This window comes from Carcharodon carcharias, chromosome 11 (assembly GCF_017639515.1).
Source record: "Carcharodon carcharias isolate sCarCar2 chromosome 11, sCarCar2.pri, whole genome shotgun sequence".
Classification (NCBI taxonomy): Eukaryota; Metazoa; Chordata; class Chondrichthyes; order Lamniformes; family Lamnidae; genus Carcharodon; species Carcharodon carcharias.
Window position 1 is genome coordinate 74142300 of NC_054477.1, and position 144179 is coordinate 74286478.

Here is a 144179-nt window from a genome sequence, read left to right on the forward strand (position 1 = left end):
AACACACAATAAGCTCGACACCATCCAGGACAAAGAAACCTGCTTGATTGGCATCCCATCTGCCATCTTAAATATTCACTCCCTCCACCAACAATGCAGTGGCAGTAGTGTCTACGATATACAAGATGCACTGCAGCAACTCACCAAAGCTCCTCCAACAGCATCTTCCAAACCTGCAACCTCTACCACCTAGAAGGACAAGGGCAGCAGATACATGGGAACACCATCACCTGCAAGTTCCCCTCCAAGCCACTCACCATCTTGACCTAGAAATATATTGCCATTCCTTCACTGTTTCTGGGTCAAAATCCTGGAACTCCCTTCCTAACAGCACTGTGGGTGTACACCACATAGACTACAGTAGTTCAAGAAGGTGGCTCACCACCATCTTCTAAAGGGCAATTAGGGAAAGGCAATAAATGCTAGTCTAGCCAGCAAAACCCACATCCCGTGAAAGCATAAATATGAAAAAAATAGTCACTGGATAAGTGCAGAGAGCATCAGAAATTATGGATTATATTGTAAATGAATGCTAAAAGCTCTATTCTTGGACTCTTTCCCGCCACTACTTTAATCTGATATGTTTCCTTGTTATTTGCTGTTACAGTGCACCTACCCTTTAAGAGATAAATTCTGGCTGCCATTCAGTGGCAGCGCAACACCAGCCCAGCTCATAGTTAGGCATACAGCCAATGGAAAGCTTGCATAGTGCTGGCTGTCTGTATCATTTTAATGAAGTAATCAATGCTTGTCAGTGGCTTTTTAGCTCAGCCTAGGTACTTGCAGCTAGCTTGGCCTAAATAGCCAAGTGGTTATGGTACTGGGTTTGTAACCCCAAGATCAAGAGTTCAAATCTCACAATGGCAAACTGTGAAACAATGTAACTTCATCTGAAAGAGATGGAAACGGGTTTGTTCTCGAAAGAGTTATCAAGAGTTCAAATCTCACAATGGCAAACTATGAAACAATGTAATTTCATCTGAAACAGATGGAAACAGGTTTGTACTCGAAAGAGTATCAAGAGTTCAAATCTCACAATGGCAAACTATGAATCAAGAGTTCAAATCTCACAATGGCCAACTATGAAACAATGTAACTTCATCTGAATAGGAACAGATGGAAATGTGTTTGTACTCAAAAGAGTTACTTGTAGCTGACTTGCATTTGAGTTAAATGTGGATGTCAGAGGGCTCCTGCTGGCTTCCCTGCCACATGCACAGACATCTATGCACCCTGGCAGATTAAAATGGCTCATCATATCATTGGCATTTGAGGTGGAAGTGCTGTACTAGTACAGAAGGAAGTCTCCATCACCAATGGTTTAGGTGCATTGTTGAAGTAGGGAGTACAGGGAGTTTTACTACTAATTGCACTGAACCTTTTTGCTGACCATCAGTGGACTGAGAAAGTAGCTATGTTCCAGCACACTAACTGTACTTTAATCAGTAAAAAAAGTCACCAAAAATGTAATTAAAATGCAAAAAAAATTGGCTATTAATTCTGCTTGAGTCTATTGAGTCCACCATTTACTTCTTATATAGTGTATAGATTCCAGTGAAGAAGCATCGCCACAGTAATCTTATTAGAAGAACTCAGTTGAAATCTATAATGTGGCAACTTTCTATATTGAGAATTGAGATTCTTGTCTTTCATAGTACCTTGCTTGATCTCTTTCTAACTCAGATCCTGACCACTAAATTATATTTCCTCTGGATTAACAGCATCAAAACCAAAGCCATGCTATTAGACCCACAATCAGACATTTCACATCTTGGGCTGGATCTTCATCCTAGAGACAGGTAGCTGGAGTTGGGAGATTTCCTGGCTCGGTGCATCTGCCTCAGGAGAGAGTGCCTGTAAAGGTGGGATCTTCATTCTAGTGGGGGCAGTATTACCTAGAGTTGGGCCCACCGCTCCTGGAAACAATTGGAAGGCAGCCACAGGGGCTGTGGAACGCCAAAGCGGGCTGGCTAAAAGGCTCACCTCAGTGCTCTGTTTTCTTTGATAGCTGGCCCATTAGCCCTCAGTTCCCCTCACCCCAACTTATACCAGGTGAATGGACATGGAAGTGCTTGCTATAGGTTGACATGAAGGTAATGAGGCACTGTTGAGGGTGGATGGAGGAGTATGAGTTAGCATGGAGGGTATGAGGGACTTTTGGGATAGGTGAAGTGGCACAGATTGGCAAGAGAACTTACCTTTCAAAAGGAGCCCTCATCCAGACTATGATTCACAACACCTGCGAGGGGCTGTTAAACACGAATCCTTGAAAAGTTGGCCCAACACCCATGAAAATTGTGGCAGACTAGGAGAAGCCTAACCCTGCAATAGAACCAGCAGGGTCAGGAGTTCAGGGTGCAGTCTTGTGATCTACACCAGCATGCTCACTTAACCTATGCTGACGAAAACTGGGGGCACCAGAAATGGGGCCGGGAATCCCGGAATCTGGTCCTGCCTGCCATTTTTAAAGGTCTGCGGAGTCTCCACGATTCTGCAAAAATCCTGCCCTTTAGCTCTGATTTAGCCTGTTCTTCAGTTGCTTGCTCCATGGTGAACCTTATGATGCATTCCAGAGTTGTGTTTGATTTTGAACTGAGTTTCATGCCATTTATCCTATCCCTCAACAAGGCTACCTATGTTCATTTCTGCTACTTCACTCATCTGCATCCATACCTCATCCCCAATGGCTCTGAAACCTTCAGACATGCTTTTGTCACCTCCAAGTTGATTTCTCCAATACTATCCTTAATGGTCCCCTTAATTCCATCTATATAAACTCCCAATTCACCTCAAACTACCTACATGTTATCACATACTAGTTCCTGCTCAGTTATTTCCACACCTTCAAAAAGCCACTTCAAACCCCATCTCTTTGACTATGTTTTAGGTCACCTCTCCTAGCTGTTTTGGAAATCTCTGCTAATCATCCATTTCTTCATCTGCATTTTGTGAGACATTTTAAGATTATTCATTGCATCAGAAATTTACTACAGATGACTATTTTCTCATTTCATGTGTTATAATGGAAAAAAATATTAATTTTAACAAACTCTAGGTGAAATAATGAATTTAGTTCAATTGGAACTTATTGGGACAGATTCTTTTTAATGTTAGCACTGAGGAAGTATTGTGAACCAAAGCTTTACTCTTATTCTGAAAGTTAACGTTTTAAATAGCAGCAGAAATAATAGTCTTTAGGAAGCTTACTGTTTTGCTTACCTTGAATTCTTCCCAGAAAACAAATGAATGTTATCAGTGTCAAATACTTCACATCCATTACTACATTCTGGTTAGGTTTCACCACTGTAATGACATTTTATTAATGTTAGGAAAACTCTGTTTCTTAAAAACAAAAATAATGACATCTAGAACTCTTATTTATATATACATAACTACATAAACTTTACATTTGGCCATTTGGTCCAATTTGTCCATGACAGTGTTATACTTCTCATGAGTTTCCACCAACTAAGAGCTAACTTTATCAGCATATCTGTCTATTCCTTTCTCCCTCATTTCATCACCTAGCTTCTCCTTAAATACATCAGTGCTATTCGCCTCACCTACTCAATGTATCCTCATTCTAATCAATCTCTGAGTAAAAAGTTTTCTCCTGAATTCATTATTGGATTTATTTGTGGTTATTTATTATTTATGACCCGAATTTTGGACTCCCACACATGGAAATGTTTTCTCTTTGTCTACCCTATCAATCCCGTTCTTAATTTTAAAGGCCTCCGATATCACCTTTGTAGATCTATCTTGCACCTTCTCTAATTCATTTTTGTAATGTGTGTGTGGACCCGAAAGACCTGGGTACAGTCCTTAATGAATACTTTGCGTCGGTCTTCACAATGGAAAAGGACAATGCAGATATAGACATCAGGGTGGGGGACTGTGAAATATTAGAGGAAATTAACATAGAGAGAGGAGGACGTACTAATGGTTTAGCGGCCTTAAAAGTGGATAAATCCGCAGGCCCGGATGAGATACATCCTAGGCTGTTGAGGGAGGCAAGGGAAGAGATATCAAGGGCCCTGGCAGGTGAGGTGCCAGAGGACTGGAGGACTGCTAACGTTGTCCCATTATTAAAAAAAGGAGGAAGGGATAGGTTAATACAGGCCAGTCAGTCTAACCTTGGTGGTGGGGAAGTTACTAGAAAGAATTCTGAGAGACAGAATATATCTGCACTTGGAGAGACATGGGTTAATCAGGGATAGTCAATATGGAATTGTTAAGGGAAGGTGGCGCTTGACAAAATTAATTGAACTTTTTGAGGAGGTAACCAGGAGTGTTGATGAGGGTAATGCATTTGATGTGATCTACATGGATTTTAGCAAGGCTATTGATAATGTCCCTCATGGCAGACTGGTCAAGAAAGTAAGAGCCCATGGGATCCAAGGCAAAAAGGCACATTGGATCCAAAATTGGCTGAGAGGCAGGAAGCAGAGGATAATGGTAGAGGGATGTTTCTATGACTGGAAGCCTGTTTCCAGTGGGGTTCCACAGGGCTCAGTGCTGGGGCCCTTGCAGTTTATGGTGTACATAAATGGTTTGGACTTAAGGGTAAAGCGTATGATCAAGAAGTTTGTTGATGACACAAAAAATTGATAAGGTGGTACATAGTGAGGAGGATAGTCATAAACTGCAGGAGGATATCAATGGACTGGTCAGGTGGGCACAGCAGTGGGAAATGGAATTCAACTAGGAAAAGTGTGAGGTAATGCACTTGGGGAGGGCTAACAAGGCTGGGGAGGGCTAACAAGGCTAGGAATTGAACTATGAACAGTAGGACCCTGGAAAGTACTGAAAATCAGAGGGACCTTGGTGTGCATATCCACAGATCCCTAAAGATAGCAAGTCAGGTAGATAAGGCGGTCAAGAAGGCATATGGGATATTTGCCTTTATTAGCTGAGGCATAGAATACAAGAGCTGGAAGGTTATGCTGGAACTGTATAAAACACTAGTTTGACCAAAACAGGAGTACTGCATGCAGTTCTGGTCACCACATTATAGGAAGGATGTGAATGTAATGGAGAGGGTGCAAAGGAGATTTACCAGGATGCTGCCTGGGCTGAAGGGTCTGAGCTATGAGGAAAGATTGGATAGACTGGGGCTGTTTTTCTTGGAGCAGCAAAGGTTGAGAAGGGACCTGATAGAGGCATATAAGATTATGAGGGGCATAGATATGGTGGATAGGAAGGCACTTTTTCCATTAGTAGAGGGGTCAATAACCAAGAGACATAGATTTAAGGTAAAAGGTAGAAGGCTAAGAGGTAGTTGAGGAGAAATTTTTTCACCCAGTGGGGGGTGAGAGTCTGGAACCCACTACCTGAAAGGGTGGTTGAGTCAGAAACTCTCGTAACGTTTAAGAAGTATTTAGATATTAATTTGTGTTGCCATAGCCTCCAGGGCTGTGGGCCAAGTGTTGGAAAATGGGATTAGTGTAGTCAGATCTTTGTTGACTGGCATGGACATGATGGGTCGAATGGTCTCATTCTGTGCTGTAAACATCTATGAGTCTATGGAGACCTAGGGGGGAAATTTTAACAGTGGGTAGCAGGTGAGATTGGACACATTGGTGGGGGTTAGGATTAAAAGGATAGAAAATTGAAGTGTGTTGGGAAGCTGAATCTATCCTGCAATTTCCTCCATTACTCAAGCTGGTTAAATGGCAGGCAGCCATCCCACTTGCAGGAGATGGGGTGGCATTTTAACCATAGTAATGAAGCTTAAAGTCCTGTGGATTTAATCTGCTTTGCAGGTTTAACTATAGACAATTGGATTTCCTGGGCCTTGGGAGACATGACAGCTGCAGGAATCACATCCTCAGAGCCTAGGAAGAGCTTACTCCAAATCCAAGGCTCTGTCCCATCATCAGAACCACCCTCCCATCCGACCAACGAACCCCTGCACCCCGCTACAAACCCCCACTCCCTCCCCAGTGAGCAAAGAACTGACACCCTCACATTATCAGGCCCTGCATTTGGGATCATGGATTGAAACACCTCCCCCAAGCTTTGGGATCGTACCATTCTGCCCCTCCCCCACCCTCCACTATACCAGGATCAGACACTCAGGGGTCAAGGATTGAACCACCAAGGTCATAGTTGTCATACAATACGCTTTTTATCTCACCAGTCTGGTCTAATTTTGGGTTGATTCTTTACTTTATGTTTCATAGCCAATCTTTGCTCAACATAAATTTCCCTGACATTAACTTCACAGATACACTTAGGCCCCAATGTTGTCAAAATAAAGAAAATAAACTATGTCTATGTTTTCTTTACCATTTCCCCTTCCTATGAGCTTCTGTTTTTTATTCCTAAATTTGTCTCTGGCAGAATTAGCAAAGGTTGTCTTCTAGAAGACCCATGGACCTTCTGATCTGAAGCAAGTTCATTCATCTTCCAGTCTGATGTTAGGGACTGATTTAGCATTAAGTTATGTAACTATTTCCTTCAAAACAAAGCGTCTATGTAAGAAATTTATTGAATGAGATCAGCTAAGTGCCTGACAAAAAGCAACCAACAAGAACTAAGACACAGTTCTGACAGAATATGGAAGTTGATTTAAACATTCTAGATGCCTATTTCCATATAAAATTATTGTCTGCCAATGTAACCTAATAGCATTGGGACTGTAGACAAATTACTAGTGGAGGACATCCTTTTTTAAAGTTTCAAATAATAATTTTTAAGATATATGGATTGACTTTGATACAAATCCATCACTTCTTACTGACTTTGTGTGCATCAGAGTGTTAGGATAGGGCAAGTGGCTGCCATGCTCTACTGATGCCACCTGACAAGCCTGGAATCCTTCCATTTCTCACCCTCTTATTAGTCTGAAGAAAGATACATGATATTCCTAAAGGAAACCTATTATATTTCTTCTGAAGTGACTGTAAGAGGAGAAACTGCAGTATTACACTGAATAGTAGATGTCAAAGTAGTTGACCACAGGAAAGAAAAGCCCTCCAAAAGAGACTTGTCATTTTATATGGTAAAGGAGACAAAAATGAGTGAATAAGGCAAATGAGCCACCTGGGCTGGCCCAAATTGGACAGGCACTTCATGCAACTAATAGAAATGAAGGCGGAAAATGGCATGTGCAATTGGTCACAGATCTAGCATGAGGGATCTCTGCCTCAATTTCCAATTGGGTGCACCTGATTTATGTTTATTTTAATGAAACACTAGCTATAAATCAGCTGAACCCAATCAGAAATCATCTCCAGTACCTTTCAATTCTTTTGATCATTATCTTTCTCTTTCATTGATTCAGGGTTATATAATTCTGGTTCTGCCAGCTAGTGTCCATTTATCCGTTGCCGAGTGCAAAGTTGAACCCAGCTTCAGCAAACTGTGTGATTTATATGGAAGTTAAATAAAGGCATCGCTGATTGGTGTAAATATATGTGGTATTGTCAATAGCTGAATTTGGTGGGTCTCATGCTGTTAATTCAGTAGATGTACTCTTGACATTGTCTGCAATTTGAGGGTTTGAAACTGGTTTTCTGTAGGTTGTCAGGGAGATTGTAATCTGCAGATTACACAAGTAATTCTGCGTGTAGCTTTTAAGGGGGTCAAAATTGTTAGTCATCATAAAGGTGCATATGATGACTTTTACTAATTATTAATATGTTAACTAGCTAAAGAATAATATCATGTTCTAAGAACAGCTGTCCTACAGTTTCATTGTTTTAAATTGTAACGAGCATTGCAATCGATGCTGATGATTAGATGCTTTTAGAAAAATGCTTGCCCTGCCTTTCATCTCTAGTTTTTCTGACTGAAGCACTTAAATGATATTATGCAGCTATAATCTGTACTGTATGTGAATGCAGGTCGTGATGTATGAATATTGGAACCATCAATCTCTTTGTAAACCTTTAAGAAAACAGTAAGGTGTGCAGGTGTAGTCCTTTTACATATTTCTTGTGTTGTGACCGATGCTAATGGTCAGAGAGAACTAAAACTGATTTAGGATGTTAATAAAGGAAATATTAGAACTTATCTGATAACTCATGGAATGTATGGCTTTGATGGTGCTAGTTGAATAACTTACCTTACCCATGGTATTTAACATTCTCAGTTAGAAACAGATGTACAAAACTTCTTAACACATAACTTCAGAATCCACTTTAGCGAGAACAGGAAAAGTAGAAAGCTATGCACTGAATGCAATTTTAACACAATAACATGGTCATTGCTTTTTCAAAGCAAATTAAGCCAAATATGTCAGGGTAAGCAAAAATCCACTTCTATGCATTAGGTAAAGTTGCAGAAAATGAAGTGTGAAAAAGACCACAATGAAATTGTATGTGTTAATTCAGAAACTTTAGTAATGAAAACTTTGACTAGGTGTAATTAACTCTCCAGTTAACTAAATACTGTAAAATCAATGAAAACAGTCTATTAATGTTAGAAAATAATATTCCAATAATTATTTTGTTCTAAGACCTTCCATTCAAACTCATTCTTTAACAAGCCTAACAATCTGCAGATGTTTAAAACAAAGTGTCATCTCACTGAACCACAACTTCACACCGACATTTTCCAAATTTAACTTTGCCTCATACTATGAACCGAGATCTTTCACTTTGGGCTCTCAGTAATTTAAACAGCAATCGAATGGTGCTTGCATAAGATTTCTGCAGGTGTGATTTTACGTAGACACACAAAGCAAGTTTTCAACACCAATAGCATTTCTATAACCAGTGGTTTTACAGTTTCTCAACTGTATAGCAATAGAACAAACATCATATTACCCAATTCTTCATACCATCTTTAAAAGGAACTGAAATTAAAACACTGCCATCTGCAAATCAATTCTGCCATGTATTAACAGATGAATGGGTAGAATTTTACAGTCCTCTGTCAGCAGTTTTGCAGGCAGGGTGGTGGAGGCTGTAAAATTCCCTGGGTGGCTTTCTAGCCACCCTCCCACTGACCCCCGACCTGTCCCTAATTTTACATGGGGCGGGTGAGGCCTAGGGCAACCTGCCTGCCCTTGTCCCATTTGAGACCCTTAAGTGGCCAATTACTGCCCAGTCTCAATTTTGAGGTGGGTAGGAGAAGTTCATGGGCAGGGGGAAAGACTGGCAGGTGACCCTGCTTGGAACTGTGCTGGGAAAATGGGCTCCTTCCTCCATGGTCCCCTTGCTATATTGGGGCCTTCCTTCAAGGTCTGCCCCCCATGGTTGCTCTCCCTGCCCCCTGCCTGGTCTCTTTATCAAGACCCCCAAAGCCCTCTCTCCAACCCCTGTCTCACACATCCCCTGTCCACCATGAGACAACCCCGCACTTACCTGGCCTGGACTCTAGGACTTAGAACTGGGGACTGCTGTATTCATTGTGTCCACTGTTGCCATTAGCACTGCTGGGACTAGAGAGCTGCCGGCCAATCAGTCTTGCCTACTGTGATCAGTGAGAATACATTCTCCGCTGACTCTTCGGGTGGCGGGGTAGGAAGCCACGCCATCTGAAAATTCCTGCCCTACATTTTAGGGGATCAGATGGAAATTTTCAAACTTCTTCAACAGAAATACACATTTAAAAATAAAGAGAGGCTTCAGTTATAGAACACCTTTCACAAGCTCAGAACATCCCAAAGTGCTTTATAGCCAATGAAGCATTTTTGAAGTGTTGGCAATGTTATAATTAATGTAGGAAACCTTAATGTTGGTCTGATTCTCAAAATTGATACAAATAATTTCAACATATGTAACTTTGAATTAGGAGTAGGTCATTGGTCCTCTTGCGCTTGCTCTGCCAGTCAAAAACCCCTACTTTTGTATTCCGTTCTCCTTGCAAGAAATGACATCATTCCACTTGTCTCCCTAATCACTTGCTGTACCCGCATGCTAACTTTTTGCGATTTATGCGCCAGGACACCCAGATCCCCCCGTATCTCAGAATTCTGTAATCTCTCTATTTAGATAATATGCTGCTTTTCTATTCTTCCTGTCAAAGTGGGCAAGTTCACATTTTCCCACATTATACTCTATCTGCCAAATTTTTGCCGACTCACTTATCCTATCTTTCTCCCCTTACAGACCTCTTATGTCCTCTTTACAATTTACTTTCCTACTTACCTTTGTGTCATCAGCAAATTTAGCAACTAGACATTTGGCGCCTTCATCCAAAGCATTGATATGGATTGTGAATAGTTGAGGCCACAGCATTGATCGATTCGGAACTCCGCTTGTTACATCTTGCAAAGCTGAAAGTGACCCATTTATGCCTGCTCTCTATTTCCTGTTAGTTAACCAATCTTCTATCCAGGCTAATATGTTATCCCCTACACCATGAGCTATTAATTTATGGAGTAACCCTTGATGGCATCTTGTCAAATGCTTTCTGGAAATCTAAGTACACCACATTCACAGGTTCCCCTTTATCCACGTTGCTTGTTACATTCTTAAAGAGCTCTAATAAATCAGTCAAACATAATTTCCCTTTCACGAAACCATGTTGACTCGGTCTAATTGCATTGAGATTTTCTAAGTGCACAGCTATAACATCCTTAATAATAGATTCCAGCATTTTTCCTATGACAGATATTAAGCTAACTGGCCTGCTTACTGTCTGCCTCCTTTCTTGAATAATGGAGTTACCTTCACTATCTTCCAATCTGATGGGACCTTTCCCGAATCTAGAGAATTTTGGAAAATTAAAACCAATGCATCCACTATCTCAGCAACCACTTTTTTTAACACCCTAGGATGAAGTCCATCAGGACCTGGGAACTTGTTAGATTTTAGTGCTAAATTTTCTCAGGACCCTTTCTCTGGTGATTGTAATTGATTTAAGTTCCTCTCTCCTTTCACTTCGCAATTCACAATTATTTCTGGGCTGTTACTTGTATCCTCTACAGTGAAGAAGGATCCAAAATATCTGTTCAATGCATCTGCCATTTCCTTATCTTCCATTATTAATTCCTGGATTCACTCCATAGAGGAGCAACACTCACTTTACTTACTCTTTTCCTTTTTAAATACTTGTAGAACTCTTATGATCCAGTTTTTATAATTACTAGCTAGCTTCCTGTCATACTCTAATTTCTTTATCCTTATTATTTTGAGTCATTCTTTGTTTTTTTCATATTCTGTCCAATCTTCTGATCTGCAGCTAATCTTCACACTAATCTGCACACTTCTTCTTCATGATAATTTGCACGCTTTTTCTTTCAATTTTAAATTACCTTTAACTTCCTTGGATAGCCACAGCTGGGACATCCTTCCCCTAGAGTCTTTCTTTCTCACTGGACTGTATCTTTGCCGAGGGTTATGAAATATCTCCAAAAATGTCTGTGCTGCATCTCCACTAACCTATCTCTTAATCTAATTTCCCAGCTCACTTTAACCAGCTCTGTTTTCGTACCTTCAACTGCCCTTATATAAGCTTAAATCTCTAGTCTTCAACCCACTTTTCTCTCCCTCAACCTGATTATGAAATGTTATGATTGCTGCAACTTTTGGGCTCCTGTACAATGAGATTAATTTATCCTGTCTCATTGCACATTACCAAATCTGGAATAGGCTGCTCTCTGGTTGGCTGTCAAATGTGTTGCTCTAACAAACCATCCCAAAAACACATATGAGCTAATCTTCCAGGCTACCCTTGCCAATCTGATTCATCCAATCTATATGTCGGTTAAAATTGCCCATGATTATCGCCGTACTTTTATCACAAGACCCCATTATTTCTTCCTGTCTTCTACTGTAACTACTGTAAGGGAGCCTGTAAACTACTCCCATAAATGACTTCTTATCTTTACTATTTTTTATCTTTACCCAAACTGATTCTACATCTTGATCATCAGAACCAAGGTCATTCCTATCTAATCTACTAATACTAACCTTAATAAACAGCGCTACCCCTCCACCTTTCCCTAGCTTCCTGCCCTTCCCAAATGTCATCTACCCTTGAATATTTAGTTCCTAGCCATTGTCATCTTGCAGCCATGTCTCTGTAATGGCTATCAGATCATACATATTTATTTCTATTTGCGATCTCAATTCATCCATCTTGTTATGAATGCTACAAGCATTTAGACACAAAGCCTTTAGTTCTGTTGTTTTCCTATTTGTGCAACCTCTAGCCTCATCTGTTGGCACATTCTTAAGTTTGTACACTTTGCCCTTCCTATCACACTCTGACTATCATTTCCCAAATTGCTATATTGCCTTTTCTTCTCTAACTTATATCTTCCACACTTGATCCTTCACCCCCACTAATTAGTTTAAAGTCCTCTCCACTGCCCTAGTTATGCAACTTGCAAGAACACTGGTTCCAGCATGATTCAGGTGAAAGCCGTCCCAGTGATACAGTTCCCACTTGCCCCAGTATTGGTACCAGTGTCCCATGAATTGAAATTCATTTCTCCCACACCAAACTTTGAGCCACGCATTTAACTCTCTAATTTTATTCAGCCTATGCCAATGTGCTTGTGACTCAGTTTATAATCTAGAGATTTTTACCTTTAAGGTTCTACTTTTTAATTTAGCCCCTAGCTGCTCATACTCCTGGAACAGGACCTTTTTCCTAGTCCTACCTATGTCACCGTGGACCATGACCCTTCGATACTCCCATTCCCACTAGAAGTTCCTCTCCAGCCCAAAGCAGATGTCCCAAGCCCTGGCACCAGGCAGGTAACACAGCCTTCTGGGCTCTCACTCTGGGCTGCAGAGAACTATGATCATCCCTCTGACTATGCTATCCCTATACTATCATTACATTCCGAATAATTAGTCCTGCTTGAATGGCTTTCTGTACCATGGTGCTAAGGTCAGTTCACTCATCCACCCAGCCAGCCCTGCTTTCATCCATGCAGGCTGCAAGCACCTTCAACATGAAAATATAATATTCTTCATTTATATTTCTGACATCTTTATGACATTGGATAGAAACCCAGTCCAACAAATTTTGTTCTTTAAATTTGAGACAAAAGTGTTTTAAAAATAGGACTTGGGGTGAAAATACATCAGAATTCCGCAGGCATTACACAGACTTCAAAATACTGCTTTCTCTTTCTCTTTTTCCAAAACACAGAGCACAGAAAGAAGGTATTCAGTCCATCACAATTCTTAATAAAATATATTTTCCTGCTTAAAAATGATCCAAATCTACTGCAACTTCTGCTGGAGCTGGAAGTGATAAAGGAAATACAATGCCATTTTCATAAGTATTCTGAAAATCCAGACTTACATGTTATGTAACAGACAAACCAAAATATAGCAGCAAATTTTATAAACAAATCACAAGACAATTTTTTTTAAAAATAATCCATTCACTAAAAAGAATACTCCATATGAATGATGCTTCAACACAATCAAAATAAATGTTATCATCTGAAATATTTTCATACAAAATAGGCATTCCATATTTTCAGTGCATATCAAAGTAATACAAACTTCTAAGCTTTTATTTTTTTTAAATTGTGAAGAAAGAAAATGTACATACAATCTGAAGTCAACATGGTACATTTTAGTCACACTCTAGAAATAATTAGTTTGTTTTCAGCATATAGGAATCAAACGCTTAAACAAAACCATTCAAGGGAACACATTCCAAATACATGATGTTACCTTGCTTATGAGTGCAAGGACATTGATGATAATGCCCATCATGTACAACAGTGATGACTGGAGATGAATCAAGGTCAAGAGCTTTTACTAATTCTCTCTTGCATAATTATTGAGCACTGAAACCAAATTCTGGTGACCCTACCATTACTCAGCTGAGATCACCTAATTCAAGACAGATGTGGAATTGGCATGGAATCTTCTTGGCTCTTTTATGCATTGGCCGATTATAGCTTAGCTACTGAGTATCTAAATTCAGGGCAGCCACGGTTTGATCTCTTTCAAAGTGGCCTCAGAGACCCCCCCTCCCCACCCCCCAATTCTCCTCCCGACTAAGGAAGTTAGAGACAGATTGAATTTTAACGTTATAAAACCAAAAAACTGCGGATGCTGGAAATCCAAAACAAAAACAAAAACAGAATTACCTGGAAAAACTCAGCAGGTCTGGCAGCATCGGCGGAGAAGAAAAGAGTTGACGTTTCGAGTCCTCATGACCCTTCGAAGAGTTCTGTCGAAGGGTCATGAGGACTCGAAACGTCAACTCTTTTCTTCTCCGCCGATGCTGCCAGACCTGCTGAGTTTTTCCAGGTAATTCTGTTTTTGTTTTTGTTTTGAATTTTAACGTTGTCGGTGCTCAAAGTACTACGCTGGAGCTTTTGGCAGCTCCAGTGAGTGCTGTGGTGCCAATGGGTTTAACTGCTGGATTCCAAGCTCTTGCAGAGCCAAGAGTTGCATGGTCAGATCTACCGGGGGAAAGGTTATTCTTGAATTTAAAATTTTCTGACAATTATTTTACAAAATGTATCGACAGAAACCATCGCAGTAACACTGCTTTGGAAATAGAAATAAGACTTCACTCCTGGGCAAAGCGTCCTGCCATCCCCAGAAGGGTTTCCGATTCCTCATCGACTGTAACTTAGCCACAGACCTGTACTTTTCGGAATGACTTACCAGACATCAGAACAGCAATGGGCAAGAGTGCGTGAGCCGAAGTGAGCAAGGGAAGGGTTTTTTTCCTAGGGGGGTTAGCGGGTGACGATCATTAGCCGGTTACTGTAAAAGGAAAATCTTAATGGCGTTTATTGCCGGATGTCTATTGATCCCACAAGGCTGCAGCTTCGGTAATAAATCAGCATTTCTGAAGACCGCGATCACAGACACTGCTATACGTCACAAGACTTGCAGTATTTTGTCACTCGGGTTCAGGTGTTTCACTATAGTGACTTTTCAGATTGGAAGTGAGAATTGGGATCTCCTTTTCATTACTTATATTATCCATCAGTCTACAGATAGAACGGCACTCGCCGACAGAGGTAACCTTATCTAAAGGTTAGCTTTCATTGTTACAACCAAGCCCCTTTGCAACCTCACACCATGGTCCTGATCAGACAACGATTCTCTTTAATGATTTTCAGTCATTTTGCTTTGTAGAACCCGTTCGTAGCCCTGACAAATTTACCTCATCCTGTTTTGTTTTTTTATAAACACTCCTAGCAGCTATCTTTCGCGTATTTGAAATCTCACTTGTCACTGTTTCCACCAAGTCAACACCATCCCACCCCCTGTAACACCGTCCCCAATTCCCCCAGCACTGACGTTGAATATAACACCTTCCCATCAGTACAAACTTCAAAATCCCCTTCATTATTTTCATATTGCTAACAGATCGTTTCCATTACTCCCAGGCCCAAAGACATCCTGTCAATATACCCCAAAACTAAAAAAACGCTGCTGCTCCCAAACCCCACCATCCTCCTCACTGTACTCTCGGATCCCTGGTCTGCCCTGCTACATGCTTCCAACCTACCTAAAACATTGGACATCTTCCTATGTACCTTGGAAGTTTTTTTAAAAAGGCCTGTCATATAAGTGAGTGCATCACTAAGCAAACATAATAAAGCCAATGATTTACAATTTCCATGGAAATATAGACTTTTTCTTCTGCAGTTCTCTGCTTGAAGGCAGGTCCAGCTCACTGGGCCACAATCTCCTCCATAGGCAGGGCAAGGCAGCAGGTCCCAAATCCACCCTAGCCAGAATGGGGATTGAACCCCATGCCGTTGGCACCAACTGATCCACACCGGCTATCCAGCCAACTGGTCCCCCACAGAGTCTGAGTTTGATATGGCAACATGCACTTTTGTATGCATGTCGTAGGCCAGAGTTACGAATAGTGATGGTAGGGGCTGCAATTTTCTTTCCAACACATGGCTGATTAAGAATATCTCCTGCTGTCACCGCCTGCCATTGGCATATGTTGGCAGGATTTTCAGATTGATATTCAACCTGTTTGGCCATGTTATAAATGCACCTGCCTTGCCTATCAAGTCCTAGACTTGGGCTTGAACACAGAGGTCCTGACTCAGAGGCAGGGATGCTATCAACTGCACCATAACACCTCTGGCAAATATGGACACGATTGAATAATTTACCAAGGCACATTGGATTGACAGAGAAATTTAAAGGACTAAAATTCAATACATTTCCAGGTCCAGATGCCCTGGTTTTAAAAGTGGTAGCTGAAGAGATAGTGGATGCGCTAGTTACGATTTTCCAAAATTCACTAGATTCCAGAATGATCCCAGCAGATTGGCAGTTAGCAGATGTAACTCTGCTATTCAAGAAATAAGGGAGAGACAAAACAGGGAACTACAGGCCAGTAAGCTTGACATCAGGAAAATGCTAGAATCCCTTACTAAGGGAATCTTCACAAACTTAGAAAATCATTGTATGATCAGACATAGTCAATATGGTTTTATGAAAGGGGAATTGTGTTTGACACATTTGTTAGAGGATGTAATTTTGAGGATGTAACTAGTAGGGTGGATAAATGGGAACCAGTAAATATAGTATACTTGATTTTCCAAAAGTCATTCAATAAGGTGCCACACAAAGGTTAATACACAAGATAAGGTCTCATGCATTTGGGGTAATATATTAGCATAAATAGAGGTTTGCTTAACAGACAGGATGTGGAGAGTAGGGATAACTGGGGCATTTTCAAGTTGACAGACTATGACTAGTGAAGTGCCACAAGGGTCAGTGCTGGGGCCTCAGCTATTCGCAGCCTATATTAATGACTTAGGCAAAGAGACTGAGAGTAATGTATCCAAGTTTGCTGACCATACAAAGCTAGCAGGAATGTTAACTGTGAGGAGGGCACAAAGAGGCTGCAGGGATATAGACGGGTAGGCAACAAGTTGGCAGATGGAGTATAATGTGGGGGAGTGTGAGGTCATTCACTTCAGTAGTAAGAAAAGAAAAGCAGAATATTTTTTTAAAAGGCATGAAACTTGTAAATGTTGATGAATTGAATGTACCTGTACAAGGAGCAAAGTTAATATGCAGGTCCAGCAAACATTCAGGAAGGCAACTGGCATGTTGGCCTTCAGTGTAAGGGCTTTGAAGTACAAGAATAAATAAGTCTGCTTCAATTATACAGGTGAAGATGCAGAAAATTTGGATTTATTTTAAAGTGCCAGCCAGGACCAACAGCTAGGGTGCCAAAGCATACATAGACAATTGCAGCCTTACATGAAAGCTAAAACCTTGTACAAAGGGATCAGCTGTAAATTTGCTATTAGGAAATGGGAGATACACACATGGGCAGGGACTCAGGATGACTCGATCAAGAAATGGGGAAGGCCTCGATACCTGATAGCCTCGAACCACATCCAGTCAGCCCCTGAAAACCTTTTGAATAGAACAAACATACATTCTTTGCTGCCTCCAAAAGGACAACACCCAGTCTCTGCACTGCAATTACTGTACAGGAACACAATTTTCAGTCCACCGGGGGGTCATTGTGCTGTGGCCTTTGTCTAACTAATACCAATAAGTTGTAACTGATAGCAAAAAAATATATAAACTGTGCTCATTTGAACCTCGGTGGAGAAGCACTTGGATTGCCCAGTGTTTGCTCCCCGCATGCGTAATAAAGGAACCACTTGAATATTGTATCTGGACTCCGTGTTGAAATTTTGTACCAGAGTATTCCTCGGACCTTTCAATTGGTGCTGCGAGCAAGGTACAAAGGACGCAGGACACCGATGGGGAAACAGGACGAGTCACAGTGTGAGTACATTTTTATTCATACTAAATCCGACTCCGGCCGGACCCAGGAAGTGTTAGGCTCCAGGCAATAGTTCAATGGGTGTTAAGGGTGGAGTAGAAACGGTTGTATTAAAGATTGTTATAATTACATCCAGTATTAGTCACAAGTAACGAGTTCAGTCAGAAAGGACCCAGGTAAGAACTGTACCACTGACGACAACTATACCCCGATCATCTTACCCAGAGATGGCCAGTAGCGACAAACTCAAGTGGGGACCAGAGGGTTCCCTGACACAGCATTTAACTGACAAAATAAGAAATCGATAGGCAAAACGATAAAGAACAATTCGATAAAAACAAAAAACTGAGGATGCTGGAATCCAAAACAAAAACAGAATTACCTGGAAAAACTCAGCAGGTCTGGCAGCATCAGCGGAGAAGAAAAGAGTTGACGTTTCGAGTCCTCATGACCCTTCAACAGAACTAGGTGAATCCAAGGAAGGGGTGAAATATAAGCTGGTTTAAGGGGTGGGGGGGGGGGGGAGGAGGAGAAGTGGAGGGGGCTGGTGTTGTCGTAGGGACAAGCAAGCAGTGATAGAAGCAGATCATCAAAAGGTGTCACAGACAAAAGAACAAAAGAACACATAAGTGTTGAAGTTGGTGAACCCATTTGACTCACCCACTGATCAGAGAAAATGGTGGGATAATTGGAAAAAAGACAGTGATGCTAAAGCATGTATCCTAATGTTAAGACAACATGTAGGTTTAAGAAAGTAAATAGAATGTTGGCCAACAAATCCCAAAATGAAGAGCTAGTACAGGCAAAAAATCTCATGTCAGTTTCGCCAGCTTTAACACAGCCACCAGCAGCTCCACAATACGCAGATAATGTAGGTTGGAACGGGCTGGCGGAACAGACAGCAGGATATGAGGAACAACGGGAAGCGGGTTGGGAATCACCACCCCCATATCCCTTGGTCCCAGTTAAGATAGAGTATATGCCCCTGGTGCCCGGAAAACCTGGCAGACCAGACACAGCAGCAAGCCAATTTCCAAGCCTCTAGAGCAGAAATAGTACAAGTCTTAGGGCAAGCCCCAGTTAATTGGAATATAGTGACTGGAGTAAAACAAGAAAAGGGTGAGGGTGCCCATGAATATGGCAATTGGGAGTTTGAGGCATATTGTAACTACAGGGGTGTAGGTGCCACGCTGAACCAAGATGACGTACAGTTTATGCAATTGTACAAAGATGGCCTAAGCCGGGCCCACCAGGCAATCTTAGACACTGGGTTAGTAGACAAGAACACATATGATGAGCTAGAAAGATGGGCCACCGGGGTAGATAACCACATAGGGAAAACTAAGATAAAGGTGTCGGCAGTGCAGGTTACAGACCCCATTGAGACGGTGGCCACCGTGACAGCCGTCCCTAAACCCAAGATGTGCTTTAATTGTAAAAACCCGAACATAAAATATTTACTGTTTTAGATGTAACCAATGGATTTTGGTCGATACCACTGGACCAGGAATCCCAAGATAAATTCGCTTTCACAGTGGGAGAGAGACAGTACGAGTGCGAGGCTCCCACAGGGATTCCACAACAGTCCCAAAATCTTCCATCGGGTCATGAGTGAGAAGCTGAGTCAGTGAGATGTAGAGTCATACAACAGTACAATCTTACAATATGTATATGATATCCTAATTGCGTCAGAACCAGAAAGGGGCCACATCGGAGCTCTCTTGGTTGTCTTAAGGACACTAAAAAATGCTGGATTTAAGATAAACCTCAAAAAGGCACAAGTAGGGCAGACACTGATTAGATACTTAGGACATGAGATCAGTCAGGGAAACAAAATCCTACCACAGGACAGGAAAATCGGCATCGCGGACATGCCTCGCCCCTCTACAGTAAGGAGGATGCAAAAGGTCATGGGGCTGTTCAACTACTGCCACAACTTCCTATCCCAGTTTGCAGCAATGGCTGCGCCAATACAGAGGTTAGTAAAGGGAGGAAAGCCCGGGATAGAAAAAATCAAATGGGGAGAAAAGCAAGAGACAGTGTATACAGAGTTGAAGGCCGGTCTCATGTCAACACCAGCCCTCAAGCTACCCAAAAAGTCCTGACCGTTTCACGTTTACAGCAGTATAGTTGGGGATTTTTACAATGCAATAGTGAAACAACAACAAGGAAAAAGTACAAGACCCGTAGCATATTATTCCACACAGCAGTCCCCTGTAGTGAAGGAACTGGCCTAGTGCGTGGCAGCGCTACACTGTGCCACGTGGGCAATCGGGTGTGTGAACCTGTCACCATGTCTGGACAAATAATATTGCACACCCAGCATACTTTAGTGGAGTTGTTAAACACAGAAACTGAAAACAGTGAGAGTCTCCAGATGGGTGGCATGGGAAGCTGTGTTACTACCAAAAGATAAGGCAGTACAGATCATAAGGGATACTAAAGTTAATCCAGCAGACAGAATGATATCCAAAGGGGAACCGTACCAATGTCAGATGAGATTAGACCAAGCGGTGGAGGGGCATCTCGGATGAACTAATTGAGAACCCAGGTTTGACCCTCTATGTGGACGGATCTAGAAGGTACATAAATGGGCAATTCGGACTGGGTGGGCAGTCGTAGACCTGAACGAGGAGGCTATCCTAAAAGGGGGATTAGAAGGCGCCCTGTCAGCTCAAGTACACGAATTGATTGCCCTTACGGTGGCCCTCAAAGCGGCTAAAGGCAAGAGGGTGAACATGTATATTGACAGCCGGTATACATTCAGGGTAGTACATGACTACATGGCAGCATGGAATAGGAGGGGATTCATCACCTCAGGAGGGGGGCACATAAGTCACGAAAATGTAGTATGAGAGTTAGTGGAAGCAGCTCGGGCACCCGCAGAGGTGGCAGTCATTAAAATACAAGCGCATAGGAAGGTGGAAAACCAGCAACAAAGGGGTAATATGCTGGCAGATGCAGCGGCCAAAGAGGAAGCCGAGAAAGAGGAACTGCGCATAGTCCGGGTGGCTGCATATAGGCCAGAGGAGATGAATGTGCAGAAAATACAGGCAGATACAGGTCCCGAGGAGAAGGAAGAATGGAGAAGGGCATGGGCCACCACAGGAAAAGACGGAAATTGGAGAAAAGGGTTGTTAGCAATGGCCCTGAATTGTATACAGTATACTCTGTTGAAACTGTATCATGAACCAGACCACAGCGGACGGGCAGTATGCTCAGTAGACTGCTTCAGAACTGGTGGTGGACTGGCATTGGCAGGGATGTAGCCAAGTATTGTCAGAGATGCATCATTTGCACCCAGCATAACCCTGGCAAACTGATCAAAGTAAGGCTATCACACCAGCCGCACCCCAAGGGCCCATGGGAAAACCTACAGATAGATTTTATGGGACCCCCTTCCCAACAGCAGGGGAAAGAAATAGTGCCTGGTCATAATCGACCAGTTCACTCGGGTGGAGGCTTTTCCCACCAGGGACTGCAGCACCACCACGGTCGCAAAGATCCTCGCTTTTGAAGTAGTACCAAGGTGGGGAATCCTTTTACAGATAGATGCAGTTCAAGGAACGCATTTTACGGGCAGTATTATGAAAAGGGCATGTGAGCTGCTTGGGGTAAAACAGAAATTTCACGGACCTTACCATCCACAAAGCTCAGGAATAGTAGAACGTATGAACCGCACATTAAAAAACACTATTGGAAAGGCAATCACAGCAACTGGTAGGGGAAGGGTGGATGTGCTCCCCTGCATATTGATGCGACTGAGGGCTACCCCTAACAGGACAACTAGAATAACCCTTTTATGAGTTGATGAGTGGGAGGGCTATGTACTTGCCAGAGAGCATAGCCACCAGAAGCGAGGGTATGGGACCCATCAGAGATAAAATTAAAAACTATATTAAACAATTGGATGGACAACTAAAGGAATTACAACAGGAAGTGAAGGACCAACAAGCTCACAGGGATTTAGAAGAGAGGACAAAGGGGGGGCCCCCGTCACCACCGGCTGAGGTTGGAGACATGGTGTTTGTTCAAATCACCCCTAGCCAACTAGGTTTTGCCCCAAAATGGACTGGACTGTACGAAATTATTTTGACCAGCGATTCATGTGCCAGCGTCGATATGAAGGGAAAAGGTAAAAAGGTAGGTGGAAACACTGGTCACAGCTGAAAAGGTATGCTGTAAGTAAGAAAGACTGAATTACCGGGCAGTGGGGGGAAAACGGGCAACGAGCAGTCCATACTGTAATAGCCAAGTGGTTTAGGATTCATTCCCGATCTGGAGGACTGGCCGTCCGAAAGAAAAAGGGAGAATCCTCAACTACGGGGAGGGTCACTGTGGACTGTGCACAAGGAGGGGTGAAAAGGAGAAAGCTGCCTCTTATATATGACCTAACCCCTGGTGATCACCAGCAGTAAGCTTCATTACAGAAATAACAATAACTGAGTAACCTCCACGCCACGATGGAAAAAAGCTGGGTGTCGATAATCATTACCAGGGCCCAGGCTATCGCAGCCACTGGCATACAGAACCGTGAAGCAGCGGCCAGTAAGGGCTTATACTACAAGAATGTCAGCGACAGATATTGCGTGAAAGGAGGTTTGAATATCACAACGGAAAGGTCAATGCTCTTCAAGTGTGGCACCGAGCTTATGCAACTATCCATTGGAATGAGCGATGGAGAGAGCCTAGGATAGAACTCGCATATGGGAATGGAACTCCGATGGAAAAATGAAGGCCCAATATGCTTCCAGATCAGTGATGGTCCGGACGAACCCTGGACTTATGCAAAGGGAGCACAGGTCCAGATACGATGTGTAAGAGATTTTTCACAATTTACCTTCACACCCCGAGATAACAACAACTGGGGTCACTGTCCCAGGGAGGAGGACTTGGGAATGACAGATACCTGGCATTGGATCTTGAGGCCCAAACACGCAGAGTTGACTACAACGGCAGATCCCTGACTAACACCACCCCGCTATCACAGGACACAATGACACCGTAGAGACTATCTTGCTCAGACATGACCCCTGGGCCACCGAATGGACTGGCACTGTATATGGACGGTGAACTAATGTATGATAAAGTTAAACATGAAATTGTACTGGTAATTGTGAATGTGGCAAGTATACAACTGCCTGAGTATTGCAGTAACCAAGTGCCCCTACGAAAACTATACAAATTATTGAGTAAGGCTGTGATTAATCAGGCGGCCGATGCCACGGGCGTCACTAGATTCAGGGGACATGCTGATTTCCACCGCCAGAAGAGAGGGTTAGTTAACAATATACTGACAGGGGTGAACACAGGGACTTCCCTGGTAAACTCTCTCGACATTCAAGGAATCAACTCCAAGGTCACGAATCTTAAAGGGATCGTGAGGCAGCTGCTCATAAGAGCAGCGAGGGGCGGTGAAACAGCAGTGGCCCTAGGTGGCATAAGTGTGGCATCTCTATTGGAAAGCATACACTTTATAGAGACTCATGCTAAAAACACCAACCAATTAATAGAAAGGGAGGAATGACAAGAGGACAGCACCCAAAAAAGCCAGCTGTGCCACGCTTACAGCCAGTGAATGATTGGGCAATTAAGACACAATCTGGTCCAGATCCAAAGGGGGGAGGTACCGAACTGGATCAACAGTATCCGGTTGCGGGGGATGGCCAAGAACCCAGGCATCATTGATGCCTGTACATTGAAAGGAATGACCAGGGTGTATCCAGTGATTCAGAAGTGCACCACAAACCAAATGAATGTGATAGGCATGGTATTGGCAATCCCCTCAGTCACAGCAGACACAGGCCCGCACAACTCCCTCCGGTGCTACTCCATAGACATGCATGCCGTACGCAAGAATGAGGGCATACACGGGGTATCACTGAGCGGGTGCAGGAGGAAAGGTAGCCTCACAATTTGCCCCCATGCAGTTGGAATGGGGGTGGGGCTGAACATATACGGGTACAACCGAACGGAGGGTTGTATGTTAGAAATAACCCACAGAGAAAACCATCACACCCACTCAGGATACAAGGGAAAGGGGGAATACTGTGTAAAAATGACTGAGCAGTCATACAGGTATGGGAGCCTACATTGCAACATCACCACCCCCAACTTCTGCTTTAAACACTGGCTCCCAGTTACTATCGGATACACACGAATGGTGTACATCCAACAAAGGAATCAGGTCTCAGTCAACGCCTCCGACACGCTGCATGATACCTTGGAACAGTATGAGGAACCTAAGCAGGCCCCAATTCCCCAACTTCCCGACCTTCCCAAAAGTCTGACAAAGATTAAAGGTGACTTACGAAAGGTTATGAAACAGTATTATGTGTTACAGACGATGTTTAAAAGGCTAATCAATGATACGGAAGAGCAATTGAAAAATCCAACTTGGTGGGAGCAAGTGTGGGACTGGGGTCTGAATGTGGATATACACCCCTGGGATAAGAATAATCTCTCATATACTCATCACAGTGCAGCTAGTGTTAGCATTGGCATGGGGAATTGCAGCATGTTGCACCTGTAAGAAGAAAGCCCTTAGACATAGGACAAAAATAATGCTAAAGGAGCAACAACGGCTGCTGGGGCAGGGCACAATAGTAATGTAGTAGGGTCCCGGCCTCCCGTCTTGGTGGCCACGCACCACCGGAAAGACAGGAATCTCGGACATTAAGAAGCTTAGAAACTTGGGGAGACGTCCGGATGATGCCATGGCCCATAGGACTTGCTCGGATCGGTACCACAGGAACCATGACAGAACCATTGGACGCAGATTAATTGGCTAGCTTAACCTAACGGTTACGCACCCAAAAGGGGGGACAGAAGATGTGGAAAATTTGGATTTATTTTAAAATGCCAGCCAGGACCAACAGCTAGGGTGTGAAAGCATACACAGACAATCACAGCCTTACATGAAAGCTAAAAACTTGTACAAAAGGCTCAGCTATAAATTTGCAATTAGGAAATGGGAGACACACACACGGGTGGGGACACGGGATGACTCGATCAAGAAATGGGGAAGGCCATTTTGCACCATCTGATAGCCTTGAACCACACCCAGTCAGCCCCTGAAAACCTTTTGTATAGAACAAACATACATTATTTTCTGTCTCCAAAAGCACAACACCCAGTCTCTGCACTGCAATTACTGTACAAGAACACAATTTTCAGTCCACCAGGGGGTCATTGTGCTGTGGCCTCTGTCTAATTAATACCAATAAGTTGTAACTGATAGTAAAAAATATATAAACTGTGCTCATTTGAACCTCGGTGGAGAAGCACCTGAATTGCCCAGCGTTTGCTCCCCGCATGCGTAATAAAGGAACCACTTGAATATTGTATTTGGACTCCGAGTGTTGAAATTTTGGACCAGGGTATCCCTCGGACCTTTCACAGGGCTTTGGTGAAACCACACCTGCAGTACTGTATGCAGTTTTGGTCTTCATATTTAGGAAAGATACACTTCCATTGGAGGCAATACAATGATGGTTCACTAGATTGGTCCCTGGATGGCAGGGCTGTGCTGTGAAAGAGGCTGAGTAAATTGGGCTTGTACTCTCCCATTAGAAGAATGGGAGGTGATCTCATTGAAATATGCAAGGTCCTGAAGGGATTTAATGGGTTTTCCAAATAAGGAATCGTTTCCCCTGACTGGGGAATCTAGAATATGAGGGTGCAGTTTCAAGATAAGGGACTGATCATTTAGGACAGAGATGAGGAGAAATTTCATGTGGATGCTCCATAGTTGAATATATTTAAGGTTGGGATAGACGAATTTTGGGTGTCTCAGGGAATCATGGGATGTGGTGAGTGGACAGGAAAGTGGAGTTAAAGCTGATGATCAGCCATAAATGGTGGAGCAGGATACAGGAGCCATATGGTCTACTTCTGCTCCTATTTCTTATGTTCTTGTGAAGCTCTCCCTGGTGTTTTGGCCAATAATTATCCCTCAGCCAATATCAATAAAAACAGATTGTTATCCCATTGCTGTTTGTAAGACCTTGCTGCACACAAATTGCTGTCACATTTCCTGTGTTACATCAATGACTATACTTCATTGGCTATAAAGTGCTTTGGAACATCCTGAGGTCCTGAGAAAGCATTATCTAAACGCAAGCTGTTTCTTTAAATTGATATTATTAGCAAAATTTAACATAATACTTTTTCTGCCTACATCCAAATCATCTATGTAATTGGAAAACCATAAAAGTAACTTGCATGGATCTTTTTTACCACTGTTTATATCTGTCAGCCTGAAAACACATCCATTTACTGTAACATTTCTCTCCCAATGCATCCCTATTTCAATGCAGCTACATAAATGCACAGTATGTAATTTCCAGAGCGAAAACACTCTATTTCCTATACTGCACATTGGTAAACAGCAATAATGACACAACCTATATTTTCAAACATATAAGCAATATAAATGCTGAATCATCCAGTTTTGTAGTCAGTATAATCTGATGACAAATGTTACAATTACCTGACTTTGTAATATCAATGAGCTTATGTATGAAGGCACATACAGGGAATTATAATGGTAACTCCATATGCAATATTAGAACAGCTCTGGTGATTGTACCAGAGCCCTTACATTCCAAGCCACTATTTCAGCACCATCTTGAGTACGTAAAAAATCTGCTGACATAGTTAAGGGCAATACTGCAATTTACATTTACTTTTATTGCAATATTTTCCTTTAGAATGAAAGGAATGCAGCACTAAATCCACAAACATAATATTCTCTCCCCTTTTCCAATTGATAGTCAAATTTTAACTTTAAGGAACCAATGGAAGGCTGGTCACCGATTGTCTTCTAAAATAGTGCCACCTAGCTCTGAAAGGAAATAACTGAAGATTTTTTAAAAAGATTGAAGATGAGATATTCAACAGAGAAGAGATTTAGTCCTAAATTTAATTAGTAACATGATACTTAAGTGAAGGATAATGCCAATCGTTATCTTTACTAGCCTTCTCCTATGGTGTTCATGGAAGTCACACTTCTGCTGTTTTAGAATGTCTCACACAATCATTTATTTATATCCACAATGGTTTCTTGCATGATTGGTAGGTCATTTCCATTTAGACAGCCACACTAACTTTGAAGAAAAGCTTTGAGCCAGCACAAGAATAAAATTTTTAAAATTTGTTTTTCAGCCACCAGGTTGGGAGTCTTCACATTCTTATTTTCAAATTGTGTCCAATTCCCAGGAACCATTTTTCAATAAACAGTTCAATGTGATCGAGAAAAGAAAGAAACGAACACAGAAGAAAAATACTGCCGATATTGGAAATCGGAGATTAAAAATGGAAAATATTGGAATCACTCAGCAGGTAGCATCTGTGTAAATAGAAACTGAGTTAATGTTCGATAACCTTTCATCAGAACTGGAAAAAATTAGAAATGCAACAGGTTTTAAGCAAGAACAGACACGGAGAAAGGCGCAAGAGGGAAAGAACAAAATGCAAGGTCTGTGATAGAGTGGAATGGAAGAAGGATTGAATGACAAATGTGGTGAAGGCAAAAAGAGATGGCACTGGGACTGGCGAAGAAACAAAAGCTGGATCTAGAGGAGGTGCAAATGGGAATAGCAGAATCTTCGCCTTGAACTGCCACTTGAAAAATGGGGGTGCATGTTATAATCTGAAATTGTTAAACTCAGTGTTGGGTCTGGAACACTGCAAAATGCCTTGTTCCTCATGGTTACACTGAGCTTCATTTGAACAGCAAAGAAGGCTGAGAACAGAGAGCACAAAGTGGAGAATTAAAACGATAGGCCACCAGAAACTTGGGGGCACATGTACGTTCTGAATGGAGGTGCCCCACAAAACGGGCACCCAATCTGCAATTGGCCTCATCAATGTAAAGGAGATCACACCATGAGCACTGAATGCATCATTCTAAATGGAAAAAAAGTACAATTAAATCTCTGTTTGGGTCCCTGGAAAGCAGGTGGAAGGGCAGGTGTTGCAGCTTGAAGAAGGCACTCCCTCCAATCCAGCAACTACCACCCAGGCCAGTTGAAGAGGAGAAGTTACAATCCCCGATCACACAGCAGCCACAGAGACTCAGGCTTCCTTTAACCGGTTTTATTCAAGCTTATGCAAGGGAGCTGCAATCATTCCTAAGAATGAAGACCCAGCTCCCAGATTGATTACATTTCATTACTTTTGTACTTTTTCTTATCACAATACATTTGAATACATCCAATCAGTAACCAACACACAGGTCCCATGTTAACACTATCCTATTGAGTACATAAACATGTGATTTTGCTAACCAATTATTATACAGGGTGTATACATAATTATATTATCCAATCAAAATTAAAACACGTACTCAAAGACCTTGGTTCTCGCAACTCAAGACTGTTTGTGTTTCATCAAAGCCCCCTCTTTGTCCATTGTATGTCTTACCATATCTAAGCTAAAACCATCTGCCCCTTCCCTATCTGAGAGGGGAGTACATTTAATCTATTTTATCTTCTGCTTGTGTCTTCAGCCTGACTCTCAAGGCTGTGCAATGTTCACCTGGTAATCATCAACTCTTAATATACTTAGCAGCCATGTCTGCCTGGAGATTTTAAGGGTTCTTCAGTAAATTCTTAGTGTTCTCTTTTAGCATTTTTAATATTCCCCTAACACAACTCCAGTGCTTGTATGAAAGGTTGACACGAAAAGGGAAGGAGGCATTGGGGGGTGATTGAGAATTGGACCAAGGTGTCTTGGAGGGAAGGGTCTCTTTGGAATGCTGAAAGGGAGGGTGGTTGCATTGTGTTTGATGGTGGCATCATGCTAGAGGTGGAAGGAATGGCAGAGAATGATCTGGTGAATGTGGAGACTGGTGAGATGGAGGATGAGGTCAAGGGGATCCCCATTGTGGTTCTGGGAGGGAGGGGAAAAAGTGAGAGAAGTCCACGGTGGAAAATAATTTGCATAATGGTATCCTACCATAAGTGGGCATAGGGAGGGGAGTCCTCGGTAATGAAAAAGGAACACATATAGAAGCACTGATACAGAGAGTGGGATCCTCAGAACAATGCATTGGATTCAGGGAAGCTGGGATAATGGAATAAAACCCTTACAAGAAGTACATGGAAGGAAGTGTAATCTAGGTACCATTGGGTTTATGATGAATATTTGTCAATGGATGATCTCCAGCAATTGAGACAGACAAGTCAAGGAAGAGAAGGGAAGGGAAGAGTTGGAGGTGGACCATGTCAAGACAAGAGAGGGGTGGAAATTGGAAACTAAGGAATTGAAAATATTTCAGTTGAGGCTAAGAGCAAAAAATAGCACTGATAGAGTCATCAGTGTACCAGAAAATATATTAGGGCAGGGGCTTGAGCAGGACTGGAACAAAGTATGTTCCAGATATCCCAAGAAATGACAGCTATAGCTGGAGATTAACAGATTCCTGAGGCAACACCTGTTATTTGGAGGTAGTAAGTGGAGTTGTTCAATTTGATAACAAATTCAGCTAGATGGAGGAGGGTGTTAATGAAGGGAAACTGGTTGGGCCTCATTTCAGGGAAGAATCAGAGAGCCCTCAGGCCTCTCTGGTGGGGGATGGAGGTGTAGAGGGTTTGGACATCCACAGTGAAAAGGAGATGGCTAGAACTCGGAAACTGGAAACTATTAAAGTATCGGAGGGTGTGGGAAGAGTTGTGGATATAGATGGGAAGAGACTGGCCACAAGGAGAAAAAAATGGAGGTGAGATAGGAAGAAATCAGCTCTGTGGGGGAAGAGGCTGAAATAATCAATCTACTAAGGCAGTCCTGTTTGTGAATATTTGGAGAGAGGTAGCAGCAGCTTTACGGGTTTGGGTGATTATGAGGTTGGTTCAAGGAAAATGAATAAGTGGAGTTTGGAAAATATCTGGTATTTTAGTGAGTTCGTAACTTGACCAAGTGACTTTTGGTACGTGGCCCGCTCAAGTAGGTCTCTTAAAGCCACAAAGTTTTTGATGCAGCAGAATATTTATGTCTTTTCCCCCCTCTTCTTGCAATTTCCTCTGTCTATCAGTTGTTTTTCTTGGTAGCATTCCATCTTTTGATAATTAATACATTCCCTTGCCAATATTTTTCATCATTATTCTTGGTTGCTCTGATATTCAAGTTACATGATACAAAACAACAATGATTGATTCTTTTAGGTGTTCCGAATCCATTTCAACATGGAGATAATGGGCCAACCAATGGAGATACGACAGCCTCTGCAGCAGCTGCATACCCATCAATGACTCAGGATCTGTCTTCACCACCCCTACTTCACAATACAGGCTGTAGTAAATTGTATCAGCTGCTGTACATACATCTGGACCAGGAACAACTCTATCTGTAGATGTGAAAGTTACCACAGCACAAAGCATTAATGTTACCATATCTTTTCAAGCTATTCATGAGGTATCAGTTACATAAGGCAGCCTGTAGTGCACATATTTATCAAGCAAGTGACAACCACTATTGTTTGCAAAGGGCATCACTTTCACATGGAAAGGAGGCATCAACTAGTCTGAATGGGTAGCAAGGTTCTCCTGAGTGGGATGAGCCACATATGTCACCCACATGGGCATCAAAGACCTTTATATCCATCCCATGACCTTCATGGAGAAAGGGTTAACATTCAGGCGTTAACTGAGAAAAGAAACATCGTGAATGTTTCTTTGTCATTGTCAAGGTGTGATGCATTTATTGTGTGTTTCCATGGTGCCCTAATTATGTGAAGAATCACCTAGAGTATTGCTCAGAGAGCAGGGCTATCCACTGCATCAGTGGCTCCTTACCTGTCTGAGAAACCCTATAACAGCAGAGATGCGCATTGACCTGGATACTTCAACATCTTTTTGCTATTCAATGCTGCCATTTCCATCCTCACGAAAAACATGCAGCTCATGCAAAAAGTGCTCATTCAGATTGGCAATGATTGTGCATGATACCATAGCGTGTCACAGTTTCTAACTTAGATCTGTGCAATACTTCTGGGCTATAAGAAGTATGTACAAGCATGATGAACATCTTAGCCTTACTCCTGGTACCAGCTTGTTTCTCTTTCATTTGCAGCCAAGTATGAGGGAACTAGGTTGCTGAGTTGATTCTGGTCAGCAACCCCTCTCATCCAGTTTGCATCTGTACTCCTATTTGTAGTTGGCCTTCAGTCCCAAATAAGGCCACCCTTCTTTGATACACATTCTCCTGCTCTACAGAAGCACAGAGATCAGGAAAGACTAGATGATTTATTAGGCCTATACCATACTGTCATTGCTGTGCAGCATATGCATACTGTGAACCACATCTACCTCCCCTGCCCGTGCATTGGAGGCAGTTCAAAGGAGGTTTACTGGATTGATACCTCGAGTGGGTTGTTTTATGAGGAAAGGTTGGACAGACTGTGCTTGTTTCCACTCAAGTTTAGAAGAGTGAGGGGTGATTTGAAGTATACAAGATCCTGAAAGGCCTTGAGAAAGTGGACGTGGAAAGGATGTTTCCTCTTGTGGGTGAGTCCAGAACTAGGGGGCACTGTTTTAAAATTAGGGATCACCCTTTTAGGGCAGAGATGAGGAGATTTTTTTTCTCTCAGAGGGTTGTGCGACTTTGGAATTCTCTGCCTCAGAAGGCGGTGGAGGCGGGGTCATTGCATATTTTTAAGGCAGAGGTAGATAGATTCTTGTTAGGCAAGGGAATCAAAGGTTAGTGAGGTTAGGTGGGGATGTGGATATCGAAACGCAAGATGATCTTATTGAATGGCGGAGCAGGCTTGAGGGGCCGAATGGTTGACTCCTGTTCTTATTTCTTCTGTTCTTATGTCCTCCCACACGAACACCAGGCAGCTATGCAAATTTAGCAGTCTTAGATGGCAAAACATGGCACTCACACATTTGTGCAAGCCTAATTTTTCTGGGATCACAAAATTGGGGCTTTACCATATTAGAAATGAGGGGAAAGAAAAATAAGTGCAACTGACATTTATAACTATATCAAATCTCAACTGTAACTGAACTTTCAATGGCATCAAATACCACTATATATTATCAATTCCACTGTTTCCATTTACTTATGTGAATTTTGAATCTTCTGCTGATTGTATTAGTAAATTAACTACTTGTTTGATGTTTCTTGTTAAAATAATTACTAGCAATTCTGTTTTATATATATCTGTTGTTTAATGAAAGTTAACAAATTATGAGCACTAACAAGACATAATTAATGCAGTAATTGTAAATATTATATACAAGAGATTAGTTAAAACGTATCTTTCAAAAGTACAGCAAAAGTCATTTTGTCTCATCAAAAAGTGCTCAGCTTTAGATACTAATTACTTTTATTTATTTATTCTTTCATTGGGTATGGGCATTGCCGCCAGGCCAGCATTTACTACCCATCCCTAATTGATCTTCTCAAGGGCAATTAGGGATGGGCAATAATTGCTGGCCCAGCCATCGACACCCACGCTTCATGAAAGAATAAAGTAATTAGCGTTCAACACTGGGCACTTTTCAGCAAGACAAAATGGTCTATAGAACAGAAACCAACATTGTAACAATCCTACAGAAAATGAAGTCAACATACATAGGCATGCTTTATTCTAGAAATATCAAAAATAATTCCACGGAACACCACAGATTTGTTGGCCTTCTTGTCTGTAATAATGTTAATTACATGAGAAAAGGAACAAATAATATAAATAGCAAAAATAATATAAATAGCAAACAATGGAATGAGATCAGAGGAACATAAGAAGTAGCAGCAGGAGAAGACAGTATAACCCGTCGAGCCTGCTCTGCCATTCAATACCATCATGGCGGATCTTCGACTTCAACTCCACTTTCCTGCCCACTCTTCATATCGCTTGATTCCCTGAGCAACCAGGAACCTGTTTGGCCAGGATTTCCCAGTTGGCAAGCGGGGGGTGGTGAACTCCCGATGTCACCCCGAATCATTTCAATTTACAGGTTGGCGGGGACTCAGCCGAATCAGCTGTGCGCCCGCCGACCTGTCAGTGGCCTATTGAGGCCATTGACAAGGTAATTAACGTAATTAATGGACCTGCCCATCCAAACTTAAGACTGGCAGGCAGGCTGGAAGCCCTGGTGGGCTTAAGCAAAAGCATGAAACCTCATCCACGGGGGGGGTTGTGGTTTCATGTAGGTTTTTAAAAATTTAATAAAAGTGTAACTAAAAGTGATGGAAATGTCCTAACTCATGTGACAGTGTCAAATGAGGGGACATGTCAGGGAACTTTGTTTTTTTCTGTTATTAACATTTTTAATGTGGAGCCGATCTCCCGTAGGCAGCACTTGGGCTCAGGGAGATGAGTCCGCTCTTTCGCGCGCATGAAAAAGTGCACTCTCGGCTCAGGGAATCACCCCCTGCCCACACAGGGAGCGCATAGCGTTTCCTTGTGGTCATCATGCTATGTAAAATGGCGGCACACCCCCAATTGGGGGTGCCAATCGGATGCACGCCTCCATGCGCCCTTTCCCAAACTTTCCCCCAACAGGGGGAAAATTCTGCCCTTTATTTCAGCCTTAAATATATTTAATAATGGAGCATCCACAACTGTCTGGAATAGAGAATTCCAAAGATTCACAACCCTTTGAAGACATTTTCTCCTCATTTGAGTCCTAAGTGATCGGGCCCTTATCCTGAGACAGTGTACCCTTGTTCTAGACTCCCCAACCAGGAGAAGCAACCTCTCAATATCTACCCTATCAAGTCCCTTCATAACCTTGAATGCTTCAATGAGTCTGGGAAGAGTGTCCTCTGCAGTCACAGTCGCCGTGAAGCAGCCTGGGCAGAGTGTCCTCTGCAGTCATTACTGCCGAGTGAAAAAAAAAGTGTGACATCACAGGAAAACCATAAGTTCATTGGCTGGTAAGTAACTGCTAGTTTGAACTAGATATTCTAAGTTGATTTCAGATTAAAGGTGATTAAAGGAGGCCTAACACTTCAGATTCACCTCAGCAGAGAAAGCGAGTTCCAGTTGATTTTAAAAAGTGTATTTTGAATCTCTATTCTAACTTACTTTCAGATAAAGTAAATAGGAGAAATATTTTGCAGATTGATAAACTAAAGACCAGTAGGAAGTTTAAAAACAAATTGAAAAACTAATTAAATAAAATAGAGATGCAGGGCCAGGCGATGTGTTGTAGCTGCATGATGTGGGAGCTGATGAACCCCATTGTGGTTCCTAGTGACCACATCTAGAGCAATTGTTGGTTGTTCAAGGAACTCTGGCTTAGAGTTGATGAGCTGGAGTCTGAGTTTCGGACACCGCAACACATCAGGGAGGGGGAGAGTTACCTGGATGCTGTGTTTCAGGAGACCGTCACACCCCTTAGATTAACTACCTTAAATTCGGCCAGTGGTTGGGGACAGGAGGATGTGACTATGAGTGAGGCAGGTAGAGGGATCCAGGAAGTAGCACTGCAGGAGCCTCAGCCCTTGCCCTTATCCAACAGGTTCAAGATTATTGCTCCCTGTGAGGACGAGAGCGGGGACTGTAGGGGGGAAGAACAAACTGACCATAGCACCGTGGTACAGGGAGCCATTCAAGTGGGGGGAGAAAAGAGAAATCTAGTTGTAATCGGGGATAGTATAGTTAGGGGAATAGATACTGTTCTCTGTAGCCAGGATCGAGAGTCCTGAAGTCCCAAAGGCTGTGTTGCCTACCTGGTGCCAGGGTTAAGGATATCTCATCTGGGCTGCAGAAGAACTTGGAATGGGAGGGGAAAGATCCAGTTTTCGTGATCCATGTAGGTACCAATGATATAGGTAGAATGAGGAAAGAGGTTCTGCTGAGGGGCTAAATTAAAAAGCAGAACCAAAAAGGTAATAATCTCTGGATTACTACCTGAGCCACGAGCTAATTGGCACAGGGCCAATAAGACTAAAGAGGTAAATGCGTGGCTCAAAGATTGATGTGGGAGAAATGGGTTCAAATTCATTGGACATTGGCACCAGTACTGGGGAAAGAGGGAGCTATTCCATTCGGAAGGGCTTCACTTGAATCATGCTGGGACCCGTATCCTGGCCAATCATATAGCTAGGGTTGTAGAAAGGACTTGAAACTAAATAGTGGAGGGAAGGGTTCAGTTGCATCGAAATATAAAAAATCAAAGTTTAAGGAGAGGGTAAGAGTGCAGGTTAGTGACGAGGCTGATTGTTACCAAAAAGTAAAAGGAAGGGACAGAGTGTGTGAACACCATATTGCACCAAAGCATCATATAACAGTAAGGAAAATTGACAAAAGGGCAAATTTAAAGGCTTTGTATCTGAATGCACGTAGCATTCAGAATAAAACTAATGAGTTAACAGCGCAAATAGAAATAAATAGGTATGATCTGGTGGCGATTACTGAGACATGGTTACAGGGAAAAAATGTTTGGGAGTTGAATACCCAAGAGTACTCAGTGTTTCAGAAGGATAAGCAGGAAGGAAAAGGAGGTGGTGTAGCTTTGTTAGTAAAGGAAGAGATCAGTGCGATAGTGAGGAGTGATTTGGCACTGGAGAGCAAGACATAGAGTCAGTCTGGGTAGAAATAAGAAATAGCAAAGGAAAGTTGTCCCTGTTGAAAGTAATCCATAGGTCCCCAAACAGTGGTTCAGCAGTAGGGCACAGTATAAATCTGGAAATACTGGGAGCATGTAAGAAAGGCACGGCAATAATCATGGGTGATTTTAATATGCATATAGACTGGACTAATCAAATTGGCAAGGGTATCCTCGAGGGAGAGTTCATTGAGTGTATTAGAAATTGTTTCTTGGAGCAATATGTTGTGGAACCAACCAGGGAGCAAGCTATTCTGGATTTTGTTTTGTGTAATGAGATGGGATTAATTAATGATCTCATAGTAAAGGATCCTCTAGGGAAGAGTGATCATATCATGCTAGAATTTCAAGTTCAGTTTGAGAGCGAGAAACTTGAGTCCCACATTAGTGTTCTGGAGTTAAACAAAGGTAACTACATAGGCATGAGGGCAGATTTGGCCCTGGTGGACTGGACAGGAAGACTACAAGGTAGGACAGTTGATGAACAGTGGCAGATATTTAAGGAGATATTCAATTCCCCCAAGTAAAACATATTCCAAAGAGGAAGAAAGATGGTAAAAGGGGGAAAAAGCATCCATGGCTAAGCAAGGAAGATAAAGATAACATAAAGGCAAAAACTAAGGCATACCAAATTGCAAAGGTCAATGGCAGGCTGGAAGATTGGGAAGCTTTTAAAGATCAACAAAAGGTTACTAAAAAAATAATAAAAAGTGCAAAGGTAAATTAAGAAAGAAAACTAGCGCAAAATGTAAAAACTGATAGGAAAATCTTCTACAAGTATATAAAAGGAAAAAGAGTAGCTAAAGTATAATATTCCAAAATTGCTTGGATTCTGGAAAGGTTCCAGTAGATTGGAAAAATGCTAATATAACACCCTTATTCAAAAAGGGGGGGAGGCAGAAAGTAGGAAACTATAGACCAGTTAGTTTAACGTCTGTCGTTGGGAAATTGTTGGAATCCATTATTAAGGAAGTAGTAATGGGGCATTTGGAAAGTCAAAATACAATCCATCAGCATGGTTTTATAAAGAGTAAATCGTGTTTGACTAATTTGCTAGAGTTCTTTGAAGATGTGACAAGCAAAGTGGATAAAGGGAATCCTGTAGATGTTGTATATCTGGACTTCCAGAAGGCCTTTGATAAGGTGCTGCACAGAAGATTAGTATACAAGATAAGATCACACAGAGTTAGGGCTAATACATTAGCTTGGATAGAGGACTGGCTAACCAACAGAAAGCAGAGCCAGGATAAATGGGTCTTTTTCTGGATGGCAAGCTGTAACTTGTGGGGTGCCACAGGGTTTGGTCCTTGGGCCCCAACTATTTACAATCTATATTAATGACTTGGATTCAGGGATAGCAGGTACTATAGCTAAATTTGCAGATGACACCAAAATAGGTGGGAAAGTAAGTTGCAATGAAGAAATAAGAAATTTACAAATGGATATGGACAGGTTAGGTGAATGGGCCAAAATTTGGTAGATGGAGTTTAACATGGATAAGTGTGAGGTTATCCATTTTGGTCAGAAGAATAAAAAGGCGACTAATTATTTAAATGGAGAGAAACTTCAGACTGCTTCAGTGCAGAGGGATCTGGGTGTCCTCGTGCATGAATCGCTGAAAGCTAATAGGCAGGTACAGCAGGTAATAAGGAAGGCAAATGGAATTTTGGCATTTATTGCTAAAGGAATAGAGTATAAAAATAGGGAAGTGTTGTTGCAATTGTACAAGGCATTGGTGAGACCGCACCTGGAGAACTGTGCACAGTTTTGGTCCCCTTACTTGAAGAAGGATGCAGTTGCATTGGAAGCGGTTCAGAGGAGGTTCACTAGATTGATCCCAGAGCTGCGGGGCTTGTCTTATGAGGAGAGATTGAGCAGTTTAGGCCTATACTCGCTAGAGTTTAGAAGGATGAGAGGAGATCTAATTGAGGTATATAAGATGCTAAAGGGGATAGCCAAAGTAGACTCAGATGTTTCCCCTTCTGGGGCATTCTAGAATGAAAGGCCATAGTTTTAGGCTAAGAAGTGGTAGATTTAAATCAGAGGTGAGGAGGAATTACTTTTCTCAAAGGGTCGTGAATCTGCGGAATTCACGACCACAGAGTGCAGTGGATGCTGAATAAATTTAAGGAGGAGATAGACAGATTTTTAATTAGTAACAGGTTGAAAGGTTATGGGGAGAGGGCGGGAAATTGGGATTGAGGCCGAAATGAGATCAGCCATGACCATATTGAATGGCAGTGCAGGCTCGAAGGGTTGAATTGCCTACTCCTGCTCCTAGCTCTTATGTTCTTATGAGATCAACTCTCTTTCTTCTAAACTTCAGAAATATAGACCCAATTTACTCAGCCTCTCATCAAAGGACAACCCTCTCATCCCAGGGGCCTTATTTTTACCAGTCTCAAACACCATTAAAATGAAAGCATAAAAGCAAAATACTGCGGATACTGGAAATCTGAAACAAAATCAAAAATTGCTGGAAAAACTCAGCAGGTCTGACAGCATCTGTGGAGAGGAAGACAGGGTTAACGTTTCAAGTCTGTATAACTTTTCATCAGAACTAAAGAGAAAATTAAGTCTTTTTTGCTTTTTTTTTACAAATCCATGCTCATTTCTGGCAGGAGTTAAATTTTCTACGATGTGTGTGTGTGGTGCCCACTGAATGCAATCGGCATATGTTCCCCTTTTGCAGCGAGGTCACTGAAACATTTTAGAGATAGGAGAATTCAGATCAGCATTTTGTGATTCACAAAGTTATAACAAATTAAAACGTCAGGTTAAGTGTAACTGTACATATATCAGACAGCAGACACTGCATGCTATTCCAAGGTTATTCAGGCATCTACCAGAATTACAAGTGAAAGGCTTCTTCAGTTTGATGCTATCTTCAGTGGTTAGTTCATGGTACGTGATAGAGGCCTGAAAACAAAAGAACAATTTAAACCTTTTTTAATCAATGTTTTCTTAATGGAAAGGTGGTAGGGAAAGGGGACACCAGAGCTAAACAAGTTTGGTACATTTGTTTTCAACTAAAAAGTGGAGCCTTAAGTCTTCACTGAGCCCTGGACCAGTACCATCCTGCTCCTGTTAAAATCTTGTCCACCTTCTCATACACTGACACACAATCACACAAGCATCACCCAAAATAGTCAGAGAAACCTCTCCAGCACCAAAGTCAAAACAAAAAACATCAACAAAGCCTCTGGGAAAATGAAAATAAAAAGACAAAACAGCATGCAGTATTAAGGTAGTTTAAACTGTATTCCTTTTTGCACGGTCTCATTATACTTTACTTGAATGGATTTTGTATTCCCTACGAACTACCCAAATGTAACTCACAAATTTATTCTGTTTGACTAGATCACTTGAGGCTGGAATTCTTCCCAATCACTTCTGGTAACCTTCCAAGACAATGTGCTAACAGACAGGGTGGTCCTAGTTTGACAAGTAACAGGTAATTATACTCTTCCAGTACTCTCATACACATCTGAAATTCTCTAAACCTTGCTTCTGTCACCTGTGCTTTAGATTTATGAAATGTTTAAGTAGGATGAAGGGAGACCTCCTCTTGTGTAATGGGATGGAACTGTAGATTTTGCAACAGCTTGGTTTGGAGACTTTCAAACATGGTGATGGGTTTCCGTGTCAGACACTCAGCTGAGCAACAAAAAATATGCATTTCTCTCTCTCTCTCTATTTCTCTCAGAGTACATGTTAAAATGATCCATTAACCATTGAACTGTATCAACAGAAACAGATGGCCTCATTATGAATGTTTGGCTGAACTTCAAGACTCACTAACGGATTAGCTCAGCAGCGGGTCTGTTTTCACAGGCTGAAGTATGTGTTGATGGATTGACATTTTTATGAGGTTACTTCTTTGAACTGTTTCTTTCAATGCTCATATGTTTATTTACGAACATATGAACAAGGAGTAGAGTAGGCCATTCAGCCCCTCGAACCTGCTTCACCATTTAATAAGATCTTGGCTGATCTAACAGTAACCCAAAATCTGCCAATAACCCATCACTTACTACCGCCAATAACCCATCACAAAGACTTACCAAAAATCTATCCAACTCTGCCTTAAAAATATTCAAAGGCTCTGCTTCCACCATCTTTTCAGGAAAAGCGATCCAAAGGCTCATGGTCCTCTGAGTGAAAAAATTTCACCACATCTCTGAAATGGGCGACCCCTTATTTTTAAACAGTGAACCCTAGTTCTAGAATCTTCCACAAGAGGAAACATCCTCTCCATATCCACCCTGTCAAGACCCCTCAGGATCTTACATGTTTCAATCACCTCTTATTCTTCTAAACTCCGGCGAATACAAGCCTAGTCTGTCCAACCTTTCACCATAAGACAATCCGCCCATTCCAGGTATTAGTCTGGTAAACCTTCACTGAATTGTTTCCAATGCATTTACATCCTTCCTTAAATAAAGTAACCAATACTGTACACAGTATTCCAAATGTGGTCTCACTAGTGCCCCATACAACTGAAGCGTAACCTCCCTACGTTTGGTTTCAATTCCTCTCGTAATAAATAATAACGTTCTATTAGCTTTCCTAATTACTTACTACATTTGCATACCAGCCATTTGTGATTCATGCACTAGGACACCCAGATCCCTTTGCACCCCAGAGCTCTGCAATCTCTCACCATCTAGATAATATGCTTCTTTTATTCTTCCTGCCAAAATGGACAATTTTCACATTTTCTCACATTATACTCCAACTGCCAGATCTTTGCTCACTCACTTAACTTATCTAATCTGCTTGTAGCCTCCTTTTGTCCTTTTAACAACTTACATTCCTACCTATCTTTGGGTCATCAGCAAATTTGGCAACCATCCCTTCAATGCCTTCATCCAAGTCATTAATATAAATTGTAAACAGTTGAGGTCCTAGCACTGATCCCGGTGGCACGCTACTTATTACATCTTGCCAACATGAAAAATACCCATTTATGCCTAGTCTCTGCTTCCTGTTTGCCAGCCAATATTTGGACAATATTAAGAGGTGTGAAGTGACATCAAGCTTCTCTTATCAATGCTATAATGGTTCTGTTTAACTGACACTTTTATAGGGTTCTAAGAAGAGCAGATTGTTTTCAAAGTAGGTTTTTGAATTTGTGGTTGTTTGAAGTACATTTCAAGACTTGCCATTGTTATTTTATGGCTCATTAGTTCTATAGTGCATACTGGGTGAATGAATATGGGGGATGCAGAGGACTATGGATGGATTTTGGGGCTTTGGAGGTGGCACAGGGGCATAGAGTTGGCATAGGGCCTTGGAGGCAGCATATGGGCAAGGAAGATGCAGAGGGCCTTGGGGGTGGCATGGGGTCATGGAAGTGGCATAGGTGGCAGGAGGTGGCATTGGGAATGGGTGGGGGGTGAGGGGTTGTGTGTGTTGAGGGCTAGAAGGTCTAATAGCCTTTCATAGAATCTTCTAAGCAGCCTGCCTTGACTTTCCCATCTCTTTGTCCACAGACACACTGCTTCCTGGGCTGGCAGGTCTGATTCAATCCCACCCGCACCTCCCCAGAGCAAAAATAGTGCATACGTGGCCAATTCTATGGAGGCGGGTCTGCCGCATCAGGAAATTTCCCGACTCGAGCTTTACACCACAACGGTGAAAATCCGGCCGTCACCCTCATTTCCAAATTGAAAGGACATGTGCTGTTTAAAACATCAGGGCCTAGGCCTATATGGCTTAAGTGGTACTTTAAAAATTTGTTCGTGGAGCACCACTTCAATGATATCAATGGTGGATGCCACAGGATGTGTAGGTAGCAGCCAGCAGTGTGGTTTGCCCATGGGAATTTATGCTGGCCACAAAGCAATGCTTTGAAGTGTCACAATGGAAATGAATTATTCCCCATAATACTCTAGGAAAGTCAAAATCAAAAGACACTTTTGTCTTTTTTAAAATTCTTTCATGGGATATGGGCATCTCTGGCTAGGCCGGCATTTGTTGGCCATCCCTAAAACGATAGATACTGAGTACAACTATATGTATTAACTTTACATTTGTATATGTAGTCATTTCTGTATCTATCTATATGCAATAACAATACTATAGGATTTGTCACACTGAGCAAGCACTAGTTAACTGACTAGTAGCTACAATAGAATACTATTGCTTTACTGGCAGATATCCATCCTTCAAACATGCCTCCATAAAACGTTGCCAAACTTTTACTTTTTCCCTCCTAAACTTATAAAAAGCAGATTAATTTAAGCAACATAAATAAATGTGCAAACAACTGCTTTTATGGTTCTTCTTTTACAGTGGTGTTCATCTAAATCCCACTAGAACATAAGTTACTAAAAGCTAATAGCATGGGTTGGGCTGAATTTTCATGGAGTCGAGGAGACTCTGTTGAGGTGAGCAAAATGGCAGCCTAGATGAGATTTTAGGATTCCTGACCCCATTCCTGGGGTTGCCGATTTTCACTAGTGCCGTTCAGGCTACGAGCCCACACACTGCACTCACAACCTGGCCAGCTACATTGCAGGGATAGGCATGTCCTAGCTCATGGAGTCAGGCCAGCTTTTAAAAGACCTGCGGCTCACGGTACTTCAGAGGTGTCATTAATCATAGTCTGGATGAGGGACCCTTTCAAAAGGTAAGTTCAAAAGCTCTTACCCATGCTCCCATGCCAAGCTATATCCCCCACCCAACCCCCCATGGCCCCTCATTCCCTCCATGCCAGCCAATGGCACTTCCATGCCCATTAACCCACAATATACTCTGTATAGAACCAATGAACCCTATAGTGACAATAGGATGTGTTAGAAAAAAGTTTAATAAAGTCATTCATTCATTAAAATTGCTTTTACTACACCCCAATAAAAACATCAATCATCCAGTCCCTTTAAAGTATCAATAGCAAAAATGGCAAGCACTTGAAATCTCTTTGTCTTGTGTAAATAAACATTATATGAAATTGATAGAATAGATCAGAGGGCAAGAGCTTTCAATCATGTAATATTTTCCCTGGGGTCAAGCTGTTTCAGCACTCTAATGGATGTTTGAGCTCACAGCCAAGAATACATAATGAGATTTATGAGGCCCAAGGCAGGTGTGCCAAGCCCACTATCTGCCTCAAAGATGAAAATCCAGCCCATTATCACTGATGCAGAAACTCATTTTGGCCAATCTAGCACAGACACAGTTTAAATCAATGGTAGGAAATGACTGCAAGCCTGTAACTTACATGTTTGAGTCAGACTTTGTTTCACAGAACCGTTGTAAATTTTTTGTTCGTTGGCCACCATTTGCTGGCATCAAGTATCGCACCTTCTTCCAGAAATATGAATGCTTGAAGACCGATTTATTTCCTTTCCATTTCACAGTTCTTTTTGACTTCAGAACAAGTTTAAGTGACTCTGGTAGTAACTCAGTGCTTTTTATAGGTTTAAGTTCAATAAGAATTGGTTTTATTTTTCTTTCAACTAATACTTGATGCAGTCCAGTCATAAGTTCATACGCGTAGCTGTACTCATCTTCTACACATTCTTTACTGAGTATTATAATCAATCTTCGGCATTTGTTTATATAAAAAAGTATGTCATCTGCAGAACCTGTAAAACAAATTAAATATTGAATTATTAAAAATACCATTTGGGGAAAAAATTTGAACATTCTACATATCAATTTGTGTAGAGAAGCCTCTGCAAAGTCAAACTGTTTTCCCAGAAAGCCAAGTAGTAAGTCAAATGCAAATACAATGGTCTGCATTTTGCTCCTATCTCTGCATTCTTTTGGGGTAGACAAATTTTTGGTCCTTCAGGGAATCAAAGGATATGGGGAATGGGCGAGAAAGTGGAGTTGAAGTCCAAAATCAGCCATGATCTTATTGAATGACAAAGCAGGCTTGATGGACTGTGTGATGTACTCCCGTTTCCATCTCTTGTGTTCTTGCAGTCACCTGTAAAATGAGAGTGCTTGCTGTTGACCTTGAAGACAGCTGCCCGCAAAGACCTAGCAATCTCTGTGTTGTGGTTCTCCCCTTTCCTGATGGCAGTTTAAATCTGGCACCAAGTCATTGGGATCTCTTGAAGCGCAGCAGCAGTGATATCAGACAGCAAGTAAGCAGACAATCACATTGAACCATTCTCTTTTGCCCTGAGAGTATGCTGGTGGGTTTTCTATTTGAAATGACGACTTTACGATGATGGTGTTAGGCTGGCTATTAAATGGTTTTGACTGAACGAAGGAATAGCGATATGTATCCAAATTAGGATGGTGTGTAATTTGGAGGGGAACTTATAGGCGATAGGGTTGCCCATAAAAAGGAAAGAAGAAGGAACTTGCATTTAGTTAGCACATTTCACATGGTTAGTCCTTCCCAAAATGATTTTATGACCACACACAGCAAACCAGGAAGTTAAAAGCAGTTAGCAATCTTCATTTTTAATTTAAATTAGGAAAATAAATTATGATTAGATTAAGATGTAAGCTAAAATAAAGATTTTTACATTTACTTTTACATTTTACAATTTAAAAAAAGAAATAGTATATTTTTTTAAAATGTGGATTGTTTTATAATTATGGAGAAATTTAACATCCCACAAATTAGGCTTTCGGGATCAGTAAGGGTGTTAGCAATAAATATGAAGTTAGTACGCAATTAAAAATCCAGTTACAACTCATTCCACAAACTGTAACCTTTTCAAGAGTTTTTACAGTGGGACTCACAGCATTAGAGCCGAAGTTCTTGTCAAATTCCATTGATTGCAGGCTGGTGGGGGAGGAAGCATGCCTCAATAGTGCACCTTCTGGACAAGTATGGAATCACTGACACCAACTTATGAATCTCCACATTATTCTGCACATTTGCGCACTCCAGGAGTTGCTATCAGTTTCATTGGGTTAAGAAGGCAAATGCTGAATGTCATTATCACTGCCAAATCCAAACGTACTTTATTAGAGATTCTGACCTACTTTTCAGGGATGTATGACACTGGAATTTATTTGTAAATTGGTCTTTTGACACATAAACGTGGCTGACAAATATGGTTAGATATCAAGTGGATTTTTTGAAATCGGGGAAAACAGTTTATTTTAAGTACCTGTGCAATGCTTAGACTTATGACAAATGCTGTAACACATGTCATGATGCTGATCATAGGCATGGAGATATTTTCCTCTCCACAAATCCTGCCTGGCCTACTGAGTATTTCCAGCATTTTCTGCTTTTATTTCAGGTTTCCAGAACTTACAATATTTTGCTTTTGCATTTGGAGATTTTGAGACCAGTTTTGCAGAAAGATTTAAAGAATGTCAACATCAGAAAGAAATACAAATGGATCTGTTAACTATTAAACTAAGGGACATTAACTGAGATTCCTGGGTATGATTAATGAATGTTGATACCCCATTTTTGCTAAAACAAAAGTACAAACCAATTAACTGATTGACATGGAATGGAAGAAAGTATATCCCCACTGTGCATTATGGATATGCCTATATGCTTGAGGTCCAAAAACAGAATCTCTAATTTTTAATAGGATATCAACATAAATTTTAGGACAATTTAATGTTTCTTCATGCACTTAACTGTACTATTCAGAAATACAATAGAATCAATAGGACAGTTTGAAAAGCCATGGTGGTTTATAAATAAAATTTTTGTAACTGTAACAAATGTCCCAGCTTCTATTTGAAGATTCAATAGTGAAAAGAACTGAATCACAGAATTGTTATGGCACAGAAAGAGACCATTCAGTTCACCCGTGTCTGCACCAGCTCGCTGAATGAGCGTTATGACTTAGTGCCATTCTCCTGCATTTTCCCTGTACCCTTGCACACTGCTTCTATTCAAATAGTCATCTAATAGCCTCTTGAATCCCTTGATCAAAGCTGCCTCCACCACACTTCCAGGCAGTGCATTCCAGACTCGAACCATTCACTGTGTGAAAAAGATTTTTCTCACATTACATTTGTTTCTTTTGCAAATCATTTTAAATCTGCCCCCTCTTGCTCTCTATCCTTTTATGAGCGGGAGCAGTTTCTCCCAATCTACTCTATCCAGTCCCCTCATGATTTTGAACATCTCGATCAAATCTCCTCTTAGCCCTCTCCTCTCCAAGGAGAAAAGACCCAACCTCTCCTAAGTGACATATTTAACCTTATTTCCAAGCACATTTTGCTTGGTTGAATGTATATGCCTAAGACCATTACCAAAGCAAACCACCATGCGGCACTTCAAGCACCTAGGCTAAAATTGTCAAAGATTAACTAATTTCCAGTGCTTAATGGGATGAAACTAACATTACATCACTGTATTTGGAATTGTGTAGAATTCTGATTTTGTGAAAATTATTTTTCTTTTTCTCTGTGTTTTAGGACTATTTCAGGGTATGAGTCTATTGCTGAATGAATGTCATTTTACTTTATGCAGATCCCCTAAATTTAAGCAAAAAATTATTTGTGTTATATAAAAACCTTTCACCATGTATCACTGATTTAAAATTGGTGGAAACGAAAGAGCAATACATTACTTGTAAATGTCTCATGATATTTCCCACTGGTGGTCCTTTATCTCATGAAACCTAGATATATTTCAATAAGTATAAGTAATTAGTATTCTTATTTATCAGCAGTAGATTTATGATTAAAGTACTGCTGATTTACCAGTCATTGTTGAATCCTCATCTAAAATATATTTCAGGTGAAAGAAAAATATGGTATATTGCTTTTTCTTAACTGCTGAAGGCATCTTGCATTCTTTGTACAGTGACAGGTATAATTTTCATTGCTTGTTCCATTCAGTGCCAGTGATGGTTAATAACAGTGGCAATTTAGTGGCCAATGTGAAAAATATTGAATATTGACTCAGAATTACAATAGTTATGGCGCAGGAGGCCGCCATTTGGCCCATTTTGTCTGCACCTGCTCTCTGAATGAGCAACTCACCTAGTTCCATTCTCCCACTTTCATCCCACAACCCTGCACCTGCTTTCCTTTCAAGTAACATTCTAATTCCCTTTCAAATGCATCAATTCAAACTGCCTTCACCAGACTCTTAATCAGTTCATTCTAGGCTCTAACCACTTGTTGCGTTTTTTCTCGTGTCATTTTTGCTTCTTTTGCAATTACTTTAAAACTGTGCTCTCTTGTTCTCAATCTTAACATGATTGGGAACAGTTTTTCCCTTTCTATTCTATTCTGACTCCTCATGATTTTGAATGCCTCTAGCAAATGCCCTCTGAGCCATCTTTTCCCTAAGGAAAACAGTCTTACATTTCCAATCTATGTTTAAAACTGAAGTTCCTCATTCCAGAAACCATTCTTGTGAATCTTTTCTGCACTCTCTCCAATACCTTCACATCTTTCCTAAAGTGTGGCACCCAGAACTGTACACAGTACTCCAGCTGAGGCTGAACTAGTGACTTATACGGGTTCAACGTAACCTCCATTCTCTTGTACTCTATGCCCCTATTGATAAAAAGGATACTGTATGCTTTATTAACCACTCTCTCAACCTGTCCTCCCACATTCTTATGCACATTAAGGAAAGCCAGCATAGATTTCTTAAGGGAAAATCATGTTTAACTGACATACTCAACAGCCTGACATATTCATACTCACAGAATCATGCCTTACAGATAATGTCCCAGACACCACCATCACCATCCCTGGATATCTCCTGTCCCAACGCAGGACAGACGCAGCAGGTGTGGCGATGGTATACAATCAGGAGGAAGTCATCCTGGGAGTCCTCAACATCAACTCTGGACCCTATAATGTCTTATGGCATCACGTCAAACATGGGCAAGGAAACCTCCTGCTGATTACCATGTACCGCATCTCACTCAGCTCGGTGGTCCTTGTGGAGACAAAGGACCGTCTTCACATTGAGGATACTGTAGTAATTATAGTTTTGGGAACGTAGGACAGTAACTTTAAGAATAATTCTGTGTTGTAAGATCACATGATCAGTGTAAAGCAATGAGCTAGCAGTGCGGGGAACCTCTACAGGAGAGTTATTCTTTTAATTATAATGTGTGATGCACAAGCTTAGTTGCTGCTGCTGTCTTGTAAATAAAGTTCAGTGTCCACCAAGAAAAGTTGCCTGGAAGGCCAACTTTATAACAAACTGGTGACAAGGATAAATCAGATCTGTTGCTGTATCTCACCCAGTGATTGTGAGTACCTAAGTTCATTAAAAATAAAAGAAAATATACACACCCGAAATGCCACCGTTTGGCAGAATCGATGCCTTTGAGCCAGACACAGATGATTGGTCTCAATATATAGGACTTTCAAGCCAATGAAATCATGGGGGAGGAAAAGAGGAGAGCTATTCTCCTGAGTATTTGTGGGAGCAAGACCTACTGATTGATTCAAAGCTTGACGGCCCCCAGTGCCTCAGATTCAAAGATTTTTAGTGAATTAGTAGACCTTGTTAAGGGACATTTTCAGTCCAAGTGCTCAGTCACAATGCAGAGGTTCAGGTTCAATTCACAGAATAGAACCCCGGGGGAGACAATTGCTACCTATGTGGCAAAATTAAAACCATTAGCAGAATATTGTGATTTCAATGAAACCCTGAATGACATGCTCAGGGATAATTTAGTATGTGGCACACAGGAAGATACTATTCAGTGAAGATTGCTGGCTGAAGTGGAATCTTGATTTTAAGAAAGCGTTAGAAATAGCGCTTGCGATGCAAAGCGCTGTAAGGGATTCACAAGCAATTCAAGGGGTTCAAAACAGTGCTGTTCTCCTAATTGGGGGAACAGTCAGCCGAAAGCGGTGTGAAAAGCTGGGACTCCGCCATGAAATGGGAAATAGCCCCCATTAACCGAAAAATGCGAGGAAACAGCTTAGCAACAAAGTCGAAAACTAATTTTCATCACTGTGGAAACAATCATTCTTCTCACCATTGGCAATTTTAAAAAGTAGAATGTTATTTTTGTCACAGAAGTGGACACATAATGAGACAGAGCAAAGAGAGATTTAAACGCCTCCAAACAACAAACAAAGTCCAATGAGTGTAGAAGAGCCAGAAACAGCCAATTCTGAAATTTATTCATTATTCAACATGAAAGTTGGGAAGACAGAGCCAATTATTGTCACAGTGGAAGTGAATGATAAAAGCTTAAAAATGGAAGTAGACAAGGGTATTTCTACTACTGTAATAGGAGAACATCTTCCAGATATTTAAATAAAGGTGATCAACAATTCAATTTGGGATTAACATCTGCCAGGTTGAAAACGTACACAGGCAAAGAAATCTAAGTAAAAGGTATCACCAGAACAACTTCATTATAGACACCAATCAGCACAGCTACCAGTGATGGTGGGTAGAAGGTGAAGGGCCAAGCCTTCTTGGGCATGATTGGTTGAAGGGGATTAAATTAAACTGGTCTGAAATTTTCCAGTTCTGAGCGTGTGGACTGCCAGAGGAGCTTAAAAAAAGGACACCTTCTTCAAGGATGAACTGCGAAAAATCCAAGGTCTACAGGCCAAGATTTATGTGGACCCAGCAGCAACCCCTCACTTCTTGAAAGCAAGACCAGTGCCAAACGCCCTGAGAGAGAACATTGATACTGAGCTGAACCGGCTAGAGAGGCTGCGTGCCATAAAAGTGGTTCAGCTCTCAGAGTGAGTGAATGAGCAACACCTATAGTCCCTGTCCTTAAACCAGACCAGACATTCTGGGTCTGTGGGGACAATAAACTAATGGTCAAGAGAGCAGCCAAACTGGACAGGTACCCTATTCCCAAGATTGAAGACCTATATGCCGATCTAGCAGGAGGGACAACATATACAAAGCTTGACAGGAGTCACGCATTTCAGCAACTGGAGCTAGATGACGCCTCCCAGGAATTCGCAACCATAAATACCCACAAAGGGTTATGTTAATACATACTCCTGCCCTTCGATGTTTCCTCAATCTGTACCACTTTTCAGAGGACAATGGAGAACTTACTATAGGGACTACCTCAGGTTGTGGTCTACCTGATTGATGTACTGATAACTGGATTCACAGAAAAGGAACACTCGACTAACCTAGAGGAAGCCCTGAAACCATTTTTAGAAGCAGGGGTGCACCTGAAGAAGGGAAAATGAACTTTTCAGGCAAATGAAGTCATTTATTTGGGCCAAGGGTTACACCCTTTTGAAGAGAAGGTTAAAGTAATCAGAAAATCACCTGCATCTAAGAACATCTCCAAACTTAAATCATTTTTAGGGATGGTAAATTATTATGGGTAATTTCTACCAAATTTATCAGCAGTTCTAGCCGCTCTACATTCACTGATAAGGAAAAACCAGCGTTGGTTTTGGGAAGCACCCCAAAAAGAAGCCTTTATGAAAGTAAAATAGCTTTTACATTCTTCACATTTGTTAGTGCATTAGGACCAGACTAAGGAATTGGTGCTAACCTGTGATGTGCCCCCTATGGAGTGGGAGTGGTGTTATCTCAAAAAAAGGACAGTGGCACAGAGAGGCCAATAGGCTATGTATCCAGGACACTTACCACAGCTGAAAAAGGATATTCTTAGATCAAGAAGGAAGGTCTGTTGATTATTTTTGGTGTAAAAAAAATTCCACCAATGCGTGCATGGACGAATTTTACAACAGTATCAGACCACAAACCACTTTTGGGTCTCTTTAGCGAGGAAAAGGCTATACTTCCCAAAGCTTCTGCAAGAATACAAAAATGGGCCCTAATTTTGGCAGCACATGAATACAGCTTTGTACATAGACCAGGGATTCACATAGCAAATGCCCATGCCCTAAGTCACCTTCCTTTGCAAGAAAATTATGAGCATTTCCTAATTCCACAGGAACTCGTGTTAGTGGTGAATTTCCTAGATTCCTCACCACTCTGAGCCCGGCAGGTAAGAAGCTGGACGTATCGGATCCAGTCCTGTCTCAACATGCACTGCAGGAACTTACCAAGCCTCCTTAGACAGCACCTTCCAACCTGTGACCTCTACCATCTAGAAGGACAAGGGCAACCAATGCATGGGAACACCACCACCTAGAAGTTCCCCTCCAAGCCACACACAATCCTGACTTGGAAATATATCGCTATTCCTTCACTGTTGCTGGGTAGAAATCCCGGAATACCTTCCCTAACAACGCTGTGGGTGTACCTACATCACATGGACTGCAGCTCACCACCAAGGGAAATTAAGGACGGACAATAAATGCTGGCCTAGCCAGTAATGCCCACATCCCATGAATGAATACAAAAACTAAACCCAGGTCCCTCTGCTCCTGCACCCCCTTTAGAGTTGTACCCCTATTTTATACTGTCTCATCAGGTTCTTTCTACTAAAATGAATCACATCACATTTCTCTGCATTGAGCTTCATTTGCCACCTGTCTACCCATTCCACCAACTTGTTTATGTCCTTTTGAATTTCTACAATATTCTCTTCACAGTTCACAATGCTTCCGAGTTTTGTATCATCCGTAAACTTTGAAATTGTGCCCTGCACACCAAGGTCTACGTCATTAATATATATCAGGAAAAGCAAGTGTCCCAACCTCTGAGGCACTCCACTACAACCTTTCCTCCAGAGTGAAAAACATGCATTACGACCATTCTCTGTTTCCTGCCGCTCAGCCAATTCTGTATCCACGTTGCTACTGTCCTTTTTGTTCCATGAGCCGTAACTTTGCTCACAAGTCTGTTGTACGGCACTGTATCAAATGCCTTTTGGAAGTCCATGTACACCACATCAAGAGCATTGCCCTCATTAACCCTCTCTGTTACCTCTTCAAAAAACTCCAGCAAGTTCGTTAAAGATGATTTTCCCTCAAGAAATCCATGCTGGCTTTCCTTAATTAATTGAAAGCAGTTCAGGGAAGGTTTGCTAGACTAATACATGGAATGGGTGGGCTGTCTTATGAGGAAAGGATGGACAGGCTAGGCTTGTATCCACTGGATTTCGGAAGAGCAAGAAGCAACTTGATTGAAACATCGAGGATTTTGAGTGGAATTGACAGGGTGGATGTGGAAAGGATTTTCCTCTTATGGGAGAATCTAGAACAAGGGGGTTACTGTTTAAAAATAAAGGTTGCCCATTTAAGACAGAGATGAGGGAAATTTTTTTCTCTCAGAGTCTTTGAAACTCTCTTCCTCAAAAGGTGGTGGAGGCAGAATCTTTGAATATTTTAAAGCAGAGTTAGATAGATTCTTGATAAGTAAGGCAGAAATGTGGAGTTGAGGTTACAATCAGATCAGCCATGATGTAGTTGAATGGCAAAGCAAGCTTGAAGGGCCGGGAGGCCTATTCCTGCTCCTAATTCGTATGTTCGTATGTAATTAACTCCCATTTGTCCATGTAACTATTAACTTTGTCCTGACCTACTATTTCAAGAAGTTTCTCCACCACCAAAGTTAAGCTGACTGGCCTGTACATAGGAACATAGGACTTAAGAAGCAGAAGCAGGCTATTCAGATCTTCTAGGCTGCTCTGCCATTCACTAAGATCATGGCTTGATCCGATTGTGGTCTTAACTCCACTTTCCTATCTACCCCCCTAACCATTGATTCCTTGTCTATCAACAATCTATCCAACTCGGCCTTGGGTAAATTCAATAACCCAGCTTCCACTGCTTTCTGGGGAAAAGAATTCCAAAGGCTAAGGACCCACAGAAAAAAAAATTCTCCCCATCTCCATCTTAAAAGGGAGACCTATGATTTTTAAACTTTCCCCCCTAATTATAGTTGGTGGGCTTATCCTTACGCTCTTTTTTCAACAAGGGCGTAATGTTTGCAATTCTCCAGTCTTCTGGTACCACCCCTGAGTCTAAGGAAGACTGAAAAATTATGGCCAGTGCCCCTGTAATTTCCACACTCATTTCTCACAGTGTCCTTGATTGCATTTCATCTGGTCCTGGTACCTTAGCAACTTTAAGTACAGATAACCTATCCAATACCTCCCACTTTTCAACTTTAATCCCTTCTAGTGTCTGAATTACCTCCTCATTTACCATGGCCTGGGTAGCATCTTCTCCTTTTGTAAAGACAGATGCAAACTATTAATTTAATACTTCAGCTATGCCTTCTGCTTCCATGTATAAATTCACTGTTTGGTCCCTCATCATCCTCACTCCTCCTTTTACCACCTTTTTACTATTTATATACCTATAGAAGACTTTGGGATTCCCTTTTATGTTAGCTGCCTGTCCCTTTTCATACTCTCTCTTTACTTCTCTTATTTACTTCTTCACCTGACATCTATCATGAACACACTTATTCTTCTTTATCATAATTTCTATCCTCTTTGTCTTCCAGGGAGCTCTGGATTTCTTTGACCTGCCTTTTCCTTTCAAGGGAATATACCTTGATTGTGCCAAAATGATCTCTCATTTGAAGGTAGCCCATTGATCAGCTACCATCCTTCCTGCCTACCTTTAGCTCCAATGTATTCAGTCCAGACCTGTTCTTATTCTATTGAAGTTGGCTTTCCCCCAGTTAAGTTTTCTTACTCTGGACTGTTCTTTGCCCTTTACCATAGTCAGCCTAAACCTTATGATACAATGGTCACTGTTCCCTAAATGTTCTCCTACTGACACTTGATCTACTTGTCCCATTGGCCCATCTCATTTCCAAGAATCAGGTCTAGCAGTGCCTCCTTCCTTGTTGGACTGGAAACATACTCATGTAGGAAGTTTTCCTGAACACACTCTAGGAACTCTTGAGCCTCTCTGCCCTCTACACGAATACTAAACCAGCCTATATTTGGATAATTAAAGTCCCCCAGCATAAGTACTGTATAATTTTTGCATCTCTTTGTAATTTCCTTGTAAATTTGTTCCTTTACATCTTTCACACTAATTGGCGGCTTATAGACTACACCAAGCAATGTAATTGCATATTTTTTGTTCCTTAGCTCTAGCCAAATAGATTCTGTCCTTGATCCCTCTGGGTCATCCTTTTTTCTCTAGCACTGCAATGCTTTCCTTATTCAATACCTCCATCCCTCCACCTTTTCTTCATTTCCTATCATTCCTGAACACCTTGTAATTTTGTTATTGCATTCATTCATTCATGGCATGTGGCCTTCGCTGGGCAGGCTAATATTTATTGGCCATGCCTAGTTGCCCCTGAGAGGGTAAGCTGGCTTCTGTATCCGCTGCATGTGTTGCACGTATGCCCACAATACTGATTTGGGGGCGAGCTCCAGAACCTGAACATAGGCGCAATGGTGGAACGCTGAAGCATTTCAAAGTCAGGATGCTGACTGACTTGGAGGGGAACTTCCAGGTGGTGGGGGAGCCATCCATCTGCTGCCTTTGCCCATCTAGGTGGTAGCGCTCCTTGGTTCGGAAGGTCTTACAGTGTGAGTGGCAAATGTGATGGAGGCAGCATTTGGGCAAGGGGGTCAGCCCTGGCTGCTTGGAGAGTGTATGGCAGCTCCAGGGTTACGAATCGGATGAGCCCTGCAATGTTTCACTCAGGTGGAGGTGACAAGGCTGCAATGGCAATGCAGGTAAGGGTGGACTAATCAATGCTCCTCTCTCCTTTCAGGAGAAGACAGCACACAATAATGCTGGACGAATGCGGACTGGCCCACCTAGTTACACTGACCAGATATGAGCAGAAGGCTCTCGAGCTGGAGAGGCACCATGCACCCAGGTCTACCGGCCGCGGTGAGGTTGGGGTGTCAGTGCGAATTAAGAGTGTCAAGTACTGAGGTCACAGTGTCCGTCAGGGCAAACATTCCACTGTTGACTGTATATTGATTTCAGCATCCACTATGGGTTTCCCATTGATAAGGGAAGGAGGAGCGCATCCTGATCCGGGTGCCAGGCATGCACATTAACAGGGTAACGACTTCAACTAATCACATGTCCTTGTTCTTCCTTTCAGCCTCGCTGGAGCACCCCCGGACTCAAGAGGCAGAGGGACTGCCACTGACCCCTGAGGGCCCTGAAGATATAAACGCACCAGCGTCACACCATCCCAGCCAGGCAGGCACCAACACAGATACCATCACATCGGTGGGGATAAGTTCACCGGATAATTTCCCGGTGCACAGGGGTGAGGGCTTGAGGTGCAGGTGGAGACAGAGAGTGCCCAGGGCGCCGGCACTCAGAGGACTGCAGGGGACCAGGGACATGCTCAGTAAGTGGCTGATGATGCTGAGTCAGCCCTGAGGCAGCCGATGCTGAAGTCCAGCAGGGTGTGCGGGAGGATCTGACAGAGATACATGAGGTTATGCATGCCATGATCTCCGTGATGGAGGAAAACATGTGGAGCATGAGCAATGCAATGACCCTTATGGCTGAGCGCACTGCCTCCTCCATGGACAGAGTGGCGACTCTCATGGAGATGCTCCTCCAGGAGAACAAGCAGGGCTCCCTGGGGAAGTGCTCACAGCAGCATTGACCTCAGCTGGTCAGTGTCAGTGCAGGAGATGGATTGGGCACCCAGTGTCCCAGCTAGGTGCCCATCCATCAATGATGAGCAGTGAGGTCCGAAGTGACCACATGTTGGCGCATGATCTGCCTGTCGTCTCTGTGGGCTCCTCTCATGGAGCTCTGGATGAGGGCAACAGCTCCTCCACCTCTCTGCCAATGACCATGGCATCGGATGAGGCTGCAGCGTCTGGGGAGATGCCAGCCATGCCACTGGCCACTCCTTCCCAGGCAGGGCCAGCACAGGCAAGAGGACACCGCCAAGGTCACCAAGGCCAACAGGACAACAGAGTGAACAGGCTGTCTCCAATGCCAGTGCCAGCGAGGGGGGAGCACCTAGACTTGGAATCCCAAACATAAACGTAAACCACCTTAGGCACCACAGGCTTATCAATGGTGGTTTTCTTTTGCCCCCGTATTAGTTGCTTTTCATTCGATGTGCTGCTCAACACCTTTTAATGCACTTTCATTTCTGTTTTGTAGCATGCAATCATTAAATGTTTTAGTTCTTAACAAGCCTCTGGGTGCTTCATTACTTCTGTAGGTGGATGGGAACCCATGATAGTATGAGTGACCTGTTTGTCGTTGAGCTTTATTGACATGGCACATAGTTAATGTTCCTAACCAGGCAAATGTTGCTCTCAGGTATCGAATATGGAGCCTGCAGCCCTTGCGTGTGTTGGAGGTCCATCTGTGGTGCACTAGCTGAAGGATCATTGGATTAAAGCTTGCCAGGTGTCCCTGCCTCCCTGGAGTATGCCTGGGTCAGCGTCTATCCCCTCAGTGTTCTCCTGTGCGTGCTCATCCTCGGACTCACTGGCTGGATTCATCGTGTGCAGCCGGAGCCACTGCGTGACATATTCATCATCCACTGCATCCCCCCTTTCCAGTACCAGATTGTGGAGAGCATAGCATGCAACTACTACCACTGACACACAATCTGGGGGATATTGCAATGCGCCCCCTGAACGACCCAGGCATCAGAAGAGCATCTTGAGAAGACCGATGTTTCTCTCTACCACAGCCATTGTGGAGGTGTGGCACCTATTATACTGCTGCTCAGCTTCTGTTCTTGGATGGCAGAGAGGCGTCATGAGCCACCTTCTGAGGGGATAGCCCTTGTCACCCAGCAGCCATCCATCCAGCTGGGCTGGCGCACTGAAGAACCTCAGCAAATGGGAGTGTCTCAGTATGTAGGTGTCATGGGAGCTGCCTTGGTACCTGGCACAGACTTGCAGAATCTGCATCCTGTGGTCACAAACTATCTGCATGAGATAGAACCCAGCAATCGCTGCGAAGCCTCTGGCTCGCTCCGCCTGGCTGGCCTCATCCGAGAGGTAGTGGATGAAAGTTAATGCACACCTGAACAGAGCACTTGTCACCAGCTTGACACAAGTGTGGACAGCTGATTGGGAGACACTACAAAGATCACCCACTGACCCCTAGGAAGAGCCGGAAGCATAGAAGTTGAGGGCAGCTGTGACCTTCAACACCACTGGCATGGGGTGTCCACCCACACAGTTGGAGCTGATCTCAGGGCCTATCATCTGACAGATGGAGGTCACCGTCTCCCTTGAGAGATGGAGCCTCCTTCGGCACTGCTCCTCAGACATATTGAGGTAGCTGGATTGCGCCTGTAAACCCTGGCAGCAGGATAACGGCGTCTTCGGCGGCCTCTTCTGCCTTGCACTTCCTGTTGGCCCTGTGCCCCTTGTGCCTGCACCTGTCCTCCCAAAGGTGGCTCCCCTGGAGGTTGGATGTGCACTCCTGGCCTCCTCCCCCTTCTGATTTTCTCTTCCTCCTCAGAGGAGGGGCCTCTGGTGGAGAACACAATGCCTATTCCCAGGGTAAGGGAAGGCTGCCTGAAACCTGCAAGGCCCCAAGAATTATGTTTCCTCCAGAGTCCTGACCTGAAGCCTGTTATTCCTGTCAAAGCAGCTCTGAAGAAATTTGAAGTTCTCCTGTTCACACAAAAAAGTAGGAGTAAGTTTCTAAAGTATTCACGAGCCCACTCACTCCTCTTATTCCACCCATGCATGAGGTTTTTAAAAATGTGGCCTGCCTGCCTGCCCATTGCGCCCATGCGGCGCTCTGAAAATCTCTGTATATTACTGCCTCAAAGGTCTTAAGTGGCCCTTTAATTAATAGCGTGCAAACCTCAGAACTCATTGTGTGCCCGCCGTCCGAAATATCGCGATGGCGCGTGGTGACGTCGGGACACATGCCCAATGTCATCGTGCACCATTTTACACGATGGTGCGTTGGGCCTGCACCTGCATGCCAACACCAAAATTCTGCCCTATTACTTCCTCCTTTACCCTGACCCCACCTATTAACTTAGCTATTCCCTACTTTGGTGCGATCCATCTTTCCCAGATTCTCTACTCTTTGGTAATGCTCTCTGATATTATCTCCTGGCTCCCACACCCCTGCCGAGTTAATTTAAAACCTCCCCAACAGCAACTACCAAAATGCAAAACGTCATGCACAATGTGAACAGAAATCCATTTAGATGTCAGTAACTTTAATGTTAATGCTAATACCAATAAATAAAAAGTCTGTGCTTTTCTATTCTTCAGGGCCAGAATTTTTCCCTTGTCGGGCAGGATCGGCGGGAGTGGTCGGGGGGAGTCAGGAAGACGACCACAGCCCATGATCAGCTCCACTCCACGATTTCACACCAGCGGGGCCTGCATGGATCGTGAGCAGGTGGTGGGAGGTGGGAGAGCATGGAGCTGTCTCAGGGAGATTGAAGCGCTTTTTAAAAAAACTAATAAAGACGATAAAAATGTAATAAAACATGTCCTCTCATATGACTGTGTCACATGAGATGGGGCATGTTTATAATTTCAAAATAAACTTTTTATTTAATGCGTATCAGCTTTAGGAAACCTCACCCTGCTCATGGATTAGGTTTCTTAAAAAATGTAATGGCCACTTGGCCTCTTCGCCTGTCCGCCAACCATTGGGTTGGATGGGCAGTGTAAATTTCAAGTTAATTACCTTGTTAATGACCTTAATAGGCCTTTCAATTATCAGTGGGCCGAATGTCATCACACATCATATTATGTTTGGGCGTGTCAGGCATGTGCCTGCACGCCAAAGGTAAAATTCTGGCCCAGGTGTTTATTTTGTCTCCAAATAAACTGAATACACTTAAAATAGAGCAGACCCCATTTTTCCATCCGAGTTTTAGTAGAATAGTGAAACAATTAAATCAAGCATATGTCATTCTTACCTCCTGGAGGAACATCACGTTCAAGTATACAGAGTCGGTAACCAAATTGTTTTTCTAGAATTGCAGGTAACAATTCTAAAGTAAATTGTTGTTCTTCCTCAGCACTGAGGAGGGTTTCATTACTCATAAGGAGCAACACGTAGGCATCATATTCCTTACCGTCTGAAAATTAAATCCAAGGCATTAGCAACAATCAGCATAGATTTTGTTTTTGATTTAAAGCTTACAAAGTCCACCTTCTCAAGAACAATTAGGGATGAGCAATAAATGCTGGCCTTGCCAGTGATGCTCACATCCCAAGGACTGAAGAAAATAGTTTTACTTTTATCTGCAGCCATGTAGAACAGGGTTGGACATTCTTGTGGAAGCCCAATGTGGCTTTTTAAATCTCGTGCAATTTTGGAACAATAAAAACATCCATTGCCTGAGAAGCAGTACTATTTGTGCATGATATGAGGTGTTAGATATAGAAAAACACAAGGGAAACTTTCCACATGACATACTCACCTAAAAACATTAGTGAGTGTTTTTTTTCCATCTGCACTACTCATGAACCAGTGTGCACTTTGTTAGATCAGCAAAACTTCTACAATGAATGTGATCTAGCAGTGACATCCACTAAATGGTCCCTCAGATTATTCAGGGCTTCAATCAGGGTTGCTATTTATTTACAGGAAGTGAGTCTTTGGCTCAGTGGTAACATTTCTGTTTCTGAAAGAGGTGATGATTCACACTATTTTCCAGGCAGCAAGTGGAAACTAGAATATGGAACAGGATTGTAAGAGAGATGGATTCCCCACCACCTGGCTAAAGTGTCAGGGGGGTGAGCTCAACGAGTGGGACACCGCCAACCCCGCAGTCCTTTAATGGTCAATTGGCCATTAATGGACTGAAGGCAGGATTTCTGCTCCTTAGCGAGAGGAAGTCCTGCCTCAGTGAGCTGCAGCCAATCAGTACTTCGGTACAGAGGCATGCGGCATTGGATTAGGTTCTTGGTTAGTGTTTGGAGGATCTTACTGTGTGCTAAGCTAGCAGACCCCAATGGGGGAAGTGAGGGGCTATGGTTTAGGGGGGAGGGAAACTTGGGGATAAAACCGTGGGGGGGGGGGGGGGGTGTTGGCAGGGGGCTCTCTGATGGGCCCTCTGGCCTATGAAAAAGAGACTACCCCTTACCCAACACCCACCCGCATAGGGAAACCTGCCAGGCTGGCAACTTGGTGTGGGCCCCTTCTGCCACCAGTTAAATCCCGGCAGTAACGGTGGGATGAGGGCCTAAAATATGGGAATTAATTGCCAATGAATCTTAATTGGTCCACTGCTGGGCGGACCATCCAACACCATCCCAGCCACTGGTATAATAGTGGTGGGGGCAGAGGAAAACAGGTGGGTCGTGGGCAGGCCACCCACTGGATTTAATGAGCCACTCTGCCTTCAAACCTTCTGGTGGAGGAATATAAAAGCTAGTTTATGGTCCCTATATACAGGTTGACATTCAACAGATAGAGTGGCCACTGGCTCAGTCAGAAGGGTTGGATTTGGGGTGCACTCAAAGGAAAGACTGGAGCATTGGCTCTTAATATTGAATTGATGTACAGCTGTGGTACTTCACGAAATGTTGATGGGACTCTTTAGCCATGGTTGTATCCCACTTAGGAGAATGTACTTCTAAGATAAAACCTGTGAGGAAGATAATGAGAAACCACCTCACCTATTGGTATATGGCAAATGGATCATAAATTTCATCTGTAAGAGTTGAGTTAGTATCTATCCTACAGCAGAACACAGTGGATGGGCCAACTTACAGATACAACGACATCCAAAACATTGAAGTTTTTTCTTACTAAATGCCAGAAGTGCAAGCAAGCTGCCTTTATTGTCCATCCCTTTTTGCTCTTCGAATGTGATTTTTTTTTTTGCTTTAACCACTGCAGTTCTTGTGGTGCTCCCAGAGTGATCTTCGATTGAGTATTGAAGGATTTTGGCAGGATGGTGATATATGCCCAGGTGAAGCTTGTGTGAGAATTGGAGGGGAACTTGCAGGTGATGGCATGCCCACCGGAAAGTAAGGAGAATGAACTGCATTTATTTAGTACCTTTCAATCCTCAAGCTGTCCCAAAATGGCTTTGAAATGCCTTGAATAAAGTATGATCACTGTTGCAGCTTGCAGAAGTAAAAGTTTTTATTTTTAGGAACTTTTTCATATTCTTACCTTCGAGAGTTTCATCTTTACCAGTGAGATTCCTGAAGCAAAGGGCAATTTCTACATTGAAACGTACACATACAATTGCCATAATGATGAGCACAACAATAATGAAAATTAGTAATCGAACAACTCCATGAACATCACTCTTGCCTATAAGAGAGAAAAAAACACTATGTTCATTTATGCTGCCGTAGCTCATATAATAAATACATCCTTAATAGTGTGTAAGAAAGGTGGCATAAACACATTCAGTTAAAGATTACATTTAAGAACATTTCTTTTTGATCTGACGCACGACGCTTACATTTTAAAGGATTATTAAGCCACAAAAATGTGTCTGGAGTATTCCAAGAGATTGTTTTGCTTCACAGCAACAAAGCAAACATGCTTGACTGGAACGTTTCAACAAACATTTTACAGGTTATGGTTAAGTCCATTAGTTAACAATGATTAAATGAGTTAAATTCTGTTTTTATCATGAAATTCCAGAAATTTTGCCTTGTTTTTGAATCTGCAGTCTGGCATTCCATGAATACCAAAACTCAAAAGCCACCCATCCAAATCCAATAAGCTAATTAAGGGTCCTATGACACCATTTGGGTTCTGACCGCACTTTTAAATTTGGCTTGAGTAAGAAAGTTGGCAAAAGTCAATGTGAAGGAGATCAGAAGCTGAAATGGTCCTTCAGTAATTTTTCTTTTGCAGGGCCAGGAGGATCAGGAGTGTCATGCGGACAAGGGCCACCCAGTTTCCCAGAGACTGCCAGCCACGTCCCACCCATTTCCTGCCCTTGTTAGCAGAGAACAATGTACAGGATAGTACCTTTTTTCTGGAGAATGATGTATCCAGAAATCGTGTGTTTGGAAGTTTGTAAAACACAGATAAAGGTTTGATTCAGATGCTCTTCTTTAATTTGAGTAAATACCAACGGACGTTTAATATATATTCTGTTGTCTTTAGTTTCCTCTCTGAAAAGTACAATGAATTATACTTTTACAAAATATTATCAATAAAATATAAAAATAATTTGCTTTGAAATTCCCTTTGTAGAGCTATAAAAACAACTTAAAAATTAAATCAATTTTTTTTAAACTTTTTTTTATTTAGCTCTCTAACCATAGAAAATCATCCAAGGATGAATTATAAAGGAAAGGGTTGGTGATGTCTCCAAGGGGTAGCATATAAAGCAGGAAAAGGCTCCAAAGGTGGATTAGAGTGGAAAGTAAAGATATTGTTCAAGATGCTGTGGCTAAGATGGGATAGGAAACAGCGCAACCAAGGCAGCATGATTCCATCGAGCTGGACAATGGAGGAGAGGTTTTGTAGGAAGTTGCTGTGATTAGGAACATCGGACATAGGAACAGGAGAAGGCCATTCAGCCCATCGAGCCTGCTCCACCATTCAATACCATCATGGTCAATCGAACACTTCAATGCCTTTTACCCACATTATCCCCATAACCCTTTACATTATTGTTAATCAGAAATCCATCAATCTCTACCTTAAACATACTCAATGACTGAGCTTCCACAGCCCTCTGGGATAAAGAATTCCAAAGATTCACAATCCCTGAGTAAAGAAATTTCTCCGCATCTCGGTCCTAAGTGGCTTCCCCCTTCTTTTGAACTTGTGTTCCCTGATTCGAGACTCACCAACCAGGGGAAACAACTTACCTGCACCTACCCTGTCTATTCCTTTAAGTATTTTGTAGGTTTCAATGAGATCACCTCTCTTCCTTCAAAACTCTAGAGAATACAAGCCCAGTTTGCCCAATCTCTCTTCATAAGACAGTCCCTCCAAGCCCGGAACAAGCCTGGTGAACCTTCATTGCACTCCGTCTATGGCAATAATATCCTTTTTGAGGTAAGGGGACCAAAACTGCACACAACCAAGCTTCTATACAATTGAAGCAAGATTTCACTACTCCTGTACTCAATCCTCTTGTGATAAAGGCTAACATTCCATTAGGTTTCCTAGTAGCTTGCTGCATCTGCATATTAGCTTTCAGTGTCATATGGACAAGGACACCCCGGTCTCTTTGTAAATCTATACTTTCTAATCTCTTACCATTTAAGTAATACCCTGCACAGCTGGTCCTTTTACCAAAGTGGATAACCTCACATTTTTCCACATTATATTCTATCTGCCATGTTCTTGCCCACTCACTAAGTCTGTCCAAATCCTCCTGCAGCCGCTCTACATCTTCCTCACAACACATATTCCCTCCTAGCTTTATCCGTGAACTTGGAAATATTACATTTGGTCCCCAAATCCAAATCAATTATATATATAGTGAACAGCTGGGGCCCAAGTACTGATCTTTGCAGTACCCCATTAGTCACAGCCTGCCAACTCAAGAATAACTCATTTATTCCTACTCTGTTTTCTGCCTGTTTGCCAATCCTTAATCCATGCCAGTATATTGCCTCCTATCCCATGTGTTTTTATTTTGCTAATCAACCTCCTGTGGGAGACTTTATCAAAAACCTTCTGAAACTCCAAGCATGCTACGTCCATCGACTCTCCTTTATCAATTTTGTTAGCAACATCCTCAAAAAATTCCAACAAGTTCATCAAACCTGATTTCCCATTCACAAATCCATGCTATGTCCAATCAGATCACGATTATCTATTTATCACATCCTTTATAATATATTCTAGCATTTTCCCTACTACTGGTGTAGGGCTAACAGGTCTGCAGTCCCCTGTTTTCTGGCTCCATCCCTTCTTAAATAGTGGGGTGACATTTGCTACCTTCCAATCTTCAGGAACAATTCCAGAATCGATAGAATTTTGGAAAATGATCACCAATGCATCCACTATCTCTATAGCAACTTCCTTCTACACTCTGGGATGCGGAATATCAGGTCCCGGGGACTTGTCAACTTACAGTCTCATTAATTTCTCCAATACAGCCTTCTTACCTATACTAATTTCCTTCAACTCTTCATTCTCCCTAGTCCCTTGGCTCTCTGAATCTGGGAGATTTCCTGTATCTTTCTCAGTGAAAACAGACACAAAGCAATCATTCAGCTTCTCTGCCATTTCACTATTCCCCATTATGAATTCTCCTGACTCTGCCTGTAATGGACCCATATCTGCCTTAGCCAAACGCTTCCTTTTTATATACCTATAAAAGCTTTGACAGTCCATTTTTATATTTTTTGCTAGGCTGCATTCATACTCTATTCTCTCTTTCTTTATTAGTTTCTTGGTCTTTGCTGTATTCTAAAAACCTCACAATCCTCAGGTTTACTACTAGTTGTGGCAACTTTATAAGCCTTTTCTTTTAATCTTATATAATCTTTAACTTCCTTTGTCAGCCACAGTTGACTAACTTTTTTTGGATTTTTGCACCTTGATGGAATATGTAGGTGCTATAAGCTATGTAATAGTTCTTTGAAGACTAGCCATTGCCTATGTACAGTCATACCTTTTAATATATTTTCCCCAATCCACCTCAGCCAATTTATCCCTCATGCCTTCATAATTTCCTTTATTCAATTTTTAACACCCTTGCTTCAGAGTGAACAACCTTACTTTCAAACATATGTAAAATTCTATCATATTGTAGTCCCTCATCCCTAAAGGTTCTTTTACAACAAGATTATTTTTCATTACATAATACTGGATCTAAAATAGACTGCCCTCTGGTTCAGCTCCTCAACATACTGCTCTAGAAAACCATCCCTAACACACTCCAGAAACTCGTCTTCCACAGCATTAGTGCTCACTTGGTTTACCCAGCCTATATGCAGATTGAAGTCACCCATGTTAACTGTATTGTCCACGCTACATGCTTCTCTCATCTCCTGATTAATACCATGCCCTATGTTACCATTACTATTTGGTGGCCTATAAACAACTCCAACCCATATCTGCTGCCCTTTGTTGTTTCTTAGCTCCACTCAAACAGATTCTACACATTGTTCTTCCGATCTGAGAACCTCCCTTACTAATGCATTGATCCCATCCCTTATTGTTAGCGCAACTCCACCTCCTTTCGCTTCTTGTCTATCCTCTTTAAATATTGAATATCCTTGAATATTCAGTTCCCAGTCTTGGTCACCATGCAGCCATGTTTCCATAATGGCAATTATATCATACCCATTTACCTCTATTTGTGCCTTTAGATCATCTACCTTATTGTGAATGCTGCACGCATTCAGGTAGAGTGCCCTTAACTTTGTCTTTTTGACATCATTCCGCGTTCGAAGCATACTCAATGCTCTGCTTTGTTTCTCCTGCCTTCTAGTCTCACTACTACTTCCTGTTACCAACTTTACTTCCTTCCAATTTGGGCCACCCCTCAGGTTCCCACCCCCCTGACAAGCTAGTTTAAACCCACTCCAACAGCATTAGCAAATCTCCCTGCAAGTATATCAGTCCCAGTCCTGTTAAGATGTAATCCATCCAGTTTGTACAGGTCCCCACCTGCTCCAGAGCTGGTCCCAATGCCTCAGAAAAGTGATGCCCTGCACCCCCCCACCCCCCCCCACCCCCCCAACCCTCCCCGCCTACACCAGTTCTCCAGCCACCTATTTAATCAATCAACCCTCCTATTCCTATGCTCACTAGCACATGGCACTAGGAGTAATCCTGAAATTACTGCTTTTGAGGTCCTGCTTTTTAATTTCCTTCCGAACTCCCTGAAATCTGCACATTACATGCATCAAAGGCTTTGATAAGACAAGGAGGAAAAATGCACCGTGGTCACAGCCACAGAGAATGTCACTTGTGACTTTAGATAGAATCGTTTCAATGCTATAGGGTGATAGAGACCTAATTCGAGGAGCAAATTAACAAAAAATGCTGGAACCACTCAGCACACCAGGAAACATCTGTGGAGAAAGGAGAAATGTCAATGTTAATTAGGGGCAAGCACCTGTTGAAAAACCCCTCTGTAAAATTATTGTATGATGAATGGAGCAGATGTCAGGTCTGGCCCAAGTACAATTCTTCAGGAGACCCTGCAATCACCAAAGGAAAGTAAATATTTGTTCATTTGTAATTTTAAAAGCTTTCCCGTGAAGCGGAATGGAACAGGATTTTTCTTCCAACTCCCATGGGTTCCAGATACTACTTTGGTAACAATATGGAAATGAGGTAGGACTGACATCAAGACATTTCCCATCTCATGTTCCTGCATCTCTGCTTGGCAGAGAAACCAACAATGGTTTCACAGCAGTGAGTCTTTGGCATCTATGCAGCTCTGCTCACATTGGAGGATCTGAGTTTTCTCCCTCCTTCTCGAGGCTTGCATCAGGGAATGTACTGCCCAGGGTAATAACCTGATCTCTGCAATAGATGTGAGATCAGGTCATCTGGAATACTTTTGGGTGTACTTCACTCGATTTTTGCCTAGGAATGGGAGAGGGAATGTAAATCAGTCCACAGATTTAAGTGTTCTGAACCCAAGCAATGAAATTTGTAGAAACAAATATCCAAAGTTAAAAAGCTATTCTTCAATTATTTCCATTAGTTCTATTCAATGCAAGCACATCACACAAGAACATAAGAAATAGGAACTGGAGCAGTCCTGGTGCCATGAACCTACTCCACCATTCAATTTTTTTTCATTCTTTCATGGGATATGGGCACTACTGGCTAGGCCAACATTTGTTGCCTGTCCATAATTACCCTTGAAAAGTGGTGGGGAGCCACTTTCTTGAACCGCTGCAGTCCATGTGGCGTAGATCCACCCACAGTGCAGTTAGGAAAGCAGTTCCAGGATTTTGACCTAGCAACAGTGAAGGAATGGTGATATAGTTCCAAGACAGGATGGTGTGTGGCTTTGGAGGCGGGGGGACTTGTAGCTGGTGGTGTGCTCATGCACCTGCTGCCCTTGTGCTTCTAGGTGGTAGAGGGCACAGGTTTGGAGGGTGCTGTCGAAGAAATCTCGGTGAGTTACTGCAGTGCATTTTGAATATGGTACACGCTGCTTTCATGGTGCATTAGTAGTAGAGAGAGTGAATATTTAAGATGGTGGATTGGGTGCCAATCAAGCAGGCTGCTTTATCCTGGATGGTGTCGAATTTCTTGAGTGTTGTTGGAGCTGCACTCATCCAGGAAAGTGAAGCATATTCCATCACAGTCCTAACTTGAGCCTTGTAGATGGTGGACAAACATAATACAAACATATGAATTAGGAGCAGAAGCAAGCCATTCTGCTCTTTGAGCCTGCTCTGCCATTCAATAAGATCATGGCTAATGTAATTGTGCCCTCAACTCCACATTCCCACCTATGCCCGATAACCTTTGACTCCCTTGTTAGTCAAGAATCTATCTACCTCTACCTTAAAAATATTCAATTACCTTGCCTCCATTGCTTTCTGGGGAACAGAGTTCCAAAGACTCATGGCCGTCTGAGAAAAAAAATTCTCCTCATCTCTGTTTTAAATTGGAGACCCCTAGTTCTAGTCTCCCACAAGGGGAAACATCCTTTCAGCATCCTCCTGTCAAGTCCTCTCAGGATCTTAAATGTTTCAATAAGATCAGCTCTCATTCTTCTAAACTCTTTAATGGATATAGGCCCAACATATCCAACCTATCTTCATAAAATAATCCACCTATTCCAGGTATCATTCGAGTGAACCTTCTCTGAACTGCATCTAATCAGCAGACCTTGGGGAGTCAGGAAGTGAGTTACTCAATACAGAACTCCCAGCCTCTGACCTGCTCTTAAAGCCACAGGATTTATATGAATGTTCCAGTTAAGTTTATGGTCAATGGTAAACCCCAGGATGTTGATGGTTGGAGGTTAAGTGATGGTAATGCCATTGAATGTCAAGAGATTGGTAGATTCTCCCTTGAAATGATCGTTGCTGATCTTCGGCCTTGACTCCATGTTCCTGCCCATTCCCATGTCCTTTGGTTCCTTGGGAGACCAAACATCTGTCTATCTCAGCCTTAAATATATTCAATGATGGAGCATTCACAACCCTCTGGCATAGATCACTCCATAGATTCACAACCCTCCGAGTGAATAAATTTCTCCTCATCTCAGTCCTAAATGATCAACCCCTTATCCTGAGACTGTGCTCCTGTGTTCTAGATTCTACAGCCAGGGGAAATAACTTCTCAGTGTCTACCCTGTCAAGACCCTTCCTTCTGAACCTTGTATGTTTCAATGAAATCACCTCTCATTCTAAATTCCAGGAAGTATAAACCCATTTTAGTCAGTCTCTCATCATAGGACAACCCTTTTATCCCAGGAACCAATCTACTGAGCCTTTCTGTATCACCTCGAAGGCAAGTATATCCTTCCTTAGATATGGAGACTAAAACTGTGCAGAGTATTCTCGGTGTGGTTTCACCAAAGCCCTATAAAATTGTAGCAATGCTTCCTTAATCTGAAACTCCAATCGCTTTGCAAAAAGCGCAACATGTCATTTGCCTTCCTTATTGCTTGATGTACCTGCATGCTAACTGTTTGTGTTTCATGTACAAGTAAACCCAAGTCCCTCTGAACATCGACATTTAAACGTTTCACAACTTTTAAGCAATATACTACTTTTCTATTCTAACTAGCAAAATGAATAATCTCACACTTGCCCACATTATACACCATCTTTCACTTTGTTGCCCATTTCTTTAACCTGTCTATATCTCTTTGTAGCCTCTTTGTGTCCTCCTCACAGCTTACATTCCCACTTTGCTTTATCATCAGCAAACTTGGATACATTACTCTTGGTTCGTTAAAATAGATTGTAAATAGCTGAGGCCCCAGCACTGATCCTTGCGGCAACGTAAATCTCTCACTTCTATTGGTTCCTGGGTTAGCCTCTATTTCAGACAGAACAGTTTCACTGCAAATATGTAAATTAACATCAAAAATTGTGTAAGGAAAATCTATAGCACCTTATATCTCAGGACCATCTCAAAATGCTTCATACAAGAGTGAGTTATTTTGGAGTATATAGTAATGAATGTTGTTATAAAGGCAAATAATAAGTACAAAAAGCATTTATCACCTACCTCATAGAATCTTTACACACAGACTGAGTTTGGTTACATCTAGTCACAGAGGAATTACCAAGATTCCAATTTAGCGACATCAGCTCCTTTTCAATGCCAAGAACAGCTGTGCAATTAACTGTTCTATTTTCGCCTAAATATTTAAATAATCAGATATCAGTAGATATTACTAGCAGTAGCACAACTTCTGAAGATCTTGCATTCAAATAAGTTACTTGAAGAGATCACAATAGTTTTCTTATACTTGGGTTGCTGCATTTTACATTGATTTCAGGTTATTTAGGAATTACCATAAAATAATTCTGTAAATAAAATATTCAATAGGGAAGTGATATTGGCCTGAGGAGCTGTACTAAATGCTGTGCTGGAGTCCTTACTGTTTCAAATCGACATAAATTACAGATAAATTACAGAGGGTCAATGAAAGCTGATAATAAAAATGTAGTGAAGATTTTGATGGGAGGAAGGAAAGTCGAGACTGCTGAAACTGTGTAAGCAACACAAGAGAAACTAGGCAATATTTATAACTGGTCAGAACTATGGCAAATGATGTTCAGTGCGTGCGGATAAGCACAACTGGGAATAAAAATACATGTATCGATCTTGATGAATGGTATCCAGCTACTTAGAAGAGAGGTTGAAAGAGATCGGAGAATGATTGTAGACTCTCCACTGGCCAATGGAACAGTAATTAGCAAATCAAATAGATTGCACACTGATGTTGCCAAGTCAATAGAGATTAAGTCTAAAGCAAACATTGCTGATGCTGGTTAATGCTGTGGTTAGGCAGTACCACTACTTTCTGTTCTGGTTACCAAAATTGTAGTCACAGAAACTTTACTGTGCAGAAGGAGGCCATTTGGCCCATCAAATCTGCACTGGCTCTCTGAAAGAGTATTCTACCAAGTCCCACTCCCCTGCCTTATTCCTGTAGCCTTACACATTCTCTCTTTTTAGAGAGCACTCCAATTTCCTTTTGAATACCTCATTTGTACCTTCCTCCACCACCCTCTCGGGAAGTTTGTTCCAGACTCCAACCACCCTGTGGGTGAAAAAACTTTTCCTCACATCACTTTTACTCCTTTTACCAATTAGTTTCAACCTGTGCCCTCCAGTTCTTGATGCTCTCGAGTGAGAACAGTTTCTCACTATCGACCCTGTCCAAACCCCTCAAGATCTTGAATACCTCTATCAAGTCTCCTCTCAGCCTTCTTTTCTCCAAGGAAAGCAGGCCCAAGCTTTTCAATCTATCCTAAAGCTCCAGTTCTTTATCCCTGGAATCATTCTTGGGAATCTCCTCAGTGCTCTGTCCAATGCCTTCACATCTTTCCTCAAGTATTGCAGCCAGGGCTGGACACAGTACTCCAGATGAGCCCTAACTAGTGTCTTATACAAGCTCAATATGACCTCTTCACTCTTGTACTCATCGCCCCTATTAATAAAGCCTATTATACTAAATACTTGACTATATACAATGTCACACGAGATGGGAAATGTTAATAAAAAGGACATAAACTTTATTAAAGTTTTTAAAAATGGACATGAAACCTCATCCTGCCAGTGGATGAGGTTTCACGAATTACGAGAAGCCCGCTGGGGCTCCTGGCCTGCCTGCAAGTCTTAAGGTTGGACAGGCAGGGTCTTTAATTATCTTAATGATCCTGTCATGGCTTAATTGGCCATTGACAGATCAGCGGGCGGACAGCTGATTTCGCTGCCGCCCGCCTTCCTCAATATTTAAATAGACCGGGATGACATTGGGGATCCTTCCCAACATCATCCCGCGTCATTTTCCCTTCGGCAAGCGGGCCCCGCCTCCAAATCGCCAACGGGAAAATTCTGCCCATAGTTTTTAGCCTTGGAATGGCACGTATGAGAAATGACCTTATTTAGATAAATAAAATACTACAGCAATTGGAATGGAAAAGGTTAACTCTGAGACACATTTCAAGTTAAACTGTGAGTACATTACAAAGGGCATTGGTAGATGCTTATAAAGGCAACTTCCAGAGCTGATGCAAAGAAGTACTTTTTCACACAGGGTGATTAACACCTCGAATGATCGAAATGGAGGGAAAAAGTCTGTAGCCGTTAAGGAAGCAAATGCTGTGAGGGCAAGGGACTGGAAGTTTCTGTAGAAAGAGGAGCTGGAAGAATGAGCTTTGTGATCTCTTTGTTTGATTTAACATTAGACCAATTTTAGTTTTATTAAAACTTTCTTTTGCATTAGCTCACGTAGCCATTAACACATAAACAGAGAACATTCATTAAACACATTGCCCTGAATTTCTGTAATGGTTGCCCCAATTTCTTGGCAAAAGTTTGGTCAGAGATTCATGGAATATTATACAAATTCAGAGCTAAATTAACGCAACATTTAAAGAAATTGTGCTAAGCCTTCATCTATTCTTGTTGTAATTGTATATAACAATCTATGATTTCAGTCTTTGTTTAAGCTTTTGCTAAATAAATTAAGTATTTTAAAACATTAAAATAAGTACGTAATAATTAATATTTTTTCTCAACAACTTGCTGCATGTTAGAATGCAATTGATTTTAACATGATGTAAGAGTATTGCCCCTTTATAAAGTGCTGTACTATTTCTTAGTAAAATCTCTTGTTGGTTCAATCATTTATAACATTATTCTCATATTGTGAACAAAAAATACCCAGACATCCTCTCACTTGACACAAGTTGCATTGAAGTGATGTTTAAAAATGAGATTGGGCAGGCAGAAAGCATTTTCAGAAGTATTCATGAAATATAGGTACTTACTATTTCATTCTGGGCCCAAAAGCAGCTCAGCCACATTCTCCTATCCTTTCTAACAGCACTGGGTCTTGCCAATGAGTTAGCCTTGCCTGGGAACGCCCTCAAGCCATGTAAATGGCTGAACATAGAAGATGCCAGTGAACCTGCAGGTGTATACTTGCAGCACGCTTAGGGCAGGGTTTTGAGTTTGGCATACGCGCGCGATTGGCAGGCCCAGGAGAGGCCAGGGAGCAGACCCCCGACCGCAATTTCATGCAATTAGTGTCCAGTCAGCATGGAAGGCATGCTGAAAGGCTCAGCACTGCTGGGGTGGGGGCAGGGGCAGAGTGAGCGCTGAAGTCAGCGCGGGCGAGGGGGTGCACTCACAGAAATCTCCCTGAAGGCAGAGAGCTGCCTCAGGGAGCTGAAGAATTTAAATGCCAAAAATAAAGATTTTGAAATGCTGAAAAAAATGTACATGCATCAGAATGAGTCACCTAAGCAAATGGATGCGAAAATTCTGTACAAATATTTTTATCTTTTTCTTAATTAATCTCGGAAACCTCATCCTACCCTTGGATGAGGTTTCCTCAAAAAGGCAAAGGCTGCCAGACCGATTTGCCCACCCACCAAATGTAACGTTAGACTGACAACGAAAAATGCCTTGTAATGTTAATGTGCTTAATAGGCTTCTTAATTGTTGACGGACGACTCTCATGCCTGTGCACCTGCTGCCTGAAAAATTGTGCAAGCGCGCAATGATGTCGGGACGCTCACCTGACGTCACCACGTGTTATTTTGAGTGTGTTGGGCGTGCGCCCGCATGCCAAGCGAAAAATTCTGCTCAAAAAGGCAAAAGTCGCCTGGCCGATTCGCACACCCACCAACCGTAACATTGGACGGGCAACAAAAAATCCCCAGTAATTGCAATGTTAATAGCCTTAATAGGAATCTTATTTGTAGGCGGGCGCTCTGCTGACTCTCTGTTGACCGAAATAGTATGCGAGTGCATGATGATGTCAGGCCACTTGCCCAATGTCATCACAGGCTATTTCACACTCGAGCATGTCAGGCACACACCCACATGCTGAGCGAGAAATTCTGCCCTTGGAGTACTCTGTTCCTGTCTAGCACTGGAGGGGATGCAGAATAAGGTAACAACTCAATCTATCTTTTTATCTATTCTACTGCGCAGTACCCACTGTGGTTATACAGGCCTAAAAATTGCTCTGGTAGGCCTACAAATGGTTAGAATTAGAGATGTAAGAACTTAAGAAAAATGAATAAGATTAGGTCATAATTCTCTTTGAGTCTTTAGTAAGATCATGTCTGATACATTCAACTCCACTTTCACACCCTATTACTATACACCTTGATTTCCTTAGTGTCCAAAACTTATTCAGTCTCAGTCTTGATTATATTTGGTGACTGAAGATCCAAAACCCTCTGGGTTGGAGAATTCCAAGGATTCAAACTTATTCTTGCCCACTTAATTTCAATAATATTTTGCCCTGCAAGTCTCTGAGACTGAGAGTTGGCAACAGGCATCTGGGACCTGAGTGAAAAGGACAAGCAACTACCATAACCAGGGGCAGAATTTTGCCCTTGGCAGGCGGACCCAGCAGGGGCAGTCGGGAAGCCGACTGTGCACTTGAAAATGGTAGTTGCGGAGTCGTGGCAGCCAACCCCAGAAAGATTTGGAGGCTGCTGGGTGCAGAGACAGGCTGGGCGAAGGGCCAGCCTCAGTGCACTTGCACTTTGTTAAGACTGTGAAAATAAACAATAAAACAAAAAACAGTCACCCAGCCCTCACCCTGCACACCCCCTCACCCTTCACACACTTCCTATGCCCTATCCATGCCAGCCTGTAACACCTCATGTTCCCCACCCACCCTCCAAGACCCCTCATACCCCCATGCCAACCTGTGTCCCTCCTCACACCCCCATGGAACTTTATAGCCTCTATGCCAACTTATGCCCTTCCAGCCACCACCCTTTGCCCTTACACCCATCATGCTAACTTATCCAGTATCCACTATGGGCAGACCTCAGGTCCCATGTTGAGATTAAATGAAGTTGTGTCTATCGATGAATTCACTATTTTTTAAAAAACTCATTGATAAAGACCCATTCACTACATTTAAAATACTTTAATCCTTTAAACAACAAACATTTGTTTTTATTGTCCCAAAGAGTTTATAACCACTTGGAGCTGTCAATCAAACTATGATCTGACAGGCACCTCATTGTGATAATGAAATGTTGTAAAAGCAGTCATGCAGCACTAATCCTTTAATGGTCGCTCTTAGGCTTATGTCAACACACAGAGTGAAATCACAAGCACTGATTTTTTTAACACTGCAGACTTTTTTTTAATTTAAAGGTCAGGGAATTTAAGTCCTTTGACAGCTTGACAGCTATTTGAGAGATCCCTTGATAGGCATCTTGACAGTTCACTTAACAGCCATCTTAAGAGTTCACTCAACAGCTATCTTGACAGTTCTCTTGACAGTTCTCTTGACAGTTCTCTTGACAGTTCTCTTGACAGCTATCCTGAAAGTTTTTTTTACATTCTCTTGACAGCTAACTTGACAATTTCCTCAACAGTTCTTTGGGCAATTCTCTTGACTCCTATCTTGTCAGCTCCAACGAGTTTGTGCACCTTTACACACATTCTTCTTTACTTTTAACAACCCTAAAGAGCACTTATCAGCCCCAAAAGGTACCCTTCCCCTCCAAAGAACTCTGGCAGTTTTAGATCTTCTCCTTCTTGGTCTAAAGTGCACACTTTCATGTTTCAGGCATCCCACTAGCCAAAATTACTCCTGACTGAGACAGATGGACTTTAACTTGCGCAGCTGATTTCATGAATCACCAATGCATAAATTAGAACATCCTTCCCCCACCTCCCCAACATTCCCCTCCCATGAAAATAGGATGGAGCTTCTAGATCCGGGCCTCCACCACCACTTTTGCAAAGATGGAGAGATTCTCTGTCTGCACAAAAAAAGTCAAGGTTAGGGTTTTCCAGCCCCCTCATGGTGGTACCCGCCACAGGAGATTCAGCAGCCCAGCCAGAACTGACTTTTGGCAGGACTGGACAATCCCGGTAGAGGACGGGGCAGGAAAATCCTGCCCCAGGTATTTTTGTCCTCTTAACAAGTTACTTTCCTACTTATCTTTGTGCCATCATCAAATTTATTTACCATACATTTGGTCCCTTCATCCAAGTCATTAGCATAGATCATAAGTAGTTGACCAGCATTGATCCCTGTGGCACTCCATTATGTATAGCTTGCCAACCTTGCTAACCAATCCTCTATCCAAGCTAATATATTATCACCTACACCATGAGCTCTAATTTTGTGTAGTAACCTGTGATGTGACAACTTGTCGAATGCCTTTTGGAAATCTACGCGTACAACATAAACAGGTTCCCCTTTATCCACCTCATTTGTTACTTGCTCTAAGAACTCTGAGAAATTCGTGAATCATGATTTCCTTTTCAAAAAACCATATTGGCTCTGCATGGTTGTATTATGATTTTCTAAATTTCTTGCTTTTACCTCATAATAATGGATTCTACCATTTTCCCTATGACAGACATTAGGATAACTGGCTTACAGTTTCCTAGGGCAGAATCTTCAGCTTGGCAAGCGGGGGCAGGGCCCACTCGTCAAGGCGTAAAATGATGCACAGTGATGTCAGGCAGGCGTCCCGACGTCACCGCACGCGTGAGCTGCCCATCCCACCTTAAAGTTAGTGGGAAGGTGAAGAGCCCAGGCGGTCTTTGCATTTTTCATGGAACCTCATCCACAGGCGGGATGAGGTTTCACGAACATTTTTGAAGTGTTTTAAAAGTTTTTAATAAAATTAATGGACATGTGCCAGCTCATGTGACAGTTTCACATGAGGGGACATGTCCTTAAAATTTTTGTTTAGCTTTAATCAATATTTCAAAAGTGAAAGTAATCTCCCAGAGGCACCTCTATGCTTCAGAGAGATTTCTGCATTCTTTCTCACGCATGCGTGAAAGAGCACACTCCGACTCAGGGAACCCTCCCGCCTGCACAGGGAGCGCACAGTGCTTCCACGTGCACATCACACTGGGCAGGCCTTATTTAGCCCTCCCACATAAAATGGGGGTGTGGGCCTGATTGGGGGCACCAATCAGGTCCACGCCCGCCTGCGCCTGCCCCTGCACGGGGGGGATAATTCTACCCCTGCTTTCTGTCTCCCTCCTCTCTTGAATAGAGATGTCACATTTGCGATTTTCCAATCTCCTAGGACCTTTCAAGAACCTATGGAATTTGGAAGGTCACGATCAATACATCAACTATCTCTGCACTTCTTTTAAGGCCCTTGGCCATCACGTTCATTGGACTTGTCAGACTTTAGTTCCAATAGTTTTCCCAGTATCGTTTCCTTAGCGATTGTGACTATTTTAAGTTCATCCCTCCCTTCTACCTCTTGATTTTCTACTATTCCTGGGATGTTTACGTGACTTCTACAGTGAAGATAGACACAAAATACCTGTTCAATGCTTCTGCTATTTTCTTGTTTCCCATTATTATTTCCCCAGTCTCACCCTCTGAGGGACAAATGCTCACCTTTAGACATTCTTTTCCTTACTATGGGCAGGATTTTCAGGTCTTCGGGTGGGCGGGCCTGGGAGTGGCTGGGAAATGGCCCGCCACCCGCAATCGGTCCCCAACCATGATTTCATGTTGTCTGGCCAATCAATGGCCAACCAGCATAAAAGGTGCGCTGAAAGGCTCAGCATTGCCGGGGTGGGGGTGGAAGGAGGGCAAGCACTGAAGTCAGCGCAGGCGTGGGGGAGTGCGCAATGAAAGCACCCTGAAGGCTGCCTCAGGGAGCTGAAGAATTTTAAACTAATGAATAAAGTTTTAAAAATTCCAGAAAAAATGTTCACATAGCAGACTCACTCACCTTGACATGTAGATTTGAAAAATTCTGCCCAAACATTTTTTTAAAATTTAATTACAGAAACCTCATCCCGCCCATGGAAGAGGTGTCCTCAAAACTCCAAAGGCCGCCTGGCCAATTTGCCTACCCTCCAACCATAACTTTGGACGGTAGAGAAAAGTACAGCTTAATTAATTGATTAATGGCCTTAATAGGCCTCTTAATTGTCGGTGCTGATTCTCGTGTGTGTCCGCCGACTGAAAGAAATATCGCGCGATTGTGTGATAAAGTCGGGATGCTCAGCTGATGTCATCGCACGTTATTTCACGCTTGAGTGTGTCGGGCACGCTCCCATGCACCAAGCGGAAAATCCTGCCCTATGTATTTATATATTTCTAGTTGGCTTTCTCTCATACTCTAATGTCTCCTTCCTTATTAATTCTTTAGACATTCTTTGCTAATTTCTAAAATCTGTCCAATCTTCTGATTTACCACTAACCTTCACCATATTGTATCGTTTTTCTTTCAATTTGATACTACCCTTAACTTCCTCAGTTAGCCATGGATGGTGCATCTGTCTCACAGAGTCTTTCTTTCTTAACGGAATATATTTTTGCTGAGAGTTATGAAATATCTCCTTAAATGTCTGCCACTGATCCTCTACTGTTCTAACTTTTAACCTATTTTTCCTATTCACTTTAGCCAATTTAGGCCAAGATTTTTTGACGCTGCCACAGTGTGCCTCTCCCCAGCGGATGTGGTGAACATATAAAGCTCCATTCAGTTTGGCGGGACGGGAATATACTGCTGGGTGGGAGAGGCCATAAAATCCTGGCTTTAGTCTTCATACCTTTGTAATTGCCTTTATTTAGGTTTAAGATACTAGCCTCAGACTCACAGCTCTCACCGTCAAACTAAATGTGAAATTCTATTATATGTTCACTGTTGGCTAGAGGCTCCTTTACTATAAAGTCATTAATTAATACAGTTCCATTGCACATTACCAGATCGAAAATAGGCTGCTCCTTGGTTGGCTCTAGAACTTACTACTCTAAGAAATTATTCCGAATACCCTCTATGACAAGAAAAGAAAGTTATAAAGAAAGATAAATCAGTAAAAGGGTGAATATGTGCTACAGATTACCAGCAAGATTGATGGACTAAGAAACATATGATGGAGTTCACAAAAGGTAAGGGCAGATTCATATCAGCAAATCACTGTTATTAGATTATGGAATACATCAAAGTATTTTGTGAAAACTGGATTGTTAGGTGAGATAGGACAATGGTACATTTCTGCCTGAAAATTGTAATGTTTATGTAGCACACTAGAAACCTTTGTCAAAAATGTTTGATCAAACCAAGTTTAATTTGTCCATGTCCAGTTCAGAAATCATTTTGAAACTGATTGTAATTTATATGTTTTAAAGCCAAGAATCCTGTGCTATGATGCTGGAATCAAGAACCTGTGACGTGTTCTTTTCAAGCTCACTGCATGTCACTTCTTCTGGTTGTATTCATTATAAACCATTCTGATAATCCACACTGGTAAAAAAAAATCATGTACAAATAGAATACAATATAAACTGTACTCACCTAGAACAACTTCAATACGTTCTTGATATGGGTAAATTAACTTTGGTTCAACAGGAAGTTCTTAAAAGAAATTGTTTAAAAAGTAAATGAAAGTAAGTTCTGCAATTTAATTACTTAATGTAACTACACAATGACCTGTATTTATATAGAACTTCTAACTATCTCCAAGAGCTTTACCAAGGTGAAAAAAAACCTGTGCTACAAGGATTAGGAGTGATAAGCGAAAGCATGATCAAAGAGGTGGGTTTTGAGAAAGAGGTGTGAAGTAAATAGTTGGGAAAAATAATTTAGTAGAGGAATTAATGTATTAAAAACATATTCTATAAAAATATAAGGAAGACAGGAATGTTATACAAATATATTGCCAATATAGCCAACATTGATTTCTAGGTATATTGATTCTGTGAAATGCATCATTTCCAGAATCCGCCATGTGAAGCTCTGTGCCCGGTGTGGAGCTTTGTTAGGCTTGAGCACCATACCTGAAGCTCAGGTTTTCAAAATTACTCCCAACAAGCCATTCTATGTAAACTTGCTAAGTCCTATGGTATCCAACTTAAATGTAAAGCTTTCATATATTTTTATGATGTGTCTTGCATTGGGACAGGGACTATACTTTAAAAGTACATCATTGGCTTAAAGGAGTTTTTAAATTATTTTTTATTTGTTCACAGGATGTGGGCATTGTTGGCTGGGCCAGCACTTATTGTCCTTCGCTAATTGCCTTTGAGAAGGTGGTGGTGAGTTGCCTTCTTGAACCACCACAGACCATGTGATGTAGGTACACCCACAGTGCTGTTAAGGGATCCAGATCAATGCTAGGTGGTCTGTCCATTTTTATTCTGATTCTGCTTTTTCTGAAGTGGTTTGGTACAACTGAATGGCTTGCTAGGTCATTTCAGTAACAGTTAAGAGTCAACCAAATTGTTGTGGGTCTGAAGCCACATGTAGGCCAGACCATGTACGAACAGCAAACTCCCTTCCCTATAGGACATAAGTGAACTGGATGGGGTTTTACAACAGCCCGGGGTAGATTCATGGTCACCATTACTGAGGCTCGATTTTATTGCAGATTTATTTAATTAACTGAATTTAAATTCTCCAGCTTCTGTGGTGGGATTTGACTTCTTGTCTCCAGATCACTGATCCAAGGGTCTGGATTATTCATCTGTGCTACAGTTCCTGCAGTCATTCCCACAGTTCAGTCAACACCAGTGGGATGCAGGATAAACTATATTGCAAGAACAAGAAGGACATGAAAATAGGTAGATATACCTCCTCATTTCTGAGCTCTACACATATTTTAGGATATTGTTGCAATAGCATTTTCTAAAAAGTCAAAGCTAGATTTGATCTTAAGACCTGAATCAAAGTTTGCTATTTTACAGAGTATCTTCTCGAAGATACCCACTAAAAAAGTATGTGGTAGTTCTTGTGACAAAAAATGCTTGTTGACCTGCCATTTAATAGTAGATAGATATTTCATAAGTAGTCTAGCAATGCTTTCAAACCGGCGCAGGATGATACTGTACTCCTGTATCAGAGGCATCCAGTTTACCAAAATTTCCTCTCCCCATCACCAAGATTTTAGTAAAAAGTACTACCTTTTAGCATCAACGATAATGTCCTTGTAACATCATACTGTACTCCAAAATGTTCAAATGTAAGTTTACAAGTGTAATATCCAGCATTTTCTTTTCCTTGAATGTTAATCACAAGTGATGATCCTGTGTGAATATTCTCCTGACAATCCTGTAAGATGTAATCAACCAATTGTTGCTAATATTTAAACAAGCGTAGTCAAAAGTTGGAATATGGTCATTAAAAACAAACTAATTCTTATTGAGGTTTATGCATCCAGTTTTTAATTGCATTTCACCTGCCTTAAAGGAAAATATCGGTCATGATGAAAATATTTAGCAATAGGAAATTACTCCTATTCTATGTAAATATTTTTTGAATTTAAGGTATATCAGAGGCTATTATGGTGGACTCATTAACATTTCAGTTTTCTGAAACCACACTGCTGGGTAAATATAAATGGCTTCTGGGATATATTTTAACATTTTAACGTGTTTCAAATAATTATGAAGTAAGCAATTGATTTGTGCAATTTTATTGAGATTAAATAAAATAAAATGACATATCACTGGTCATTAATTTCTCAAATAGAGCCTTTAACAGTTTAGCTCCTTCAATGCCCCAAATGAACATTAGTTTTCCTTTGTATATTCCACCTTGTCCAAAACTCCATTGCAGAATCACCAGACTGTCTAACACCACCTCACTAGCTCAGTTATAGGGGAATCAGTTTAATTGTCACCTGTTTTTGTCACCACTTAACTTCAGTGGCAGAATCACTGAAGTGACTTGTGTGTCCCTACTGCACTATTTCTATTTAAAACAGGGCAGCAGACAGGTCAAAATAGTTAGGGAAATAGAAGCATTGACTTAGTGCCAAGTTCCTCCATTTATAATTTGTAGGTTCATAGAATCATAAAATGTTTATGGCACAGAAAGAGGCCACTTGGCCCATCGCATCTGCACCGGCCACAAATGAGCCACCAGCCTAATCCCACTTTCCAGCATTTGATCCACAAACTCTGCAGGTAACAACGCTTGAGGTGCATATCCACACATCTTTTAAATGAATTGAGGGCTTCTGCCTCTTCTACCCTTTCAGGCAGTGAGTTCCAGACCTCTAGGACCCCCGGGTGAAAAAAAAAATCTTCATCTTCCCTCTAATCTTTTTTTAAATCATTTTAAATCTATGCTCCCTAGTCACTGATCTCTCTCCTAAAGTAAATAGCCTCTTCCCATCCACTCTATTCAGACACCTCACAATTTTGTGCATGTCAATCAAATCTCCCCTCAACTTCCTCTCTACCAAGGAGAACAATGCCAGCCTATCCAATCTTTCCTCATAGCTGTAACTTTCCAGTGCTGGCAACATCCTTGTAAATCTCCTCTGTACCCTCTCTAATGCAATTGCATCCTTTCTGTAATGAGGTTACCAGACAACACATAGTACTCAAGTTGTGTCCTAAGTAAAGTTTTATATAGTTCCAGCATAACCTCCCTGCTCTTATATTCTATGCCACGGCTAATAAATGAAAGGATATATGCCTCCTTCACCACATGATCAACCTGTCCTGCCACCTTCAGGCATCTGTCAACATTCACTGCAAGGTCTATTCCTTCCTCTATACTTCTCAGTATCATCTCATTTATTGTGCAATTCAATGCCTTGTTTGACCTCCCCAAATACATCACCTCACATTTCTCTGGGTTGAATTCCATTTGCCACTTTTCTGCATTGATATCTGCCTGTAGTCTACAGCAATCCGCCTCGCTATCGACTGCGTGGACAATTTTTGTGTCACGTGCAAACTTCTTGATCATTTCCTTACATTTGCATCCAAATCATTAATATATACCACAGAAAGGTGACCTAGTACTGAGCCCTGCAGAACCCCACTGGAAACAGCCTTCCAGTTACAAAAGCATGCATCAACAATTACCCTTTGTTACCTGCCACTGAGCCAATTTTGTATCTAGCTTGCTACATGCCCTTGGATACTATGGGCTTTTATTTTTTAAACAGTCTACCATGTGGGATCTTGACCCAAACTACTGCCTCATGAAAATCTGGTTATTACGGTCAAATGACAACCACAGCACCATTTTCAGTTCTACTAATTGGATTGCCGTTGGTTCCCATTCCCATACCAAACTTGGCAGTTAGGAGTTGGAAGGTAACCATTTTGAGTGTCCATTAATGGGATCCTCAGCTGCAGTCAGTGAAAACTGGCAGCAGGTTTGGATTGGGATTTTTTGCAGTTGCTTATTTACAGTGTTAAAAGCTTTCACATTTAATGCCCTTGTTGCTTTAGCCAGTGTAAAAACTTTGCCTGCTGCTGTAAAGTGGTGCTTCATTACACTCCTGATGTTTCACTTCCTCTTTAAAGTGCTATTCAAAGTGAAGGTGTGAGTTCCAAGCTTGGTGAGCTAATTGACTAAGCAGAATGTAATTACCTTATACCATTTCAAATCTTCTATATTATTCTTGTACTTTTCCATGCATGGACAATACAACTCAATAGATGATCCAATTACTCCATTACGATCATATGTTATTTCTTCACTGTAACATCCTTCATTGATTGGTGTAACATCCAAATTCTCGTCTGGACCTGTAATATTGTGAGTTCCATTGCTATTAAGCAGAAAGTAAGTTAGAACAAATTTTGCTGTACAAAAACCTGGAAAAATAAATAATCAGAACTGATTTAGCTGCCAGTTCCAGATTAGGATTGTTCTTTACAATAGATTTTTGCAGAGGATTCATGATTATTCATTATAATGAAGCAAAAGGCACATGAACTCTAATGATACCATAGTGCTTTGTTAATACAACACACATTTAGTGCACTGCTTAAACTGTACCTCAATCTCAATGCAAAGCAATTTCCTGCAGCACTGTCACAAGATCAGCAATCAAAATATGCTAAATTCAATTTCATTTAATGTTGCATAGTTTGGTGAGACAAAGCAAAGGGGGTAATCTCATGCCATTGATCAAAAAATGATTTGGACCAACATGATGGATACAGCAGAGTAGATGCTGAATACTCTGCAACTGATTGTTAATCTTTGAAGCTGCTTCACCGTCTATGAGGCTCAAATCAGAATTGTGATGGAATGCTCACCACTTGCTTGAAAGATTGCAGCCACAAAACATTCAAAAAGCATGACATGATTCAGGTCAAAACAATACATTTTTTTGGCACCTATATCACTAGACTCAATATCTACCCCCTCTACATGAGCACACTGCGGTAGCATATACTATCTACAGGATTTGCTTGAGCAATTCATCAACTTTCATCAAAAGCACTTCCTAACCAGATGATCATTGCCATCAAGATGATCAGGAGTATGTCATTACCTCCAATTTTCACACCAACCTGACTTGGACAAATATTTTTGTTCTTTTATTGCCACTGGGTCCAAACCATGTATCAATCTATCTAGCACCAAAATGGCTGCAGCAATTCAAGAAAAGCCACCTTCCCCAGGGAACTAAGGATAGGTAATTGCTGTGGCCTTGCCTGTGTTGCCCAAATCAAACAATTATAATAACTTCACACTAGTAATGTTTGATCACAGATCAATAATTTTATCCTTAAGTAGGATAAAATTAATAATGTTTCACATGAATCAGATTTACTATCTGAGGTTTTTAATTAACTCAGTTTGAATACAAAGTTGAATGCACTTGACATAAACTCATTAATATAAAATGGTTAATGCTCAATTCCTAACACAATAACAGTTATAGCCTTCAAGTTTCATAACAATATGATTATGTTATTAATCTAATGGTTATTAATCTAATGAAATTTTCTGTTAATGGTAAAGAATCAAAGTAAATCTCAAGAAACAGCAATAGTCAGAGAGTGTTTTATTAAAGCAACTTGGCTTCAGAAAGCCTGATTAGAATGTGCTGGTTGGCAAAGTACAAGAACACTGGTTATGTAAATTGTCAACTGAGCTAAATTGCAGTTGAAAGTATGAAGTATAAATTTTGTGCTTTGTGTTCCCTGTTTTTGCTAGGATTAAACACCAGGTCATCCAGCATCCTCAACCCGTGGTCTTCTCTCCATTAATTTTAATCGATGAAAACTCAGGCTGGCACATGCAATCTCTCAAAATCTGCTCCCAGATGTACCAGAAGCATGAATGTCAGTATAAGGAGAGCGGAAAATCGATAACGGTAGAAAAAAGTGGTGAAAATGGCAGTGGGGAGTGAAAAGGGGTGGCAGTGATGGGGAGCGTATAGCATTGAAAGGGAGAGTGGTTAACAGTGTAAGTGGGAAGCAAATGACAATAAAGGGATAGGCAGATAAATGGCTACAGAAGGGAACTGAATACCAATAGCAGGGAAGAGAAAAGGAATGGTGCTATGGAGGGCAAAAAAGAAAAACTAAAAGCTGTGTTTTAGGATGGCAAGAAAGCAAGTGCCAGCTTCAGATGAAGGGGATTGAGGAGGGAGCATGTCAGCATGAATTGAGAGAAGGCAAAGACTGCACACATGGATCTCAAAACATAGAAAATAGGAGCAGGAGAAGGTCATTTGGTCCTTCGAGTCTGCTCTGCCATTCAATATGACCATGGCTGATATCTATTTGAATGCTGTACTCCCGCACTCTCCCCAAATCCCGTGACTCCTGAGTCCAGAAATCTATCTATTTACTTCTTAAATATATTCAGTGACTTGGCCTCCACATCCCTCTGTGGTAGAGAATTCCATAAGTTCACCACCCTCTGAGTGAAGAAGTTTCTCCTCAACTCAGTCCTAAATGACCTACCCCATATCCTGATACTGTGACCCCTTGTTCTAGACACCCCAGCCAGAGGAAACATCACCCCAGCATCCAGTCTCTCCACCCCTGTCAGAATTTTATACATTTCAATGAGATCCCCTCTCATTCTTCTAAACTGCAGTGAATACAGGCCTAGACGGCCCAATCTCTCCTCATATGACAATTCTGCCATCTCAGGAATCAGTCTGCTGAACCTTCACTGCACTCCCTCTATAGTACGTATATCCTTTCTTGAGTAAGGAGACCAAATCTACACACAATACTCCAGGTGAGGTCTCACCAAGGCCCTGTACAGCTGCAGTGAGACATCTTTGCTCCTGTACTCAAGTCCTCTTGTAATGAAGGCCAGCATACCATTTACCTTCTTAGCTGCTTACTGCATCTGCAAGCCTGCTTTCAGCAATTAGTGTGTAAGGATACCCAACATTTGTACATCAACATTTCCCAATCTATTGCCATTTAAATAATACTTTGCTATCCTGTTTTTCCTACCAAAGTGGATAATTTCACACTTATCCACATTATACTGCATCTGCCATGGATTTGCCTACTCACTCAACCTGTCTAAATCACATTGAAACCTATTAACACCCTCCTCATCACTCAAATTCCTTCCATGTGTTGTGTCCAAACTTGGAAATATTACATTTGGTTCCCTCATCCAAACCATTGATATATATTGTGAATAGCTGGGGCCTAAGGACTGATCCTTGCGGTACTCCACTAGTCACCACCTACCACTCCGAAAAAGACCCATTTATTCTACTCTCTGTCTCCTGTCTGCTGACCAATTCTCAATCCATGCCAATATATCAGCCTTAATCCCATGTGCTTTAATTTTGCACACTAACCTCTTATGTAGGACTTGAAAATCCAAATACACCACATCCACTGGTTCTCCCTTATCTATTCTGCTGGTGATGTCTTCAAAGAACTCCAGTAGGTTTGACAAACATGATTACCCTCTCATAAATCCATGTTGACTTTGTCTAATCTTGCTGATATTTTCTAAGTGTCCTGTTGTCACATCCTTTATAATAGACTCCAGCATTTGCCCTACTAGGTTAACCAGCCTGTAATTCGCTATTTTCTCCTTCCCTCCTTTTTTAAATAGTGGGGTTACATCTGCTTCCCTCCAATCTGCCAGAACTGTTCCAGAATCTACAGAATTTTGGAAGATGACAATCAATGCACCCACTATTTCCATGGCCACCTCTTTTAGTACCCTGGGATATAGATTATCGGGCCCTGGGGATTTATCGGCTTTCAGTCCCATTAATTTCTCCAGCACTATTGTTTTAGTAATATTCATTTCCTTCAATCCCTCCTTCTCACTAGACCCTTGGTTCCCTAGTATTTCTGGGAAGTTATTGATGTCTTCCTCCATGAAGACAGAACTAAAGTAGTTGTTTAATTGCTCTGTCATTTCCTTGTTCTCTATTATAAATGCTCCCATTTTGGACTGGAAGAGACCTACATTTGTCTTCACTAATCACTTTTTTTAATGTACTTATAGAAGATTTACAGTCTGCTTTTATGCTCCTTACAAGTTTACTCTCATACTCTATTTTTCCTCTCTTAATCAATCTTTTGGTCCTCCTTTGTTAAATTCTAAACTGCTCTCAATCCTCAGGCTTGCTATTTTTTCTAGAGACTTTATATGACTCCTCTTTGGACCTAATACTATCCTTAATTTATTTTGTTAGCCATGGTTGGGTTGCTTTTCCTGTTGTGCTTTTGCACCAGAGAGGAATGTATACATTTGTTCCTTAAATATTAGCCATTGTCTATCCACTGTCATGCCTTTTAATGAAGTACCCCAATCTATCTTAGCCTACTCATGCCTCATACCTTTGTAGTTTCTTTTGTTAAGATTTAGGACCCTAGTTTCAGATCAGACTACTTCACTTTCCATCCTAATGAAGAATTCTATCATGTTATTATCCTTGTTCCCTAAATGACCTCACACAACAAGATTATTAATTAACTCATTCCCATTGCACAATACCAAATCTAGGATAGCCTGTTCCCTAGTCGGTTCATTGACATATTGTGTAAAAAAAATCTCATACACATGTCAGGAATTTATCCACCACAGTATTATTGTTACTTTGGTTTGTCCAGCCGAGATGTTACCCATGATTACTATAGCACCCTTGTTACACACATCTCTAATTTCCTGTTTAATGCCATCCCATACCTTATCGCTAACGTTTGGAAGCCTATAGAAAACTCCCACTAATGTTTTCCACCCTTGTCACTTCTTAGCTCCACCCAGACTGATTCTACATCTAGATTTTCTGAGCCAATATCCTCTCTCACTATTGCACTGATTTCATCCTTAACTAATAATGCCACCCCACCTCCTCTTCCTTTTTTCCTGCCCATCCTAAATATTGAGTACACTTGGATATTTAGTTCCCAGCCTTGGTCACCCTGCAGCCATGTCTCCGTAATCATAATCATATCATACCCGTTTACATCTATTTGTGCTGTTAATTTGTCTACCTTATTGCGAATGCTCGATGCATTCAGATACAGTGCCTTTAGACTTGTCTTTTTAACATTTTTAAACTTTTTTGTACTATGGCCCTTTTGCTGCTCACCCTTGTTTCCTCTGCCTTCCACTTTCACATTCTACTTTTCTGTCTTTCATTCCTATCTTTGCTTCCTTCTCCTGTGTCTCCCTGCTCAGGTTCCCATCCCCCTGCCAATCTAGTTTAAACTCTCCCCCACAGTATTAGCAAATACTTCGCGACGATATTGGTCTCAGCCCTGCTGGGGTGCACCCCGCCCAGCTTGTACAGGTCCCATCTTCCCTAGAATTGGTCCCAATGCCTCAGGTATCTGAATCCTTCCCTGCTGCAGCATCTCTCCAGCCACGCATTCATCTGGTCTATTCTCCTAGTCCTAATCTTGCTAGCATGTGGCACTGGGAGTAATTCTGAGATTACTACCTTTGAGGGTCTGCCTTTTAATTTTTTTCTTAGCTCCCTATATTCTGCTTTCAGGACATCATCCCTGTTTTTACCCATGTTGGTTGTACCCATATGGACTACAACCTCTGACTGTTCACCCTCCCCCTTCAGAATGTCCTGCAGCCACTCAGTGACATCCTTGACCCTGGCACCAGGGAGGCAACATCCCATCCTGGTGGAACGTCTGCAGCCACAGAAACCTCTATCTGTTCCCCTTATTATAGAATCTCCTATCACTATCGCTCTCCCACTCTTTTGTTCCCCCCTCTGTGCAGCTGAGCCACTCGTGGTGCCGTGGACTTGGCTCTTGCTGCATTCCCCTGAAAAATCATCTCCCCCAGCAGTATACGAAGTGGAAAATCTGTTGGAGAAAGAGATGGACTCAGGGGATCCTGCACTACCTGCCTTTTGTTTTTACTCTGTCTGAAGGTCACCCATTCTCTTTCTGCCTGTGCACTCTTTACCTGCAGTGTGACCACCTCACTGTCCATGCTATCCACAAAGATCTTATCCTTGCAGATGCTCCACAGTGACTCCAGACACAGCTCCAGCTCTGAAATGTGGATTTCAAGTAGCTGCAGCTGGAGACACTTCCTGCGCACATGGTCGCCCTGGACACTGGAAGAGCAGAGAGAAAAGTACCACTTTGAATGGACAGAGTAAAGGAAAAGACCAGCTTCATTGCACTGGTGAGATACAAGGGTTTCACATTCCTACAGGTAAGAGACAAGAATGGCTTTGAACCAGAAGAGATTTGGAAGCATGTTCCTGTGAAAGAGGTAGGTGCTAAATCCAAAGGGCTTGTGTATATTTCCAAACTGAAGCAGCAGGGGACCATTTAAGAATCTATAGGATAAGTGATGGTCTCATGGACCTTTGAAAATCCATATGCCACCTTATTCATTTTAAGAATCGAAAACTTTTATTATGTACAAAAGGACATAAAATGTAATAAGTCAACATTTTCCATAGTGATATGCTCTTTAACTCCCTAGAAATATATTTTCAACAGCTGCCATTCCCCTTCAGGCTTTTATATTTCTCCTACAAGTGAAGGTTTGTTGCATGGTCCTATAGTTTAAGTTAAAAGGCCAGGTAATTAATTGCCAGGTCTTTACTTGTCAGGCTTTGTAGGGGGTGTGTTTAGTTCTGCTGGTTTTCAGTATAATGCCAGTAGTACACCCATTTGGCACCCAATTCAGAAGTCTGACCCCACCCAACACCTCCAGCCCACCACTATGGATAATTATCTTTATTTTTACTTACAAGAGAGAACAAAAATATCCTCCATTGTCATTGACAATTGCAGGCCAAAATCCTAGTGTGAGTCCTTCAACAACAATTCTGCCTGTTTTGCCTAAAGGTTCCACAAGGCCATTTTCGTGAATGACCTTAAACCAAGTAATTGTAAATCCATGTGTTTCAAGGTCACTCATGGCAAGAGGAGTAGATGCATTACACAGTCCACAACTTAAACGGGCATGCTCCCCTTCAAGGGCAAATGTCTTACAGTCACCTCGAGGACATCTGTCAATCTGATTTCCTACAAATACAACATAAATTGTTTAAATTTTGTCAGAATACAACAGCACTTTATACGATGACAAAATGTTATTTTAAGAGATAGAAATTTAGCAGATTACATAAATTCATAGAGCACCTTTAATGCAGAAAAACTTTCAAAGCTCTCCATTCAGGCATAATGAGACAAAGGCTGAGATGAAGAAGGAGATATTAGAAGGGTTCCTAAAATCTTGGTCAAAGAAGTGTGGTCTCAAAACAGGAGACAGAGAAACAGATTTAGAGAGGAAATTCTGGAGCTTAGGGCCTAGATGGTTGAAGGCATGGCTGATAATGGTGGGGTGAGGGTAATGGGGGAGGCATAGGAAGCCAGGGTTAGAAAAAATATTCTCAGTTTTTTGCAGGGCATGAGAAAGATAGTAAGATAGGGAAAGTTGTGGCCATGAATAGGCTTAAACACAAAGTTGAGAATTTTAAATTTCAGGCTTTGATAGACCAGGAGAAAATGTAGATTAGCAATCTAGGGATGAAGGACTTTTGTGCAGAATCTGATAAAGGTAGTAAAGTTTTGGTTGAGCTGGACTTTAGAAAGTGTGGCAAGGGGAAAGAAAACATTGGCTTAGATCTGGAGGTGGGAAAGACATCAATGAGGCAAAGACATGAATGAAACAAAGGAGGTCATAAGTTCAGTTCAGGGAAAAGTATAATGCTGAGATTATGATTAATTTTATCCAACTGAAGATGGTGGTTATTGAAGAGGTTGAAATCTATGCTAAGGGTACAGAATTTGTGGTGAAAACTGAAATGCTTTGTTCCTACTAATGTTTAACTGAAGGAAATTGTGGCTCATTATAGAGTAAATGTTGGACAAGAATTCTGAGAACATAGAGAATGGATAGGCCAAGAAAGCTGGTGGAGAGGTAGAACTAAGTTGCATCAGCATACGTGTGGAAGCTGAGCCCATGTCTTCAGGTGATATTGCCAAGGGGGGCAACATGTAGATCAAGAAGATAAGGGGACTGAAAAGAAGCCCTTGAGGGTTTTTAGGTATAGTTGTGCAGGGTCAGAAAAGAAACAATTACTGGAGATGCTGTGGCTACGATTTGATGGGTGAGAGTGGAATCCAGTCCCACATACATTCCCATATTTCTAAAGTCCAAAATTTTAAGCCAAAGGATTTCTTTGCAAAACATAAAACTTGGATTTTCTCAATAAAAAATCATATTCACCAAAAGATGAGAAAAGAACAGAAGTAAGTGAATAGTTTAACAAGCAATGTAAACAAAATCTGACATACTTAACATGCAGTTTAGATACATGAAAAGAAATCTAGGTTATCTTACCTTTGGTACTACATCCATTAATCATTTCAGATATGGTGAATATTAACAAAAGCATCCAGAACATTCTGCAATTCAGATTAAAATGAAACAGCATAATTTGTCTCAGCCCTGCATAACACACAAATAGAATTCAAGACGTGGCATGTTCCCTATACAATTGCTATATTTTGCTACATGCAAAGTGTATGATCGCAGGCATGTACTGACATGATGCTGCTATTCTATATCATAAAAGTCTCATGATTGACTCAGAAGGCTGTCCTTTATTCATTACTGACACCCTAGAAGTTACATATTACACACACATTCCAAGGGGGAAGCTCAGTGAAAGGAATTAGTAAGTACATTATAATAGAAGTTTGGAGTCACTAAAATTTGATGAACATTCAATGTTGCTTTCATCTCATGAAATAAATAAAACTGCAATTTGCAGTGCATAGGTGATAGCATGTTAGTGACAGGAAGATAATGAGAATATACCTGTGACTCTTCATATAGTGGCCAGATCTTGTAATGAAGAAAATGTGGTAGTTTGGCTACAAAACAAAACAGGGAATAGGAGTTAAAGGTCTTTCCTCAGACATGCAGAAGGCAGGAAGTGGTGTTCCACAGGAAGCAGTGCTGGGGATACTACTATCCTCCATTTATACAAACTTGAGAATTGGAAACACAAAATCAAAATTTGTGAATGGCACCAAAATTGGGGTATGTAGTTAATATTGAGGAAACCTAGGACAAAAAATAAGAAGGCATTAGATTGGATAACCCTTAAAAATGGGCACAGGAATCTTAAAGTACAATTAACTCGCTTCTGGTTGATTGCACAGCAGGCAGGGCATCAACTTGCAGGATGTCTCTCCTTCCCTCTATGTTTTGTATCAAGATCTTCAGTGTATTGTCAGAAAATCTTTGTGCATGCCCTCTTGCATGTTCAGCCATTTCTCAAAGTGTCAAAGGGTAAAGTTAGTCCTCATCCAGGTGAAATATAGCAATGCTGTGGAGTGGAATACATTTGCCATTCAGCATCAGTGTCCTAGTTTTAGCATGGATAGCTGCTGAGTAAACTCCTGTATACTTTCCCCTCCAATGTGCCCTTGGCCATGAACGAATATCTAGCCTACTTTGCCAGGTGCATGTTTCCATTTTCCATGCCTAAACATCCATTCATTTTAATGCCACAACAAATGTTGTTTTGCACTAATGACCAGAATCCATTAGGAACTGGACTGAAACTGCTGAAACTCAAATCAAATAAGATCCTTGCAGTCAGCAGACAGAAGAATTTTCCATCCCAATAGTCTAGGGAGACTTGAACACAGGTACAGAGGGGAGAAACAAATGTAAAACCCACATCCTTTGCCAGAATGTGCTCGTACTAAGTAGTCTACTGAGAATTTTAATCTACTGTGTTTACTTTATTGGTCTTCTTTATTCATCTTAAGAAGCTGAAATTTAAACAGGTTTTCCTGTGTTCTGTAAAGCAGTTTGAGACATGACTTTTTGTATGAAGAGGACTATAGAAATGTAAATTATTGCTGAAAATATCAATGTCAATTTGGTATTACTGCCATAGCAATATGTAGCAGGCTGCCACCATATAAAAGCATGAGGTCTGTGGTTATTACAAGGATCGGCCAACCCTGATAATAATCAAGAGCAGAGACATCTGTTTCCAGACCATACACGTTTGTGCTATAAATTTAAATGACCTACATAACTAGGTATGTTCCAGTTAGTAATAACACAGACTTGGAAGTGGTTAAATAGCTGGGCTAGATTTCACAAACTGCAATTTATTGACCCTCCTTTTAGATGTTCAGATTATTATTTGGATTATTATAAATATCTATATCACAACAAAAATACAAAAAATAATTAACATTGGTTACACATTTTTATTGGGGAACGTTTACAGCATTACTAGGAATGATGGCAGATTTGGTGCTTATTAAGTAGCAGAGTTTCCTCAATGAGCTAAAAAGATTCTTTCTGTTTATTTAGAATCATATTGGGCAGTTTATTTTAACATTAACTTTCCTCTCCTCTTTGGTCTTCTTTTTAACATTTGTTTTCAGCTTGTGAACAACACTGGCAAGGCCAAATTTATTGTCCATTCTTAGTTGCCCTGAGAAGATGGTGGGGGTTTCTCGAAGAACCAGCCTTTGTGATCAATGGTTCTTCCACAATGGTGCTTGTTTCGGAATTCAAAGATTCGGGAATTTGGAATGATGATAAACATAGAAACTAGGAGCAGGAGTAGGCCATTTGGCCCTGCTCCACCATTCAATATGATCATGGCTGATCCCCTATCTCAAAGCCATATTCCCGCTTTCCCTCCCCACCCATTGATGCCCCTAATATCTGAAAATTTATCAATTTTATAAATGAAAGACAGCACTTGTACAAGTCAGGATAGTGTATGATTTGGAAGTAAATGGAAGCTCATGTAGCTGCTATCCTGGCTTTTGGGGCTAGTGTTGATAGGGACTTCCACAGCAACACTCTATTCTCACACAGAATTGTAGGAGTGTTGAGATACACTCCAAGGAGAGTGGCCTTGGCTTCATGAGAGAAGCACCTGCTGTCCTCTCTCAGGATGACAACATGCCTGCGCCCCCAGCACCAACTCCACTTGCACCCTTATTAATTCCACACAGCCAACTAGACTACACTGACCTGGCCTAGGCTGAGATGCTGCAGACTGCAGCTGCCCTTAAAGGCCCAGAGTTGCTTGAGGTCTTCCACCATGGTCATCAACACTTCCTCAAATGAAGCTCAGCAGCCTTCCACCTCACAAGCTTTAGCAACTATTGATACCTCTCATAGGAGTGAAGAATAGGAAAATGATCGAAAAACAAAAGCACTCGGGAAATGTACAAGAGTTTTTTTTAATTATGCCACTTAATTGTTATTCAAATCTAAAGCAAATTGTTGAAGTATAAGTTTCTTTTTTCTGCACTTACTGGTGGTGTTCATATTTGTAGTCAGTTTAGTTCAAGGCCCATGAGGCTGGATTGCAGGAAGGCAATTGGATGATGCTCATATGGATGGTGGTAATAGAGATTGTGGGACTGTTGGTGCATTATGGGAATGGGAGAGATAGTTCAGGTGAACTAGCAGGTGACAGATCTGCTCTCTGAGGGCTCTGACAGCTATTTGCAATGATAGTAGATGCTGTTAATCCTGTTCCTCCTTTACATGTCCCCACCCTCCTGTTCCTCTTCTACTTCTTGCTGCCTAGTGGTAAAGGTAGGTAACTCATTATCGTGAAGTTATGCAGCACACACACACAAATCTGAAAACACAGTCAGGGATGTACTGCAGAGATCTTCCAGAACAGCCCAGAGAGTGGAAGCGTTACTTGAACACACCATTGATCTGCTCAATGGTGGCAACATAGCCCTAACTGTAAGCCAGCTTTGCATCTATGCTGAGTTCCTGACATGAGCCATGTCTGGCGGGGATATTTCTCTGTCACCAAATGGCCAGCCTGCGACCTGATGGCTTGGTTCCAATGAAAGCAACACAGAGTGCAGGGTGAATTCGCATCCACCACACCCTCAGAACATCTTAACCACATGTAGGGTAAAAATGTTTCTCCTTATCTAGCTGTTGGTTCTTTTGCCAATCACCTTTAATCAGTGCCCTCTGGTTCTCAGCCCTTCCACTAATAGGAAGACTTTCTCTCTATCTATGCTGCCTACACTCATGATTGTGAATACCTCTCTAAAATCTCCTCTCAACTGCCTCTTCTCTGAGAGCAATACCAGCTTTGTCAGCCTAACCATATAATTAAAGTTCCTCCCTGGAACACTTCTTGTAAATCTGTGAATACCTCTCTAAAATCTCCTCTCAACTGCCTCTTCTCTGAGAGCAATACCAGCTTTGTCAGCCTAACCATATAATTAAAGTTCCTCCCTGGAACATTTCTTGTAAATCTATCTGTACTCTCTCTAAAGCCTTTATATCATTCCTAAAGTGCAGTGCCCAGATATGCCCACAATACTCCAGTTGAGGCTGAATCTGTGCTTTTCAAGGTTCATCATAACTTCAAGAACACAAGAAATAGAAGCAGGAGTAGGCCATATGGCCCATTGAGCCTGTTCCGCTGTTCAACATGATTATGGTTGATCCCAGGCTTCAACTCCACTTTCCGCCCGCTCACCATATCCCTTGCTTGCTTACGCACTCCATTTGCTTCTATTTATAAAACCCAAGATCCTGCCTTTTTAACCACTTGGTCAACTTGCCCTGCCACTTTCAATGGCATATGCATATTGTTGTGACTTGTGTCCCCCAATTGCACGCTTGTTGCAGGGTGACCGGGTAGAGTAGTTCTGCAGATATTTCTTAGATGGAATACATTCTGTTTATTTACAAAGTACTCAGCAGCTACACATATGTATGCTTCTACACCAAACACTATCTACATACTTCTGCTGCCCACTTGCAGACTACTGACTTCCAACTAACTATTAACTACAGAGGCAGCCCGCACTACTCCCCTATTGTTTAAACAAGATCATGTGATCTTCCTTTATAACATTCTTCATAAAGGGATACCAAGCATTAGATAAAATCATAGTTACCACACATATATACACTTTACAATTGTACCCTTTATTTTACATTGCCTGTCCTCATTCTTCCTACCAAAATGTATCACTTCATGCTTCTCTGAATTAAATTTCATTTGTCATGTATTTACCCATCCCATCAATCTGTTTATCTGCTCTTGAAGTCTATCAGCGTCCTCCTCACAGTTCACATATTTCCAAATTTTGTGTCACCAGCAAATTTTGAAATTGTGCCCTGTATATGTGGAACTTTATATCATTCTCCAGTCTGAAAAGCAACCCTTTACCACTATTCTCTGCTTCCTGTCACCCAGCCAGTTTCATATCCATACCAACACTGTTCCTTGTATTCCATGGACTTCAACTTTGCAAGCAAACCTATTGTGTGCCACTTTATCAAATACCTTTTGGAATTATATGTACATGACATCAACCTCATCCAAACACTTAATCAAGATAGTTAAACATTTGACATTAACATTTTTTCTTTCACAGGATTTGGGCATCACTAGCTGGGCCAGCATTTTTTGCGCTTGAGAAGGTGGTGGTGAGTCACCTTCTTGAATTCCTGCAGTCTATCTGGTGTAGGTACACCCACAGCGCAGTTAGGAAAGGAGTTCCAGGATTTTTACCCAGTGACAGTGAAGGAATGGCAATATAGTTCCAAGTCAGGATGGTGTGTGGCTTAGAGGGGAGCTTGCAGGTGATGGTGTTCTCATGTGTCTGCTGCCCTTGTCCTTCTAGGTGGTAAAGCTTGTGGGTTTGGAAAGTGCTGTCAAAGGAGGCTTGATGAGTTGCTGCAGTGCATCCTATATTTGGTATACACTGTTGCCTTTGTGCATTGCTGATGGAGTGAATGAATGCTTAATGTGGTGGATGGGGTGCCAATCAAATGGGCTGTTTTGTCCTTGATGGTGTTGTTGGAGCCACACTCATCCATGCAAGTGGAGAGAATTCCATCACATTCTGGACTTTTGCCTTGGAGATACTGGACAGACATTGGGGAGACAGCAGATGAGTCAGTCTCCTCAGAATTTCCAGCCTTTAACCTGCTCTTGTAGTTACAACATTTATAAAGCTGGTCGACTTCAGTTTCTGGTAAATGGTAACCCCCATGATGTTGATAGTGGGGATTAATGATGCCGTTGAATATCAAGGGAAAAGGCTTAGATTCTCTCTTGTAGGTCTGACAGCATCTGCGGAGAGGAACACAGTTAATATTTCGAATCCGTATGACTCTTCAAAACGTTAACTCTGTTCCTCTCCGCAGATGCTGTCAGACCTACTGAGTTTTTCCAGCTATTTTTGTCTTTGTTTCAGATTTCCAGCATCTGCAGTATTTTGCTTTTATCTTATATTCTCTCTTGTTGGTGGTGGTCATTGCTTTGCATTTATGTGGCATGAATGTCATTTGCCACTTATTAGCACCAAGTCTCAATGTTGGCTACGTCTGGCCACATATGGACACAGACACCTTCTGTATCTGAGAAGCTGCAAATGATGCTGAATATTTTATCGGTGAACATCCTCAGTACAGACTTCATGATGGAGGGACGTAATTAATGAAGCAGCTGAAGATGGTTGGGCCTAGGACATTATCCTGAGGAACTCCTGTAGTGATGTCCTGGAACTGAGACAATTGGCCTCCTATAACCACAAGCATCTTCCTTTATGTCAGATATGACTCCAACCAGTGGAGAGTTTCTCTCTAATTGACATTTACTTAACTCTTCTAGGGGGCTCTTTGATGACACACTCGATCGAATGCTGCCTTGACAGGTGAAGGGCAGTCACTCTCTCACCTCATCTCTTGAATTCACCTCTTTTGCCCATGTTTAGCTCAAAACTGCAAAGAGGTCCTGAGCCTAGTGCCCCTGGTGGAACCCAACTGAGCATCAGTAAGCAGGTTATTGCTGTCTAGTGCTACTTTATAGCCCTGTCAATGACACTTTTCAGCACCTTGCTGATGATCGAGAATAGATTGATGGGCCAGTAATTGGCTGGATTGGATTTGTCCTGCCTGTTTGTGGAAGCTGCAAGATTTTCAGACATTGCACTAGAGGTCTTAGTGGAGGAAGTTGAGAGAAGGAGAAATGCCTTGTTTTCAAAGGGAGATAGAGGCCCTCCAGTGGTCTAAAAGTAATAGGAGCAGATAATCATGGAGATCAATACCAGATGCCAAGCCCGAAGGATCTGGATACAGTGCCACAAGAAGTTCAATGACCTCACATGAGTGGTCAAGGTATGTGAATGCATCTTCACATGCCTTATCCTACCAACTGCACCACTTGGCACAATGACTGTTCAACTTACCCACCTCTATCAGTCAGGACTTATACCTTTCATAGTTTCACTACCTGCCCTCACTCACCCTGGTGTAAGCCTCCTAATCACATCTCATAGCATGCAGGCACTGCCAGTTAATCAACTATGACAGCCACATTGCTCAAACAGATTGCACCTCACTCAGAGTGGTGGTCCTTCCTGCTGCTTAACATGTGTTCAGCTGAACAAGATTAACAGAGGGTATTGATTAGAGTATTGAGCTCCAAATAATTACATTCCTGCAAGCTAGTGTTGCATGCTGATTGAAGTCATGACATGCCTATCCAGCATACCCCTGGAAGATGTTACTTGCTCACACTCAGGTGAATCCACTCATCAAGATGATGTCCATTACATTTTGTACATAAGTGTGTGCATGGTCATCAGCTTTTTTGGTCCTTTATCACACTGTTAGTAATCAAACAATGGGAGCTACTGAGCTCAAGTTCACCCCCAGTGTTCTAATAGATCTTAGTTCAAGTATAAGAGTTTTGACATGGTTAGAATTTGCCTTTTTCAAAATCTGATACAAATATATTAGATAAAGGAGTCGGTTTATTTTATACCAATGTATTAAAATAAATCAATCAGGTCATAATTAACCCTAAAATCTTGATTGAGTTATATGAGTTCTATCTGAATGAAATGTTCAAAGAATCAGTTTTTGTACTTCCATATTGCCTGTGTCAGCACAAAAGATTTATAAGCTTTGACAACCCACAGCAGCCATGCTAACAAAGAATCAGTTTCTGTAATTAACTGTATAAAGTTCATGTTGCCGGTGTCAGCATAAAGGAATGATAACTAGAATGAATAAAGCCCTTCACAGTTTTTTTAAAATTCATTCATGGGGTGTGAGTATTGCTAGCTAGGCCAGCATTTATTGCCCATCCCTAATTGCCCTTGTTTAGCGGGTGTTTTAAGAGTCAGCCACATTGTTATGGGTCTAGAGTTACATGTAGGTCAGGTAAGGATGGCAGATTTCCTTCCCTAAAGGACATTAGTGAACCAGATGGGTTTTTATGACAATTGTTTTATGGTCATCACCAAACTTTTAATTCCAGATTTTTATTGAATTCAAATTTCACCATGGTGGGATTTGAACCTGGGTCCCCAGAGAATTACACTGGAATACTAGTCCATTCCAATACCACTACTCCATCACTCCCCTCCCCTCCCTGCCCTCAGTTACTGGGGTGCCATATCACCTCAAGTCCCAATTAACAGTCTAGTAAAACTGACATCACAGGGTCTGAGCCAACCATCAGAACAAGCACAAGGTGGTCTGATGGTTAGAATGGGTTAAAAGTCAGGGTCCTCTTTACAGAAGACCCTACAGGCAAAACCAGGTGCTGAGGGACAAAAAACTTCTCCACGTGGTGTGAAAGACCAAAACTAGAGGAAAAGAGGAGGCTTTTGCATTAGAAAGCTCAACCGGAAGTGCCTTAAGTCATTGCCTGAAGTTAGTTAAGTCTAATTTGACTTTCTAATAAACTTTCCAGAATTACTATCCAAATATCCTGTTGCCTTAATTGGTTTTAGTCCTGTCAGGATAGGAGTTAAAAAGTAAATTTACCTTTACAAGAGCCTTTGGTCTCCCGTTCCACCTTGTGTTTCTTGCTTGTCATTCTCCCAATAGTGGAAATAATCTTTCACTAGTTTTATTTCTTTATTCTTTCATGGGATGTGGTTGTCACTGGCAAGACCATCATTTGTCGCCCATCCCTAATTGTTCTTAAACTGAGTAGCTTGCTAAGCCAGAGGTCATTTAAAAGTCAACCACATTGCTGTGGGCCTGGAGTCACAAATAGAGACACCAGGTAAGGACAGCAGATTTCCCCTCCCTAAAGGACAGTAGTGAACTAGATGGGTTTTTACAACAATCTATGATGATCACCATTACTAAAGCTAGCTTCATATTTCAGATTTATTAATTGAATTTAAATTCCACCAGCTGCCATGGGGGATTTGTATCCATGCCCCTAGAGCATTAGCCAGGATCTCTGGATTACTAGCCCAGTGATGCTACCACTACACTAATGTCTCCCCAATATTAAGTCCAGGCTCCACTTACTCTTTTGCTGGCTGCTCCCACTTATTATGTTGCTGCTCTTGGCTCTGCCAAAAATGGTATCCCTCTCTTTCCAACCTCCAATCTCCCCATTCCCAACCCCCAGCTTCCCTCTCTGCCCCAGGAGCAGCAACCCGGAAATCCATGTCCCATTCCAGAAAGCTCTTTAAAAATCTAGCAGGGTTGTGAGCCTAGTCTCCTGCACACTTCAGTCCTCCAGCTCAGCTCTTTAGTATATCTTTCCCTCCCTTCCATCATCGTTGACAACAGAGCCTCCAGCCTTCGAAATGCTTCCTGAAAATCCTTTGCCTCTCTCCACCCTTAAACCATGAATTCTGTCATTCCTAATTTTTCCTTCTGTGGCTCAGCATCTATTCCTTTATCTGGTCTTCCTCTACAAACTTGTTTTCCTCATCAAGGTGCTATATAAAAATGAGTTTTGATAAATTATTGAAGTCCTGCCAAGAAATGAAAATGTCATCTTGAAGCCTCAAGTCAAAAGTTGCTTCCCACATCAATCAGAAGTAAACTGATTTCAAAATCTTTCTGACAATACTGAAATCAAAACTGATCTCTTCTGCATTCCTGAATGAAAAATACTGTGGGCTCCTGTAATGACTTGGCATCAACTGAATCCACAAAAAATGTCAGCATATCGTCATTATAGGAGTGTGTCAAACATATTCCTTTTTGTTCTGGACTGGATCTGTGTCTTATATAAGTGCTCCTTCAATCATACTAAAGACAGATTGAGTAAACACCATTGGAGATGCCATTCAATGTGATTTATAAGCTGCTTTATTTTACAGTAGGCAGAACACAGAGGACACTGAGTTCAATGAGAAATATTTGATATAATCTGTACATGTACTATTACAAAAATAAAGAACATGGGCAAGCTAGTCCACTCCAATAGGCTTGTCTAACTTTAACCACATAATAGGATCAGGTACAGGGAGATTAACCAAGACAACAGTTTTATTCCTTCACTGCTTTCTGGGGCTGGGCTGAGTCTATTTTGACTAGTTTAATTATTAAACTGTACTGTTCATTGGACTCCACATGTACCTGATAACTAACATAGAGCTCAATCTCCTATGACACATTTGGGGTGAAAGCAACACAGAGGAAGCGAGTGACCTGGAACCAGTGGCATATTGGTAATGTCACTGGACTAATAATCCAGAGGCCCAGGCTAGGGACATGTGTTCAAATTCCTGATTGAATTTGAATTCAATTAATTCATAAAACAATCTGGAAATCAGTAATGGTGATCATGAAACTCATAAAACCCCATCTTGTTCACTAACGCCCCTTTAGGAAAAGAAATCAGTCACCCTTACCTGGGCTACCTGAGACTCCAAACCTACTGCAATGACATTGACTCTTAACTGTCCTCCGAAATGCCACTTAGTTGTAGCTATTAGAGATGGGTATTGCCTTGCCCATGACACATTCATCCCATGAAAATAATTTTAAAAAGCACAGGGGCAACTGGATCTTGAATCATTGAAAGTATTGTCAGTGCCACAGAGAGGAGCTGAGGAATGAAGGTGGTTAACAGGAATGGCAATGCACACCATGAGAAATGAAATCTATTAGAAATGACAAATGATGGGATGAGGTTGATTTTGAATTCTAGGATCCTCACAAGTCACGAGGCAAAGAGGCTGTAAAAGGTCACTGGCTCTAAATACCATAAGAGGAGCCCAGAGAGAGAGGATCTGGGATGTCAGCTAATTTCTTTCTGTCTGTAATTAGATTTCTGGTGGTTCTAGGTGGTTTTGGGGTTTTTTTTGGTTCTAGGTCTGGACTTGAGATCATCCATTGGAAAATTTCTCCAATAATACATTTCTACATTCTTACAGGCATAAAACTTTTAGTAACATAAGCTGGAACATAGTGAGCAGGAAGTGCTTTGTCATAACGTGACATCCCATGACGAGTCCCATAAATTTCTATAGTTAACCCATGTGGTTATTGCTGCTGCTCAATAACTGCATTTCTGCAAAAAAAAAAATTCCATACGCAGCAGAACAGCAAAGTTCAGCAAAGAAAATCACTTTGTCAAGTTTCTTTGTATGTGTGAGTCCTCAGCAGAACCTGAGGGGAGGGGGAGATAGAGAAGGTTTGTTAATTGGAGTGGGAGGAAGAATTTCAATCCTGTGGGGAAGGGGTTAGAATGATGGGAAGTGAAGGTGGGCAATCTCGATGGGAAGGTTAATGAGCAATCCTGGGATCTACAGATCCTGGAGTTCTGGAGGAGGGGAAGCTAAAGGGTTCACAGCTGGGCTGGAGGTGGTCAGTTGCTTGGAAAGGGAAATGCTGGAGGTTTGGTTGGCGCAAACGAGATCTTAGGGGGAGGTCAAAGGACTGGGGAGGGAATCGGATGTCTGAGGGATGTAGTTGAAGGCCTAGGAAGGAGTCAGAGGCCAAGGAGTATGCTCAGTGGCTTGGAGAGGGTGTTGGAGGCCTAAGGGCCAGAGGCCATGTGGAGAAGATTTGTTGGGGGGTAGGGTGGGGGTGGCGGCTGCTTGTCAATAATGGGGTTGCCCAAGCAGGCATACAGGATACAGCAAGTAGGCATCAAGGCACTTACTTTCTGGATCCATCAACCCCTCAATTGAAAAAACTCAGCAGGTCTGGCAGCATCGGCGGAGAAGAAAAGAGTTGACGTTTCGAGTCCTCATGACCCTTCGACAGGGTCATGAGGACTCGAAACGTCAACTCCTTTCTTCTCCGCCGATGCTGCCAGACCTGCTGAGTTTTTCCAGGTAATTCTGTTTTTGTTTTGGATTTCCAGCATCCGCAGTTTTTTTGTTTTTACCCCTCAAATGGGTGCAGCTGCCAATGACCAATTAAAATTCAAAAAGCTGAATTACAATAAGGCTGGCAGCTTCATTATAACATTTAAAGCGTCAAGCCGCTTCCTGGGCCTGGGTTGGGCACCTGTCCATTTTCTCCATCTGTTAATAAGAAAAGGCTGAAATATTTGTATTTATATAGTGCCTTTCAGGACTTCAGGATATCCCAAAGCGTTTTTAAGCCTATGAAGTAGTGTTGAAGTGCGTCAATGTAGGAAAAAGCTGGAAGTGTGTAAAGCCAGAAGTGAGCAGTTTGGAGGCAGCTTTGAATTGGGAATCTAATTTTTAAGATTTTAACCCCTCCAGACCCAAATTTACCCATGTTTTGCGATTAAAATTCCCCCTTTACGTCAAATCCCCAAGGCCAATGAGCAAGGCTGCAAGTATGGAACTTCTGCCTTAGTCAATGAGAGATTACCTTAATGTTAAGGACCCTCTCCCCAAATGCTAACGATATGCAAACAAAGATTGAATTGACTATGCCAAGTGATTTTCATCATTATGATTGTATGATTGTTCTGTATGTTTTACGTGCTCTGGAATAAAACAGCATTTGAACTAAACCAAATAACACCTCAGCTAATGTTAGCTTTCTAGGTCTATAGAGAGAATAGAGGACAATCTTCAAACAGGGAGATTGAATCAATAACGTAGTTTGTTGGATTTTCGCAATTTTTCACTTCTATCTCTGCCCTACCGTTTGTTGGTCTCTGCAGCTTCTCTCATTACCACGATCTTTCACCATCAAAGATCTGTGCACCTTTCAAGGTAGTTGAAGATTTGTGTTTTTCCTTACCATCATTTTGCTGGTCGTTCTTGTTGTTGCTGAAGATTTCATTGAACCGCTATCATTCTGCATTCCCCTCAGTACCTCAGTAAAATGTTCAGGGACTTTCTGCCAGACCCCAAAACAGGAGGTCGCTATGTCATCAGGGGTGGCGCAGCCTCCCCTTTACATCCTTCCATCTGTATCTCCAATTGCTTAGTCCAATAAATCGAATTATTTACACATTCTTATTTTTGACATATCATTAATATTTAGCGCAACAGATAAGTTCGAAAACCGTACACGTCCTTTATCATAAAGATAATAAAATTTCAGCATATACCTGCCTCTCAGTTTCGGATAATTTAAAATATGGATTTTTAGTTGAGAGGGCAGGGAAGCAAAACTCTATATAGGGGTGGGGGGGGGGGGGCGCGCTCTGAAATTTCATGGTGATAATTTGCTCTGTGGAGGGAGCTTTGAAACAGAGCTGCATGACATGTCCCAAGCTAGTACTTCAAGAATCCTTTCAAGAAGAATGAATTTACCAGGACCATTCTGCTCAGCATCGCTGGACCGGTCCCTTTTCAAAGCCGGCGTCCTGCAGGTACAATTTCCTATGATAATTTTCTAAGGCAGGAATTTACAAAACTTCTCCAGGCAAACTATTGCAATAACATCGTTTTAGAAATCGAAACAAGGAAAATCATTTCTAGTCCTGAGCACTGCGTCTACTCCAGATTTCCCCACTTACTGTAATTTAGCCGAAAGGCAGCCGTGTCCTCGAGCACCGACTTGTAGTTTTCAGACTGACTTCTCAGAACCCAGATGAGAAACGGGGAAGCATGTACCCACCAGATCAGCACCCGTTTTCCTGCTGCGGTTTATGTAAACCGGTTTTGCGAGGACAAATCCACACTCGAGCTTTGTGGAAGCTTTGAAGTTCCGCGAATGTTTAGTTAGAGGGTCATGTTATATTTAAATCGTACAAAGTTGGCCCTTCTTTAAAAATAGCATGCTCCTCCCTTTCGAAAGGAAGCAGCAAAGGCTTACCAAACACTCACCGAGAGTGGAACACGGAGTCAGCAGTAAGAACAATGGGACGATAAGGCTGGTGAGAGAAATAAAAACGTTTGGGGATTTCTGTCAAGTTTCATTATTGGTTCGAGAGCAAGAGTTTTATAGGCCAGGCAAATGTTTGAAAGCACTCAGCAGTCAGACAGCACCTGTCAAGAACACGGACACATTGACTGGCTGGAAGCCCCATCTATTTCGAGAGCCCAGGCTATTAATGTGCAGCGGTGACGAGCGAGTGCCTGGTGAACCTCTCTCCGACCCAGAGACTGACCCTGACCAGAAACTGGGTCTCTGGATTACTAGGCCTGCGACAATACCATTACACCATCATCTCCCCCCAACAATGCACCTTCTCTATTATTTTTATATCCTTTCTATTTGAGGATGCTCAAAACTACACACTAATCCCAAGTACAGTCTAATCACAGTCCTATAAAATTCTAATATTACTTCCTTTGTACTCCGTACTTCCAGACTCTCAATGATTCGTTTATGGCCCCGTGTACTTGTGTTACATCTTTTTAAGAACCAATATATCTGCACAATAAGATTTCTCAGCTCCATTTAACGTCTTACATTTTTGAGGTCTGTATTTCTTTTCCATCTTAGTTCCAAAAATCAATCACTTCACATGTTTCTATATTGATTTGCACCTGCCCAATCTCTGACCCTTTGTATATCCTAATAGTCTATGTCCCGCTATGGTCTTTTGCAACCGGCACTCACTCACTTATCCCTGGGCCCAGGAGGTTTGGGCCTTGCTGTTGCTGGAACTGTCATTCCTCATGGTCCGCCCAGCCTGCACTGCTCCTATAGTCCTTGAGTGGGCTGGCACCTGTGCAGGGGAGTGAAATTCGGACTCCCCCCACCCCAGGACAATTGAATCTCAAGTGCTGAAATTTTGTCCAGACCCAGCACATGCTCATGGGTGAGCACATTGAGGTGTGAGGTGGCCACTTGAGAGAGCAGTGCTGGACCCTCTCAAGGGCACAGGCCCCAGTGATTAGCACTGTGGGCATCCCCTCTCCTGGGCTTTGGTGGAAGGTTCATCATTTCAGCTCTATTACATCGCTGCAGGCGGTCCTCAGGTATCGTTGTAGGCTCAAACATTTTCAGCTGCTTCATTAATGACCTTCCCTGCATCATAAGGTCAGAAGGGGGGGGGATGTTTGTTGCTGAATGCATAGTACTCAGTTCCATTTGGAACTCCTCAGATACTGAAGCAGTTTATGCTTACATATAGCAATACCTGGACAACATTCAGACTTGGGCTGATAAGTAGCAAGTAACATTCGCACCAAATAAGTGCCAGGAAATGACCATCCCCAACCAGAGAAAATCTAACCCTCTCCCCTTGATGTTCAACAATGTTTCATTGCTGAATCCCCCATCATCCTGTGGTGTCCGTTAACCAAAAACTTAACTAAAGCAACTATATACATATAGTATAGCTGTTAAGGCAAACAGAGTGCAGCTGGCAAACTGAGTGAAGATTTGGAGTTTGGTGAGAGGGGAATTTTAAGTGTTAATTTTGTTCTTAAATTTTGCTCTTAAAATCTAATCTAGTTTAATTAGCAGTGACTGGAAAGTACTGTCTAAGGGGGAAGAGGAGTTGTTCATTTCCTCTTTCTATCTTCCTCACCCCATAGAAATTGGTCTTGCTTTACTACAGGGAAAGGAGCTAGCTGTTTGGTGAGTATCTGGTAAGTGGGTAATTCTATTGTATCCCAAAGGTTTAAAATAGTACACAATTTGATGGTAAAGTTGATCAAATATATAAGAAAGCAACATAAATAAGTGATTAATATAATTAAGTAATTATTTAAAACACATTAATGATGGCAGGACAGGTGATGTATCAAGGCTGCAGCATGTGGGAGCTCCTGGAAAACACTGTGATCCAGGGCAAACACACCTGCCGTAAGTGTTTGCGGTTCGAGGAACTTCAGCTCAGAGTCATTGAGCTGGAGGCTGAGCTACAGATTCTGTGACACATCAGGGAGGGGGACAGTTACCTGCATGCTTTATACCAGGAGGCAGTCATACCACTTAGGATAGGGTCTTCTGATTGGTCAGTGGCCAGCGACAGGAGGATGTGACTGTGAGTGAGGCAGGTAAGTGGACCCAGAGGGCAGGAGTGTGAACCTCTGCAATTGATCAACAGGTTTGAGGCTCTGTCAGCTTGTTTGGATGAGAGTGGGGGCTGCAGGGTGGATGAGCAAACTGACCATGATACCATGGTACAGGAAGCCATCCAAGTGGGGGGAGCAAATAAGAATGTAGTGGCATTAGGGGACAGTATAGGGAGGGAGATTGACACCGTTCTCTGTAGCAAAGAGTGAGAGTCCAGGTAACTTTGTGCCAGGGTTTGGGTCATCTGCTCAGGACTAGAGAGGAAATTATAGTAGGAGGGAGAGGATTCAGTAGTCATGGTTCATGGAGGTACCAACAACATAGGCAGGATGAGGAAAAGGTGGAGGGGTGGCTCTTAATTATTTATGGTATTAGCTCATTAAAGAGGGGTGGCCTTAGTTTAGGAAGCCTGGATGTAGAAGTGATTTGGATTGAGATGAGGAATGATAAAGGCAAGAAGTCACTTGTGGAAGTATCGTTCAGGCCTCCTAATTGTAACTACACAGTAGGACAGAGTGTAAAAGAAGAGATAATGGGAGCTTGCCAGAAAGGTACAGCAATAATCATGGGGGATTTTAATCTACATATAGACTGGAAAAATCAGATGGGCAAAGATAGCATAGATGAGGAGTTCATAGAATGTTTTCAGGATAGTTCTTTAGAACAGCACATTCTGAAGCCAACCAAAGAGCAGGCTGTACTAGACCTGGTATTAAGCATTGAGATAGAATTAATTGATGACCTCCTAATGAAGGCACCTCTGGGTAGCAGTGATCATAATATGATTGAATTTTACACTGATTTTTAGGGAGAAATGAGTGTGTCCAAGACCAGTATTTTAAACTTAAATAAGGACAAATATGAGGGCATGAAAGCAGAGCTAGCTAAAGTGACCTGGCAAATGAGGTTAAGGAATATGTCAATCGAGGTTCAGTGGCAGACATCTAAATGGATATTTCAGAATGCACAGAATAGATACATTCCAATGAGAAGGAAAAACTCTAAGGGGTGGGCTCACCATCCATGGTTAACTAAAAAAAGTTAAAGACAGTATCAAACTTAAAGAAAAAGCATATAAAAACACAAAGACGGGTAACAGGTCAGAAGATTGGAAAGAATATAAAGAACAGCAAAGAATGACAAAAAGATCAGTAAGGAGGGAAAAATTAGAGTATGAAAGAAAGCTAGCTAGTGAGATAAACGTGGATAGTAAGAGCTTCTATAGATATTTAATTATTTTTATTCATTCATGGGATGTGGACACCGCTGCCTGGGTCAGCATTTATTGTCCATCCATAATTGCCCTTGTTCAGAAGGCACTTTAAGGGTCAACCACATTGCTATGAATCTGGGATCACATATAGGCCAAACCAGGAAAGGACAAAAGATTTCATTCCCTAAAGGACATTAGTGAACCAGATGGGTTTTTGCAACAATCAGACTTTTAATATTTATTGAATTCAAATTTCACCATCTGCTGTGGTGGGATTTGAACGCAGGTCCACAAAGCATCACCTTGGGTCTCTAGAATACTAGTCTAGTAACAATACCACTCTGCCACCACCTCCCCCACATAAGAAAAGAGTTAACAAAGTGTGCGCCTCGGGAATCGGTAATGGAAAGTAGGGAGGTGGAAGACAAATTAAACAGGTATTTTGCTTTGGTTTTCACCATATAGAACACAAGTGACATCATGGAAATATCTGTAAGTCAGGAAATGGAAGGGAGGGAGGAACCCGGGAAAATTACAAGCACAAGGGAAGTGGTATTGAGCAAACAGTTGGAGCTCCGGATGGACTTTGCCCTAAGGTCTTGAAAGAAGTGGCTAGTGAGAGAGTTGATGCACTGGTTTTAATTTTCAAAATTCCCTAGATTTGGGGAAGGTTCCATTAATTTGGAAAATAACAAATATAACTCCTTTATTCAAAAAGGGAGGGAGACAGAAAGCAGGAAACCCTAGGCCAGTTAGCCTAACATCTGTCATAGGGAAAATATTGGAAACTATAATTGAAGATGTGATATCAGGGCACTTAAAAAAATTCAAGGCAATCAGGTAGAGTCAACATGGTTTTGTAAAAGGGAAATCATGTTTAACCAATTCATTGGAGTTCTTTGAAGGAGTCACATGTGCAGTGGATAAGTGGATGTACTGTACTTAAATTTCCAGAAGGCATTTGATAAAATGCCACATCAAAGGTTACTGCAGAAAATAAAAGCTCATCGTGTAGGGCATAATATATTGGCATGGATAGAAGATTGGCTAGCTAACAGGAAGCTGAGAGTTGGCATAAATGGGACTTTTTCTGGTTGGCAAGATGTGATGAGTGGTGTGCCACAGGGATCAGTGCTGGGGCTTCAATTTTTTACAATTTATATAAATGACTTGGATGAAGGGACCGAAGGAATGGTGGCTAAATTTGCAGACAACACAGAAATAGATAGGAAAGTAAATTGTGAAGAGGGCATAAGGCTGCAGAGAGACATAGGTTAAGCGAGTGGCAAAGATCTGGCAAATGGAGTTTAATGTAGGCGAAATGTGAAATCACTCATTTTGTCAGGAAGGATAAAAAAGCTTATTATCTAAATGGTGAGAGATTGCAGAGCTCTGAGATTCACAGGGATCTGGGTGTCCTCGTGCATGAATCACAAAGTTAGTAGGCAGGTACAGTAAGTAATTAGGAACGTTAATAGAATGTTATCATTTATTGTGAGGGGAATTGATTACAAAAATAGGGAGGTTATGCTTCAGTTGTACAGGGCATTGGCGAGGCCACGTCTGAAGTATTGTGTACAGTACTGGTCTCCTTATTTAAAGAAAGATGTAAACGTGTTAGAAGGAGTTCAGTGAAGTTTTACTGTCAGGAATGGGCAGGTTGTCTTATGAGGAAAGGCTGGATAGATTAGGCTCATATCCACTGGAATTTAGAAGAGTAAGTGGTGACTTAATTGAAACCTTTAAGATCCTGAGGGGTCTTGACAGGTTGGATGTGGAAAAGATGTTTCTTCTTGTGGGAGTATCTAGAACTAAGGGGTCACTGTTTAAAAATTAGGGGTCACTCATTTAAGATAGAGATGAGGGGAAATTTTTTCTCTCAGGGGGTTGTGGGTCTTTGGAACTCTCTTCCTCAGGAGGACAGTGGAGGCACTGTCTTCGAATATTTTTAAGGCAGAGCGAGATAGATTCTTGGTTAACAAAGGGGTGAAAGGTTATCAGGGGTAGGCAGGAATGTGGGCTGAGGTTACATTCAAATCAGCCATGATCTTATGGAATGACAAAGCAGGCTTGAGGGGCCAAGTGGCCGACTCCTGCTCCTAATTCATATGTTCGTATGTAGTGGCTACAAGAACAGGTCAGAGGCTGGGAATTCAACTCCTGACTTCCCAAAGCCTATCTGTCATCTACAAGGCGTAAGTCAGAAGTGTGATGGAATACTCTCCACTTGCCTGGATGAGTGCAGCTCCAACAACACTCAAGAGACTTGACACCATCCAGGACAAAGCTGGATTTTGTTTTATTCATTCATAGAATGTGAGCTCCACTGGCTAGACCAGCATTTATTGCCCATCCCTAATTGCCACTTAGGCGGTGATTTCAGAGGGCATTTAAGAGTCAACCAGTTTGCTGTGGGTCTGGAATAGCATATAGGCCAGGCCAGGTAAGAACAGCAGATTTCCTTCCCTAAACTAGATGGGTTTTTACAACAATCAACAATGGTTTCACGATCATCGTTAGACTTTTAATTCTAGATTTTATTTAATTCAAATTCCACCATCTGCTGTGGTGGGATTCAAACCTGGGTCCCCAGAGCATTATCCTGGGGGCGGAATCGTCCCAGATTTGCACTAAATGTGATAGTGGGCAGGAAAAATACCAAAGTTTTACTCACTGGCAACAATGGCAGCTTCTCATGCCGTGTTGTCCCAAACCCACCACATTAATTATGCATTTCTGGGAAACACACCGTTTCCATGGTGTGCGGGCTCTCACTTGCCCACCACGCTATAACCCCAGCATTTCATCACACCTGGTACCATATTTAAAATGCAGCTGCGTGCACACCTTTCAGTGCTCCCAGGACTACCGTATGGAAGACAGGATGGCCCCGAAAGGCAAAGAGACTGCAGCCGCCTGGTTTAGTGACCCATCCCTCCAGTGCCTTTTAGATGCCGTGGAAGCTCGCCATGATGGCTCCCACCCCCATTCTGGCCACAGGAAAGGTAGCTGCATCAGCATGGGAGGCAGGGGCAGCTGTGGTTAGCGTCAACGTCCTGCAAAAGAGGACAGCCACCCAGTGATACTACAGGATGAATGGTCACATCTGTTCTGGCAGGGTAACTCACTCTTCTCATTACTCTCAACTCACACACTCACAAACCCATCACACATCCACAGGGATCTCACACCTCAAGGGACAACACCACTAACTCTCACACACACCCTCACATCTCCATCAGGCTCATACCCTCTGGAGCTTGCATCCTCAGTCCGTCCATATCTCCGCTCACCACACAAACATTCCACGCGGTGCCATGTGTCCTGCTCACACTCTCTCCATCTGTTTTCATGCAGGAGAAGCCTGCTCACAACAGCAGGGAGAGGACCCAGACCTGGGGTGGAGTGGCCCACATTAGGCCCCTCACACACTTTCAGGATTGTGCCATCACACTGACTGGTGAGGATGTCGACTGTAACTGCGGTGATGGTGAGGTCAGTGGTGAACACCCGCGTGAGGAGCCTGCACCACATCATCCCCCTCTCAACACAACTGTGAACTCTATCTCTCTCCTGCTTTTGACTCTCTGACATGCACTAATTATCTCTACTTTGGTTCAAAGGGAGCTCTGCCAAGTGACCAACACCCTCAGCCAGTCAGTCCCTCAGCTCCACCCACATCCTCACCTCCAGCCAAGAGGGCATCTCCTCCATAGAAGAGCTGGAGAAAAAGCAGCCTGGAAGACCCATCACAGCGCTTACCCATACCCTTCACCAGCGCAGGCACACACACATACCTCAGTGGGAGCTAGATCTAAAGCAGGCTCGGAATCTGGTGGTCACTGCATGGAGATGTGTCCGCAGCAGATGGGGGCGGGTTCAGCCGAGCTCCCTGGCACTTGCAGGACTGCTGGAAAAGAGGCATCTGTGAGGTCTGAGTCAGAACCTCTGGATTTGGTCTTCGAACTCATCCTGGAGAGTCAGCAGAAGGCGGGAGAACATCACACAGAGCCTTTGGAAGCCCGCAGCAGAATGGCACAAGTGTCGGAGGAGTCCATCTGCTTGCTCTCTGATGAAGCGGTGCCCAAATGTGTGCGTATGGAGGTCTCCATGGGGAGGATGACAGACGCCATGGATACCCTCGTCCAGCAGAACTTGGAGATGTGCACAGACCTGCACCCCACCGTGGGAGCCATGGATGAGTTCCTGCAGTAGCAATGAGAGAGAGAAACAGGGCACTTCAATGTCTCTCCAGGTGCTTCTTCCTCTCCAGGTGTTTCTACCCTCAACAAGTCAGGCTGGGGTCCTCGGGCACTTGGAGGGAGGAGAAGCAGCAGCTGGACACCCCGGATCATCCACTCAGAAGCTGTCCTCTCCCTCCGCATCCCTTTTGCATCCTCAATCTCATCCTCTATCATCACAGAGGGAGCAGCTGGCCAACAAGTAATTCTGGAGAGAGAAGTGTCCCCCCAGGGTCTTTCGGACCCCCATGCAAGCACTCTCCTACGCACGCATATCCTTCCCATATCCACTCATCTCAATGTACTGAGCATTTCCAATGCTGCCTGCTGGGGTTCACTTTCAGTTGTCCATCTGAGCTGACCTGCATCTCCACCCACCCACTGATTGCATCCCATGGTGCCCCTGATCTCGCCCGCCACAACTCTCATTTCACTTTCGATTTCTACAGCATGGCCGTGATTTTCATTTTCATGCACTCTCCCACCTTTTCCCTTCTCCCAGTCACCCATTTCCTTTCCCCCATCACTGTTGAACCCCCACTGTCATCACCTTCCACCTCCCCTCTGTGACCTACCAGCCACAACCCTTTTCCTTGCCAGTATGAGTAGTGAGGAGGTTGGTAGATATTTTGCTGCCAGTGACTTATTGGTACGTGGCAGCTTCATCTCTGTTCGAGGCTTCATTGTTAGCATTTCCAGGCTTCATTTCAGGTCTCCTTGGTGTCTCCATGTGAATCCTTCCAGGTATCAGACAGCCTTCTGTAACCCTGGTAATGGGGATTGTGCTCTCCACTGGAGGCACCTCCTCTGAGGAGAAAGAGGAGGGCAGAAGGGGAAGGAGGCCAGGTGTCCCAATGCAGCTTGTGTGGGAGGAGAGATGCAGGCACAAGGGGTGCAGGGCTAGCAGGAATTAGGAACCACAGAAGATGCCACTATCCTGCTGCCAGGGTTTACAGGCAGCGATACAGCTATTTCAGTATGTCTGAGGTGCAATACCGAAGGAGGCTCCGCCTCTTAAGGGAGACAGTGACCCCCATTTGTCATATGATCGGGCCTAAGATCACCTCCAACTATGTGGGTAGACACCCCATATCAGTGGCATTGAAGGTCACAGTGGCCCTCCACTTCTATGCCTCCGACTCTTTTCCGGGGTCTTTGGGGGTCTGTGTGGAGTCTCACAATCAGTTTGTCCAGAGTTGCATCAAGCTGGTGACAGAAGCTCTGTCCAGGCAGGTATCGACTTTCATTCATTTCCATACAGACGAGGCCAGCCAGGCAGAGATTGCTGGGTTCCTCTGCGTCCATGGTGCACACATGTGGCCATCAGGGTGCCAGCGGGTCAGCCGGGTGCCTTCATGAACAGGAAGGGATTCCACTCCATAAATGTGCAGATAGTGTCTGACCACAGGATGCAGATTCTGCAAGTCTGTGCAAGGTACCCTGGCAGCTCCCATGATGCGTAAATCCTGAGACACTCCCTGGTGCCGAGGCTCTTCAGTTCTCCAGCCCGACTGGATGGATGGCTGCTGGGTGTCAAAGGCTCTCCCCTTATGACGTCTCTCCACCACCCAAGAACAGAGGCAGGGCAACGGCATAACAGGAGCCATGCCTCCACAAGGGCAGTGATAGAGAGAACCATAGGTCTTCTGAAGATTCGCTTCTGATGCCTGGACTGTTCAGGGGGTACACTACAGTACCCCCCAGAGTGGGTGTCACTGATCATGATCACATGCAATCACTGGCAAGGGGGGACCCACTGGAGGAAGAGGATCTTGAAGCAGCTCCGCAGCCCACAGATGATGAACCCAATATTGAGTCAAAAGAGGAGCACGGTGAGGAGAATGCTGAGGGTGTGGAGGCAGACCTCTTTAATCTCCAGGGGGGCAGGGACACCACAGACACCTCGGCCCAACGCTTCTTCAGCTAGGCTGCCAAATAAGCGCTACCACCTCATGCCAGGGCTGCCACCTCCATCTCGGATGTCTGAAATGACCCTTTCCTTTCACCCCAAAGTCCATTCAGTGCCCGTGCAATAAAGTTTACAGCCGCCCACGTCCAGCATTACGTAGTGGCGAACCCTGCACCACATTAAATAAAAAAGGTGAAGCATGCTCAGACCATCACAACAAAAAAAAAATGTATCTCATTTTGACAGTTCAAACAAATTAACAGAATCTTCACTGGTCTTCAACCCCAGACCAGTACACATAAACAAAACATTACACAATAGAAAATCACCTGTGGCCAGTCCCTCTTGTGCTCGTGGTGCCTTAAACTTACATTTACGAGTGCTACGTCTTGGTGCTCCCCCTTCACTGGCACCAGCATTGGAGGCAGCCTGCCTTGAAGATCTTGGTGGTCATCCTCTGGCCAGTGGAGCCTGTGCTGGCCCCACCTGGGAGGGAACGGCCAGTGCCACGACTGGCTTCTCCCCAGTTGCCACGGCCTCATCAGATGCCACAGTGAATGGCAGAGGGGCAGAGGAGCTGTGTTGGATCCTAGTTATTAATTTGTTGAACCCTGTTCGCACGCTTGTTGTAAGGAGTGGCTGATTTGGTACAGATGATAGAGTTGAATAGCAGATACTTCCTAGGTTTGAAATTGTGTTTATTTACAAAGGTACTCAGCAACAACTAGACATGTGCTTACCTTTCAAACTCTATCTCTACACTCCACTGCTAACTACTAACTACAGACTGCTAACTACAGAGGTAGCCTGCGCTACTCTGCTATTGGATATAGAAAATCATGTGATCTTCCATTTTAACATTCTTCTTAAAGGTATATTACACATCAGATTACCACAATCCACCCCCCCGCCTCCGCCACCCCCTTTACTCAGAAATACATTTTATATTTACAATTACAATTTTCTTAAAATAACAAAATATATACACTGATAAGCAATTTTTTAATTCAGTCTTTCTCAGGGTTTTCTTATGCATGTAGTGCATCTCAGCTCTACAACTTCAAATGCCTGATCAAGAACTTACTATTCTGGAGGTGTCTGAACATCAGGTGCTTCAGTGGACTCCTGTGGATCTGTATCTTTCACTCTTGAAGGAACAAGAGATGTGTCTGTACTGGGTTGAGTTCTTTCAACAGGAACCGCTGACCGGGTCATGAACACTGGTGGAAACATTGCTTGGTGCACAGTTTCTCATTTCCTTAGATGATCCACATGTCTCTGTATAACCCAGCCTTCCCTCACCACGTGCTAAGATAGAGGTCCAGTCACTGCATTTATTTCACCTGATAACTACTTTGGTCCTTCTCCACAGTTCTTCACAATACTGTCTCTCCTACGATAAATTTCTTCTCGCAGTTAAGCCAGTCGTGTCGAGTTTTCTGACTTCCCTGATGCCTTTCCACCTTCACCCCTAAATTTGGCATTATTAAGCTCAATCCCGTCATGAGACGGTGTTTCATCAATAATTCTTCAGGTGTGACACCTGTTGTTGTGTGAGGGTTGGTCCTATAATGGAAAAGAAAGCGTGCTAGCTTGGTTGTTAAGAATTCTCCAATTAATTTCTTCATGCCTGGCTTGAATGTTTGAACTGCCCTTTCAGCCTGTCCATTTGAGGAAGGGTGATACCGTTGAGGCTGATAAACCGCTGAAACTCAGCACTCATAAATGCCATGCCATTATCAGTAGTCTGTTAATGGCAAAACTTTGATGTAACTTCTCAACTGTAGTAGAAGACATCGATGATTTCACCTCATATATGTCCATCCATTTTGACTGGACATCAACAATGAGCAGAAACATTGTTCCCATGAAAGTTCCCACAAAGTCAATGCACCTATGGTCTTCCTGGCCATTCCCAGGGGTGTAATGGAGCTGTTGAAGTTAACTTTTGCAGTTGCTGACATTGCACACAATTTTTCACTAAACTCGCTATTTCACCATCCGTCCCAGGCTACATAAGTAACTGTGTGCAATGGCCTTCATTCGGGATATTCAGGAGGATGGCGCTATTTTGTGCACCCTGTATGGCTTTTGAATCTCTAACTGTACTTTCCATTGCTAGTGCAATCTCTAGTACCTTCTCAAAGTCCAAATTTGTTTCAGATAACAATTGCTTCTGAATCGTGCCCTCATTCACATCACACACTAAATGATCCCTAAGCATATTGTTTAAGGATGTACCAAACTCACAACGCTCTGTTAATTGCCTCAAGCTTGCCACATAATTTGCAACCGTCTCCCCAGGGCTCTAATTCTTAAATTAAACTTGAACCTTTGCATCCATACTGAGGGCTTTGGTTGGTAATGGCCCTTCACCAGGTCCACTAATTCATCAAAATTTCTTGAGTCTGGGGTACTGGGTGCCATCAAACTTCGAATCAAGCCAAAAGTCTTATTCCCACACCTACTTAAGAGGATCAAAATAAAAGCAAAAGTTGAAGGGTCATTTGGACTCGAAACGTTGGGGGCCTCCACTGGTCGGCGACTTTTCAATGGCCGGTCTTCTCCTGAAAGGACAGACGAGCATTGAATAGTCCACTCTCTACCCGCAGTGCCATGTGCTCCTATCTGCAGATGCTGCCAGACCTGCTGAGGTTTTCCAGGTATTTTTGTTTTACTTAAGAGGATCGCCCACCTCTTCTCTTCTCCCATAATCTCAAATTTGCTTGGAAAAAGAATGGGAGACGATTAGTGTAGTGGGACCAATCGTCCATTGCCGGATTGAAAGGATCAATTCTTCCAAATTGCGGCATGTTGTGAGGGAGTTACTTTGACAATTTGCACGGAATTTCTACTTACAATTGCTGTGCGAAGTACAGTGCTGATTTTGTTTCTCTTGCTTGCTTCTGTTTGATTTGTTTACTCCTCGTCGCCAGTTTGTTGGATACTAGTCACCAGTTTGTTGGATCCTGTTCACAAGCTTGTTGTAAGGGGTGGCCGATTTGGTACTGATGATAGAGTTGAGTAGCAGACACTTCATAGAAAGAAACTTGGTTTATTTACAAAGGTACTCAGCAGCAACTGGACATATGCTTACACTTCAAACTCTATCTCTACACTCTACTGCAACGACTAACTACAGGGGTAGCCCGTGCTACTCTGCTATTGGATACTAAGATCATGTGACCTTCCATTATAACATTCTTCTTAAAGGTATATTACACATCAGATTACCTCAAGCAGCTGCCGTCATCCAGACTGCCCTGACAGGAGCCCACAGAGACGACAGGCAGCTTATGCACCAACGTGAGGTTCCTCTGGACCTCCCTACTCATCATTAATGGACCTAGCTGGGATACTGGGTGCCTCATCCATCTCCCACACTGGCAATGACCACCTAAGGTCAGTGCCTGTGTGAGGATTTGCAGGTTCGAGCACAACCACAGGAACCCCTGATTCTGTTCCTGGGGTTGCCTCTCCATGAGAGTTGCCACTCTCCCAATGGAGGAGCCAATGCGCTCAGCCATGAGGGTCAACACAGTGCTCTTGCTCCGCATGGACTCCTCCATAACGGAGACCATGGCACGCGTACCCTCATGGATCTCTACCAGATCTTCCCACATATCTCACTGGACATCCAGCATCTGCCAAGTAATGGACGACTCCAGGGGCTCTTCACCTGCCTTCAACTCATATCATTCTGGTCCCCAGCAGTCCTCCAGCTGCCGGCGCCCTGGGCACTCTCTGCCTCTGCCTGCATCTCAAGCGAGTGTGAAATGCCCTCACCAATATGCAGCAAGGTACTAGCCACTGATCTAATGCCTGTTGAGATGTTGGTATCTGCACTGGTTCCTGGTTCAGAGAACAGATGTGACTTGAGTGTATCTGGAACCTGGCGGTCATTTGGCGTCAGGGGTGGGTCTTCGGAGTCTTGCGATTGGCTGTGTGGTGGTAAATCTAAGGGAGAATAATGACATGTCATTAGTTTAAGTCATCACACTGTTACAGTGCATGCCAGGCACCCTGGTGAGAACATGGAGATTTGTATCACGATGCCATCATCTTTCAATGATCCCCGGGGAATCCAGTTTTGAGGCTCCCATCAATGATTAGACTACACAAGAATGTTCACACTATCCGAAACTCTCACTTCTGTGCACTGCAGGCTTACCTTCATCTGATACCCCAGCCCCTCCACGGCCAGTTGACCAATGTGCTCTCCACCTCCAAGGCAACCTATTCATACCTCATGAGGATTAAGAGGTTTTGGGGGCCTCCACCAGTCGGTGACTTTTCAATGTTGTTATGGGCCGATCTTCTCCTGAAAGGACAGAGGAGCATTGAATAGTCCACTCTCTACCCACAGTGCCATTGCGGCCTGACCAGCCCCACCTGAGGAACACCTTGCTGGTCACACCCGAGTCATAGCCCTCGAGCCACTAGGCACTCAGTCCAAGCAGCCAGGGCTCACCCACTTGGCCAGCTCTGGCATCATTGACAATTGGCGCTCAGCCTCTAACACTCCTGAGCTCCACTGTGGGAGGGCCAGACCTAACACCTAAACACATTGATCCATGCCAACATGGTACTCACCCTTCCTGAGTACAGCAGGTTGTTAGATCTCTTGCAGCACTGGACCCATGTGCACCCACAGACCTGAGGATTGGGAGCAGTTTAGAATTCAGCAAAGGATAACCAAGGGATTGATTGAGTAAGGAAAAATACAGTACGATAGTAGGCTCGCGGGGAGCATAAAAACTGACTGTAAAAGTTTCTATGGGTATGTGAAGAGGAAAAGATTGGTGAAGACAAATTAAGGTCCCTTACAGTCTGAAACAGGGCAATTTATAATGGGGAACAAAGAAATGGCTGACCAACTAAATGCATACTTTGATTCTGTCTTCACAAAGGAGGACACAAATAACATACCAGAAATGTTGGGGAACACAAGGTTTAGTGAGAGGGAGGAACTGAAAGAAATCAATATTAGTAGGGGAATGGTGATGGGGAAATTGATGGGATTGAAGGCCGATAAATCCCCAGGGTCTGATAATCTACATCCCAGAGTACTTAAGGAAGTGGCCCTAGAAATAGTGGATGCATTGGTGGTCATCTTCTGAGATTCTATAGACTCTGCAACAATTCCTACAGATTGGAGGGTAGCTAATGTAACCCCACTGTTTAAAAAGGGAAGTAGAGAGAAAACAGGGAATGATAGACCAGTCAGCCTGACGTCGGTAGTGGGGAAAAATTCAAGAGTCCATTATAAACGATTTAATAGCTGAGCACTTGAGAAACAGTGGCAGAATCGGACAGAGTCAGCAAGGATTTATGAAAGGGAAATCATGCTTGACAAATTACTGGAATTTTTCGAGGGTGTAACCAGTAGAGTTAATGAGGGGGAGCCAGTGGATGTGGTTTATTTGGACTTTCAGAAGGCTTTTGACAAGTCCCACATAAGAGATTAGCGTGTAAAATTAAAGCATATGGGATTGGGGGTAGTGTATTGAGATGAATAGAAAACTGGTTGGCAGGCAGGAAGCAAAGAGTTGGAATAAACGGGTCTTTTTCCAAATGGCAGGCAGTGACTAGTGGGGTACCGCAGGGATTGGTGCTGGGACCCCAGTTATTCACAATATATATTAATGATTTAGATGAGGGAACTAAATGTAATATCTCCAAATTTGCAGATGACGCAAAGCTGGGTGGGAGGGTGAGCTGTGAGGAGGATGCAGAGATGCTTCAGTGTGATTTGGACAAGCTGAGTGAGTGGGCAAATGCATGGCAGATGCAGTATAATGTGGATAAATGTGTAGTTATCCACTTAGGTAGCAAAAACAGGAAGGCAGATTATTATCTGAATGGCTATAAATTGAGAAAGGGAAATGTGCAACGAGACTTGGGTGTCCTCGTACACCAATCGCTGAAGGTAAGCATGCAGGTGCAGCAGGCGGTAAAAAAGGCAATGGTATGTTGGCCTTCACAGTGAGAGGATTCGAGTACAGGAGCAGAGGTGTCTTGCTGCAATTGTACAGGGCATTGGTGAGACCACACCTGGAATATTGCGTGCAGTTTTGGTCTCCTTATCTGAGGAAGGAAGTTCTTGTTATAGAGGGAGTGCAGCGAATGTTTACCAGACTGATTCCTGGGATGGTGGGACTGACATATGAGGAGAGATTGAGTCGGTTAGGATTATATTCGCTGGAGTTCTGAAGAATAAGGGGAGATCTCTTAGAAACCTATGAAATTCTAACAGCACTAGACAGGGTTGATGCAGGAAGGATGTCCCTAATGTTGGGGGAGTCCAGAACCAGGGGTCACAGTCAGAGGATATGGGGTAGACCATTTAGGACTGAGATGAGGAGAAATTTCTTCACACAGAGTGGTGAGCCTGTGGAATTCACTACCACAGAAAGTAGTTGAGGCCAAAACATTGCATGTTTTCAAGGAGTTAGATATAGCTCTTGGGGCGAAAGGGATCAAAGGATTTGGGGAGAAAATGGGAGCAGCCTATTGAGTTGGATGATTAGCCATGATCACAGTGAATGGCAAATCAGGCTCAAAGGGCGAAATGGCCTACTCCTGCTCCTATTTTCTATGTTTCTATGTGCACCGCACAACATCATGGCTGCTGACCAGAGCTGCCACCTGCTACCAAGCTCTTTTTGTAAAGTGTGGTAGCCTCCTCCTTCCATCCCTGGGGTCAAGGGTGTCCCTCCTGGCAGCCATCTCCTCCAGAAGGACCGCAAGGCACTTATCAGAAAACCAGGTCGCATAGAGCCCACCCGACCTCTCCTCCCATCTGGCGTCTGAAATCACACTGGAAGCCATAATTTCCTGTTGACAACACCAAAGATGTCTCCTTCATTGACAGCCTTCCAGGGGCTGCCTCGGCCATTTTTAAGCCGGCCATTGGACCTGGCAGCCGACAGGCTCTCACTCCTGCACGGTCTTTCCCGACCAGTGAGGAGCCGCGTTTCACACTGGGCAGGCCTTAATTGGCCCACCAGCGTGAAATTGCAGTCAGGGGCCGATTGTGAGCGATGGCCTGCTTCCTGGCCACATTGAGGGCTGCCAACTGTGCTCCCCGCCCCCCGCCGAACTCAAAATTCTGCCCTATAATTCTGATGTTAATGACTTGAGGAATTAACTGCAAACAGATCAGAAATTGGTTCACAATGAATATCATGATTATTTTAAAAATGTATTCACAGGATATGGTTGCTTCTCTATATCTTACTCATTTGTTGGCAGCCTACACACTGCACCCAGCAATGTAAAGGCACATCTATTGTTCCTTAATAAAAATAGAAAGTGCTGTAAAAAGCTCAGCAGGTGTGGTAGCATCTGTGAAGAGAGAGAAACAGGTAACGTTTCAAGTCCAATATGACTCTTCTTCGAAATTGTTGTTCCTTAACTTTAACAAAATAAATTTTCTCCTTCACCCCTCCAAGGCATCCTCTCTCTTCAGCGCTGTAGTATTCTCTATAATCATTAAAGATTGCACTCTTCCTTCCTTTTGAACCCTATCTTTCCTGAACATGTTGTATCCAAGAATATTTAGTATCAAATTCTTCTGTATTTCGAGCCAGGTTTCCATTATCACCAGAGCATCATATTTCCACATGGCTATTTGTGCCTGCAGCTCACAAACCTTATTTATCACACTGTGCATTCACACACATGTATTGTAAGCCTAATTCAGACCTTATTGCATTACCTCTTAGTCTGACCCCGACTAATACCGTACTATTTCTTACTCTAGGGCTATCTGTTTCTTCCTATCCTTTATACACCTTGTGTATGCCACATCCTGGTTCCCATCTCCTGCCAAGTTAGTTTAAACCCTCTCCAAGAACAGTAGCAAACTGGTCCATAAGGACATTGGTCCAGTTCTATTGAGGTGCAACCTGTCCAGCCAGTATAGGTCACAGCTCCCCCAGACCTGTTCCCAATATCCCAGGATTCTAAAGCCCGGGCTCTGCACTCTCTCTCCAGTCACGCATGAATCTGCATTCTCCTCGAATTTCTGGAAATTACTATTTTTGAGATCCCTCTTGCTAGTTTTTTTCCTAGCTCCCTAAAATCTGCCTGCAGGGCCTCATACTTTCTCCTGCCTAAGCTGTTGGCACTGATATGAACCATGATCTCTTGTTGTTCACCCTCCCCCTTCAGAATGATCTGTAGCCACTCAGTGACATCCTTGACCCTGAAAACAGGGAGGCACCATGTCATCTGAATTCATCTCTGCAGCTGCAGAAAAGTCCATTTGTTCCCCTATCGCTATTGCTTTCCCAATCTTCTTCTTGCCTTCCCGTACAGCTGATCCACCCATGGTGTCTTGGACGTGGGTCTGGCTGCTCTCCCCAGTTGAATCATCAATTTCATTAGCATTAAGAATGGTTAGGCTGCTCTAGCTAGTTGCAGGCTGATGTTGTCAGTTAAGTTTCTAAAAATGCAAGACCAGAGAGAGGTGGGAATGACCCCAGCTCAGATAGAATTGTGTGTAAACTAGCTTCAGTCAGAGATAGTGGAAACAGATAACACTGCTGCAAAGCAGTTCATCAACTCAACACTGCAGCAGTTAATGTCTCCAGCCCAAGAACAGATGGAAGGAAGGAAGGAAGGGGATTGACTTAACCGCAATGTTCATGAAGTTAGGGTTGTGTAAGCTCTGAACACTGTTAATCACGTGTAGACATAAGCTATTTAATAGACCAGCTATTCAAAGTTGCTTATAGTAATCTCAGTAATTTTATAAGATCAGAGACTGGTTGCTAGTATAATTAATGCTCAATGTCCATTAATGCTCATTTACAATGATGCACTGAATTGTCTCTGCAACCTTTGGTCCTCATTTTGTTATGTAATTCTGTTCATTAATGGTTTGCTACTCAAATGCTAGATAATTCTGATTATTTTTATGCATGTTTATTAAGGGCTCACATACCCAAATTTAAACTTTGTGTTTAGTGCATGACTTGAGATCTGACTTCTCCTTTGGTGATTTGGCAAGAAAGAGTTAATGCACTAACTCAGCAGCTTGACATAATCAAGGGTCAGTAAATTTAACTCATTTTTATTCAAACTGGGTTAAAAGTAAAACAGCTCAGCAAGTCGAATCAGGTATCATTCACCCCTAAATCTACACGAGGAGGGAGATCTCCCGACAGTTCATTACTGAGGAGATAAAGAAGGGATTAAGGATTTATCTGATTCCTCGGCATATATTGGTCAAGATACTAATACCCAGGTTTCGTACAGCAATGTTATAAATTCTAACAAATGCAAAGTAATAACTATTGGAAGGGCAACAACTTGTACAGCATCTTTTAATGTAATAAAACATCCCAATATGCTTCACAGGAATTTTGTAAAGCAAAATTTGAGCTGCATAAGGAGATATAAAGTAAGATAACCAAAAGCCTGGTCAAAGGGATAGGTTTTAAGGAAGAATGAGATCTGGAGAGGTGGAAAGCTTTAGAATGGGAATTCCAGAAATTATGGTCTTAACAGCTGAAGACATGGCATTAATGGTAGAGCGATTAAAGAAAATAATAAGCAACATTGATATACAATGAAGATACTCAAATTAGCACATGGAGAGTGTAGATGTTTTTGAAAGTGCTTGTAAACTCATCAGCTTCAATGTTGAGAAGCAATAACAACAGTGAACAGCCAGAAGAGTGCTGAATCAAGTTTACAGAGATTGCTCTAGAGTTTTATGATCCATTGGTCATACCTCTCACCTGGTATATAGGGCTCAATTTTACCAGCCCGCTAGGGATTGGCTGGGAGGCAAGGGCCTGTAAAAAGGCAAAGGAAAGTGGGGCCATGGCATTTTACTAGCAGCCCTGAAGGTAGTAGATGGTCTTCCTACCCAGAAACCAACTGAGCCTCGTAAGTGACCAGTTAAGGGCCTGTTCCCACCACTGCTGGCGCCAGTGGAGGGAGGGCCTCTTGCTTGGGCAAACTGCCTGGTAAACTCTGGCAGCTTCTCTGTGGGCTCAGTGGTGGCACTCTCTGAATGGGGCACTCTCTGGCCCGCAACACTTCCGCTATTCTCACCAAGGCCCATATCCACCTGTTTCAGTTGTACCTGCGTGACTGGCCCTGGTGTCCCCAAACACCATTCACCTTGTGTCGAGGCATTGACAAGGGGGCACCCATTGTGCAGTCCCTTGAGTGGCCAAATATTCCAGTGGTACTGTTGAGACGGAAGAGCTGCCAGCCCTTCGATTGGCCAAAAGCTCTTGGAGATGGATTCTTGCTCTTTAAAGAAACAAGAGCCCCAACGGCAGCTAATTAGTTACCGGATTAAACTAAAATGCAGCCGGGGAGACCCCAAAAGGCCCAGACGAGCTTGTCCCCAGCTTTCGGGCCTGTCATATGCCCCCTATAGCATAAGTGTGTTCGGCAGAGCGAAGGTTAATGTGGGACTGGGGAAACAGTGCTACCCACAGTATGATGTAAAGAGAGTCACATGATAGTAGGCTGTGTGTAGAAGTGTCTGGAAGGAGTCAGCACCCATGCAAGGCTGTACCTTGGAGATATATATAATTATGAGTTGTTAATAAATACTTATTGTTCAACCATACAAGTCCCCAGACCTCCCTTTGAGACACCAAATACCCTTACAACACACCCCATCACCCCAACTGCATTCAACCCACTGCATGCAATTCAGATCACTACAGCTCTAAAGGACAAATCTCTATAAGAAAGGGTGCAATAAATGTGATGTGAATGATCAACAATAACAAAATGAAAAAATGACAAAAGCTATGAGAAAAGACCAGAGAATGTTTACAGAGAAGATGTTTACAAAGATGTTAAAGGGGAATTTCATGAAGGCATGCTAATTATTAAGTAACATTAACAAGAAAATCAAAAATCCAGAGACTTGCATATCTCAACGTAAGTGCTTGATGCACCTGCCTATGTCCTCTACCTCTTACCCTGAGGGGTTGGGGAGGTTATATCATTTAAATATGCCTGATGCATATGCTCTCCCCACCCACCTCAACCAAAACCACTCATTTTGTGCACAAAGTTACAATCAATCTCATTGAATTTATTGGTTCCAAGTCTCCAGGATGTACGCATACAATGAATGACAACCTGATGACTAGTATTTTCATTTGCCTGCCATTTCCAATAGCACAACTTTGAAAGTCAAATGAAAGTTTAAGGAATAAACCATCTACAAGGTGCACTGCAGGAACTCACCAAGGCTCCTTCAGCAGCTCTTTCCAAACCCATGACCTCTACCACCTAGAAAGGTGACAGATGCATGGCAACACCACTACCTGCAAGTTCCCCTCCAAATCACACAGCATCCTGGCTTGGAACTGTATTGCTGCCCTTTCATTGTCGATGTGTCAAAATCCTGGAACTCCTCCCAGCACCACTATAAATGTAAATACACTATAGGGATTGCAGCAGTCCAAGAAAACAGCTTACCTCTACCTTCTTAAGGACAATTAGGGATAGTCAATAAATGCTGGCCGAGCCAGCAATGCTTACATTCCAAGAATGAATAAAAAATAAATAAACTTTTGCAGAAAATGCTGAATGATGAGTAGAAAAAAGATTATATTTCAAAGTGCAACTTGAGCTAAACATTGATGCATGTCGTTTTTGGGTGTGGGTGTTGCAATTCGTTATCTGTTTCCATCAGTTCCATTGGAAGTAGGCAGCAGGCAAATTTGGTGCTGCCACTACATTTCCATGATTGTAGCCTCAGGCCATGCTGCTGGCAGCCTCTGCATTCAGCAGAAATGAACAACATGTCCTAATAGCATGTGGTGCAGCCGCCTTCTGTTCTTCAAGTGCTTCCCACTCTTAAAGGAAGGCTGCACCGAATTAGAGAAGGCTGCTGCTGAATAATATTGCTGCAATTCTAAACAATGGAAAATGGAATCCCAGGGCAGAGAGAGGGTTCGAGGGTTATGAATGCAGCGCTGGAGGCTTTAGTGATGAAAGTCGACAGATGGAGAGATGGCATGATTCTGCAGTCGAGGGGATGGGTTGGGGGGGTGGTGCCAGGAGACTTCCAAGACCTCAGAAGGAGTATTGAGAAGGTAGCCAAGGAGTTCAGGCTTGAACACTTGAGACCAGTGCCACAAATGTCTAGTAATGTATTGTGGGTGGGTAAGGTCAGTTAATACATCTTCATATAACATCTCCTGCCCACTCCTTCAGCAGCCTCTCAAGTTGCTCGTAGCTGGCTGGAGTCATACCTAGCACAAAAGAAGATGGTTGTGGATATTGGAGGTCAATCATCCCAGTTCCGGGGTATCACAGCTGGAGCTCCTCAGGGTAGTGTCCTCAACCCAACCATCTTCAGCTGCTTCATCAATGACCTTCCTTCCATCATTAGGTCAGAAGTAGGGATATTTGCTGATGATTGCACAATGTTCAGCACCATTCGCAACTCCTCAGATACTGAAGCAGTCCATGTCCTGAAGAGCAAGACCTGAAAAATATCCAGGCTTGGGCTGACAAGTAGCAAGTAACATTCACACCACACAAGTGCCAAGCAATGACCATGTCCAACAAGAGAGAATCTAACCATCGCTCCTTGAATTCAATGGCATTACAATCACTGAATCCCCCAGTATCAACATTGGCTTGAAACTGAACTGGACTAGCCATATAAATACTGTAGCTACAAGAGCAGGTCGGAGGCTAGGAATCCTGCAGCAAATAACTCACCTCCTGACTCCCTTAAGCCTGTCCACCATCTACAAGGCACAATTCAAGAATGTGATGGAATATTCTCCACTTGCCTGGATGAGTTGCCTCCAACAACACTCAAGAGGCTCAACACCATCTACGACAAAGCAGCCTGCTTGATTGGTGCTCCATCCACAAACATTCACTCTCTCCACCATCGACGCACAGTGGCAACAGTGTGTACCATCTACAAAATACACTGCAGGAACTTACCAATGCTCCTTAGGCAGCACCTTCCAAACTCACGACCACTACCATCTAGAAGGACAAGGGCAGCAGCTACATTGGAACACCACCACCTGGAAGTTCCCCTCCAAGCCACTTACCACCCTGACTTAGAAATATATCGCCGTTCCTTCACTGTCGCTGGGTCAAAATCCTGGAACTCCCTTCGTAACAGCATTGTGGGTGTACCTACACCGCATGGACTGCAGTAGTTCAAGAAGGCAGCTCACCACCACCTTCTCAAGGGCAATAAAGCTGGCCTAGCCAGCAATGTCCACATCCTATAAATTAATAAAAACAGAAAAATAGCACCATGCCCCCACCACTCATCCAGCATTAGTCCCTGGCACTTAGGACTCAGACCTAACCTTCTGATACTCCACCTTCACCCTCACACAACTACCAATGCTGCCAGCCTCACACCCACCTCTCACTAATTCCACACACCTCCAGCCATTCAGCTATGGCAGGCACATCACCCAAAAGTGTGTCATGGAATCATTCTTGTTCTTCCCTCTCGCTTGCAGAACAAGGTGCCACATAATATAAGGAAACAGAACAGAGATGATGGAGGACAAGGACATGTGTTCTTGACTGAGGAGATGTTTTTCCGCATCACCGAATTGGCTGCGACAAAGCCTATGGCATCCAGTGTCACTGAGAAAATTCAGAATGATAGTATGTTCATGCCTTTTGCCCCTTCTCAACTCTCAGTTCACCCTCATCCTGATATGTAGCTTTCCACTCATTCTCCCTTGCTTTTTGATTTTCTGCTTTCAGACACCCAAGAATTGATGCCTGCCCAAGCACAGCAACCCTAAGTGGAGAGCGAGCCACAACATAGCATTGATGCTAAGCATCCATCTAGCACTCTCAGCCACCAGTTCAGATACTGGCACCACAGCCAACAGTTCAGATACTGGCACTGCAGCCTATGATTGGGATTAGCACGTGGTGAGTCACCAGGCACGAGTCAATTGCAGCATCGTTACTGTCCTGAATTTTTCATTGATGCTTCCCAAATTCCCCACCACTAGGGTTTTCCTCATGTCATATCTGATTGTGACTAACTCATAGAAATTGATTACTGTGATTAGTCCACAATTCCTTTATACTTTTACCATGTGCTTACCAGGATGCTAGAAGATGAACAGGTGAACCATGGTGGTTTTTGGTCTAGCAATTCCTATCTTTCTATCTAGTGTTTGAACCACAACTTCTTACCTACACAAATAACCTGAAAGAACAAAACGTGTTAAATTTGTAAGCAACACTAAAAGAGGAAAAGCACTCAGGAGAGAAGGTAGGGTTAGCGATTTAGATCAATTATATTTGGCAAATGCCAAATGAAATTTAATATTGAGAAATGTAAAAAACTTGCAATTCAATTTGTACAAAAAATAATGACTGACTTAGTTTTACAAAGCAAACAGCAGCAACCACAGAAACATCCTGTTGATCAGAGATCTGTAACTCTACAGGACAGAGGTAAGCAGCAGAGGGCCGCCACTCACAGGATGCCATACTTGGCACCAAGGAACAACAGGAAGAGAATAAGCTTCCTCAACATGTCTTCACGCCAGTATCTGAGGAGGAGAGAGAAACAGAGTTAACGTTTCAAGTCCAATATGACTCTTCAGTTCCAAAGAAGAGACATATTGGACTCAAAATGTTAACTCTGTTTCCTGTCAGATCTGCTGAGTTATTCCAGCAGTTCTTGTTTTTATTTCAGATCTTCAGCATTCACAGAAATTTTGCTTTTGTTTTAGTATCTGAGGAGGCTCCTGGTGTTACGTAAGGTAGTGGTAGCCTGGCAGTCTCACTTTACCATTGGCTTTCTATTGGATCCTAGTCACCAGTTTGTTGGGACTTATGGATCCTGTTGCATGCTTGTTGCAGGATGGCCAAGTTGATACAATAGCTAGAGTTGATCAGCAGATACTTCTTAGGTGGAACACATTCTGTTTATTTACAAAGCTACTCAGCAGCTACACTTGTGTGCTTTCAACTCAAACCCTGTCTCCATACTTCTGACTACTAACTACAGACTACTGACTACTGAGGTAGCCACTGCTACTTCTCTATTGGTTACATAAGATCATGTGATCTTCCTTTATAACATCCTTCTTAAGTGTATTACACATTACATAAAACCATAATTACCACACTGTCAAAGTTACCATCGCCCTCAACTTTTTGTCTCTGGATCCTTCCAGGGCTTTTCCAGAACCGTTTTCAGGATCTTGCAGTTGGTGACAGACAAATGCATAAGATAAGTGACTGATGGCTTGTTTCCCAGCATTGACAATTGTGTCAAATACGCCTGTGAGGAGGCTGGTCACAGTAAGTGAGTTTGCAGCTCTGGTTGACTTTCCACACATGCAAAGTGTCATTGGCTGCTCACATGAGGCAATTAAGGCACCCTCTCAAAATTTGCAACCACAAAAAGATGTTTATGCAGGTATGTGCAAGACTATAAGGAAACTGCCAAATGTTTTAGTATTGCAGCAGGCCACACCTGGAAGCAGAGATCCCAGCTGGCTGCTCAGAGACAAGGGATACCTACTTGGCTGATAACATCGTTCAGAATCCCAAGAAATGACACCCACTACAATGAATGCCAAGTCACCACCAGATGTGTCATCAAACAAGTCATTAGCATACAGAAGATACACTTGAGGGACCTGGACAGACCTGGAGGTGCTTTCAGTATGCGCCAGTCAGAAATCCCAGAATGGCTGAGACATGCTTTGCTCTTCACATGTTTGCCCAGCAGCAAGGTTTAGACCTACAGGAATAATTGCCAGGTTCTACCAGTGCACCCATCTAAAAACCACGTACACAAAAGCCATTTTTCTCATCCCCCCTCCACCCCCACTGCCAGCCATCCCCCATGCCACTAACTCAAAACAGTACTGCAAATAACCAAACATCCCTTTCGTACCTCCCCAGTGTTCATGATCAATTCATAACTTCTTATTCATGATCACACATCTAAAAACCAAGAATGGGCAAGATGGGAAAGTGGTGCTAAAGAATAACATTTATGACCTTCAAATACACAACAGAAACTTAGTAACATAACAATGTGTAACACACCCATGTGCATACCCTTGTGCAGCTACACCTTTTTCCTCTTCCGTTCACTAGCATTTCTACGTGAGGCAATCCCTGTGATTTCAGAGGTCGAGGCAGTTCTTCGCAGTACTTTGTCTGTTGAGTTACTCTTGGATGACCTCTTTCATGTTTGGAGCCCATAATGGCCCCACCAAAGACTGCTCCAACTGCACCAGTACAGGAGCAGGCTCAATCATCAGGACATGAGGCAGTATATCAGGTACTGTGGGGAGGGGTAACAGATGAAGACTTCCCAGTACCACGTGCCCTATTGCCATCATCCCTCTCATGGCTGCGCTGAATTTCCCTCCTGGTATTGTGCGGGAGAAAACTTTGCTGCAGATTATGGGACAATGAAGGGCCAAGTTTTGAGTATTCATAATCAAAGTTAAGGTCTCATCCAGAAAGCAGAATTTAATGAACCCCCACTCTGGGTGTGGGCTGGGAGACGTAGGAGCCTGTATATCCTAGTTACAAGGTCCATCATTTTCCTGGGTCCCCCCAATTAAGTCAGGGATGGGGGAGGTTGAAGTTGGCCTTGCAGCCCCTAGGCCAATTGAGGTCCTTAATTGGCCACTTAAGTACCTCATCCTGCAGTTGCTAGGGACCCATGCCAGGTGGCGAGGCCACCAGCAATCTTGGAGGGGAGCGTGGTAATCGGGCAACTTGTGCCACATGGTGGTCACCCACCAGCGGCAAGGGCCTAATGGGGTCGGAGAGCTGCTGGCACTTTGATTGACCTATATCTTGGATATAGGCTCTTCATCTTCAAAGGCCTGAGAACCCCAACAACAGACAGTTAATTGCCTGATACCTGTTTCATTTTGTCAGGGTTTCTGGAAGCAGCCACAGTGAGCTTTTCACCGACTTTCTGGCTAGTGGATGGGGCCACAACCACAGCTATTAAATTCAATCCAGGTGTGCAATCATGGTTGAAGGCATGCAGGCATTTGTCTAATTGCCACATTTGATGCTCCGTGCAGGTGGCCACTCTTCCAATGGAAGAAGACATCACAAAGGCCTGAAACATCATGCCACTCATGCAGACTCCTCCAAATTCTCTGCAATCATTCACAGTGCACTTGGAATGCCTGCAATATATTGCACATTCTCTGTTGCTACTCAATAAGAATCTTCTTTATCAACAGCCTCCAGGGTGCAGAATCTGCATCCAGCCGAGTACAGCTTAGAGTGTCCTACACCTTCTCTTGCAAACTCTCTACTGCTAGCCCTGACTCCACCATCTGCAATGGCGAGTCACCGTGTGAAAACCCAAACCAACTCTTGAATGCCACCAAAGTGCAAGTATATGGTGTGCATAAGTTCTGTGACAGTGGGCCCTAATGGGGAGTGAACTTCTCCGAGAAGTCAGCATTTTCAGCCTTGCTCACCTCCCAATGAATGTGTGAACGTCCTGAAGGAGAGAAAGTACGTGAATGGGCACTAAAAGATAAGAATTTTTGAAGTTATCAAAAATTGTTAGATGAGCTTAGAGCTCGGATTAGTACTTGGGACTGTGATGTTATTGCTATTACAGAGACTTGGTTGAAGGATGGACAAGTTTGTCAGATAAACGTTTCAGGATTTAGATGTTTCAGGCAGGATAGAGAGGGATGTAGAAGAGGTGGGGGAGTTGCACTGCTGGTTAAGGGGAATATCACAGCTGTACGACAGGAGGACACCTCGGTGGGCTCATGCAGCGAGGCAATATGGGAAGAGCTCCGGAATAGGAAGGGTGCAGTCACAATGTTGGGGGTTTACTATAGGCCTCCCAATTGCCGGTGGAAAATTAAGGAACAGTTATGTAGGCAGATTTTAGAAAGATGTAAAAGCAATCGGGTTGTTGTGGTGGGTGATTTTAACTTTCCCTATATTGACTGGGAATCATTTAGTGCCAGGGGTTTGGATGGTGCAGAATTTGTAAGGTACATCCAGGAGGGCTTCCTGAAACAATATGTAGATAGTCCAACTAGGGAAGGGGCAATACTGGACCTGGTATTAGGGAATGAACCCGGCCTGGTGGTCGAAGTTTCAGTAGGGGAGCATTTTGGGAAAAGTGACCATAATTCAGTAAGTTTCAAGGTACTGGTGGATAAGGATAACAGGAGTCCTCGGGTTAAGGTGCTTAATTGGGGGAAGGCTAATTATAACAATACTAGGCTGGAACTGAGGAATCTAGACTGGAGGCGGATGGTTGAGGGCAAATCAACAACTGACATGTGGGGGGCTTTCAAATGTCAGTTGATAAGAATTCAGGACCGGCATGTTCCTGCTAGGATGAAGGATAAGCATAGCAAGTTTCAGGAACCTTGGATAATGAAGGATATTGTGAGATTAGTCAAAAAGAAAAGGGAAGCATTCGTAAGGGTTAGAAGGCTGGGAACAGATGAAGCCTATGGAGAATATAAAGAAAGTAGGAAGAAACTTAAGCAAGGAGTCAGGAGGGCTAAAAGGGGTCATGAAAAGTCACTGGCAACCAGGATTAAGGAAAATCCCAAGGCCTTTTGTACATATGAAAGGGTAGGCCCACTCAGGGACAGAGGTGGGAATCTGTATTTGGAGCTAGAAGAAATGGGAGAGATACTAAATGAATACTTCTCATCAGTATTCACCAAAGAGAAGGACTGAGCAGTTGATTTGTCTAGGGAAGAGTGTGTAGATAGCCTGGATCATGTTGAGATCAAAAAAGAAGAGGTGTTAGGCGGCTTGAAGAATATTAAGGTGGATAAGTCCCCAGGGCCAGTTGGGATCTACCCCAGAGTACTAAAGGAGGCAAGGGAGGAGATTGCTGGGGCCTTGACAGAAATCTTTGTATCCTCACTGGCTACAGGTGAGGTCCCAAAGGACTAGAGAATGGCCAATGTTGTTCCATTGTTTAAGAAGGGTAGCAGGGATAATCCAGGAAATTACAGGCTGGTGAGCCTTAAGTCAGTGGTAGGGAAATTATTGGAGAAGATACTTCGTGACAGAATTTACTACCATTTGGAAGCAAATGGGCATATTAGAGAGAGGCAGCATGGTTGTGAAGGGGAGGTCGTGTCTCACCAACTTGATGAATTTTTCGAGGAAGTGACAAAGATGATCAACGATGGAAGAGCAGTGGATGTTATATAAATGGATTTCAGAAAGGCCTTTGACAAGGTCCCTCATGGCAGACTGGTACAGAAGGTAAAGTTGCACGGGTGAGCTGGCAAGATGGATACAGAATTGGCTTGGTCATGGAAGACAGAGGGAAGCAGTGGAAGGGTGCTTTTCTGAAAGGAGAGCTGTGACTTTTGGTGTTCCGCAGGGATCAGTGCTGGGACCTTTGCTGTTTGTAGTATACGTAAATAATTTGGAGGAAAATGTAACTGGGCTAATTAGTAAGTTTGCAGATCACACTAAGGTTGGAGGAGTTGCAGATAGTGAAGAGGATTATCAAAGGATACAACGGGATACAGATCGGTTGGAGACTTGAGCAGAGTAATGGCAGATGGAGTTTAATCCGGACAAATGCGAGGTAATGCATTTTGGAAGGTCTAATACAGGTAGGAATTATACAGTAAATGGCAGAACCCTTAAGTGTATTGACGGGCAGAGGGATCTGGGTGTACAGGTCCACAAGTCACTGAAAGTAGCAACGCAGGTGGATAAGGTAGTCAGGAAGGCTTACAGCATGCTTGCCTTCATCAGCAGGGGTATTGAGTATAAAAGCTGGGAAGTCATGCTGCAGCTGTATAGAACCTTGGTTAGGCCACACTTGGAATATTGCGTGCAATTCTGGTCGCCACATTACCAGAAGGATATGGAGGCGTTGGAGAGGGTGCAGAGGAGGTTTACCAGGATGCTGCCTGGTCTGGACGTTATTAGATATGAGGAGAAGTTGGAGAAACTCGGATTGTTCTCACTAGAGCGACAGAGATTGAGGGTCAAGTTGATAGAAGTTTACAAAATTATGAGTGGGATGGACAGAGTAGATAGTCAGAAGCTTTTTCCCAGAGTGGAAGAGTCAATTACTAGGGGACATAGATTTAAGGTGAGAGGAGAAAACTATAGAGGAGATGTGCGGGGCAAGTTTTTTACGCAGAGGGTAGTGAGTGTCTGGAATTCGCTGCCAGAGGAGGTGGTGGAAGCAGGTACGATAGTGGTGATTAAGAGGCAGCTTGACAAATACATGAATAGGATAGGAATAGAGGGATACGGACCCCGAAGTGCAAAATGTTTTAGTTGACAGGCAATGTGATTGGCGCAGGCTTAGAGGGCCGAAGGGCCTGTTCCTGCACTGTACTTCTCTTTGTTCTTTAACGTTATGCACATAATAATATTTCATTCACTGTCGACAGCAAGTGAACATCAATGAGTGTTGTATACCACGTGGCTGTCTGAGATTTAATTTTGTCACCGGGTAGCTGGATTGGCTCCTAGCTTCCTACCTCCAACAGTTAGGCAAGTTAAGAATCTGCAGATCTCCAATGCCCCCTCCTCTGCAGCTGCTGATTGCAAGATCTACGGAGGGTTACATCTGGTCCTCTCCAACTTCCTGCTGTTCTGTGCTCTCATTTCCTGCAAGGAGAAGAAGAAGAGACTTACAAATGAGAATAATGATTATTTGTTGTGGTTAAAATCAAATGTGTGCTGTGAAGGATTTTTATAAGTTGAATTGTACAGTATATTTCCAGGTCTCCTGGCCAATATCTATCATTCACTAAAACATATTACCTGGTTGTTATCATATTTCTGTTGTGGATCTTGCTGTGTGCAAATTCATTGCTGGGTTTTCTACATTACAACAGTGATTGCCCTTCATTAGCTGTTAAGCATTTTGGGGTATCCTGAGGTCATGTAAAGTACTGTGTAAATAAAAGCTTTTCTTCTATGGCTTCTGACTATGAGGATAAACATATCATTGCATAAGGATGAGGGTGGGTGTCATTGGTGGGTGTCGAGATGGGAATACGAGGAAGTGCATAGGCAAAGGGATGGATGCACCTGCAAGCTAAGTTGGTATGAGGAATGATGTGCTGGAGTAAGCTTGAGAAGGCCGAGTGTGTGGTGGTTGGTTGATAAGCATATCAGGATGTGGGGCAATGTGCCACTGCCTCGCCTTTCCTGTCCTTAGATCAATGAAGAACTTCCTGTATTGATCGCAACATACACTTCTGCTGCTGACTTCCATGACAACATCTGTTATGTCTGTTAAGACACCTAAATAAAAGGTTATCGGGAGCATATGATGGAAGATCACATGGTTAAGTAACTAAGATCTAGAGGAAAGCAGAAGTATTACCTCATGTAGAGTCACTGAGGTGTACATATAGCTATAAATAAGCAAGAGTGGTTTATCTGAATTACAATCTATAGCAGCTTTCTTAGGGAAACAGGAAAACCCTACAACTTCCAATCATTCATTCTTTGTCCCAACGGCAAGCTTCTTACTCCCATCACTGAGGAACAATATCTCCCTGCAAGTCCCACGGCTGCACATGCAGGAAGGCATGATGAAGCAGGGTGCAGCATTTTCCAATCTCAATTCTTCTTTCTCTCTCCATGACAACTGCAACTGCTTCAACTTGCACGTCAGGGGTGTCCTTTTTGACACTTGGGTTGAGATTGGGTCATGCAGTTCATCATCACACCCACTGAAAATAATTGGATGAGAATCCTGGAAGTCAGATGTTAATAAAATGGCTGCGTTAAAAGCCACTGATAGGAATGTTGCAGATACTTCCGGGTTTACCAGGTGCTGTTAGGCATCCCCCACTCACAGTGAGCTTGTGCATTAAAATCCAGTCTATTGTTTCCACAGATTTATTTTCGGTTGGAATTCAACCATCTTCAAGCACAGGCTGTGTCCTCTAATTCTCCTGTTCTGAACAAGATAAAATAGATTTTCATGGCCTGTGATACTTTAATTAATGGGATGGATCTTCCAATGTTGAGCTGTCCACCACTGTTACGCTTAAGGACCCGTCAGAAGTCCTGACACGCACACATGCTTGATAATTGCCTGCGAAGTTTAAATTTCCGATAGGCTGACTGGCATTGCTCAGGAAACCATGGGGAGAATTTTTCCCATGGTGGGCGGGCTGGGCAGGAGCTGATCGCCGCCCACATCAACTGCACTCTGCCATTTTACGCGGTGGGCCAATTAAGGCCCACTCAGAGTAACACACGGCCAGTGCAGGTGGGGGGAGGAGGAGGGAGAGCCAGGGTCTGTGCTCTTTCACACATGCACGGAGCTGCCTCAGGGAGATTGAATGGGTTACAAAACTTTTTAATAAATAAAGTAAAAATGAATTTAAACATGTCCCCTCATGCAGCAGTATTGCATGAGCATTTGTGAAGTTAAGAAAATGTATTTATTTATTTTATGAAAGCTTCAGGAAACCTCATCCCGCCCGTGGATGAGGTTTCCTGAAAAACGCGAAGGCCACTTGGGCTCTTCGCCTGCCCACCAACCTTAAGGTTGGACGGGCAGCATTGTTAACAAGTTTAATTACTTTTTCAATGGCGTTATTAGGCTGTTGACCGTTCAGTGGGCGTGTGCCCGCCGAACGAAATATCGAAATGATGCGCGATGACATCGGGAAGCACGCTCAACGTCATTGCGCATCATTTAAACGTCGGCGTGTTTGGCCCGCCCCTGCACACTGACGGCAATGTTCTGCCCTATGAGAATGTCTCCAAACTGACCTCAGGGTTGGAGACTTGGGCTAGGGTGCTTTTCTGAATGGAGAGCTGTGACTTTTGGTGTTCCGCAGGGATCAGTGCTGGGACCTTTGCTGTTTGTAGTATACGTAAATAATTTGGAGGAAAATGTAACTGGGCTAATTAATAAGTTTGCAGATGACACTAAGGTTGGAGGAGTTGCAGATAGTGAAGAGGATTATCAAAGGATACAACGGGATATAGATCAGTTGGAGACTTGAGCAGAGAAATGGCAGATGGAGTTTAATCCGGACAAATACGAGGTAATGCATTTTGGAAGGTCTAATACAGGTAGGAATTGTACAGTAAATGGCAGAACCTTTAAGTGTATCGATGGGCAGAGGGATCTGGGTGTACAGGTCCACAAGTCACTGAAAGTGCAACACAGGTGGATAAGGTAGACAGGAAGGCAAATGGCATGCTTGCCTTCATCAGCAGGGGTATTGAGTATAAAAGCTGGGAAGTCATGCTGCAGCTGTATAGAACCTTGGTTAGGCCACACTTGGAATATTGCGTGCAATTCTGGTCGCCACATTACCAAAAGGATATGGAGGCGTGGGAGAGGGTGCAGAGGAGGTTTACCAGGATGCCGCCTGGTCTGGACGTTATTAGCTTTGAGGAGAAGTTGGAGAAACTCGGATTGTTCTCACTAGAGTGACAGAGATTGAGGGTCAAGTTGATAGAAGTTTACAAAATTATGAGTGGGATGGACAGAGTAGATAGTCAGAAGCTTTTTCCCAGAGTGATAGAGTCAATTACTAGGGGACATAGATTTAAGGTGAGAGGAGAAAACTATAGAGGAGATGTGCGGGGCAAGTTTTTTACGCAGAGGGTAGTGAGTGTCTGGAATTCGCTGCCAGAGGAGGTGGTGGAAGCAGGTACGATAGTGGTGATTAAGAGGCAGCTTGACAAATACATGAATAGGATAGGAATAGAGGGATACAGACCCCAGAAGTGCAAAATGTTTTAGTTGACGGGCAATGTGATTGGTGCAGGCTTAGAGGGCTGAAGGGCCTGTGCTGTACTTTTCTTTGTTCTTTGTTCTAGATGCACGATACTTAACCAGATACTAACCCCAGTATTGTCCCGCTGTTAATTTCTGGTGTAACTCAGTGATTAATAGTGTAACCCATCCCACCAACCATCCCACACATCCAAATGCCCCAACCCCCTGATGACCAATCAACTCCCCCAGACCCGACTGCCCAACCCCTCCAGACCCAACTACTCATACCCCTGCCACCCAATGAACCAACCCTGCCCAACCCAACAACCCCACCCAGACTCGACTACCCGCCCCCCCAACCTGCTAACCATCCACCCCTTCTAGCCGACTTCATACCCAACCCTCCTAAAGGGAGCACATCTTCTCCACTATTTCTCTTTGCCTTTGCATTGTATGGATGGCTGTGATGAAGCAAGGGTGTAAAAAGGTAGGGTCGCAATTATCTTTGCAGTCAGCAGCAATATGCTCAGTATCGCTGCTGACTGGAAGATCTGGGCCTTTATCTCTTATCCCATTCCCCTGTCACACCCAGTTTCACACTACAATCCCAAGTTTGCAATCAGGCCAGCTGTGAGCATCAAACTAGGCCAAAGATGAATCAGTACATGCAGCACAGTGAGAGGAAGTAGTGAGGAAACCACTGAATCTACACTGTTCCCCAGTAGAGCTAGGAAAGTGCCTGTGTGTGCTAGCTATGGCCTCGTGTACACTGTCCACACGCCTAGTGTGATGATAGTGTTGCTTAAGGCTTGATGCTCCTCCTCCTTCTTCAAGACTTGCTCGATCAAAGAAGAATGGCACTGATAATAAGTAGAAAAAGCTGGCTAAAGAGCTGTAAGGCAACAAATGTGTAGAAGTAGCGATCTGAGAGCTGGAAGCTTTCCTAGAAAACCAGATTTAAAAAAGAATCTTAGACCGAGTGAGCTGTAGCTCAGAGCCCTCTTCTGTACTGATTCAAGAGGTCTCAGGCACGCTTCTTGCCAGATTGTGCTGTAGGCTCCAAAACTGTCGGGTTTGGGGGGTTTGGTGGAAAGGAATGTGGTGGTGTGCACAACTGTGATTATTGATTAAAATGCAGTGGGGCAAGATGACATCATAGACTTTCATTTAGTTGGAACCCTGCTTACCCGGGGCAGGCAGTTGTCTGATCCATGACAGGAAACTGGTGAATTAAAATGGTTGGGAGGCTCAAGACACAATTTTAGCCCACTCAGTCCAAACAAACCTACCAAGTCAGTTGTATTAAAGGAGGCCTGAGAAATGTTCAAGAAAGCAGCCAATGCTCTGGTAAGGTGAAGGAGGAATGTAGTCATCCAAAAATACTTTATATTACGTATCCCCAAAACTCAATATGAAAAGGGGAATAAAAGTGTCCCAACTTTTCACTTTTGCACAATACTGAGCGCTGTAATAAATCCAAAGTCTTAGCTACGTAGTTTTATTGAAAATGAGATAATAAATCTTAAATCATGGCAATTCTCTTGTTTAAGAAGCAGACATGATTCTTGCTCTCCGTACTTTGCAAGCTTCCACCTCCAGTTTAACTAATCTCTTTGAGTATCTTAATTGCATTGTGGCAAGAATCATCTGTTTCCTGAAATAGCACATCTGACATCTTATTAACTTCCTATAAAAAAAACAAAAAATCTGAGTTAAGTTCCTGGAAGCAATAACATATATGTCCAAATATCAGTTCTATGAATTTAGTGACAGTCCCTGTATCCTCAGGTACTGCCAGCAGATGCAGCTTTAAAGTTTTACTGTTTTGATGAAAGATATGAGTGGTTTGGGCATAAGTTTGCTGGAGATTTCCACTTTTCTTTACCAACAGTGATGAAGACATTCTTCACTTAATATGTTCTTTTTAATAACAGTACACATTCTGTTTTCTAGTTGGCTGTAATGCCCTGAGGTTGTAAAAGACATTATATAAATAGACATCATTTTTTATTGTATCCGTCCATCCAAAAAGAGCTGACCTTCTACAATAATTGAAGACACCTCTCTTACATGTTTAACCTACACTCCTCTCACTTAGAAATAACATGCATAAAGGAACATCAAAAGTGCTAGTGATTGAAATGTTGGGCACAGAAGGATCTGATGAGTAGATCTTTGGTACCATTTGTCCCACAATGAAGCTAAGAGGACTCAATTTTTATTTATTTGTTCATGGGATGTGGACATCGCTGGCTAGGTCAGCATTTATTGCCCATCCCTAACTGCCCTTGCTCAGGGGGCATTTAAGAGTCAACCACATTGCTGTGGGTTTGGAGCCACATGTAAGCCAGACCAGGTAAGGATGGCAGATTTCCTTCTCTAAAGGACATTAGTGAACCAGATGGGTTTTTACAACAATCGGCAATGGTTTCATTGCCATCATCAGACTTTTTTAATTCCAGTTTTTATTTTACTGACCTCAAATTTGACCATCTGCTATGGTGGGACTTGAACTAGGGTCGCCAGAGCTTTACCCTGTGTCTCCGGAAACTAGTCAGTGACAATACCATATGCTACCGCCACCCTAACAGCACCAAGGCTAAAAGGACTAATTTAGTCGATTAACCATTGCAAGCTAAGAAAGAGATGCAGCATACTGAACAGTCTTGCCCTCCCCTAAACTGCCCATTCTAAATGGTCTGGTGCTCATGCACTCCTGTCACAACAAGGGAAGAACATGGCATTAATCCATAAATAACTTGTTGCACGGAAGGTACACTAACTCTGAAAATGACATATTCTTCAAGAACAGATTATAGCATGGCAGCAGTTCAGCAACAGAATACAGCATGGCATCACTTCAGGAAAAGATTACAGCCTTGCAGCACTTCTGAAAAGATTACAGCCTGGCAGCACTTCTGAAAAGATTACAGCCTGGCAGCACTTTTGAACAGATTACAGCCAGGCAGCACTTCAAGAACTGACTACAGCAAGGCAGCACTTCAAGAACTGACTGCAGCCTGGCAGGACTTCAAGAACTGACTACAGCCTGGCAGGACTTCAGGAACAGATTATAGCCTAGCTGCACTTCAGAACAGATTACAGCCTGGCTGCACTTCAGAACAGATTACAGCCTGGCTGCACTTCAGAACAGATTACAGCCTGGCTGCACTTCAGAACAGATTACAGCCTGGCTGCACTTCAGAACAGATTACAGTTTGGCTGCACTTCAGAACAGATTACAGTTTGGCTGCACTTCAGAACAGATTACAGCCTGGCTGCACTTCAGAACAGATTACAGCCTGGCTGCACTTCAGAACAGATTACAGCCTGGCTGCACTTCAGAACAGATTACAGCCTGGCTGCACTTCAGAACAGATTACAGCCTGGCTGCACTTCAGATCAGATTACAGCGGGGCAGCATTCCAGGAATAGATTACAGTGTGGTAGCAATTCAGAACAGATTACAGCCTGGCAGCAATTCAAAACAGATTACAGCATGGGAATGGTAACATTTCAGTAACATATTACAGCATGGCTGCACTTCAGAACACATTACAGAATAGCAGTGCTTCAGGAACAGATAAAACATGGCAGCACTTCAGAACAGATTGCAGCATGGGAATGGTAGCATTCCAGGAACAGATTACAGCATGGCAGCACTTCAGGAAATGATTACAGCATGGCAGCACTTCAGGAAATGATTACAGCGCGGCAGCACTTCAGGAAATGATTACAGCTTGGCAGCACTTCAGGAAATGATTACAGCATGGCAGCACTTCAGGAAATGATTACAGCATGGCAGCACTTCAGGAAATGATTACAGCATGGCAGCATTTCAGGAACAGATTACAGCATGGCTGAACTTCAGGAAATGATTACAGCATGGCAGCATTTCAAGAACAGATTACAGCATGGCAGCACTTCAGGAAATGATTACAGCATGGCAGCACTTCAGGAAATGATTACAGCATGGCAGCACTTCAGGAAATGATTACAGCATGGCAGCACTTCAGGAAATGATTACAGCATGGCGGCATTTCAGGAACTGATTACAGCATGGCGGCACTTCAGGAACAGATTACAGCATGGCGGCACTTCAGGAACAGATTACAGCATGGCGGCACTTCAGGAACAGATTACAGCATGGCGGCACTTCAGGAACAGATTACAGCATGACGGCACTTCAGGAACAGATTACAGCATGGCGGCACTTCAGGAACAGATTACAGCATGGCGGCACTTCAGGAACAGATTACAGCATGGCGGCACTTCAGGAACAGATTACAGCATGGCGGCACTTCAGGAACAGATTACAGCATGGAGGCACTTCAGGAACAGATTACAGCATGGTGGCACTTCAGGAACAGATCACAGCATGGCGGCACTTCAAGAACAGATTACAGCATGGCGGCACTTCAAGAACAGATTACAGCATGGTAGCACTTCCAGAACAGGTTATAGCATGGCAGCACTTTAAAATGTTATGACCTCATGAGGAAGGGTAAGAATGATTCCCCTATCCTACCACGCCAGTTGTGACCGTAATAGGGCTTTTTGTGAGTTTGTAAGGATGAAGGCATTCACTCAATGTCTGTGCTTAACCATTCACCTTCTGTTTGCAAAGACACTAGCCTGGCAGGCTTTCTTGAGTTTAAAACAAAAAACAGTTTGTTTTTGAGTTACAAACTCTGGTGACTGAGGGTAAACCCCCTCCTGCTGTCTACCAGGGGTCACATGATGTCCTGCAAGGGCTCCAACCAGTGAGCTTGTAGAGCAGGCAATCCAGGAGTGGAGGGTGGCGGGGGGCGGGGGGGAGCTTCCTGACAAGAATCCTGGTCAAGTCTGAAAGCACCTGTAAGGCTCTCTGTAATGAAGTTAACTGTTTCCTGATGAGACCTGTCAAGTAATCACAATTGGCGACAAGGGTAAATTCAGCTTCAACTCTGCTCCTCAGCCTGTTACTCTGGGTACATTGATTTTTTTTTAAAAAACCTACTCACCAGTCATGCCACTCTTCGGCAGAATTGATCCATACGATGCAACTATGGAAGACTGGAGCCAGTACGTAAAGCGCCTTGGATTTTATTTCATAGGTGACGAGATTACCACAGAGGAAATGCAGAAAGCGATTTTCTTAAGTGTATGTGGCAGTAAAACATACAACCTCATTCATAACCTGACAGCCCCGAGCACGCCCAATTTCAAATCCTATAATGAATTTGCGGGCCTCGTGAATGCATACTTCCAGCCAAAGCATCTGTAATAATGCAGTGTGAGAATTTGTGGGCCTCATGAATGCATACTTCCAGCCAAAGCATCTGTAATAATGCAGTGTTTTAAATTTATTTCAACAGTTAGGGCCCTGCGAGAGTCCATCGTGACCTACGTCGTGAACCTCAAGCAGCTAACAGAACACTTTGGGGACACGTTAAATGATATGCTGCAGGATCAATTGGTTTGTGGAGTTCATTCACCGAGGTCGACATCGCATTTAAGCATGCCCTAGGAATCTCCCTCACTATGGAAAGTGCTGCAACAGATTCAGACTTTGTAACACAGGCCTTTGTAAGATGGGTCACATGGTTAGACAATATTGGACAAAGTTGAAGCAGTCTGCAAAACAGCAAACAAACACGATAGGAGTAATTGGTACAACAATGGCTGAAGCTGCTGCTCCTGAAGTTTACTCCATTTCTAATGTGACTGCTGTGAAGACCAAACCTATTATTTAACATTACAAGTTAATGATAAGCTTCTGAAAATGGAAGTGGACACAGGTGCCTCGACCAAAGCGCACTTTCAGGTATCTTAATGAAGGAAGACAGCCAATAAATCTGGAGCACACAAACGCTAAATTAAGGACATACAGGGGAGAATCCACTCAGGTAAAGGGCATCGCCACAGTCCCAATCTCTTACAAGCAACAGACAGCCCAGCTGCATGTAATAATTGTGAAAAGAGAAGGACCCAGTTGTTTAGGCTGAGACTGGCTACAGAAGGTCAAACTCAACTGGTCCGAGGTATTTCACCTAAAATCCGATGGAGTTCCAGAACTTCTAAAAAAAAATGCTACATGGTTTTTCAGGATGAACTAGGGAAGGTAAAAGGAATGCAGGCCAAGATACATATGGAGCCACAGGCAACACCGCACTTTTTTAAGGCAAGACCTGTGCCTTATACATTGAAAGAAAAGGTTGGTGTGGAGCTGTGCCAGCCAGAAAAGTTGGGCATTATCCAACCTATTCAATTCTTGGAATGGGCTGCACCCATAGTTCCAATTTTAAGCCTGACCATACCATACATATCTGTGGAGACTATAAACTGACCATAAATAAGGCAGCCAAACTAGACACGTACCCTATCCGAAGAATAGATGACATATACACCAAACTGGCTGGAGGCAAGTCCCATACGAAATCGGATATGAGCCACGCTTACCAGCAACTAGAGCCTAAATTCACAGCAAGGGATACGTAACCATTATCACACACAAGGGCCTCTATCAGTGTACCCATCTAACCTTTGGTGTCTCGTCGGCATGTGATATCTTCCAGAGAACAATAGAGAGCCTTTTGTAAGGACTCCACAAGCACCCGTATATCTAGATGATGTCCTCATCACGGGGTTAACCACGACAGAACATTTGACCAACCAGGAGAAGGTGCTAAGGAGATTCATGGAAGCCGGCGTACAGTTAAAGAAGGAGAAGTGGACATTTCAGACAGCAGAAGTGACTTATCCAGGACACAGGGTGGATGCCATGGGACTACGCCCGGTAGAAGATAAAGTTCAAGCAATAAAATATGCACCATCACTATCCAATGTAACAGAACTCAAATCCTTCCTGGGCATGATCAACGATTATAGCCGCTTCTTACCAAATCTATCAACTGTGTTGGCACCATTACACCGTTATATTTGCTTTGGGTGCCACAATTGGAAGAACCAATTGAGAACGTAAAATAATTGTTACATTCATCTTGTCTATTGGTACACGATGACCTGTCAAAAGAGCTGGTATTAACATGTGATGCCTCTCCCTATAGGATGGGAGCTGTATTATCCCATAAAATGGAAAATGGGTCTGAAAGGCCCTTTAGCTATGTTTTGAGAACCCTCTCCACAACTGAGATCTATTCCCAGCTAGAAAAGGGAGGTTTATCAGTTGTATTTGGGGTGAAAGAATTGCACCGGTGCCTGCATGGTCACCATTTCAACAGTGTGTCAGACCATAAACCATTGATGAATTTATTCAGCGAGGACATAGCCATCCCGCCAATAGCATCAGCAAAGATACAACAGTGGTCTCTGACTATCTGTGTACGAGTATACTTTTATGTACCGTCCTGGCCTACACATTGCAAATGCAGATGCGCTCAGTCATCCCCTGTTGCCAGATAGTATTGTGCACTCTCGTTCCCCAGGAATTAGTGCTATTATTGAACTTCTTAGATTCTTCACCTGTGTGCACAAAACAAAGTCAGAGACTTTGTCTGAAAAGAATGGCCAAACTTGCCTTTATCTGAAGAATTGAGACCATTCCATATCAGACATCAGAATTGAGCAAGGTGAGTTTTTGTTGTAGGGGTCAGGAGTGATGGTCCCACCACAAGTCAGAACTAGATATTGACCATCTGGGCGTATCAAAAATGAAAATGCTTGCGCAAAGCCATGTGTGGTGGCCAGACATTGATGGAGATATTTAAAACTTGGTCAAGCACTGTCTCCATTGTCAGCAACAA

The 144179-nt window shown here is 42.8% G+C and overlaps 1 protein-coding gene and 1 long non-coding RNA gene across 2 annotated transcripts; both read right to left on the reverse strand.

Moving 5' to 3' along the window:
* Positions 1–3219: 3219 nt before the first annotated feature.
* On the reverse strand, positions 3220–13687 carry LOC121283947. The gene is made up of 3 exons (XR_005944400.1): positions 13596–13687; positions 9315–9502; positions 3220–3303 (listed from the first exon to the last, which is right to left on the reverse strand). It is a non-coding gene; the product is annotated as an uncharacterized LOC121283947 (long non-coding RNA).
* A 24138-nt stretch (positions 13688–37825) lies between these two features.
* LOC121284360 (interleukin-18 receptor 1-like) lies at positions 37826–103114 on the reverse strand. Its single transcript, XM_041199780.1, has 13 exons — positions 102903–103114; positions 90026–90081; positions 89546–89610; positions 87948–88224; positions 81353–81533; positions 78922–79069; positions 77318–77377; positions 68043–68175; positions 60888–61033; positions 60072–60215; positions 57862–58023; positions 42448–42814; positions 37826–38141 (listed from the first exon to the last, which is right to left on the reverse strand). The coding sequence occupies exons 2-13, from the start codon at positions 90037–90039 to the stop codon at positions 38117–38119; spliced, it is 1722 nt and encodes a 573-aa protein (XP_041055714.1). The 5' UTR covers positions 90040–90081; positions 102903–103114; the 3' UTR covers positions 37826–38116.
* Between the last annotated feature and the right edge of the window lie 41065 nt (positions 103115–144179).

What these genes read in the sequence shown, in the direction of transcription:
- LOC121284360 (XM_041199780.1), bottom strand. An exon ending in TAAAGATGAAACTCTCGAAG is followed by an intron (nt 58,024 to 60,071) that starts GTAAGAATATGA and finishes TTTAATTTTCAG; the next exon opens with ACGGTAAGGAATATGATGCC. An exon ending in ACAAAGTCTGACTCAAACAT is followed by an intron (nt 38,142 to 42,447) that starts GTAAGTTACAGG and finishes TTTTGTTTTCAG; the next exon opens with GCCTCTATCACGTACCATGA.